This window comes from Mobula birostris, chromosome 8 (genome assembly GCF_030028105.1).
Source record: "Mobula birostris isolate sMobBir1 chromosome 8, sMobBir1.hap1, whole genome shotgun sequence".
Classification (NCBI taxonomy): Eukaryota; Metazoa; Chordata; class Chondrichthyes; order Myliobatiformes; family Myliobatidae; genus Mobula; species Mobula birostris.
In genome coordinates this window covers 33,950,923-34,095,101 of record NC_092377.1, presented here as the reverse complement: position 1 = coordinate 34,095,101, position 144,179 = coordinate 33,950,923, and positions in this window count along the sequence as shown.

Here is a 144,179-nt window from a genome sequence, read left to right as displayed (position 1 = left end):
AAATACTTAATTGACTCTGTACAAACTCCTGCTTATCATTAATTAAAGTTTTTTATTATTTGGCATTTTTATTTAATTGGATGATGTTAAATTCTCTGTGAAATTGGAACTTGTTTCCATATTATTAACCTAGGTTTATGGATTGCTATTCCATGAGCACCATCATAATATTTGCAATAAACTGGTGGTACATGGGGAAGGAAAAGTCTAGACTAAAAAAGTCTTGCTGTTCTGAATTTATTTCTGAACTACACTAACCCCCTATTATATTTCAGTATAGTACTAATGGTTTGTGCCTGGTACATCATCGGATGAATTATTTCAAAATTAATAACTCTTGAATCACTAATTGTACCAGTCTGTTTGTCATCTTGATCTTGTAGTTGACCTTCGATAAACCTTGGATCAGAACGCTGCTCAATTGCTAAGACCATCCATTCCCAAATCTATAATTTTAACCATCTTTATTCCTGCCTTAACTCATCCAGAGCTGCTTGAAATTTCTTCCATACTTACATTTTTTTTAATTATCTTGTCCATGGCAACACTTTCCTGGCCTCAATATATACTCGAGGCCATCCAGATCTCTACTCTGTCCCCTGTTTTATTCATCCCTCTCAGTTTGCTTGCAAACATTTTGCTGTCCAATACCAAAAAAAATCAAAAATAAAATTGTTGTACTTGTTTCAGGGTCCATCCAGAGGCTCTCCTTACCCTGCTGCTGCAAGTGCCATAATTCCACTTCAATTTTGGTCTCTCAATCGTCTCCAAATTTAAATAGTCCAACATTAGTGACCACCAAGGTCCAAATGAATGTGATCACTTACCTCAGTAAAATACAGAGTGTCCCTGGATTTTTTTGCCAAACCCAGGGGCAAGTGAGAAGTTAGATGTACCTGTATCAGGCCTCCAGTCCAGAATGTGCTTTTCATGCACTGCAGCTTGGTGGTGGTTCTTTATGAAACCACAGGATAACCGCAAGGGAAATCCAGGCCATTTTCTCTGGTCTCTTGAGAACTTTGTAGTGGGTAATGTTTACTCCAAGAATTTGAGACTTTGCCTCATCCAGTGACCGTTGAATAATAGTTGTGAGATCACTTTGATATTGCACAGTTCATGCAAAGTAGCAATCACCACCTCACTGTTATCTCAAGATAGAGTCCTACTATTTTCTCAGCAACCAAATTAATAGGCCAATGATATTCAACTGCAATCAATGGTATCCATTTAATATTAATTGCTGCCAAGTAAGTTTATTTCAAATAGTCAAGTCTTCATTTCATACTCATATCAATTTAGGAATAAATAAAAAGGATCACGTATACTTGAGCCTCTGTTACTAACCTCAAATAAGCAACTTACTGTGCCTAAAAAGGCTTTTAAGCACAATGTGTAAAATCACTGGTGTTAATGGAGCAGTGCCTGCTGCACTGAGGATTTTCTGACCTCGACAGATCATATGCAATGAAGCTTAAGGAAGGCCAATATACTAGTGGAATTCAGCTGGTCAGGCAGCATCAATAGAGAGGAATAAACAGCCAACATTGTGGGCCAAGACCTTTCATCAAGACTTGAAAGGAAAGAGAAAGAAACGAGAACAAGAAGGTGAAGGTGGAGGTGGGGGTAAGGAACACAAGTGGCAGCTGATAGGTGAGGCCAGAGAAGGGGAATGTAGGTTGGTAGGGGAAGTGAGAATTTGTGAGGGGATGGGCGGAAAAGGTAAAGAGCTGTAGAAGACATAATCTGATAGGAGAGGAGTGGACTATGGGAGAAACGGAAGGAGGAGAGGCACCAGAGGGCAGCAATAAGCAGGTGAAAAGAAGAAAAGTGATAAGTGGGGGAATGGGGAAAGGGGGGGATTAGAAATTACCAGAACTTAGAGAAATCAATATTTATGCCGTCAGGTTGGAGCCTAATCAGACAGAGTATGACGTGTTGGTCCTCTGGCCTGAGAGTGGCTTCATTGTAGCAGTAGAGAAGGCCATGGACCAACTTATCGGAATTGGAATAACAATGGTTGGCCATTGGGGAGTCCTGCCTGTTGCAGACAGAGGAAGGGTGCTCAAAAATTTGCCAGCTAGAAGAAAAGGGACAGCAGGTGCATGTAAATGCCACCACCCACTGGATCCCACCAACCTGCCAAACTGAACACCATTCTGACTTTATCATGGCTGGGTTGAAATCCTGGACCTCACCTCCCCCCCACCCCCACCCCCAACAGTATTGCGAGTACTTTCACCAACAGGACTGCTGCCATTCTAGGAGGCAGCTGTCTACCATCTTCTCAAGCACAATTAGTAAATCAGAGATGAGAAATGAATGATGCTTTTGCCAGTGACACACTAAGTTACAAAAAAACTCATATTTTCTATTGTTTACTCATTTGTTCTGAAGAAATGTTTCATTTTTAGATTTATAGATTTAGGGGATATGGAATGGTAATACCAGTAATACCAATCACCGGGAGATTATTGAAAGATACAGCACAGAAACAGGCCCTTCAGATTTCAGTGATGGCACCAACCATTAACCACCCATTCACAACAATCCTGCATTACTGCCGTATTTTATTCAAAATATTTTTATTCTTCCGACATTCTCTTCAACCCTCTCCAGATTCTACTACTCAGCTACATATAAGGACACTTCGAAGTGCTCAACTGGCCTACAAACCAGCACATCTCTTGGGATGTGGGAGGAAACCAGGGCACCCAGAGGAAGCCCATGCAGTCATAAGCCGAGTACGCAAACTCCATGCAGATGGCAAACCCAATTGAACTCGAGTACCAAGCACTGTGAAGCAGCGACTTGATGAACTGTGCCATTCTGCTTAATTGCCCCTGCACTGAGGAAGCAGTGAAGGGCTAATTAGGATGGTGTGGAGTCACAAACAGGCCAGAGTAGGTAAGGAGGCAAGTTTTCCTTCACAGGAGACTATAATGAATTTGAATGAATTTTAACAATAATTGTTAGTGAAATTTACATTTTATATCTAGGCTATGTTTAACTACTTTAATTTATTTTCTACTACTAGTACGTGGGTCTTAAATTCTTCTCCCTGGAACTATGACTGGCTGTTGGTTCAGTAACTTAACCACTATGCAATGGTAGCGATTAACACTACTCAACTGCTAGTTTCAGGCAGAAAGCAGAACTAGTTAAAGGATGACGTGGGAGTTGTCATGGTCTTTCGATTTTAGGTTGTTGGTCTTTTGCATGACACATTTAAAATTTTATCAAGCACGCATATAAAAGGGTAAGGAAACTGGCCAGTTTTGCTGGGGTTTGAGAACGAAAGCAAACAGTGGAGCTTTATGAGGTTATAATAAGACTCAGAAACACCAGAGGCCACAATGCTTTGTCTAGTGTCAGGAATGAAGAAGTCCGACTACTTCATATTTCATCCAGACTACACACATCATTAACCCAAAGGCAATTCTTCCATTTGTGGACAATTTCCTTTGGTAGTTCCAGACTGAATATCATTAGTGAGAGGATAAAACAATCTCTGTCTAAGCGAAGGACTGAGCTGATTAAATATTCAATTTTTCTTCACAGAGGTGCCTCTCTGAGTCTTTCCCCCAGATGGGCCACAGTTTAAAATTCCGGTTGCACGATGTATGTTTTTTTTTAGAATGAAAAGTAATACCATATTATCATTAACAACAAGCTTAAGTGATTTCACCATTACCGCTGCTTTAAAATCCAATAACTACAAACATTTAAAAATGACTTTTGCCATGTTCTTATTCTTTTCCTGTATGGTTCCAATGAATCAAAGAGTATCTTTTTCTGGAATCATGGAATGTCATAAACGAGAAAAAGTTATTGGTTTGGAGAACTACATTCAGACTAATGGAAGGGGCATTCAAAAGTAACACGGATAATAGCTGACTTAATTGCAATTGCCTCGTCCAGAACGAGCTTTGAACTGAGAATGCATGTTAAAAATGGGTATAAACTGGCTTGGCATGAGTTATAAAGATCTTAAAATTCCATTAATGCAAATGATTTCCACTGTTGTGTGGTTTCACCATTAAATTGGTTAAAGAGTGGGGGGAGGTGGATAGCAAGATGAATTATTTCAATGCTTTCTCTTTCCGTTTCCCTCTTTCACAGGATTTCATGCTTCCTGCTGTTCTGATGTGGTAGCAGACTACTTTTTATTTCCTCTCTCTTTAACATATCCTCATCAATGAAATACAGAATAATGCAAGGGAAGACACTGGAGTTCACTACAACCATGTGTTAACACACTATGAAGACTGTCTGGAATCTAGTTAATAATATCCAAGTACCTTACAAAATCCTTCCAATTTGATATCAGTATATTGATAAGCTTTCCCTTTAGATCTGTTGTAATAAATTACACCTTGGAACCCAATTGGTTTTACATCTTCAGGGAGTTGGACTGCACCCAGTGAGTGGGAGCATGAGAAGGAACAGCTATTTCATTTAGGTCCATGGTTGAAGTTTAAAAACACAGCGCTTCGCAGCAGTTTTTGGAGTTGGACTGTGGCCGTTCGGGGAGTGGGAGCACAAGGAGGAGCAGGGATTTCATTTAAGTCCATGGCTGAAGTTTTAAAAAGGCAGGGCTTCGCAGTAGTTTTTGGATTTGGACTGTGCCCAATCAGTTGATGGGATTCATTAGAAAGGGCAAATAAAAGTAAGGCAGGGGTAAGCAGAGTAGCCATTATGTGAGTGGGCCAGTGTTGGAGTGGTTTTGGCTCATCAGGCTTCAGTGAGATCAGGCTTGGGTGAGATAAGTATCCAGTAAGTTTCTTCTTGCTCTTTATTTTTGATTCCTAGTCTGTTACATCACAGTTAGTGCAGGGAAAATGGCTCTGGGGCTGTGTTCTGGTCTGTGTATGAGATGTGGGAATCCTGGAGGAACCCCAGTTTCTTAGATATGACCTTTGACTCTTGTGGGAGACCGAGGAAGTGATAGATAGGAGCTACAAGGAGGTAGTCACTATTTGATTGCAGGAGACGGATAAATAGGTGACTGTCAGGAGAAGGAAGAATAATGGGTAGCAAGTGCAGAGTACCCCATGGCCATTCTCTTCAATAATAAGTATACCACTTTGGATACTGTTGAGGGGGTGACCTGCAAGGAGTGGAGCTGCCGTAACCGGGTCTGTGACACAGAGTCTTCTGCTGTAGCTCAGATGAGAAGAGAGGTGAAGAGGTCTGCAGTAGTGATAGGTGATTCCATAGTTGGAGGAATAGAGATAGGATTCTGTTGACGTGATAGAGGCACCCGGATGGTATGTTGCCTCCCAGGTGCCAGGGTCAGATTGGGTCCATGGCATTCTGAAGGGGGAGGGTCAGCAGCCAGAAATCTTGCATATTGGCACCAGTGACATAGGTAGGCAAAGTGAGGAGGTCCTGAAGAGAGAGTTTAGGGAGCTAGGTAGAAAGCTGAAAAATGGGACCTCCAGATTCGCACTAGTGAGGGTAAGAATCGGGTGAGAATGTGTGGCTGAAGAACTGGTGCAGAGGGAGGGGTTCAGACTTCTGGATCATTTGGATCTCTTTTGGGGAAGGTAGGAACTGTACAAAAGGGAGGGGTTACACCCGAACCTGACGGGGACCGATATACTTGTTGGCAGGTGTGCTAGAGCTGTTCAGGGGCTTTAAAATAATTCGGCAGGGGAATGGGAACCAGAATGATAGGGTAGTTAGTTTACAAACAGGCAGTGTATAGTGAGACTGCTTCCAAGGAGAGGTTAATTATTAGGCAATGAACAGGAGAAGATGCAATGTAAAAGGGGGAAAAATTGAAAAGGGTGATATATTCGGGACAGAAGGTATTATATTTGAATGCACACAGTGTACAGAATAAGGTAGATTAACTTGTGGCACAGTTACAGATTAGCAAGTATTACATGTGCGTCACTGAATTGTGGCTGGATGAAGATTATAGCTGGGAGCTTGATGCCCAAGGTAGGCCGAGGGGATAGGGTGGCTCTGTTAGCAAAAAATTAAATCAAGCCATTAGAAAGAGGTGACAGGGTCAGAAGATGCAGAAACATTGTGGGTAGAACTAAGAAGCTACAGGGTTAAAGGACCCTGCTGTGAGTTATATACAGGCCACCAAACTGCAGTAAAGATGTGGTGCACAAATTAAAATGGGAGATAGAAAATGAATGTCAAACGGGCAATGTTACAACAGTCATGAGGGATTTCAGTATGCAGGGGGATTGGGAAAATGATGATGGCACTAAATGGCAGCTCCTTTTCTTGCATCTTCGGAAACATCTTTATTTCTATCTTTGATATCTCTTTTTTTATTCCCTTTTCAAGGCTCTTTTGAGGAGCCTGACCTGGAGTTGCACTCTGACTTCGGTTTTTTGTGGGAATGGGACCTGCTCTCAGGGTTTCACGACCGGCCGCTTTTCAATATCCCTGCAAGACTAGCGTGCCTTCAGAGTGCCGGATTTTTGTGTCTCTGAAGGCGGGCTGATTCAAGGCTGGTGCCGCTGACTGATGCATCATGGGAGAACAAGGAAGGTCAGAAGCAGCGGGTTTGCTGCTGGTTGTGTGCCCAGAGGCACAGAGCTTGGAAAAAGTGACACAACAGACCCTTAACACCATAAACTAGTGAGTTGTTTTGTTATGTCTCCCCTCTCACTGAGAAACAGGGACGCTTCTTTTTGCCTTATTAGGTATGTCGACTACCCGGTGAACGAGTAGTCTTTGGGGTATTGCAAGTCTGTGTCTTGAGTGGGGGGGACATTGATGCTTTTTGCTGGTGGGGGAGGAGAGGTTGTTGCCTCTCTGCTGCTTGTGCATGGGAAGGGGAGTTGGGGGTGACTTTGGGGTTCTAACATTTAACTGCCCTTCATTCTTTGGGGCACTCCTCTGTTTTCATGGATGTTTGCGAAGAAAAAGAATTTCAAGATGTATATTGTATACATTTCTCTGACATTAAATGTACCTATTGAAATTAAATTGATGCTGGATCCCAAGAGGGAGAATTTGTAGAATGTCTATGAGATGGAGTTTTAGAACAGTTCATAGTTGAACCCACTTGGGGATCAGTTATTTTGGATTGGGTGTTGTGAAATGAACCGGAATTGATTAGTGAGCTTAAGATAAAGGAACCTCTGGGGGTAAGTGTTCATAATATGATAGAATTCACCCTGCAATTTGAGAAGGAGAAGCTAAAGTCAGATGTATCAGTATTACAATAGAGTAAAGAACATTGCAGAGGTATGAGAGCCCCTGGCCAAAATTGATTGGAAGGGTACACTAGCAGGGATGATGGAGGAGAAACTATGGCTTGAATTTCTGGGAGCAATTTGGAAGCCACAGGATAGATACATCTTAATAGAGCAAAAACTAGTGGAAAGCTAGAGAATTGGAAAGCTTTTAAACACCAACAGAAAACAACTAAAAATGTCATAAAGGAGGAAAACTTGGAAGGTAAGCAAGCCAATAATATTAAAGAGGAAACAAAAAGTTTCTTCAATTATTTAAAGTGAAAAAGGGAGGTGAGAGTAGATATTGGACTGCTGGAAAATGATAATGGATAGGTGGTGATGAAGGACGAGGAAATGGTGGATGAACCGAATAAGTATTTTGCGCCAGTCTTCATTGTGGAAGAGACTAACAGTATGCCAGGAGTTCAATAGTGTCAGGGGGTAGAAGTATGAGAAGTTTCATTACGAGGGAGGAAGTGCTTGGGAAACTGAAAGACCTGAAGGTAGATAAATCACCTGGACCAAATGGTCTACACCTCAAACTTCTGAAAGAAGTGGTTGAAGAGATTGTGGAGGCATGGTAATCGTTTAAAAACCAATGGATTCTGGAATGGTTCTGGAGGACTGGAAATTTACAAATGTCACTTCACTCTTCATGAAGGGAGAGAGGCAGAGGAAGTGAAATTATGAGCTAGTTAGTTTAATCTCAGTGGTTGGGAAGATGTTGGAGTCGATTGTTAAGGATGTAGTTTTGGAGTACTTGGAGGCATGTGATAACTGGGCTGTAGTCGTTAAGGAAAGGTTTCCTTAGGGAAAATCTTGCTTGCAAATCTTTTGAAATTCTTTGAAGAAATACGAAACAGGATAGACAGAGACTTACACAGATTAGGAGAATGGGCAAAGAAGTGGCAGATGGATTATAGTGTCGGGAAGTATATCGTCATGAACTTTGGTAGGAGAAATAAAGGTGTAGACAAAATGGAATGAAATGTCAAAAATCTGAGGTACAATGGGACTTGGGCGTCCTCATACAGGACTCCCTGAAGGGTAACTTGCAGGTTGCGTCAGTGGTGAAGAAGGAAAATGTGATGTTAACAATCATTTCGAGAGGACTAGCGAGGATGTAATCTTGAAGCTTTATAAGGCACTGGTGAGTGTTGTGAGCAGTTTTAGACCCCTTATTGCAGAAAAAATGTGGTGAAAATGAAGAGAGTTCAAAGGAGGTTCACCAAAAAGATACCTGGATTGAAAGGCTTGTCATATGAGGAGTGTTTGATGGCTCTGGGCCTCTGTTCACTGAAATTCAGAAGAATGAGGGGGGATCTCATTGAAACCTATCAAACATTGAAACGTTGAGTTAGAGTGGATGTGGAGAGAATGTTTCCTATGGTGAGAGAGTCTAAGAACAAAGGACATCCTCAGAATAAAGGAACATCCATTTAGAATGGAAATGAAGAGGAATTTCTTTAACCAGAGAGTGGTGAATCTGTGGAATTTGTTACCACAGGCAGGGTGAAGGCCAAGTCATTGGGTATATTTAAGGCAGTTAATAAATTCTTGATTAGTTAGGGAATGAAGTGATACGGGAAGAAAGCAGTAGATTTGGGCTGAGGGAGAAATGGCTCAGTCATGTGAAATACTGGAGCAGACTTGATGGGCCATTTAGCCTAATTCTGCTTCTATGTCTTATGGTCTATAAGCATATATCTGTCAAGTTTTGATCTTCTTCTGTACACAGAATAAAGTCATCTTGTGTTTGTTACTGGGCAGGTATCCAGAGGCCTGTGCCATAAATTTAGCAATACAAGTTCAAGTTCTATTTTGCCAGTTGGAGAGCTTATATTCAGGTAATGACATTTTTAGAGATATTGGATCAACAATTATAACAATGAAATTGCCAGTTTGTGAAAAGCCTATTTGGTTCATTCATGTCCTTTAGGAAGAACATCAGTCTGGTCTTTATGTAATTTCAGGTCCAGCAAAGTGGTATTTCTTAATTGCTCAGTCCAATTAGGAATGATCAATAGATCAATGACTGCATTTAATGTCAGAGAAATATATACAGTATACATCCTGAAATTCTTTTTCTTCACAGACATCCAAAAAAACAGGCGTGCACCTAAAGAATGAATGACAGTTAAAACATTAGAACTCCAAAGCCTGCTCCCAGCTCCTCCTCCTGGACACAAGCAACAGCAAGGCAACAACACCCCCCCCCACCATCAGCAAAAAAGCATCTGCGCCCTCCACCGAGCACTCAAATGTGCAGCAAAGCATCAATAAAGACACAGACTTGCAGTACTCCAAAAGCCACTCATTCACCCGATAATTCAACGTACCACAGGCTCTTTCTCTCCCTAATAAGGGAAAAAAGAGGTGTCCCCTGTTTCACAGCAAGAGGGGAGACATAACAAACAACTTGTTGATTTACCATGTTAAAAGTCTGTTGTGTTGCTGTTTCTGAGCTCTACGCCAGAGAGTTGGCATTGAAAGGGCACAGCTCTCTGGACACACAACCCCTGGCAGCAAACCTGCTGCCCCCAATGTTCCGTGTTCTCCCACGATGCTTCAGTCAGGGGTACCGGCCTAGAATCAGCACATCCCCAGAGCCACAAAATCCCAGAACCCTGAAGGCACGTTCACCTTCCAGGTCGCGTCCATGGAATATCAAAAAGCAGCCGTTTGTGAGGCCTTGAGAGTGTGTCCCATTCCGGAGTAAAGAACCGACATCAGAGTGTAACTCCAGGTCAGGGTCTTCAAAAGAACCCCCCACACCCTAAAAAGGAAAGAAAGAGATATCAAAGATAGAAATACAGCTGTTTCCAAAGATGCAAGCAAAGGAGTTACCATTTAGCACCATCCTAACTTCACCCCGCCTTCACTGTCAATGCCAATATTATCATCATCAAGTGCAAAATAAAAAGCCTGAAAAACAATAATATTTTTAAAAACTCAATAGAAAAGTTTCAATGTCAGAAAACTAAATATTTACAAACCATCAGGACTCAATACTAAAGGCAACAATTTCAGAAAATCATCCATTCCAGTCTTGTATTTCACATTCCAGCATTTACATAGTTCTACCCCCCTGTTATAGACTAATAAGTGGTTCCATAGGACAATACATTGGACTCGTGACGTCACAATCTACCTTGTTGTGACGTTGCTCCTTATTTATTACCTGCAGTGCACTTTCTCTGTAGCTGTTGCACTTTATTCTGCATCTGTTATTTTACGTCGTAACACCTCAATGCACTATTTAACATATTGATCTGTATCGAGATAGGCTTTTCTTTGTACCTCAGTGTATGTGACAATAGTAATTAAAAAAAGCAATCAATCAATCATCTTCTCTCTTTGCTTCTGGTATTTCATGTTTCATTTGTTGTCTTTGTCAGTCAGCACCACCACTACCTGTGTCATTCAGCCTCTTCATGTCTCTGCCCTCTTGCAGACCTTCCTTGTTATCCTCTCAGCCCCTTCTGTGAAATTTCAAACTTGATTCATTTCTAACTTTTCCTTTTTAAGAACTTTACTTCCCTTGCTATAGATGTTGCTTGATCTGATGAGCATTTCCATCAGTTTCTGTTTTAATTTTCACTTTCTTGCAGTATTCTGCTTTTTAACTTACTTCCTGGGTAGTATTCACACTTCTAACATTGGTGTGAGTCACAAGTCATATTCTCAAAAAAAATGCTCTGTTATGTTGACATCTGCATGCCATTGTATCTCGTATTGCAAAGGTTCCCTTTTATTACAGTGAGGGAAAGAATGTCTAGAATTAAAATGAAAACAGAAAACAACATATCCCTTAGTTGTGAAGATAGGAATTTAGGAGTCTGCAGGTGGATATGGAGGATTTGAGTGAGTGCCATAGAGTCACAGAGTTACGCAAGCCCTTTGGCCAACCTTGTCCATGTTGAACAAGTGTCTACTTGAGCTAGTCCTATTTGCCCGCATTTCCTATCCATGTACCTGTCTAAATGTTTCAAATGTCATAACACCCGCCTCCAAATCTCTATTTGCTACTCTCTATATGAAAATTTGTTACTCGGGCACCTTTTAAATTTTTCCTCTCTCACCTTAAATCTATGCCTTCTGGTTTCAGATTCCCCTTCCCTGGGGAAAATACCATGGCTATTCACCTTATCTGTGCCCCTCCTGGTAAAAATGCCCCAGCCTGTTCAGTCTCTCCATTCCTGGTACCAATCTTGTGAATCTTTTCTGCACCTTTCAAGCTTAATGACATCGTTCCAGTAGGCAGATGACCTGAATTGCACGCAATACATGAGGTGTGGTCTCACCGGCCAACTTGCATGATTGTAACAGGACATGCCATACTCCCTGACTGATGAAGGCATCTATACCAAACATATTCTTCAACACCCTGTCTACCTGTATCTTCATTTTCAGGAAACTATGCAACCTATCCCTTGCTCCCTCTGTTCCACAGCACTTTACAGGACCCTATTATTTATTGTGCAAGTCCTGCCCTGATTTAACTTGACAAAGGCAGCACTTCACACTGGGTGAAAACATGGCAAATGAAGTTTAACATGATCTTGTGTGAGATCATTCACTTCAGTAAGAAGAATCTAAAGACAGATGATTATCTAGTTGGAGAAAGATTTCATAGGAACAGAGGGATCCATGAGTGATTTGGGAAACAATAACACATTGGTCTCTACTGCAGGAGAGCTGGAATTTAAAACAGGGAAGAAGCGTTACAATTATGCAGGGTACTGTAAGGCTATTGATGGAGTATTTGTGCACTGTTTGATTAACTTATTTAAGAAAGAATATATTTGCATTTTAAGCAGTCTAGAAGAGAATCTAGAATTGAGAGGGATGCCCGATCACAACCTGCAAAAGAAATTAGATCTAAATATTTTGTTGTTCAGAAGATAAAGGGCAGGCTTGAAGGGTCAAGCAACCTACTTTGGCTGCAATTTCTTTGTGTTTTTATGGGCTTTTGACTATAAATACTGTCTTTATAGATGCTGATTGACATACTGACAATTTGCATTCTTTTCTGTTTTTTTTCCCCGATTTTAACTATACATAGTTTTTTGGTTTAGAGCTATAAATGCCCCACTATAATTTTCTCTCATTTGGAAGAGTTCTCTGATTACAGATCTCCCCATGGTCAATTCTCCAATTACTAAGAACGTCTTTCTCCACGGAGATTATATTTTGAGTTCCTCCTGAACAGTTGTCCACCACTCCCTGACAGCTCATTCCACACTTGCACCACCTGAGTGAATAAGAACCCCTTTAGGTTCCTCTTAAGTATTTCACCTTTCACCCTTCACCTATGACATCTAGTTATAGTCTCATCAAAACTCAGTGCAAAAGCCTGCTTGCATCCACAGTCTCATAATTTCGTATACCTCTGTCAAGTCTCCCCTCATTCTCCTACGCTCCAGGGAACAAAGTCCTAACGGAATCAACCTTTCCCTACAACTTGTGTTCTGAAATCCCATCAACCTCCCTGAAAATCTTCTCTGTACTGTTTCAACCTTATTGACATTGTTCCTGTCATTAAACGAGCAGAACCGCACTCAATATTCCAAATTAAGCCTCACCAATGCCTTGTACAACCTCAAAATAACATACCAACTCCTGTACTCAACACTTTAATTTATGAAGGCCAATGTGTCAAACACTCTCTTTATAATCCTATGATCTGATCTGTACAAGCAGTATGCAAGACAGCTTTTCACTATCATTGATACATGACAATTATAAAACAATTCCAATTCAGTTGATCCATAGTGAAAGCTTCTTGTACATCTTCCTGTTCCACTCAGACCCTGGAGAATCCACTTTGAAATGAGGGTCTTTCATTTGGAGGGATGGGGATATTTCAGACAAGGAGTGCTTTAAAAATTCTTATATTCATAGATATTCATAGAATAGTACAGCACAGTACAGGCCCTTCGGCCCACAATGTTGTGCCAACCCTCAAACCTTGCCTTCCATATAAGCCCCCACCTTAGATTCCTCCATATACCTGTCCAGTAGTCTCTTAAACTTCACTAGTGTATCTGCCTCCACCACTGACTCAGGCAGTGCATTCCACGCACCAACCACTCTCTGAGTAAAAAACCTTCCTCTAATATCCCCCTTGAACTTCCCACCCCTTACCTTAAAGCCATGTCCTCTTGTATTGAGCAGTGGTGCCCTGGGGAAGAGGTGCTGGCTATCCACTCTATCTATTCCTCTTATTATCTTGTACACCTCTATCATGTCTCCTCTCATCCTCCTTCTCTCCAAAGAGTAAAGCCCTAGCTCCCTTAATCTCTGACCATAATGCATACATTCTAAACCAGGCAGCATCCTGGTAAATCTCCTCTGTACTCTTTCCAATGCTTCCACATCCTTCCTATAGTGAGGTGACCAGAACTGGACGCAATACTCCAAGTGTGGCCTAACCAGAGTTTTATAGAGCTGCATCATTACATCACGACTCTTAAACTCTATCCCTCGACTTACGAAAGCTAACACCCCATAAGCTTTCTTAACTACCCTATCCACCTGTGAGGCAACTTTCAGGGATCTGTGGACATGTACCCTGAGATCCCTCTGCTCCTCCACACTGCCAAGTATCCTGCCATTTACTTTGTACTTTGCCTTGGAGTTTGTCCTTCCAAAGTGTACCACCTCACACTTCTCCGGGCTGAACTCCATCTGCCACTTCTCAGCCCACTTCTGCATCCTATCAATGTCTCTCTGCAATCTTTGACAATCCTTTGACAATCCTTATATGACTGCCTGCACTTTTCAGTTTTCATCACCTTCATCTGCTCATGGTTACTCCAACGGAAATAGAGTCCAACAAGGACAGAAACTTGAAAGGACTTCAGTTCAATGTGAGTACTGGTAGGAAAACTAATATAAGAAGTGTCTTCACCTAAATAAGAAATTCAGTCAGAATAAAATATACCTGAAAACTTAATATGAAATTGCAGTCAATATTTATAGTTATTTCCTGCATTATTGCTGGTACATTTTCCATCTTTTCTAACCTGAATCTGCATTTGCCTTTACTATCCATGGTAACATGATGCTAAGTCTTTAAAATGGCACCAGTAACATATTTCTCCTTGGCAACCTTACACCGCCATCAATGCTGATGATAGCAGTGTCAGATTTCAACTGTCAGATGAATAATTAACACACTGATTCACTCCTAAGTGGTAAAGGTATTATTGCTGACAGCTCTCTACCATATTACTGTGCAGCTGTTCGCACATAAAACCAAAGTTAAACGTATGCAGAAAGTGTCTGGATGTTTCCTAATTTTGCAGATAATAAATATATGCCTATTAATGCATATGACAGTGGTGTTGTTTTCAGTTGTGTTACTTTCAGTGAGTGATATAATATATTTCATTACAAATTGAAATGGTATGAAGAGCATAACAGTGAAAGATTATGGCAGCAAATTTCATTTGGCAAGGCCTGTTGTTTGGGCCCAAGGGTGTTGAATTGATTTCAATACGGCAATGAAAGTTTGACTGCATTCCTGTAACATGGGCCACGCTGGCCACCAGTTGATGCCATCCATCAGACTGACTTGATGCCAGGGCTCCTGCTTCAGCATATACCCTCTCTTCACTTTGCTCAGGACTAGCACTGACCTGTTGGAAGATCTGTCTGCCACCCACGTCCAAATTCCCAGCAGAGCTATTTAAAGGAATCATTAACTGCTTGCAACTTAGCTGCCGACTGATTTCTACGGACTGTTGCTATGATTCCATCCAGATTTATAGCTTTCTTCGGGGTTGTTAAAGTCTACAGTGTGCTGAAGGATGTAGTCTTAACTTCAGGCTTCTTTACAAACAAGATGCTCCCAGACATGGTTCATTACCAGACACTCCCCAAGGAGTGGGTATTACCTGTTGAGGGAACAGAATGTTGCAGAGCAAGTCATTCTGCTAGATGAAGAAGAGATGAGAGGAGAAAAAAGGCCTCTCAGCAGGAGACTGTCCATTCAGGGAGTTATTAATCTTCAACCATCAGACTCCAGAACCAACGTGGATCACTTTACTCACCTCAGCTCTGAGCTGATCACTGAATACAACCTATCGACTCACTTTCAAGGACTCTACCACTCATTTTCTCAGTATTATTTATTTATTTACTTACTTATTTATTATCATTACTAGTAGTGGTGGTGTGTCAAATGGTTGGTGTGATGCGTCCAGTGTGGTAGTGTAGTGGGCTATACTTGTCGCTCTCACCTTCATCTGCCACTATCACTCTTGTGAAAAGGAGAGCTGAATGCATAAGACTGTCCCTTCCAGTACATAACCTCTCCAACAGCAGGCCTCATGTAGTGCCTCCTCGCTGATGACGCACGGAAACCGGACACCTTTCGGACTCGGGCTGAACTACAGAGGACGGGGAGGAAGTCTGGCCCCCACAGCCGTAGCACACAGGCCCACTGGCATTTGGATGTGCCCTGGTGCTCGTGACCCAGATTCCCCGATGTGGGTAAGTAGCCTCACTGCCTTGTGGGCAGCCTCAGGAGAGATGAAGGCTATGGGAGTAAACCCAGGCAGAGATCCCCTAAGGCCGTTGGACATCACTGATCATCCTCCCAACAGCTCCTGCAGCCAAGCTCGTACCAAGCGTACTGCTTTACTTTCCTTTGGACTACACTGGTGAGACCGAGAGGGGTATCTTGATTGGGCATCCCACGATATCCATACCTCCAGCCTAGGTCTGTGTCCTCAAGAGGACACTCCAGTGCTGCTGTACACATTGTCTTTTGAGACAGACAGATGCCATCACCATCATCAGTAGTGGTGATAATTGTTTGTGCACAGTTTGTGTCTTTTGCAAGGTCTTTGTGTGTAGTTTTTCATTGTTCTATTGTACTTCTTTGTTCTATTGTGAATGCCTGAAAGAAAATGAATCTTGGGGAAGTATTTGGTACATATACAGTACATACTTTGAGAATACATTTGTTTTGAACTTTGAGGAGTTCAGCAAGAAACTCTCCTACTTAAGTTTCGATGGCAAGGCAGTTTCTGAGAATATAGTAAGGATATCCTCATTGAAATCTGCTGCTTGCTGCAGCTTCTGAAATCTACGCTTGTGTCTATTTCCTCTCATTGGCTTCTGTGATTGTGTCTGGGGCAGCTTTCTAGATACCATGAGAGTCAGGACGTTCTCCTCTTCTACACTATAAGCATCAAGGGCTTTAATCCAGAGTTGGTGAATGTTTCTACTAAATCTCTTCAATGTCAGCTATAGAATGTTTTTGGCGCTTACTGCAGATACAGCGCACCTCCCCTTTAAGAGGTTCATTTCGTTATAACGATCAGGTTAAACTGGTATTACTCACTCATGAAATTGGGTCCACTGCTGAGACAATAAGCCAGTGAATATTATCATGACCTGCCATGGTCACAGGGATCATGTAAGTGATCAGGCAAGCTGAATGTAATAAGCCGCCTGCACTGAAAGTGCCAAAAACGGGTAGATCTCCAGCCACCGTCCTTATCCCTGTTTTCTCAAACACTAAAGTCTTCCATCAGCAAGGATCAGAAGATATTTTGTTAAAAAGATTTTAGGATAAAGATACTGTAATTGTGGATAGACTGGAAAAGCTAGGGTTATACTCCTGAAGACAGAAGAATGCAAGGTCTCATCGATTGCAAATGTGTACACATAGAGTTAGTTCAGGTTGGTGGAGAATCTAAGAACTAGGGTGCAAAAATTAAAGAGGTATGGTAAGACATCCAAAAGTGACCGGAGGAAACTTTTCTCTACATTTGAATGGTGATGGTTGTGGTAGATGCATTCAAAAAGGACATTAGTTCAAAAAGAATCACATGTTATGGAGAGGGGCAAGAGCGGAGATTGCTGGGACATTGATGGAGATCTTGGTATTCAACTTAACCACAGGTAAGGTCCCAGTAGACTGAAGAATAGGCAACGTTTTTCTTTGATTTATCAAGTGCAATATGCAAGTGGGTTATATGCCAGTGAGCCTTATATCAGTGAAGATTCTTAGGGATAGGATTTACTCACATCTGGAAAGCATGGACTTATTAGGGATCAGCAGCATGGCTTTGTGCGGGGAAATAATGCCTTACAAGCTTGGTCAAGTTCATTAAGGCCATAATGAAGGTTGTTGATGGCAGTGGGTATGATCTATAATCATGTGCTTCTGAAAACCATTTAAGTACAATCCCTCATGGTAGGTGGATCCAAAAGATTATAGCACATGGAGATCTGGCAGACTTGATTCAAAACTGGCTTGCGGTAGAAGTCAGAGGCCAGTGGTAGAGGGGTGTTATTTTGTCCAGAGTTCTGTAGCCAGTCGTGTTCTGCAGGGTTCAGTGCTGTGATTTCCGTAGTTTGTGAAATGTAGATGAGCTGATTAGTAAGTTTGCAGGCAACACAACAATTGATACATTTGTAGAATAGTGAGGAAGGTTTTTGTAGGACATAGATCAGTTGGAAATATCTGCAAAGAAACAGTGAATGGAGTCTAATTTGGACAAGTGTGAGGTTGTTACACTTTGCGAGGTCAAAGAGTATACAATAAATGAAAGGAACCTTCACAGTATTGATATGGGGGGGGGGGGGTTGTGATGTGAGCCCATAGCTCCCCAAAAGTGACAACACATGTAAGTAGTGTGATTCAGAGGTATGTGTCATACTTCCTCTTATGGATTGAGTATAAAAGTTGGAAATTCGCATTGCAGCTGTATGAAAATTTGGTTAGCCCTCACTTGGAGTTGTGTGCAGTTCTAGCCACCGCAGTACTGCAAGGATGTGGAGACTTTGAAGAATGAGCAGAAGAGGTTCACTGTGTTGGTGCCTGAATTGAAGAGTATTAGCTCAAAGGAAAAGTTGGACAAACACGGGCTTCTTTCCCCTGGAGTGTCAAAAGCTGAGGGGAGACCTGAGAGAAGTATATAAAATTATGAGAGGCATAGACAGAGTAGATAGTTAGAGTATTTTTCCTAGGGTAGAAATGTCAAATACTCCTTGTATTGCACTTGAAAATTTAATTGGTACTGCAATATGTGCCGGTGCTTCACACAGTGATGTCCCAATTCCACTCATGACATTCAAACTGAAGAAGCTTTTATATATATCAGAATACAATGTTCTCACATTTAAGAAAAAAGTGGTTCCAATTTTATTGACATTAGGCTCTGGTCTCCATTAAGACTTTGTCTAAATATACTTCAAACTACCTTATGCAATTGCTCTGAATTCAAGTGTGATTAAAGTTAATTGAATTGTATTCCATTCCTACAATAATTGGATAATCTGATGATTTTAGACCACCAGTGGAATAATGGTTTAGGGGTAAAAACTTCAATCCTGATTACATGTGTCAGCTGCGTGATGAAATGGCTTATATACGTTGCACCGTGCGTCCGAAGTTCATTTCCATTGAATTGAATTGCATCGTATCGAGTGTTAATACTTCCGACCCAGGACTAATTACTACCACTTCCTATTATGTTAAATGTGTATGGGAGCATGTGTCCTGATTTGTGCCCAAATTTATATGAATGCCATTAGTGCTATACTTAGGAACAAGAAAAAAGTACGATTTATATAGGTACAATATTAGATAGTCTTGGTATAACAAAATGACACAACTTTGATGGAGCCCTTTCAAACTGCCAATTACATACAACTTCAATGGAAGGATAATGCAAATCATCCCACTTCTGTCCCTTGTCTTAAAGCCTGCATATTCTGGTCTTTCTGACACATGTCTGGATCAATAATAGAACATAGAACAGAGTAGCCCAGAAATAGGGGTACTTCAACCCATGAAGTCAGTGCCAACCATGATACCAATCCCATCTGACTGCACCAAATTGCTCTCTCCTTGGTGTTCATGTGCCTAATTAAATGCCTCTTAAATATCGCCTTCATATTTCCTTCCATCACTTCCCTGCTGGTGAATTCCAGGCACTCCCCACTCTTTTTTTTTAAAAAGGAACACTTGCCTTAACAACTTTAAACATTCCCCCTTTCACCTAACAGCTATGCCCTTTAACATTTGACGTGTTGTGCCGAATTGGATTCTAAAGGAGCACAGGAGTTTATGCCAGACAGAATCAAAAGTTGCATTAGCAGCATCGAGAGGAAGATGTTGAATTAAAGTACACAGGTGTATGTGATACTCTCTGTTAACAATCATACTGTTCAAGGCTGTACCTACCACTGTAAGGATTATTTGATGTTGTAACAATCTGTCTCTGCAAAAGAAACCCACAGTAAGGAATACTAATCTAATGCTGTCAGTTTTCCTTTTAATTAATGAAGTAGCTTTGAGTTAGTTTGAACTGCCAGCCATCCTTTTAGTACCTTAGAGAGACATCCTGGAATACAGAACATTGCGGTTTACCCTCAGCTCATGGAAGCAACAGAGAGATTAGAGCAGAGAATTGATTACAGAGGCCTTATAGACAATAATGCACCCTACTGTAGGGGCTGGCTGAAGTGGCTTTAATACGATTATGCCTAAGTTGCAGACAAGGATCACAGGAAGCTTGATTGATCTCAACGATGTGATAGCAGTCTAGTTTCATACAGATCAACAGTTCTGTTGCACCAGTGAATGGTGCAGGAGATGTGACAAATACAAACATGCATCTTGATAAGTTATGCCAGCAGATTTATAGATTCATATAGTATGCAAATAGTCAAATTGTATTCCTCTGAACAAACAGCAACATGTTTTCTGCTGTTTATTTAAACTATTAATTCTGCCAGTGGTAAAATTTTGTGACAGCAAACCAGTTGGCGGAATTTTATTTGTGTAATAAATTAGTAAGCAATTATATTAAACAATCCCGATGTGTGCAATGATAAGAGTGCATTTTTATCTTCACTTCATGCCCGGAAATCCAGTGGAACAGATTGACCAACCATAATAAAAGCCAGCTGATATTCATTCCATTAAAATCAAAGGAACTAAATCAGATGGGTTAGGAAACCCTATCCATCAGATTACTGCCTTGCAATAAATGTGAGCATTTACTCCATAACCAGATGTATGGTGGTCCAAATGCAGATGTGTTACATTTTGTTTCTTTGTTGAGGAATCAAGGAAATGAAATAAAATCAGAAAAGTAACAACTCAGAAAAACGGAGGAATTTCAGCAGTCCTCAGCCTACCAAGAGAGGCTCAAATCGAACCAAACACTTCACAGCATAACTTATAGATAAACATAGCTTGAAACAGGTCAAAGAATCCTTAATGTAACAGTGAGAAAGATTTTGGAGGTTCCTGACAAAATGGTAGTGTTATCCCAGGAACCAAAGATATTGACAAAAGTATAATAATTCACCCTTCTAAAACAAAGAATGAATTCAAGAGTTTCTATAAACTCTTCACCTCCTCAGATTGCAATCTGTCAAGGGAAAAATTAAATTGTCTTTTTATTACCTCTCACTACTTTCCCTGTCTCCCGAACAAAACAAAAAAAACCAAAAGGCATTTCTACAAAGGAAATCTTGAGCACTATTACTGGTTTAAGTAGAAATCAAACTGGCAGATTTTTGAAGTTAATCATCTTAGTCAGTAGTGTAGAGTTAATTTTCCATCTGCAACGCACTGGTGGATTTCACAAGGTAACTGCAGGAAGGGGCCATTTGGGACTTCCCAAGATCTTCTCATTTAAAGAAAGATAGCATTCTTCCAATCATAATTGGACTGTGAACTGAGAATAATAAGGACAACAGTGGTGGTGAAGGAACAAAAAAGCAAGAGTTCAGCTTAAAAAAAAGTCTTCAGTGTTTGTGGAGAAATACTTGTGCAGTACACTGGAACTGAGCCAGTAATCTGAAAATGAACAGGGATGAGAATCATTCTCTCAGATGAAGTTCTAGAAGTCAGGCTAAACGAGAAATGCAAAGGAGTGTTATTGCATTTGACAATGATGACCTTCAACTTCAAAAATCATGTGGCTGCTCTTATAAATTATTTATTCAACATGAGCAATACATGAAAGCAATGGAGAAATTTTATAGGAATCAGTCTTTATGTTGTCTGTTACAATGATCTCATACAGTAATAACAGTCATGTACATCTTAACTGGCTGCTCACATCGGACTTTTCTAATTGCCTTAAGATACTTAAAACTTTTTCCTTCTGGGACACCAATGAATGATGGTGTGAAGATTCCTCTGTAAACTGGCTGAATGTTATAGATTTACTTCAGCTGGATTAGACAAAAGGATATTGTTAAATGGACTAATATGGGTGACATTATTACAGTATTGAGCAATATTGCCAGTGATATATAAGCAGAAAGGCACAGAAGAGCAGGAGGATGATCCTGCAGGGGAGCCACCAGCCCAAGAACAGATGCTGTGCCAACAAAAGCTAATGAAATTTTCATTGATCTTTGCCTGATCAAACAAGGCAAAGCTATCTTCCACTGTTTGGATATTGGCAACTAAAAGAATTGTGGGCAACGTAAAAGAGTGATCCCATTGTGTTCTCAGGGAACATAGAACAGTACTGCACAGGAACAGGACCTTCAGTGAACAATGTCTGTGCTGGCTACGGTGCCATCTTTCTGCATATTGTCCATATCCCCCTATTCCCTGCCTGTTTAAGTGTCTGTCTAAATGCCTCTTCAGCATTACTATCGTGTGTGCTTTTACCACTGTCAGTGCCTTTCAGGTACCTACCAATTTGCATTTTTTTTAAACTTGCTTTGCAAATCTTCTTTAACCTTTCCCTTTCTCGCCTTAAACCTATGCCCTCCAGTATTTGATATTTCCACCCTGGTAAAATGATTCTGACTATCCTCCCTATCTTTGCCTCTCACAATTTTATACTGAGGCAAGCATTCAGTCCATGGTGAACAGACAGGAAGAACTCGTTTATCTCAGCTGCCGATTTTACTACGACAAGCACAATAACAGAGCACCATTGCTCCATGACAGCATGCAAATGGGGAAGGTCTTCATTACACATGCGAGTTACAGTCAAAGTGATAACTGTATAACCCAAGCTAAAATGTAACAGTAGTGAACTTGAACATCTCACCATAATTCCACAAACACATTTTAAACAAGAGCAATAGGTGGCGTTGGGAGCACGGTCAACAGCTCGTGGTCAGAGTGCCACAATGCCCCCACTTGAGGGGTCAGCCATCCCCGGCAACCCCACAGTCCACAACAAAATCCAAAACAGCTGCTGGCAGCCGCCGCCTGGGGTGGTGGTGTATTTAGCTCCTCCCCCAGGGGAAGCACTGTTTGGTGAGGCAAGAGGGAGGGCAGTTGGAGTGTCACTTCCTTCCTTCAGCCTCACGGGATTGGTCGTGGCCAAGGACTGATACGATGCACCTCCGCTACTCGGGCAACTGCACCCGCTACACCCCATCAGACATGTGGCCGAGAACCTCTCTGTTGGCTTCCAAGCTTGGGGGTAGACCGTTCTTCTTGGTGGGGCAGTAGACCCAAACTGTGCCCCCCCCCCACCAGGTACTGCTGCATTGGCGCTCCAGACTGTCAGTTCGGCCCCTTCTGGGATGTACAAACATCACAGCAATGCGCAAACAGCTCCAAGTCCTGTCTGTACCCAGGCGAATAGAAGCATTCGCACAGTGTGCCCAGCGTCCTTGTGACCCTGAAATGGCCAGCCCCCACCATGCTGTGCATCGACCACAGCACCGTGGCGTGGGGCCCCAGGGGGACCACCAGCTAAAAGAGATGCCTGTCACCGTCAGAGAACTGCCACTGCCGGAACAGCGACCTATTGAGCACCTCACCGGGAGTATAGGGCTCTGGTCTCCAGATCCAGGGTGGAGACCTCTGCACAGTCTTGCCGTCATCCCCTCAGCCAGGCCAGCACGGAATCATTCTCCTGCCCACTGTGCAGCTACTGGTGGGCAATGGTAGGGAGGCCTACCTCACCACAGAGTGCCACCTGAAGCATTGCCACCGCCTGGTTTCATAGGGTGTGCTGAACTGCAGCGGGCCGTGGTGAGACCGGTGGTAGGATCGCCTCCTCGTCAGATTCCTCCTCCACCTCGGTGACACACACCTGGTTCTGCCTCCTGGAGCCACCCTGCTGGAGAGCCCTGGCTTTAGTGCCAATGTGGACTGTTGCCCTCGGTGGATCCACACAGGCCTTCCAGCGGGACAGCAGGTCCAGGCCAAAGATACCATTCTCCCAGATGTCAGTTAGCCACACCTCATGCTCTACTGTTTTTCCCCACTGTGATGTATAGCTCCCTCTTCCCTCTCATCAGCGCTCAGTCACCGGTGACCATAGCCAGCTGGATGGATGTTGTTGACCACCTAGATGGGGATGGCTGCTCCGTGTTGGGGAGAACACCTGGACAGATGATGGTGATGGTTGACCCCCATGTCCACCAACAAATGGCATCTGATTCCCTCCACCATGCAGTCCACGTATAAGCCTTTCTCTTCACCCAAACAGCCCACCCAGAGAGGCGGCAACACAGGGATTATGCTGGAGGTCTTGGGTGGCGCCACCCGCTCGGTGTTTCCCGATGCCTGCCCTGGGCTGTGGAGTGGTGCTGGTGCCAGGCATTAGGGGTTAATGGCTGCCTCACCACACCAGTAGCAGAGATTACTCGATGGCATGAGGTGGGGCCAGTGCGGCACTGGTTGGATCTGTCTCACGATCGCCTCCTCATCAGATTCCTCCTCCACCTCGGTGACACACACCTGGGCTCACAGCGTGTGGGGCAATGTTGGAATGGCAGGGGTATAAAATTACTCTGCCAGCTCTGCTTCTCCCAGCGCAGTGATGGTGATGTCAGGCGAATCTGCTGGCAAAAGCACTCCAGCGTCAGTGCCTTTACAAAGGCGAGGCATGGAGGGCAGCACTTTCTGGGACTCGGGAGGGAACGGGAGATAGCCATGCCGAGCATAGTGGCAGAGATCTCTTTCGAATGTCCCCAGGCTTTCTCCCACACGGCCTTGTCTGCTGCCCAGTTTATCCGTCATTAATTTCTCCAATGGCCTCTGCCCAAGACGCCACTACCAGGACCCTGTAGTCACGCTGCTCAGCCGGCGTTAGGTTGAGAAGGGCCCACAGCAGGACATGTTCACCACTGTCTCTGTACAGCTCCACCCCTTGTGCCATGCATTAAGGTAGATGTGCAAGGCAAGGCTCCAGGTGACTGGTACCATTGCATCTGGGGAGTTTCAGGGTGGACCTTCTTGCTTTAGTTGCTGGGGCCTGTTGGTTCTCCGCTTTCTCCGGTAGTGTTGGTTGTGCCTGCCACGTTGCCCGTCCTCCCATGGCCGCAGTGCCTTGGGTTCCCCAGCGCAAGCTACGAGGGAGGCAGGTGATATGCTCCGCCATGTCCCCAGAGTTGGGGAGCCTGGGTACGCTTGCACTGTCAGCGTTCCCTGGGAAGGCACGATGCTTGGTTCCCAGGTTCTCCCTCCCTCCCTCCGGGTTGGTATCCCACCTTTGGGAGCCTGGTCCAGGGGTGTTGGGGAGGCATACCTCTTGGTCCCTCAACTTATTCCCTGGTTTTTAAGGTGCACCATCCGACATCGTAGCTCTTCAAAGTCGCTGTCAATTTCTAATCCCACTCCGGACACCAATGTGGTGAGCATTTGGTCCATTGTGGCAGACGAGAGAAACTCGTTTAACTCTACAGCCGTTTCTATTGTGGCAAGCATAAAAACAGGCAGAGCACCATCACTCCATGATAACCATTCCAGTCACGTACAGATGGGGGGAAGTGATTATTACACACCCCAGTTACAGTCAGAATGACCCAACAAACACACAAGTGCCAACTGTGTAACCACATCTAAAATGTAACAAAAAATGAACTTGAGCATCTCACAATAATTCCACGAATGCATTTTAGGGCAAACAATAAGTAGCATTGGCCTTCAGGAATGCTGGGGTGAGCTGTTGACCACACCCTTCAAGTGCCATAATATCCTTCTCTCGGGTCTCCCCACAGCCTCTTATGCTTGGGAATAAATGATCCAAGTTTGTCCAAACTCTCCTTATAGATATATATTCCAATCCAGAGAATATGCCAGTGAATCTCTTCTGCACCCTCTCCAAACTCTTTACACCCTTCCTATAGTGCAGTGATCATAACTGAAATGCAGCCTTACTAAAGCTTTATACAGCTAAACACTATTCTTGACTCTCATACTCAATCCTCCAAAGAAGGAAGGCAAGCATGTCATGAGAACTTTTTCCAACACCTTTACTTTGTACTGTCCGTGTATATTCCCTGTTTCAGGGAGCTATGGACTTGCACAGCAAGATAACTCTCTTCACAATTTTTCTAAGTGTCCTGCCACTTAGTGCATATTTTCCTCATGTATTTTACCTCCCTGAATACATCATATTACACAGGAATCACTCCCCAACGTTTCCTACGCCTCAACGACGACCGTATTGGTGTTGCTTCCTGCACCCATACGGAACTCGTCGACTTCATCAACTTTGCCTCCAACTTCCACCCTCCCTCCCCTTTCTCTATCTCTCTGTCTCTATCTCTGAAGACAGCTTATCTACTGATGTCTATTAAAAACCCACTGATTCACACGGCTACCTAGAGGTTACTTTTTCCCATCCTGTTACTTGGAAAATCGCCATCCCCTTCTCTCAATTCCTCTGTTTCCACCACATCTGCTCTCAGGATGAGGCATTTCATTCGAAAGCTATGGAGATGTTCTTCTTCTTCGAAGAAAGGGGCTTTCCTTCCTCCACCATCAATGCCTCATCTCATTTCGCATACGTCTGCCCTCACCCCATCCTCCCTCCACCCCACCAGGGATAGGGTCCCTCTTGTCCTCACCTACCACCCCACCAGCCTTTGCGTCCAGCACAAAATTATCTGTAACTTTCTCCATTTCCAGCAGGATCACACCACCAAGCACATCTTGCCCTGCCCCGCACCACCCCCTGCACTTTCTGTTTTCCACAGGATTGTTATCTATGCAAATCCCTCGTCCGTCTGTCCCTCCAAACTGATCTCCCTCCTGACATTTATCCTTGGAAGTGGAACAAGCATTCCACCTGCCCCTACACCACCTCCCTCACTACCGTTCAGGGCCCCAAATAGCCCTTCTAGGTGAGGCAACGCTTCACCTGTGAGACTGTTGGGGTCATCTACTATATCCGGTGCTCCCGGTGTGGCGTCCAGTATATCGGTGAGACCTGATGCAGATTGGGAGACCACTTCCCCGAGCACCCACTCTCTGTCTGCCAGAAAAAGCAAGATCTCTGAGTGGCCGCCCATTTTAATCCCGCTTCCCATTCCCATTCCAACATGTCAGTCCATGGCCGCCTCTATTGTCACATTGAGGCCACACTCAGGCTGGAGGAGCAGCACCTTATATTTCGTCTGGGTAGCCTCCAACCTGATGGCATGAACATTGATTTCTCAAACTTCCAGTAATGCCCTCCACTACCTCCCCTTCATCACTTCCTTCTCTCAGTTTATCACCTCCCTCTGGTGCTCCTCCCCCCTTTCTTTCTTCCATAGCCTTCATTCCTCTCCTCTCAGATTTCCCATTCACCAGCCCTGTATCTCTTTACTTCAACCCTCCCCCCACCCCACTCCCAGTTTCACCTATCACCTTGTGGTTCTTCCTCCCCCCCTCCCCCCCACTTTCTTACGCTGACTCATTTTTTTTTCCCCAGTCCTGCCAAGAGGTCTCAGCCCGAAACATTGACTGTACTCTTTTCCACGGAAGCTGCCTGGCGTGCTGAGTTCCTCCACCATTTTATGTGTGTTGATTGGATTTCCTGCACCTGCAGATTTTCTCTTGTTTGTCATATCATATTTGTCTGGATTAAATTCCACCTGACATTTCTCTGACTAAATTTCCAACTCTTCTATTAGCCAAATTTTAGTGAAAGGCTTTGCAGAACAAAGGGCCATATGGTATAATCCTGATCCTATTTCATATGTTCTTATGGTGGCATCATCACTCTGCCTAAAACCATGGCAGTATTGTCAGCTGTTGATGGCTTGGCAAAGAAAAACATTGAAGTTTAAATATAAAGCAGATCTCATCTTGTAGCTGCTGGAAAAGTGAATTGTTTGCAGAGTTCTCTTCTGTTCATCATATTGGCTTAAATGAACAGTCAGTAGTTGACAGGCCACTTAGATTCCAAGGTTTCTTTTATCACCTCCTGCTGGATATGATGGAAATTGCTGTCTTTTCTCTTCTCTGATCACATTTCTTTCTCCACCCAGGGATTTCTCTTTGATGTTAAAGTTTGAAATTCAAATTAATTTTATTATCAAAGTACATATATGTCGCCATATACAACCCTGAGATTCATTTTCTGGCAAGCACTCTCAATAAATCCATAATAGAATAATAAGTATAATAAAATCAATGATGAATAAGACAGCACCAACTTGGGCATTCAAACGACACAAACTGTGCAAGTGCAAAAAGGAAGAAATAATAATAATAAATAAATAAGGAATAAATTTCGAGAACATGAGAGGAAGAGTCCTTGAAAGTCAGTCCATAGGTTATGTGAACGTTTCAGTGTGAGGTTGAGTGAAGTTGTTTCCTTTGGTTCAAGAGCCTGATGGTTGAGGGGTAATAACTGTTCCTAAACCTAATGGCGTCAGTTCTTAGGCTTCTGAACCTTCTTCCAGATGGCAGCAGCGAGAAGAGAGCGTGACCTGAACAGTGGGGGTCCCCGACGATGGATCTGCGTTGGGGGTCTGCAACGACGTTGAGTGTAGATGTGCTCAAAGGTGGAGAGGGCTTTAACTGTGATCAATTGGGCTGTATCTACTAATTTTTGTAATATTTTCTGTTCAACGGCAATGGAGTTTCCATACAAGGCTGTGACACAGCCAGTCAATATACTCTCCACAGCACTTCTGCAGAAGTTTATAGAGTTAAGACCAGTAACCATCTTTGAACTTGTTACAATAGAACAATCTCTGGGAGAGGTAGATGAAATGTAGAGATGGCAGCAACCTGCTCTCCTCAAAAGGTAAGGGATCCAGAAGGCTTGACATACAGAGTAGTAATTGCTATTCCTCGCATTCACTTTTATGGTATACAGTAGTTCTGAGTCTCATATTTCTGCACTGAGGGCCATACGACTCACCCATGTCTATCAGGCATCATCCCTCACAGCCTCTCCACACTACACCATGGGTGATTCATTATTGCATTTGTGCTGGGTTCCCAGCGGAGTGATGAACAGCACCAGGAAGGACAGGATTCATGAAGAATTCCAGAAAGTTAGATTCCCTGCAGAGCATCACTGCTGCCAACCCTTTCTACATATGATGCTGTAATGACCATTTCTGTTCTCTAAGTAAAGTAGCAGTGTATCTAAATTTCTGGGCTGTATGTATCTACCCTTCATTCTGTCAATTGGTTCAATTAGTAAGGCAGCTACCAACATTTCACTAAATAGAAAACATGCTATTTATAAATAGAAATTAATTGAAACATAAAGCACCAATTAGTTTTCTCAAATGTTATGCCCATTCCCTCAACCCTTGTTGTCTGGACATCCCCTGCTTCAAATATTTATATTTTTACCTAATCGTGATCTTATTACCTTTCTTCAGATCTTTCTCTTTTTTGTAAATAATCTTACCTTATTTTCCATTCTTCCCAAGTACAACCCTTCACTATGACAATATATTCATAATGTCCAAACAACAGGAATGAAGTAATAGCAATCAAGGGTATGGAGAAGATTAAGAAGGATGGATATTGAAATAGAGGGCTGGAGTTATGAGAGATTGGGTATGTTAGTTTTATTCTCACTAGCATGTAGGAGGCTGAGGAATGACCTGAGAGATTTTTATAAAATATGAGGAGCATAGAGGCCTAAATGCAGGGAAGTGGGGTTAGTGTAGAGAGGCATCATAGTCAGCATTTCTGTTAGTACATTTCTATGGTTCTATGATTCATACCTGCTTTGTTGACCAATCAAGATGTAAAATATAGTGAGTAACCTTATTACACCACTGATGTTATTGAAAATTTTTGGGTTTTTTCAGTCTTTTTACAGAACAATGTAACACAATAGACAATAGGTGCAGGAGTAGGCCATTCGGCCCTTCGAGCCAGCACTGCCATTCACTGTGATCGTGGCTGATCATCCACAATCAATATCCAGTTCCTGCCTTATTCCCTTAACCTTTGATTCCGCTGTCTTTAAGAGCTCTATCCATCTCTTTCTTGAAAGCATCCAGAGACTTGGCCTCCACAGCCTTTTGGGGCAGAGCATTCCACATATCCACCACTCTCTGGGTGAAAAAGTTTTTCCTCATCTCCGTTCTAAATGGCCTACCCCTTATTCTTAAACTGTGGCCTCTGGCTCTGGACCCACCCATCAGCAGGAACATGCTTCCTGCCTCCAGCGTGTCCAATCCCTTAATGATCTTATCTGTTTCAATAAGATGTTCAATAACACATCTGGCATATTATCAATTAAATTAAATACAGTGGGTTTTGGTTAATTGGACCATCAGTTTATCATTGCAGCTGTTTATTTGGGACAACTCTTAAAGAACAGAAAATAGCCAGGATCTGGTTTGTTTATTTGGGAAAATAAGCCGCTTAACTGTGACAAGAGACTGTTGTTTAATAGTTTCTAACTAACATCAGTTGCATGAACTTGCATGGTGATTAGACACCACACTGTGCTTAGAGTGTTCAGTTTTTTAAATAGTGTCAGTTGTGTGTGCTTGTGTTCATAAAGCAGTAAGTTTTATCACTAATAATTGTTGAGCAATAAGTAGTAAGACAATGCTGAGTAGTTTCGCTCACTATGGTTTCCAAGTATTCAGGCTTGGAGATGCCAGAAATGGCCCAGAGTGAAAATAAAATGACTTCACTCCTTCAACAAGTCAGGAATTGTGAAGGTATCAACAATCATCTTGAATGTTATAATGAAAATAAAGATTTGGAGGTTGCAAACGTCTGAAGCATTGTCTGAAAGTAATCCATTATCTGGACTAGGCGTCTACATTGATTTTGTTCATTTACAGTTGATCTAGAGAACACGGCAGATGAATTCCTCCATCGATACCTATTAGGAACTAATACACAGTTTAATAATAACAGAGGTAGGTATTTGTATGATTATAATTTGTTCTGTATTTCATTTAAACACAAATTATTACCCAATTAAACAGTAGTTTGTCTTTTTAATATCTTTTAATTACTTCTATGAAACTTCGGCTAATTGGGTCAGATGCTTAATTGAGCCAAGATGCACTGGTTCCATTGTGTTCCACTTAGGTGGAATCCACTGTGGTTAAGTTAAAGAGAGTCGTGTTATTTGTTAACTAAATAATACAGTTTTCCTCATTCTGTATGAATAAAAATGCATTATGGGATCCGAAATTAGATGTTTTCATTTTGATAGAGTAAGCACATCTGTTTTATTTTAGCTTTATATCTTTTACTTATTTTTATTTACCTTTTATTTATTTATCTATTTATTTACTTATTCATATACAATGCAGAGTAGGCCCTTCTGGTGCTTTGAGCCACACCGCCCAGAAATTCCCTTGATTTAATCCTAGCCAAATCACGGGACAATTTATAATAACCAATTAGCCCACCACCAGTACATCTTTGGGCCGTGGGAGGAAAGCGGAGCACCCAGATAAACCTGGGTGAATGTACCGGCAGAATGTACAAACTCCTTACAGGCTGCGGTGGGAAATGAACCTGGGTCACTAGTACTGAAAAGCAAAGTGCTAACCATTACACTACTGTGCTGGTCCATACCTTGGAGCTTGGAAATGGGATTTTCTTTTTTTTTTAAATGTACAATTGTTTGTATTTTTGTGGATGTAAGGAGGTGCACAAGGCAAGTTAAGTGAGATAAGACCATAAGATAGTAGAATTCAGCCCATTGAATCTGCTCCACCATTACATTGTGGCTGATCCATTTTCCCTCTCAATCCCATTCTCCTGCCTTCTCCCCATAACCTGACTAATCAAGAACCTATCAACCTCCGCTTTAAATACACACAGTGACTTGGCCTCCACGGCTGTCTGTGGCAATGAATTCCACAGATTCACCACCCCCAATTTAAGAAATTCCTCTTCATCTCTGTTCTAAATGGATGTTTCTCTGCTCTGAGGCTGTGCCCCCGGTCCTAGACTCACCACGATAGGAAACATACTCTCCACATCCACTTTATCTAAGTCTTTCAATATACGATAGATTTCAATAAGATCCCTCCTCATTCTCCTAAACTCCAGCAAGTACAGGCCAAGAACCATCAAACACTTCTCATATGATAGCCCTTTCATTCCCAAGTCATTCTCGAGAACCTCCTCTGGATCCTCTCTGATGCCACCACACCTTTTCTTAGGAAAGTGACCCAAAACTGCTCACAGCACAAGACCAAAGCTTTAAAAACCCTCAGCATTACATTCTTGCTCTTATATTCTACTCCTCTCAAAATAAAGGCTAACTGCATTTACTTCCTTACCATCGACTCAATCTGCAAATTAACTTCCAGGTAATCCTACACAAGGAATCCCAAGATGTGGGGGTGGGGGGGGGGGGTTGGCAAGTTTGCGGGTGACGCAAAGTTTGGTGGTGTTGCAGATAGTGTAGAGGATTGTTGAAGATTGCAGAGAGACATTGATAGGATGCAGAAGTGGGCTGAGAAGTGGCAGATGGAGTTCAACCCGGAGAAGTGTGAGGTGGTGCATTTGGAAGGACAAACTCCTAGGCAGAGTACAAAGTAAGTGGCAGGATACTTGGTATTGAGGAGGAGCAGAGGGATCTGGAGGTACATGTCCACAGATCCCTGAAAGTTGCCTCACAGGTAGATAGAGTAGTTAAGAAGGCTTATGGGGTATTAGCTTTCATAAGTCGAGGGATAGAGTTTAAGAGTTGCGATGTAATGATGCAGCTCTATAAAACTCTGGTTAGGCCACAATTGGAGTACTGTGTCCAGTTCTGGTCGCCTCACTTTCGGAAGGATGTGGAAGCATTGGAAAGGGTACAGAGGAGAGTTACCAGGATGCTGCCTGGTTTAGAGAGTATGCATTATGATCAGAGATTAAGGGAGCTAGGGCTTTTCTTTGGAGAGAAGGAGGATGAGAGGAGACATGATAGAGGTGTACAAGATAATAAGAGGAATAGATAGAGTGGATAGCCAGTGCCTCTTCCCCAGGGCACCACTGCTCAATACAAGAGCACATGGCTTTAAGGTAAGGGGTGGGAAGGTTTTTTCACTCAGAGAGTGGTTGGTGCGTGGAATGCACAGCCTGAGTCAGCAGTGGAGGCAGGTACACTCGTGAAGTTTAAGAGACTACTGGACAGGTATATGGAGGAAATTAAGGTGGGGGCTTATATGGGAGGCAGGGTTTGAGGGTCGGCATAGCATTGTGGGCTGAAGGGCCTGTAATGTGCTGTACTATTCTATGTTCTATTCTATGTTCTTAAGACCCTGTGTACCTTTGGGTTTTGAATGTTCTCCCTGTTCAGAAAATAGTCAATGTCTCTATTCCTTCTTCCAAAGTGCATGACTATAATCTTTCCTACACTATATTCCATCCGCCAATTCGTTGCCCATTCTCCCAATCAGTCTAAATCCTTTTGCAGACTCTCTGCTCCTCTCTCGAGCCGGAATGCCAGCAGTTTCAACCTTGGTGATGTCAGCCCAACTGCGCTGGGCAGGACATGTTGTCAGGATACCTGATGGAAGACTGCCCAAGGACATCTTGTATGGCCAACTGTCCAGTGGTACCCGAAAGTGAGGAGGCCAGCAACTACGGTTCTGCACAGGAGCCTCAAGAAAGCTGATGTTGCCCCAACAACATGGGAGGATCTGGCTCAAGATCGCTCACAGTGAAGGGACGCCATCATAAAAGATGTGGACGCTGCTGAGAACAAGCTCAACGAGGCAACAGAGGAAAGGCACAGGAAGCACCACAACAGAGCTTCTGCCCCTGCTGCCCCTCCAGGCCTCACCTGCCAACTATGTGGCAAGCAGTGCCTGTCAAGGATCGGCCTGTACAGCTATTCCAGGACGCACATATCAAACCCCACTGACTGACTGAAAGGAACCATCATCATCTTATGGGAAATATATCTATATAATATTGAGACTGATTCTTCAACACTACCTGCCCCTCCACCTATATAGAAGCTCCTGCATATAGCTCTCATCAGGGTCCTTTTGCCCTTGCAGTTTCTTAACTCTACCTGCAAAGATTCTACATCCTCCAATCCTATGTTACCTCATCCAAAGGATCTGATTTCATTTTTTTTACCTACAGAACCACCCTGCTCCCTCTTCTTACATGCTTGTACTTTTGATACAATATGTATCCTTGGATGTTAAGCTCCCTACCATAATCTTCTTTCAGCCATGACTCAGTGATACCCACCACGCTGTACTTGCCAATCTCTACAGGATATTGAATAACCATATAACAATTACAGCACGGAAACAGGCCATCTCAGCCCTTCTAGTCCGTGCCGAACTCTTACTCTCACCTAGTTCCACTGACCTGCACTCAGCCCATAACCCTCCATTCCTTTCCTGTCCATATAGCTGTCCAGTTTAACTTTAAATGACAACATCGAACCTGCCTCAACCATTTCTGCTGGAAGCTCGTTCCACACAGCCACCACTCTCTGAGTAAAAAAGTTTCCCCTCATGTTCCCCCTAAACTTTTGCCCTTTAACTCTCAACTCATGACCTCTTGTTTGAATCTCCTCCACTCTCAATGGAAAAATCCTATCCATGTCAACTCTATCTAACCCTCTCATAATTTTAAATACCTCTGTCATGTGCCCCCTCAACCTTCTACGCTCCAAAGAATAAAGACCCAACTTGTTCAACCTTTCTCTGTAACTTAGGTGATGAAACCCAGGTAACATTCTAGTAAACCTTCTCTGTCCTCTCTCTTTTTTGCTGACATCTTTCCTATAACTTGGTGACCAAAACTGTACACAATACTCCAAATTTGGCCTCACCAATGCCTAGTACAATTTGGTGAATATTGGATGAATCGCCAAACAGTTCACATAATCCATTCAAATTAAATTGGCACACGAAGAAAATGAAAAGGGAAAGAACATAAGCTGAAACAAACAAAATTAATAATATGACTCAATGGAAATATGAATTTATTTTTATTGAAATTATAAAGAAACAGAAATTCAGGCAGCCAATAACTGGATAAATAATTGCTATTGAAAAATGTTCCAAAGTCATGAAAGAAATAATGAGGGAGAAGGTCATAGAATAAATGAAAAGCAAAACCAATGAAAAATGTACCACCAAATCAAGGTCACATAAGAAGTAGTCATAAAAAGGTGAAATTCAGCAAACACACATAAAATGCTGGAGGAACTCAGCAGGCCAGGCAGCATCAATGAAAAACAGTACAGTTGATATCTCGGCCCAAAATGTCGTCTGTACTCTTTTCCATAGATGTTGTCTGGACTGTTGAGTTCCTTCAGCATTTTGCGTGTGTTGCTTGAATTTCCAGAATCTGCAGATTTTCTCTTGTTTGAGATTCTGTGAATTTCTTTTATGGCAGAAAGGTGAATTTAATTCAATATTACATACCTCTTTGACTTCAAGCTGCCATTTTCATCCCCTACCATTCTGCAATTATTTTTACAAGTTGGACTTAACTGAATAAATAGTTTTTAAACCTGATAGAGAAGATATATTTAGTGCAAAAAGAGAGATAAAAACTGGCTTCAAATATCTGATCTATGCAATTCAAATACATATTTGATTTTGGTTAGTATAAATAGTAATTAATTACATTTAATTGGTATCTTTTGTACTCATGCATATTTAATGTCTGTGCTTATGTTAGTGGTATAGCAAACTCCAATTTATAATGAGAAATAAATTAAATTATTGTAATATTTTTAAACATTTTCTAAGCTGTGTATATTGTAAAAGAGAACAGTAAAACTATCAGTCAGGCATAGTTTTAAGCTGATACCTGAGTGAACCAGTGCATTTTTTTCTGTAACAGGCCAAGCTGTGAGATTCGGCTCACTCTTACTTTCAAAGGCCAGTCTCTGTGTTATTGATACTCCCATTGCTGCAGTGGGTAGGTAGCTTGTTTTAATAAGTGCCAGACTGTAAACTATAAGTACATTTTTAAATCAGAATACAGCTTTGTACTTTTATAATGAGTTTGCTTAGATATATAAATAATAAAGAAAGAATTATGCAGAAAATATTTCAAATTTAACCTTTGGTGGTGGTTGAAAATAACTGCAATCCTTGTATACAAACCTATGTTGAAAACCCTGGATTATTGTGCTGAATTGTGTAAATTAACAGAAAATGTATTGTTTTATGACATATTCAAATTTTATCTTTTACAAATATTAAATATTTTGATGGCAAAGTGGAATAGTGTGCACCATGACATGTTCTTTGTCCTCATTGCAGCCATTTTATGCATACTTTCTCCCAATCATTTAATGTTTAGTGAACATTGTTTGCCTGTTCAGTCTGACGGACATGAGTATCAATGACGAACCTGAGGAAGGTTATTTCTAAGTTTGGATCTTTTATAATTCTGTGAATACCTCTTTTAAACTAATTTTTTTCATTTCCTACTAATCTTAATGCTTGAAATATTATTGGAACACAAGAATATTTGTCTTCTGCTGATCCCAATATTCAAACTAGCTAACTTGCCTCCTGTCTAATCATACCAAATATACTGTAACACATCACATTTCAGGAAGTCCATATAGGGAAGCACTCAGCAGACTTCTACTCTGGCAAATCCCCATGGTATGAAGTCAGCAATCATAATTTCACCCGGAAAACATCCATCTAACAAAATGAGGTAGTTTGTGGCATGAACAAAATATTGATTAGAGTCAAAAACACAGGAACTTAATGAGTACTTTGCATCAGTCTTCACTGTGGAAGACACTTACAGTGTGCCAGAGGTCCGTGAGTGTCAGGGAACAGGAGTGAATGTCATTGATATTACAAAGGAAAAAGTGCTAGGCAAACTCAAATGTCTTGCACCATAAGACCATATGACATAGGAGTAGAATTAGGCCATTCAGACCATTAAGTCTGCTCTGCTATTCCATCATGGCTGATCCCAGATCCCACTCAACCCCATACGCTTGCCTTCTTGCCATATCCTTTGATGTCCTGACTGATCAGGAAATGATCAACTTCCAATTTAAATAGCACCATAGACCTGGCCTTCACCGCAGTTTGTGGCACAGCATTCCACAGATTCACTACTCTCTGGCTAAAAAATTTCCTCCTTACCTCCGTTCTAAAAGATCGCACCTCAATTTTGAGGCTGTGTCCTCTAGTTCTGTATACCCCCAGCAAAGGAAACATCCTCTCCACATCCACCATATCTGGTCCTTCCAACATTCAGTAGGTTTCAATGAGATCCCCCTGCATTCTTCTAAATTCCCGTGAGTATAGGCCCAAAGCTACCAAACGCTCCTCATATGTTAACCTCTTCATTGAGGTGGATAAGTCAGCTGGACCAGATGGACTACATCCCAGAGTCCTAAGAGAGGTTGGTGAAGAGAGAATAGATGCATTGGTCATGATCTTTCAAGAATCACTTGATTCTGGCAGAGTCCTGGAGGACTGGAAGATTGCAAATGTCACTCTACTCTTTAAGATGGGAGGAAGGCAAAGAAAAGAAATTATAGACTAGTTAGCTTAACCTCTGGTTGGGAAAGTGTTGGCATCTATTATTAAGGATGAGGTTTCGGGGTACTTGGAGACCAATATAAAATAAGTTAAAGTCAGACAACAGGAATTCTGCAGATGCTGGAAATTCAAGCAACACACATCAAAGTTGCTGGTGAACGCAGCAGGCCTGGCAGCATCTGGGTCTCGGCCTGAAACGTCGACTGCACCTCTTCCTACAGATGCTGCCTGGCCTGCTGCGTTCACCAGCAACTTTGATGTGTGTTGTGTAAGTTAAAGTCAGCGTGGTTTCTGTAAGAGAAACCTTGCCTGACAAATCTACTAGAGCTCTTCAAGGAAGTGGCGTGCAGGATGGACAAAGGAGAGGCAGTGGATGTCATTTACTTGGACTTTCAGAAGGCATTTGATAAGGTGCTACACCTGAGGCGGAAAGATACTGGCATGGATAGAGGAATGACAGACAAGCAGGAAGCAGCAATGGGAATAAAAGAGGTCTTTTCTGGTTGGCTTCTGGTGGTGTTTCTCAAGGGTCAGTACTGGGACTGCTACTTTTCACGTTGTTTGTCAATGATTTGGACAATGGAATTGATGGCATTGAGGCAAAGTTCGCAGATATTACATAGATAGGTGGAGGGGTAGGTAGTGCTGAGGAAGCAATGCGATTGCAGCAGGAATTAGACAAATTGGAAGAATAGGGAAAAAGAGGCAGATGGAATACAGTGTTGGGAAATGTATGATAATGCATTTTGATAACAGGAACAATAGTGCAGACTATTATCTAAATGAGAAAATTCAAACATCAGAGGTGAAAAAGGACTTGAGAGTCCTTGTGCAAGTCTCCCAGAAGATTTGTTTACAGGTTGAGTCTGTGGCAAAGAAGGCAAATGCAATGTTGGCATTTATTTCAAGCAGAATAGAAAATAAAAGCCAGGAGATAATGCTGAGGCTTTATAAGACACTAGTCAGGCTGCACTTGGAGTATTGTCAACAGCTTTGGGCCCCATATCTCAGAAAAGATGTGTTGCCATTGGAGAGAGTCCAGAAGAATGAGTCTGGGAATGAAGGGGTTAACACGTGAGGAGTATTTTGCATCTTTGGGCCTGTACTCACTGGAATTTTGAAGAATGCATTGGGATCTCATTGAAACCTACCAAATACTGAAATAACTAGATAGGGTGGATGTGGAGAGGATGTTTGCTCAGGTGGGGGTGTCCAGAACTAGAGGGCACAGCCTCAAAATTGAGAGACAACTTTTTAGAACAGAGGTAAGGAGGAATTTTTTAGCCAGAGTGTAGTGAATCTGTGGAGTGCTGTGCCACAAACTACAGAAGAGGCCATTCCATGGTATATTTAAGGGAAAGTTGATAGTTTCTAATTGGTCAGGGCATCATAGGATATGGCGAGAAGGCAGGCGTATGGTGTTGAGTGGGATCGGGGTCAGCCGTGATGGAATGGCAGTGCAGACTCAATGGGCTGAATGGCCTAATTCTGCTACGATGTTTTATGGTCTTACGAATTTCTGCAGAAGCTGAAATTCGTAAGCAACACACGAAAAAACATAGAAACATAGAAAACCTACAGTACAATACAGGCCCTTCGGCCCACAAAGTTGTGCCGAACATGTCCCTACCTAAGAAATTACTACAGTTACCCATAGCTCTCTATTTTTCTAAGATTCATGTACCAGCATTTATTTATTCCCCTTCATAGATGCTGCCTGACCTGTTGAGTTCATCCAGCATTTTGTGTGTGTTGCATATCTATCAGAGTATTCTATAACACAATAAATTACTGAATCAGTCTGCAGAACTCACTTACATCTAAGGTTTAGGAGTCAGACACCCAACAATATTGAATTGTTTATTTATGAGTAAATCACCATCTTGCCACCTATCACTTTTTTTTAATGAAAAATGGCAAATGCTGGAGGAATTCAGCAATTCACATCTCCCGTGATATCTAAGGATGGAATAAGTTGTGTCAAATCAGCTGCTCTTCACTTGACTCCTCTAACCTAGGTATAGAGAACCTTGCAGCAAACAAAAAGGCATGGAGTACCGAGAGAAGAGAGGCGATAGCTCTGGTACATATTTCATTTGATCCCTCAGTTGTATGTACAGTATCTGCAAAGTCTCACATGGATGTAATATTGAAATTCTGGGGTCAGTACAAGTGACGCAGCATTAACTAACTTGATGTATGAGGTTCTTTGCCTCAGCCTCAGGAGAATGCTTCAACAACATTCAGAGTCAACCAGATCATCCTTCACTTTCTGCACCAGTCGAGTTCTGGTCTGGAGAAAGGGCTTTATCATCAGTGGGCATAACATGATGCATTCCTTTTCAGTATTACAGGGAAGGATTGTTGAAACTGAGTTAAAAGCACCGATGCTGCACTTCTAGTTAGCCTCATCCTTTAAAGCCAAACCCTAAGTAAAAACTCCAGTAAATTGATATATTAAGGGCACTGCAGGCAGGCTTCTTCCTTCAAATCTCTGTATTTCAGGTATATGGAAGCAGAACAGAAGGGCATCAAGCATGATCAGAAAGGCCAACTCTCCACTGGTTTGTATCTAAGATCTTCTATCAGAAATTGTTACATAGGGTTACATTAGTCTTAAGCTTAGAAACAGTCCATGCTGAACTGCGAATCCTCCTGTCATTCCTCACCTAAACCTGTCACTGTTGCTCCCTATTCCCTTTCCACTCCAATGGTTATTCAGCCTCCCCCTGAAGACATCTGCAATATTTGCATCAACTAGTGTTGGAAGGTTCCTAATTTTCACCACTCCATGGGTTAAGACATTGTTTCTTGATAACTTCTACATATGCTTTCCACAGATATGGAAGCATTCCGTATCCATTCCATTGAAACCATCCATAATTTTTAAAACATTTCCTGGGTTGTTCATCAGCTGTCCTCAAGAGTCTTTGTTGCAATTGATGTGCTTGTAATCTGAGATCTCTTTATTCTTCTACGGAATTAAGATTCATGCCTTGCAAGTGATAAGTCACGCTCCTATTCTTTCTGGTCAAAAATTGCATTGGGAAAATGTAATTACATTAAAAAATGATTAATATGAGAACGTGTACATTCAGTGGCCACTTTATTGGGTACACCTTATGCCTGCTCATTAATGCAAATATCTGATCAGCCAATCATGTAGCAGCAATCCAATGCATAAAATTATGCAGACATGTTCAAGACTTTAAGTTGTTGTTCAGACCAAACATCAGAACAGTGAAGAAACGTGATCTCAGTGACCATGACCACAGAGTGATTGTTGCTGCCAGACGGGCTGGTTTGAATATCTCAGAAACTGTTGATCTCCTAGTATTTTTACACATAACAGCCCCTAGAGTTTTCAGAGAATGGTGTGAGAAACAAAAAAATGCAATGAACAGCAGTTCTGTGGGCAAAAACTTCTTGTTAATGGGACAGTCAAATGAGAATAGCCAGACTGGTTCAAAATGACAGGAGGGAGGCAGTAACCTAAATAACCACACACTGGTGTGCAGAAGAGCATCTCTGAACACACAGCATGTCAAACATTGAAGTGGATGGGCTTCAGCAGCAGATGACCATGAAGATGCACTCAGTGGCCACTTTATTAGGTACAGGAGGTAACTGAGTGTATCCACTGAGTGTATCCAAGGTTTTGAAAGAAATGGTTATGGATACACAATTTCTTACACATTTGGAGATAACTCCACCATTTAGAAGGGACTGAGACAATAGGGACCTGCAGCCCAGGGAGCTTCTTGGTAAAGAGAGAGAGAGGTAAATTTCCAGATCAAAATTTCTTCATCAGTACAGAATTGAGACAACTTGATAGCTGAGAGGACGGATAGGAGAAGATGGAACAGGATGGAAAGGATAGAAAGAATATCTCTCATAGGTTGAGTCCAGGTTATCATGGTGATGACCTGTTGATGAAATCATTGAGTTGAGCAGTTAATGAGTGCAATAAAGGAAATGTTACAAAGGTTCACCAGCCTTACTCTTGGGATGGAGTTATGGTTCTATGACAAGAGAATAAACAAACTGGATCAATACTTTCTGCAGTTTAGAAAAACAAAAGGTAATTTCATTTGAATACTCCACATTTTTTATGAGGATTGACAGGATAAATTCAGGAAAGATGCTCCCACTGGCTGGGATGCTGGAACCAAGGAACACAATTTCAAAATAAGAGGGCTAACTATAAAAGAAAAACATTGAAAAGATACATGGTTGATACAAAGGCAGGTGGAAGGGAAGGTAGTGTTGAGGAAGCAGGGTATCGAAGGACTTGGACTGATTAGAGAATGGGCAATGTAGCAGATGTAATACAGTGTCAAGAAGTGTATGGTCATGTACTTTGGTAGAAGCAATAAAGGTATAGACTATTTTCTAAATGGGCAGGAAATTTAAAAAAAATGAATCAAAGGCCCAAAGGGACTTGGGATTAATTGTGCAGGATTCCCTAAAGGTTAACTTGCAGGTTGAGTCAATGCTAAGGAAGGTAAATGCCATGTTAGTATTCATTTCAAGAGGACTAGATTATAAGAGCAAGAATATCATTCTAAAGCTTTATAAGCCATTGGTCAGACTGTACTTGGCATTTTGTGCACAGTTTCGTGTCCCATACATAGAAGAAGTTAACGTATGAGAAGTGTTTGATAGCTCTGGGTCCATAATCGCTGGAGTTTAGGAGAATGGTGGGGGGCAAGAATCTCATTGAAACCTATCAAATATTGAAAGGTTCAGATAGAGAGGATATGGAGAGAATATTTCCTATAGTTGGGAAACCTGGGACCAGAGAGCACAGCCCCAGAATAGAGGGACGGCTCTTTAGAACAGAGATGAAGTGGTATTTTTTTTAGCCGGGGTGGTGAATGTGTGAAATTCATTGCCACAGATGGCTCTGGAGGCGAAGTCTTTGAGTATATTTAAAATAGAAGTTGATAGGTTCTTGATTAGTCATGACATCAAAGAAGGTATGAGAATGGGATTCAGAGGGTTAATAAATCGGCCATGATGGAATGGCCAAGCATTCTTGATGGGCCAAATGGCCTAATTCTGCTCCTATGTCTTATAGTTTAAATTTCTTCTCCCCATAACCTTTGATGCCATGTCCAATCAAGAACCTATCAATCTCTGCTAATTATACCCAACGAACTGGCCTCCGCAGCTGCATGTGGCAACAAACAGCCACAAATTCACCACCCTTTGGCTAAAGAAATTTCTCTGCATCTCTGTTTTGAAAGGGCTCCCCTCTATCCTAAGGCTATGCCTTCTTGTCCTAAACGCTCCCACCATGAGAAACATCCTTTCCACATCTACTCTGTCTAGGCCTTAAAGGCTCTGACACTGAGTGTGTCTAAGATAGTGATTGGTATATTTCTGAAGGTTAAGGAAATTAATGGATATATATTTATTATCGGAAAGTGGTGTTGAATTGAAAGAACAGCTGTGATCTGATTGAATGGCTTTCTCCTGGTTCTGTTTCTTGTGTAAATTTATGATGTGGTTGTTGACAGATGCATTTGTTAGCTTCTTATCTGCCTATATTTCTGACACCTCTTGCTTTGCTTGCCCAGTTTGACAAGTTACACACTTCTGGATGAATTTAACCTTCATTAAATTTGACAAGTTCCAGTGGATGTGTTAACTTGACTAATACCACATCTAGTGGAATAAGAGAGAAAGTCCGTTTATTATTTCCTGACAACTTTTGTGAATTGTTCAGCGAAGTAATTCCCACAGCAGTCTTGTTTGTAATATTCTAGCGTTTCCCTAAACATTGTCTATGCCTGAAAATTCTCTGTCACTTCCCTGATCACTCAGTGGTTCCAATTTTCTTATAAGGAACAAATGTCAGATAAGTATTAACATACCTATTATTCATAATTCAAGGGTGATATTTTTATCCATAATAAATGGGATTAGTATAGATAGGTACTGAATGGTTGTGCTAGATGACTCTATGATGCATAGATAATCATTGTAAATGGATACAACCAATAAGAGTGGTTTTGCTTGTTATTTTTCCAGGTGTTAGAAACATATTATCTGTGTAGTGAATTGATGCTGAAGTTCTCCGCAGGAATGAAACAATTGTCAGCCAAGCAGCCATGCAGTATTAAGTTTTCAGTGGATTTGAATTAATTTTTAACCCTAGCAAACTGACAAGGAAAAGAAAATCTGAATCGGAGAACAAAAACGTGGATATCACAAGTGGGAGGTAAAGCATTGGGTCTTTATGGAGTTAGAGAGCACAGAAGCAAGCCTTTCAGCACAATTTGTCCATTCTGACCAAGGTTCCTTCTTGAGCTAGTCCCAGTCATCTGTATTTGACCCACATCTCTCTAAACCTTCCCTATCCTTGTGCAAATATCTTTTAATCATTCTAATTGTACCTGCCTCTACCACTTTGACAGCTCATTCTTGTTCTCAATGCTTTGTCCAATGAAGGTAAGCACACCATATGCTTTCTCACCATCCTGTTCACTCTGTCACCAATGAGAGCAGCCTGTAATTTTCTACCTATTATTTCATATCCACATTAAGCATTATTTCGAATGGAATACCAAGCATAACTAATTCTGTCAACAATAACTAAACCGCAATCTAGTTCTTGACACTTTGCATTATGTGTTTTTAAGGATGTACTGGGAAGTATGCCTTCTGTGTCCAGGCTTTCACAATCTGAAGATCTGCTGTTCTATTGTCTCTTCCGACTTACTGGCCAATGGTGTATCTTTGTTAGGTTTACCTGATGTATCTGCTTGGTTACTTCTTCAGGTTTCTGGGGGTACAAAGCATAGGCTTGGATTTTAAGATGATGAAATGCTACCTGCAAAGAACAGGATAATACACTAGAGCTGGATGCAGTAACCTCTGTGGCTTTTCAATGCTAACAATGCATTAGTGTAATATCTACCATTTCCTAATCATGGTATAATGGCAACCTGAATCAGGTAATTACAAGTCTAACACTGACTTGCTTTGATGGGTATATTGCATTTTCTGAGAAAGGCTGCAGTTCTGTTCTCTGTTTGCGGAAGGTGGAAGGCTGCCCATAAGCCAAAGAAGTGCAGGGGGTGGTGGGTCACAAAGTCAGCAGCAGGAGCACAGAGCAACAAACACTCTGTCAAAGCATCTCAGCAGGTCAAGCAGCATCTGTGGGAGAAAAGGAATTGTCGACGTTTCAGAATGAAACCCCGCATGAGCACTTAGCTGAAAGACTTCTTGGACAAGTGAGAATAATGACTAAGATTATTATCAGGATTTAGTACAGTGGTTAATATTAATATCTGGTTTCTCAGAACACTTTTTCCAAACAGTTACTTCTTCAGTGGTTTGATCAGGGCACGACTGCACAAGTGCGTGGACGTCAACCAGTGAGAACAGCGAGAAGAGTTTAAAGGGAGACAGTTATTTCTTCAGTGGCTTGATCGGGGCACAACTGTGCAAGTGCGTGGACGTCAGCCAGTAAAAACAATGAGAAGAGTTTAAAAGGAGACAGCTTTATAGAGTGGGCATCAGAGGAGAGGGAGATAGAGTAGGAAGGCTTTGGCTCAACAGGGCTTTGGTGATAACGGGTCAAGATATGGTAGGTTATCTGTGTAGAAAACAGGAAGAATATGTGTGAGGCCGATGTTCTGTGCTCGGTGTCAGACGTGGGAAGGTCGGGAGAGTCCCCGTCTCCCAGACAGCCACACCTGCGCCAGGTGCATCGAGCTGCAGCTCCTTAGGGACTGTGTTAGGGAACTGGAAATGCAGCTCGATGACCTTCGTCTGGTCAGGGAAAGTGAGGAGGTGATGGATAAGAGCTATAGCCAAGTAGTTGTATAAGGGCTAGGAGTGTTGTAAAAGCGAGACTGAAGGCTTTGTGTGTCAATGCAAGGAGCATTCGTAACAAGGTGGATGAATTAAAAGTGCAGATTGTTATTAATGAATATGATATAGTTGGGATCACAGAGACATGGCTCCAGGGTGACCAGGGATGGGAGCTCAAAATTCAGGGATATTCAATATTCAGGAGGGATAGACATGAAAGAAAAGGAGGTGGGGTAGCATTGCTGGTTAGAGAGGAGATTAACACAATAGAAAGGAAGGACGTTAGCCGGGAGGATGTGGAATCAATATGGGTAGAGCTGCATAACACTAAGGGGCAGAAAACTCTGGTGGGAATTGTGTACAGGCCACCTAACAGTAGTAGTGAGGTTGGGGATGATATTAAACAGGAAATTAGAAATGTGTGCAATAAAGGAACAGCAGTTCTAATGGGTGACTTCAATCTACATATAGATTAGGTGAACCAAATTGGTAAGGGTGCTGAGGAAGAGGATTTCTTGGAATGTATGCGGGATGGTTTTTTGAACCAACATGTCAAGGAACCAACTAGGAAGCAGGATATTCTAGACTGGGTATTGAGCAATGAGGAAGGGTTAATTAGCAATCTTGTCGTGAGAGACCCCTTGAGTAAGAGTGACCATAATATGGTGGAATTCTTTATTAAGTTGGAGAGTGACATAGTTAATTCAGAAACAAGGGTTCTGAACTTAAAGAAGGGTAACTTTGAAGGTATGAGACGTGAATTAGCTAAGATAGACTGGCAAATGACACTTAAAGGGTTGACAGTGGATATGCAATGGCAAGGATGGATGAACTACAACAATTGTTCATCCCAGTTTGGCAAAAGAATAAATCAAGGAAGGTAGTGCACCCGTGGCTGACAAAGGAAATTAAGGATAGTATCAATTCCAAAGAAGAAGCATACAAATTAGCCAGAAAAAGTGGCTCACGTGAGGACTGGGAGAAATTCAGAGTCCAGCAGAGGAGGACAAAGGGCTTAAATAGGAAGGGGAAAAAAGATTATGGGAGAAAACTGGCAGGGAACATAAAAACTGACTGTAAAAGCTTTTATAGATATGTGAAAGGAAAAAGATAGGTTAAGACAAATGTAGGTCCCCTACAGACAGAAACAGGTGAATTGATTATGGGGAGCAAGGACATGGCAGACCAATTAAATAACTACCTTGGTTCTGTCTTCACTAAGGAGAACATATATAATCTTCCGGAAATATTAGGGGACAGAGAGTCCAGTGAGATGGAGGAACTGAGGGAAATACATGTTAGTAGGGAAGTGGTATTAGGTAAATTGAAGGGATTAAAGACAGATAAATCCCCAGGGCCAGATGGTCTGCATCCCAGAGAGCTTAAGGAAGTAGCCCAAGAAATAATGGATGCATTAGCGATAATTTTTCAAAACTCTTTAGATTCTGGACTAGTTCCTGAGGATTGGAGGGTGGCTAATGTAACCTGGCTTTTTAAAGGAGGGGGAGAGAAACCGGGGAATTATAGACCAGTTAGCCTGACATCGGTGGTGGAGAAAATGCTAGAGTCAATTATCAAAGATGTGATAATAGCAGATTTGGAAAGCGATAAAATCATCAGACAAAGTCAGCATGGATTTGTGAAAGGAAAATCATGTCTGACGAATCTCATAGAATTTTTTGAGGATGTAACTAGTAGAGTAGATAGGGGAGAACCAATGGATGTGGTATATTTGGATTTTTGAAAGGCTTTTGACAAGGTCCCACACAGGAGATTAGTGTGCAAATTTAAAGCACACGGTATTGGGGGTAAGGTATTGATGTGGATAGAGAATTGGTTGGCAGACAAGAAGCAAAGAGTAGGAATAAATGGGATCTTTTCAGAATGGCAGGCAGTGGCTAGTGGGGTACCGCAAGGCTCAGTGCTGGGACCCAGTTGTTTATAATATATATTAATGACTTAGATGAGGGAATTAAAAGCAGCATCTCCAAGTTTGCAGATGACACGAAGCTGGGCGGCACTGTTTGCTGTGATGAAGATGCTAAGAGGATGCAGGATGACTTGGATAGGTTAGGTGAGTGGGCAAATTCATGGCAGATGCAATTTAATGTGGATAAATGTGAGGTTACCCACTTTGGTGGCAAAAACAGGAAAACAGATTATTATCTGAATGGTGGCCGATTAGGAAAAGGGGAGGTGCAACGAGACCTGGGTGTCGTTATACACCAGTCATTGAAAGTGGGCATGCAGGTACAGCAGGCGGTGAAAAAGGCAAATGGTATGCTGGCATTCATAGCAAGAGGATTTGAGTACAGGAGCAGGGAGGTACTACTGCAGTTGTACAAGGCCTTGGTGAGACCACACCTGGAGTATTGTGTGCAGTTTTGGTCCCCTAATCTGAGAAAAGACATCCTTGCCATAGGGGGAGTACAAAGAAGGTTCACCAGATTGATTCCTGGGATAGCAGGACTTTCATATGATGAAAGACTGGATCGACTAGGCTTATACTCGCTGGAAATTAGAAGATTGAGGGGCGATCTTATTGAAGTGTATAAAATTCTAAAGAGATTGGACAGGCTAGATGCAGGAAGATTGTTCCCGATGTTGGGGAAGTCCAGAACGAGGGGTCACAGTTTGAGGATAAAGGGGAAGCCTTTTAGGACCGAGATTAGGAAAAACTTCTTCACACAGAGAGTGGTGAATCTGTGGAATTCTCTGCCACAGGAAACAGTTGAGGCCAGTTCATTGGCTATATTTAAGAGGGAGTTGGATATGGCCCTTGTGGCTAAAGGGATCAGGGGGTATGGAGAGAAAGCAGGTACAGGTTTCTGAGTTGGATGATCAGCCATGATCATACTGAATGGCAGTGCAGGCTCGAAGGGCCAAATGGCCTACTCCTGCACCTATTTTCTATGTTTAATTGGAGTAAGGGGAAATCTGAGGCTATCAGGCAGCATGAATTGGGAACAGATATTCTCAGGGAAATGTACAGAAGAAATGTGGCAAATATTCAGGGATATTTGCGTGGAGTTCTGCATAGGTACGTTGCAATGAGACAGGGAAATGATGGTAGGATACAGGAACCGTGGTGTACAAAGGCTGTTGTAAATCTAGTCAAGAAAAAAGAAGAGCTTACCAAAGGCTCAAAATACTAGGTAATGATAGAAATCTAGAAGATTATAAGGCTAGCAGGAAGGAGCTTAAGAAAGAAATTAGGAGAGCCAGAATGGGCCATGAGAAGGCCTTGGCGGACAGGATTAAGGAAAACCCCAAGGCGTTCTACAAGTATGTTAAGAGCAAGAGGATAAGACATGAGGGAATAGGACCAATCAAGTGTGACAGTGGAAAAGTGTGTATGGAACCGGAGGAGATAGCAGAGGTACTTAATGAATACTTTGCTTCAGTATTCACTACGGAAAAGGATCTTGGTGATTGTCAGGATGACTTACAGTGGACTGAAAAGCTTGAGCATGTAGATATTAAGAAAGGGGATGTGCTGGAGCTTTTGGAAAGCATCAAGTTGTATAAGTCACTGGGACCGGACGAGATGTACCCCAGGCTACTGTGGGAGGTGAGGGAGTAGATTGCTGAGCCTTTGGCGATGATCTTTGCATCACCAATGGGGATGGGAGAGGATCCGGAGGATTGCAGGATTGTGGATGTTGTTTCATTATTCAAGAAAGGGAGGAAAGATAGCCCAGGAAATTATAGACCAGTGAGTCTTACTTCAGTGGTTGTTAAGTTGATGGAACAGATCCTGAGAGATAGGATTTATGAACATTTGGAGAGGTATAATATGGTTAGGAATAGCCAGCCTGGCTTTGTGACAGGCAGGTCATGCCTTACGAGCCTGATTGAATTTTTTGAGGATGTGACTAAACACATTGATGAAGGTAGAGCCATAGATGTAGTGTGTATGGATTTCAGCAAGGCATTTGACAAGGTACCCCATGCAAGGCTTATTGACAAAGTAAGGAGGCATGGGATCCAATGGGATATTGCTTTGTGGATCCAGAACTGGCTTGCCCACAGAAGACAAAGAGTGATTGTAGATGGGTCATATTCTGCATGGAGGTCGGTCACCAGTGCTGTGCTTCAGGGATCTGTTCTGAGACCCCTACTCTTCGTGATTTTTATAAATGACCTGGATGAAGAAGTGGAGGGGTGGGTTAGTAAATTTGTTGATGATACGAAGGTTGGAGGTGTTTTGGATAGAGTGGAGGGCTGTCAGAGGTTACAGCCGGACATTGATAGGATGCAAAACTAGGTTGAGAAGTGGCAGATGGAGTTCAACCCAGATAAGTGTGAGGTGGTTAATTTTGGTAGGTCAAATATGACGTCAGAATATAGCATTAATGGTAAGACTCTTGGCAGTGTGGAGGATCAGAGGGATCTTGGAGTCCGAGTTCATTGGACACTCAAGGCTGCTGCACAGGTTTTGACTCTGTGGTTATGAAGGCATACGGTGCATTTGCCTTCATCAATCATGGGAGTGAGTTTAGGACCCAAGAGGTAACGTTGCAGCTATATAGAACCCTGGTCAGACCCCACTTGGAGTACTGTGCTCAGTTCTGGTCGCCCCACTATAGGAAGGATACGGAAACTATAGAAAGGGTGCAGAAGAGATTTACAAGCTTGTTGCTTGGATTGGGGAGCATGCCTTAGAGAATAGGTTGAGTGAACTCGGCCTTTTCTCCTTGGAGCGACGGAGGATGAGCGGTGACCTGATAGAGGTGTATAAGATGATGAGAGGCATTGATCGTATGGATAGTCAGAGGCTTTTTCCCAGGGCTGAAATGGCTATCACAAGAGGGCACAGTCTTAAGGTGCTTGGGAGGAGGTACAGAGGAGATGTCAGGGGTAAGTTTTTTACACAGAGAGTGGTGAGTGCGAGGAATTGGCTGCCGGCAACAGTGGTGGAGGCAGGTAAGATAGGGTCTTTTAAGGGACTCTTGGACAGGTACATGGAGCTCAGAAAAATAGAGGGCTACATAAATTCTAAGGTAAGGACATGTTCGGCACAGCTTTGTGGGCTGAAGGGCCTGTATTGTGCTGTAAGTTTTCTATGTTTCTTTGTTTCTAAAGCAGAATCAGAATCAGGTTTTTTATTTCTTATAAATGTCATGATTTTTTTGTTTTGTTGCAGCACTAGAGAGCAATGCATATAATACATCATAAACTATAATTGGAAATATACAAACATGTGTATATACAAACTTAAGTAGTGCAAAAGAAGAACAAAAATTGTGAGGTTGTGTTCATGAATTCATGGACCATTCAGAAATCTGGTGGCAGAGGGAAGAAGCTGTCCTTAAAATGTTAAGTTTGTGTCTTTAGGCCCCTGTTCCTCCTCTCTGGTGGTATTGATGAGAAGAATGTGTCCTGAGTGGTAGGGGTACTGCCTTTTATTTTGAAGAATTGCCATTTGAAGATGTCATTGATAGTGGTGAGGATAGTGCCTCTGATGGAGCTGGCTGAGCTTACAAGGCTCTGCAGTTTTTTTTCCGATCCTGTGCAGTGGCCCCATACCAGACAGTGTTGCAACAAGTTAGAATGATCTCCATGGTACAACTTGCGCTGGAGTCTTTGGTGACATAACTGAAACCCACCAGGGGAGCTGTAGAACATAAGTTCATGTACTTAAATAAACTCAAAACTGCGGTAGTGTCAGTAAATTGTCTGTACAACTATTGATTATTCAGCTCAAGGCACTTCTCTCCCACTGTCCACCCCAGTCTTTGTTAGGACCCTAGAGTCTTATTTTCCAATGACAAAGTTTCTGCCCTTGCACAAGTGCGCAGAAGTAACACTGCAAGCCCCACACAGGCTTCAACCACTTATAGAAATCGGCCAAAGGAAACTCCATAGTCAGAACAGCAGTCTACTTGCACTTCTTAGAAGATACATGATTGAATCATGTGGCAGTGCCCGGGTCAGGAAGTTCAATGATTTGTAGTTGCAGAAGAACATGCTCATGATTATTAAATCAGATTTACATGTTTCTATTGTAATTCTGACACATACAAATATTTCTTGCTACCACATTTAGAGCTTTTACGGTTGGTACTTGGCAAATGCTTGTTCTAAAAGGCAAGCATGGGTGTCTGCAGAGCTGCTTTGCAATGAGTAGATTTGGTAGCTCAGACAGTGGAAATTTTATACTGAGCCAAAAGTAGATGTCAGATTGGTGAATTGGTCTTGTACTCTGAGATCCCTCTGTCCATCAGTATAGTTCCTGCTATAAAGTCTATACTTTCTCCTTGAGTTTGACGTCACACTTGTCCTGATTAAACTCAATCTGCCATTTTTCCATCCAAAATGAATTACATCTCGCTGGATCTTTTGACAACCATCCGCACTATCCACAACTCCACAAATATATGTGTCATCTGCAAACGTACTATATTTTCATCCAGACCTTTAATAAATATTACAGAGTCTCAGCTCTGATCTTTGTTGAACACACCTGTGGTCAGAAAAAAAACACTATCCTCTGCCATTTGCCGCAACACATTCTGCAGAAGACAACAAGCTGTAATATTCTGGAAACTGGGGCCAGTGAATATTCAGGATATGATCAGGTGCATGATCCACCTGCTACTAGTCTGCATCTTGACAATCTACAGTAGATTGCTTATCTTTCATGGTATTGCTGTTAGAATTCACTGTTATTTTTCATCATAGGTTTTAAATACTCTACGTCTATGCCTTAGAGTCATGCTGCACAGGAAGAGGCTTTTTGCCTCGGAATTCTGAGCTATTGCTGCTCCTCGTATCTCCCGCTGGTGCTGCTCCTGTAGTCATTCCTGCTGACTCCAAACAACCTGCTCCTTATCTGGCATCCAATAAAACACACAATAAGAGGCAGCAGTGTAAATGCAAATGTCAGAACTCTAAAGTGGAGATCAGACTTAAAACCTACAAAGTTGTCAGTATCATCTCAGCCAAAACACATTCAATATGCTGGAGGAACTCAGCATGTCAGGCAGCATCTGGGGAGGGAAATGACCAAGGTTTTCGGCCATAGATAGACGGACATAACTGTACGTTAAGCAATTTTAGAGTTAAAATACTATTTAAGATGCACTTAATGATTTTCTTTTCCATTTCTAAAAGTACTTGCATGGACAGCAGCCAAGGGTAAACATCTATTTTGAAATTTCAAGCTGTTAACGAAGCTCCTTCCTTTTCTGATAACTGAGGAATTAAGTAGAATTTGTGTTGTACCTGATAGCTGGAAAAATTCTGAATACAGAGTTGAAATATTCTATTTTAATTTATTCATTCACAGATGTAAACATTGCAAATAATGCCAGCATACATTGACTGTCCCTAATCCAGCCAAAGAGGCAGCCAAGGCCCAAGTAATATGTGACCTTTGAACTCACATAGAGGCCAGAGCAGATCAGGATGGCAGCTTCTCGTATCTGAAAGACAAGAGTGAAGCAGATCGCTTTTTCCACATTACTTTGCCTTGGAGCTAACCAATATTGAGACTGGTTGCTGCCTAAATTCTAGAATCATTTAATCACTGGAATCAGCTGCCATGAGTTGGGAGTGAGGGTGAAGAGATGGGATTTAAATTTGCCTCTATATCAATGGTTTAGTGGCCAATAATTGAGCTATGGTGTAATTATTCCCAAAAGCTGCCCAGGCAATCCTGCAACTGCTTGAGTTTTGCACATCCTCAGCTTTGCCTTGTTTCACAGAGCCTTCTTTACTTGAAATATAAGGTTCCACTCCTGCAGTGGCTTTCTCAGCAAAGAGAGAGAGAGAGAGTTGGGAAAAGGACCAGGTCTGAAGGAGTTTCTGCGTCTGTGTGCTGATCAGGAGGTTTCCCAGGAAATGATGCTGGGTGTTGATCCCGCTACCTATCATGTGTCTGCTGGACCCTACATGCCAAAGGATTTTCCGATGCCTCTTGCCAACTTCCTGTTCTGAACAGCAGGATGGTCAATAAATAGGGTTTTAATGAGGCCTAGCTATATTAATCATCCAGTTCTCAGTTAATGTGTGGGCAGGCAGGAAGTTATGTTGCCAGCATAATTTCCCAAGTGCAGTTAAACATAGGACGGGCAGCCTTGCATCTTAGTGGAATACTGTGAATCCCACAACTTAAAATGGAAACTATCTAATATTTTTCAGAGGACGTAAATGGCTGGTATGTTAACCTGTTCTCATTTTTACAGGAACCATCCACTCGTAATTGCACCAGCATTAACATAGAAAATAGGAAACATAGAAAATTGTAAAGTATTAGTATGAAAATAGAAAAGTATTAGGGATAAACAGTTAAAGGCATCTTTTCCAGGAAGGATGTTTTGTGTAATGCTTGACGGATTAAACATCATCATGAAATTTCAGAAGAATGTGTTAGCACCTCTGCAGAAAAATAAGTTTCTAAATTTAACTGCTTTGTTAATGAGGACTGTGACTTATTCAATAATGAGAAATCAGTTTGCATCAGCTATACTATCAGCTTGAGCTAATTTTACATAATAGGATAGAGTTAACAGATCTCCCATAAGCTCAAAGTTGAACTCTTGAAAATCTCATTCTTCATCCCACTCTACTTTGTCATGGTCCTTGGACTTTATTTGTTATTTGTCCACCTGCATTGCATTTTCTGCATTCTGCATTCTGTTTTATTTTGCTACCTCATTGTAATTGGGTATGGTGTGATCAATTTGAATGATACGCATAAAGGAACTCATCTATGTATCTCGATGCACATGACAATGGTTCATTGGGTCCAGTTAAATCAGAGAATGTGTGTAATACACAACTTGAAATTCCTACTCTTCGCAGATATCCATGAAACAGAAGGAAACACTATAGAATGAATGACAGAAAAACATTAGAACCCCATAGAAAAATAAAAGAAACACTAACAATAGTAATAATAGATAAGAAAATATTCCAAATTCACCTCCTTGCTTCATAGTCCCTGTATTGTGTGAATAATAGCCAAGAAACTTGAGCAATAAAACATACCTCTTTCAGAAATATTTGTGATATTCAGGTCTGAGCACTTCTGATGATTAACTTATCTAAAAAGATATGTGACTTTCCATAAGTTATGTCAATAGTCTTTCCAATCAAAACCCACATTAATAAAATCATATCTGTTACCCAAACAAATAACAATAATAAGTTTGGATAGATTTTTGCATAGTAGGGGAATTAAAGGTTATGGGGAAAAGGCAGGTGGGTGGTGGTAAGTCCATGGTCAGATGAGCCATGATCGTATTGAATGGTGGAGCAGGCTCAACGGGCCAGATGACCTACTCTTGCTCTCATTTCTTATGTTATGTTCATTCCTACAGCATGTGTCACATCATAAAATATCCCGAGAAAATTCACAGAAATCACGGAAGTGTTAAACCCCACTTTAGTCCAGCTTAGACCCTAGACGTAGGAGCCCAATTAGGCCATTTGTCTCATCGAGTCTGCTCTGGCATTCAATCTTACTGATTGATCTTTTTTATTCCCCTCCTCAGCCCCATTCCCCAGTCTTTTCCCCATGGCCAGTCAAGAACCTATCAATCTCCACCTTAAATACACCCATCAACCTGGCCTCCACAGATGCCTGTGGTAACAATTCCACAAATTCACCACCCTCTGGCTAAAGAAATTTCTCCACGTCTCTGTGTTAAATAGACACCTCTCTATCCTGAGACTGTGCCTTCTTGTCCCACCATGGGAAATATTCTTTCTATAGCTACTCTGTCAAGGCCTTTCAACAGCTAAAGGGTGCAGTTCATCCGGTCCAGTGACTTATGCACCTTGAGGTCTTCCAGCTTTTTGAGCACCTACTTGCTTGTAATAGCAACTGCACTCACTTCTCTTCCCTCACACCCTTCAACAACTGATACATTGCTAGCATCTTCCACAGTGAAGACTGATGCAAATTACTCATTTATTTCATCTACCATCTTATTGTCCCCTGTTACTAGTTCTCCGGCCTCATTTTCTAATGGTCCTGCATCCACTCTCATCTCTCCTTTGTTTTTTATATACTTGAAAAAAGCTTTTTCTATCCACCTTGATATTGTTTGATAGCTTGCTTTCATATTTCATCTTTTCCCTCCTAATGATTTTATTAGCTGCTTTCTGTAGATTTTTAAAAGCTTCCCAATCCTCTCTCTTCCCGTTAATTTTTGCTTTGTTGTGTGGTCTCTGCTTTGCTTTTACATTAGCTTTGACTTCGCTTATCAGCTATGGTTGTACTATTTTGCCATTTGAGTATTTCTTTGTTTTTGGAATCCATCTATCCTGCACCTTCCTCATTTTCCCCAGAAGCTCACACCATTGCTGCTCTGCTGTCAATCCTGCCAGAACCTCCTTCCAATTCACTTTGGCCAACTCCTCTCTCATACCACTGTAATTTTCTGTACTCCGCTGAAATACTGCTACATCAGACTTTACTTTTTCACTAACAAATTTCAAGTTGAACTCAATCATATTGTGTTCACTGCCTCCTAGGGGTTCCTTTACCTGAATCTCCTTGATCACTTCCAGTTCATTACATCCCACCCAATGCAGTATAGCTGATCTCCTAGTAGGCCTAATGACAAACTGCTCTAAAAAGCCATCTCATAGGCATTCAAAAAATTCACTCTCTTGAGATCCATCACCAACCTGATTTTCCCAATCTAACTGCATGTTAAAATCTCCCATGACTATCATAACATTGGCCTTTTGATACATCTTTTCTATTTCTTGTTGTAATCTGTGGTCCACCTCCCAGCAACTGTTGGGAGGCCTGTATATGCCTACCATCAGTGTCCTTTTACCCTTGTAGTTTCTTAACTCAACCCACAAGGATTGAACATCTTCCAATCCTATGTCATATCTTTCTATTGATTTGATATCATTCTTTACCAACAGAGACACACCGCTCCCTCTGTCTACCTTCCTATCCCTCTAATACAATATGTAACCTTGGACATTCAACTCCCAATTACAATCCTTCAGCCACGATTCAGTGATGGCCTCAACATCATACCTGACAATCTGTAAAAGTGCAACAAGATCATCCACCTTATCTTTTATACTCTGTGCATTGAGGTATAACACTTTGAGTTCTGTATTTGCTACCCTTTTTGATTTGGAATCCCTAATGCATTGATACTCACCCTGCTGGCTGCAATTTTATCCTATCATCTACCTGCCCTTCCTGACAGTCTGACTGCCCACTATCTTTGCTTTTTTTACCATCCGACCTCTCCTGAATCCCTTCACTCCAGTTTCTATCTTCTGCCTTATTAGCTCAAACCCTCCCCAACAGATCTAACAAACCTGCCCATGAGAATATTGGTCCCCCTCGGGTTCAGGTGCATCCCGTCACTTTTATATAGGTCATACCTCCCCCAGATAAGATACCAGTGATCCAAGAACCTGAAGCCCAGCTCCCTTCACCAGCTTCTCAGCCACACATTTATCTGCCAAATCACCCTGCTTCTACCCTCACCGGTGCATGGCGCAACCATTAAGGGTCAACCAGCTGAAAATGGGTGTGTGAAGAGACCAGAAATGAAGTTAGAAAGTAGTCTTGGGTGTGGAGTTAAAAATGCAGAGTCCATGAAGGGAAATTAAAATAAACTCAAATTTAAATTAAACATTTTAAAAATTAAATAAAAACTGTATAATTTGAGTCTCTTTTGAATATGAAGCTATTGTAAACCAGCAAGTAAATATCATTGAGGTTTTATGTTTTTCTGTTTGTGATTGTGAATCCAAAGGTCAACATCTGCTGAGAATGGCAATGAAAATTTCTTACATACTTAGAAGACGAAAATAGTAATAGATTATCGTCATTAAAGGACAACATTAATTCAGAAGACTGAAAGGCACCTTCTGCCTATAAACTCAGTAATTCACATCAAGCCTTTTTCACCAATACTAAAGGTAGGGGAAAACTGAATCTTCCTCCACTAAAGTGTTATTGAAGCCAATTTACATGAAAAAAACACAATTCTGTGAAGTACCCAATAATGGTTAAATAGCAGCAAGTGTGTGTAAAATGCAAGATGCATGTGGTTGTAAAAGAATCTGTTCATGTATGTTAATCTTGTAAATGTTGGGATAGAACTGTTGATTAATTAGATTAACAATAGGGGTGCAGGTAACTGACCCTGTTGGTTTCTGAGTTGCTGGCTTATGGTGACTTTGTGGATGCTTGAACTTCCTGCAATGTTGAGACAATGACCTATGGATATTACTAAGTTCACAAGAGCTCCTGATCCCTTTGCATCATTACAGTGATAAGAGTTGTTCAGCACAGAAATGGGCCCTTTGGCCCATTGTGGCCATGCTGATCTGCACCGAGCTTCTGTTGAGTGTTGTCAATTGTTCGGAGTGAACGTGTCTAATATAGTCCGTCCTGGATCAACCATGCAAATACAATAGCCTAGAAAGCTCACCAGCACCTCTACTTCCTTAGGAGGCTAAAAAAATTTGGCGTGATCCTTTTGGCCCCCACCAGTTTTTTATTGATATATAATTGAGAGCATCCTGTCTAGATGTTTCACAGCTTGGTCTGGCAACTGCTTTGCAAGAAACAGCAAAAAATGGTGGACACGGCTCAGTACATCACAGAAACCAACCACCCCATTCTAGATTCTTTCTACGCACCCCCCCCCACCCCACCTTTCAGGCTCTTGGATAGTTTCTATCACACAGTTATAAGACTATTGAATGGTTCCCTAGCGTGATAAAATGGATTCTTGACCTTTTAATCTACTTTGTTAAGACCTTGTATCTGATTATGGACTTGCACTGCATGCTCTCTGTAATTGTATCACATTGTTCTGCACTCTGTCATTGGTTTACCTGCATTACATCACATTGTAATCAATTAGTATGATCACTATGCAAGGTAATTTCTTTCCTATTGCACCTCTGTATATTTGACAATAACAAACCATTTTACTATTTACCATTTGCTGCATTCGGATTGTATATTTCTATGGCTTGCCTATTTAACTATTTGCTTAAATGCCTTTTAAACATAATAATTATATCTGATTCTACCAACACCTTTAGCAGTGCAATCTAGGTATTAATCACTCCCTATATGGAAAAAAAACTTGCCTCTTAGGAAGGAAGGAGGGAACGTCGACTCAGACCATGAGAGGCCTGCGTCAGGCATTTTCATGTCTTGCAAGGCGCAGATTGGTAGTCTGTGTGGGGCGCCACTCCTCGCACAGACTAGAGCAATGTGTGATTAAGTGCCTTGCTCAAGGGCACAAACACGCTGCCACAGCTGAGGCTCGAACTAGTAACCTTGAGGTAACTAGACGAACACCTTAACCACTTGGCCACGTGCTCAACATGCCTCTTAGATCCCCTTTAAAATACCCCTATCTATCATTTTAAGTGTATGCCCTCTTGATTTTACTACCACTATTATGGTAAAAAGATCTTGAACATCTTCCCTATCTGTGCTTCCATAATCACATACATTCATATTAGGTCTCCTGGCAGGCTCCCTACGCCTCAGGGAAAATAAGTCCACTTTATCCAATCTCTTCCCAAAACTTAAAGTCATCCATTTCAAGTAACATCCTAGTGAATCCCCTCTCAACTCTCTTGTGCAATCACATCCTTCCTGAAGTGTGGCTACCCGAACTTTACACAATACTCCAATTACAACAGAATCACTGATTTGTAAAGTTGTAAATTAATGTTACAACTCTTTTACTCTTTGTTCTCACCTATGAAAGCAGACATGCATTATACTTTCTTCATCACCCTATTGACTTCTGTTTCTGCTATGGATTTGTATTCTGTGCCGGCCGCTTTCTCGGCACAGTGTGCACAAGAGATTCTGCAGATGCTGGAAATCCAGAGTTACACACACAAAGTGTTGGAGGAATACAAGTCAGGTAACGTCAATGGAGGGGAATAAACAGTTGACATTTCTGGCTGAGACCCTTCATCAGGACTCAAGATCTCTTGCTGGGTGTCCACCCCTTCAACACAAATTTCAAAATCATTTTGGAAGAAATAGGATACCTGATTTCACTTCTGGGCAAGCATTCAAAAGTCAAAGCAGAAAATGTTGGAAAATGCTTGTAAATGCTTTGGCCCAAGTCGCATGCCAACTTCAGCAATTATCTGAGTCAGTGATTTGCCTCCATTTTGCGATATGCAGGCATAATGTTATCAATGCAGGTCACTCACTTCTGATGCAGAAGACTCCTGAGGTTGAGATTAAAGTATAATAGTGAGTGTAAGTTCATGCTTCTTATGCATGCAAGTTCAGTCAAAGATGCCCATTCACAAATCTTTTGAACTGAGGTCACTTTATGGCCAATTTTAAGCACAGTATTGGGTGTCCTGAATGACGTTGATGATGCTATACTGAGGTAAGTGAGTGATGAATAAACCAAAGCTCTCTCAACATAATTTCTGCAGGTGGTGAAGAAGTGTGAAGCTTTTACTTATTTAGAGATAGAGTGTGGAACAGGCGCTTCCACCCTAGTGAGCCATGCTGCCCAGAAACCCACCCATTCACCACTAGCCTAATCAAAGGACAAATTAAAATGACCAATTAACCTACTAATGGTTACGTCACATGGAGGAAACCCACACAGTCATGGGGAGAGTGTACAAACTCCTTACAGACAGCCCCCAAATTGAACTCTGAACTCTGACACTCCGAGCTGTAATAGCGTCATGCCAACCACTATGCTAACGTGGCATGTCTATCAATAAGTGAGTCAATCATCACAACTTGCAGCTACTACACACTGAGAATGTCACCCTGACTGGTGATGAAATGTCCGCAAGCTAATTACCAACATCAATTGCGGCCACTATATTTATCTGGCTGGTCTTAGAATTTGGTTAATTGTGGCATCAAGGTGATGGTCGATGGAGCTAATTCAAGAACAAAATTGGTGTCTGTTACTTACTCCCATATTTCACTTCTATGTTGGGCAATAGCCCAGTTTCCAATTACATTGACCGAGACTATTGCTACCAAGCAGCCATAATGGATGGAGTTCATTAAAATGATTTTTAATGGGCTGGCTGTGTAAGCAGCTGCTTCTTTATCTAAAATAAATATTTATGGGCACTGCTGCTCTTAATACAATTGACCATATTTAACATTTTATGGACTAGTCTCAGGAGTAGCTTCAAAAGTAGGGATTCATATAATGAGTCAGTAACACTAAAACTGTGGTCCACATTAATTCTGACATTTGCAAACTTCATGAAGTTTTTGTTATTACAGGATAAGAGTAAACTGTTTAAAAAATGATGTTATTGCAAGTTAGTAAAGTAAGTTACAAACCCCGGTCTTTAATCAAATATTAAAACATCATCTCTTCCTATTCTTTTAGCATTGTGTGGTTTTACCCAGAACTGTTAGATTGCATCAAACATCACTAGGAAGATACCAGATACTGATGTTGGTTTAGCATTTAATTGAACATGGTTTTTAATTTCAGTTTGACTTCGAATACAATATCATTCAACAACACTCACACTCTCACTTGATTGCAATAACAAGTTATTTGTGAGAGAAAGATCTAACACATAATGTTTTACTAATCTGAGCACATGTTCAAAGTAATTATGTGATGCTAAATTTCAAGGCATCGACAGTCATTGGTGGCTTTTTGCAATTTGTTGCTCCATAATAGATCTGACATCAACAATTTGTGGGATGTTTGAATCTGGTTCAGCTTTTATTCATAATAGTAGTGCACATTCCCAAATTTTTTTAAAAAACTGCTACCCACATTCAGACATTCAGAAGAGCAGACACGAACCATAATAACTGATCTTGTTTCAATTAGGGTAAAAGTTCAAATTTCTTTGTAAGTTGCACTTAAAAGAACAGAAAATGACATACATTATTTCTTTTACGTACAGAAAAAACAGAAACTGTTGAGAAATAGAACTAATAAGATTGAAATTTGATATAGAAGTTAAACACCATTTTATCTGTCACTGTCATTCTAACAGTTCCATTAAATGTCGCCCTTAAACCAGGTCATTTTCCATGATTTTAGACACTTGCCAGTACATCACACTGATTGATCCAAACCTTACATTACATAGTGGTGCATTTTCCTTCTTTACTTTCTCTATAAAAAGGCAAATGTAAAAAAAAGTGAGGTCGAATGCATGACCTACAGTAGCTCTTTTGCATGGAGCACCGTACAGGATTTTGTCAAAAAGGATCCTTTGTAGTTTAAAATATTGCATAGCTCAAATCATCTTAAAGACCTTTCATTTCAAAGGCTGTCTCACTGAAGCATTAATAATCCAGAATGTACTGTAAGACCCATGCAGTCGTGTCCCTGTCTACCTCCGTCTTGATTCATTCAGGGTGAATGGCAGATTCCTAAGCAGTGTCAAGTTTCAGATCACCATAGAAACAAACTAGGAGGCAGTTTCATTAATCATTTAGAGCACAAGAAGTCTAGGTCAGTCTGATTGCAGCATATAGAGTATCATCCTAGCGCCACATGGGACTCTGTTGATTTGAATTAAAAAAGATTAAGCTGCCCCTGCGACGCCCAGCATCATCAGTTTAAGTTCTCATGTAACAGTGGTCTCTGGAGCCGCATGGATTAAGAGATTGAAGCTACACATTTATTTTGCAGGACTCAGTGAAACATTAGAAGACTGCAGGTGTCTAAGGGGGGAAGAAAGGACAAAGAGCACGTATTGCTTTTTTGTACTTGTTGCTGTTCTTTTGAAACTGGAAACAATAACTCAACTTTATATCTCCACTGACATTTCCATTCTTTCAAGCCATGAAATGGTACATTTGTCATGATGTTATCAAACTTTACAACCAAATCTGAAATTTCTTTATGAGCCTTTGTGGCCAATTACTCAAAACAGAATTGTTTGGTAGTAGATTTAAGACCATACTTGATGGTGTACCTTGACTGTGCCTATACATGTGTTTTTCATATTTTATGCAAGATCCCCTTAAAGAAGCTGAAATAATCTAAATTAAGTGGGGAAAATTATAATTTATTTATTATTGCTGGGAAGAATTATAGTTTGGTGGAAAATGAGATGCAGACAGCTACAAATCAAGCAGACTCCAAAATGCTTGTACACTGCAAGACTAGCTCCCAAAGGTGTCTACTTTATTTATGGTTCACTCCAAAACTTCAAAGAATCTTTTGGTAACTTAGTCCAGACTATTTTTTTTTATTTTGGGGAAGTGAGATGACCAAACAGGAAAGATAAAATATAATGGGGAAAATTTAAAGAGCAGAAGAATTGGAGTGTAAAAAGAACCTTTTATCTTTTCATTGGTATTTTCTTCATGCTAATTCTGCACACTGTTCAAAACATAAATAATAAATTTTACCAAATCTAAAAGCAGAAATGTTGGGATCAACCAGTATACCCATATATACATATCTGCAAAATAAAATAGCAGAAAGTTATTCTGGAAATTTTGTTCAGAATTTTCTCTTGCAGCTGCCCAGTATCTCCTCTTGTGTATAATTATCACATTCAGTCAATAAGTTAATCCAGACCAATGGTATTCCCAAAGATATTACCAATGCTGGTTCTTGATGAACATTCTGGATGGTGCACCACAAATCTGTAAAAAAAAGTGTGTGTCTGTGCTATCCAGTCCATCCTAAATCCCTTTCAGAGTAGTTCTCCAATAGTCCAGAGCATAACGTCTAAGTAAGTCTGAATAGGAATGTCTGTGGGGATGGGAATTTTAGCTAGGATTTTAGCCTCTTTTAGGAACCAATTGATAAGTCAAACAACAAACCATATTCTTTTGCTGAAAGGGCATTGAAGAACAAAGCATGAAAGAATTTTACAGACACCATCCATTTTCATCTCTATTATGACAAGAATATGTGTCCATAATGAGCAAGGCTGATTATTTTTCATTATCTACGCCACCTAATTCCTACTATATTGGCTACAAGGTAAGAATGGGTGGATGTTCTACCAAGCTACCAGTTTGCATCACAGTGCATTTTTGTTAAACTGGATCAGCAGCAGTGGAAATACTAGCTTCAGCTTTGTGGCAAACTTTTCACTTCAATCTGTGTTCTTTGGTTATTGGTTGTCCACAGCATTGCCCACATTTGGAGCTCATGATATCTGAGAGAAAGAATTCCCAAATGCAAAGGGCACCTTGTATCATATGGCAGCAAAAGCAATAAAACGAACAAGAGTGATAGTTTAAAGGCAACTGTATTTCAGGTATTTGCAATTTGCTTTCTTCGTTTTTTTTTACTTGTAACTTAAGCTTAGTGACATAATGTAAATTGTTTATTGCTATCAATGGGTTTCTCAATGGGAATCTCCTTACCAGAGATGTCTAGTAGAAAAAGATTTAAGTTACATGCCTGGCAAGCTGGGCTGAACCAGATTAACTTAGCCCAACCTTGAAATGGGACACCCCATTTAATAAAAGAAATATAGCCATAGGCCTCATGAAATCAGTAAAATATATGATGCCTGCCTTAGTACAGCTAAATTTTGACCTGGGAGATCTCAGTTAGAGCAGATGCCTTGAAATTCTATTGTGTCTTTGGAGGCATAATTTATGGTATGTGTGGCACCAACAGTGTCAGTTGTTAAACTTCCAATGCATGTTTCCATCATCTTCAGAAGTTCAAGGTATTCGGGCGTAAGTTGATGGATGGCTATGAGATGAAACGAAGGGAGAAAGCCATGGATACCACTAGAATATTAGAAATTCATGGGTTAGACCAGGAGACAGAGGGGCAGAATTAGGCCACCCAGCCTATCGAGTCTGCTCTGCTATTCCGTCATGGCTGATATATTTTCCCCCTCAAACCCATTTTCCTACTTTCTCCCCATAACCATTCATGCCCTATCTAATTAAGAAGCTATCAATATCTGCTTTAAATATGCTCAATGACTTGGCCTCCACAGCCGTATGTGGACAATGAACTCCACAGATCCACCACCCTCTGGATGAAGAAACTCCTTCTCATTCCTGTTCTAAATGGGCATCCTCTATTCTGAGGCTGTGCCCTCTAGTCCTAGACCTCTCTACTATAGGAAACATCCTCTCCACATCCACTCTAGCCCTTTTAATATTCGATAGGTTTCAATGAGATCCCCCCTCATTTTTCTAAACTCCAGAAAGTACAGGCCCAGAGATATCAAATGCTTTCCATAAGTTAACCCTTTCATTTCTAGAATCATTTGCATGAACCACCTCTGGTTCTCTGTTATGCCAACAGATCTTTTCTTAGATAATGGGCCTAGAACTGCTCACAATACTTATGCGGTCTGACCGATGCTGTATAAAGCCTTAGCATTGCATCCTTGCTTTTATATTCCAGCCCTCCCAGAATGGATGCTAACATTGCATTTGCCTTTCTTACCACTGATCCAACCTGCAGGTAAACTTTTAGGAAATCCTGCATGTTTTTGCTTTACAGCACTGAGTTTTGAATTTTCTCCCCTTTTAGGAAATAGTCTTCGCCTTTATTCCTTCTACCAAGCTGCACGACCATACACTTCACTACACTATATTCCATCTGTCTCTTCTTTGCCCATTCTCCTAATCTGTCCACGTCTTCAGACAGACTCCCTGCTTCCTCAACATCACATGCCCCTCAACCTTTGCATCATCTGCAAACCTGTGTACAACCCATCAATTCCATTATCCAAATTGTTGACATATAACGTGAAATGAGGCAGTCCCATACTGACCCCTGCAGAACTCCACTAGTCAACCAGAATAGGCCTCCTTTATTCTGACACTTTGTCTCCTGCCAGTGATCCAATCTTCTACTTAAGCCAGTATCTTTCCTGTCATTGCATGGGCTGTTATCTTGTGAAGCAGCCTGATGTGCAGCACCTTGTCAAAGGCCTTCAGAAAATCCAAGTAACGGCATCACTGACTCTCCTTTGTCTATCCTACCTGTTATTTCCTCGAAGAATTCCAACATACCTGTCAGGCAAGATTTCCACTTAAGGAATCTACAGCATGCTAACACTGGCCTGCTTTATATTGCACCTCCAAGCACCCCAAAACCTCATTGTTAATATTGGACTGCAACATCTTCCCAACCATGGAAGTCAGGCTAACTGGCCTCTAACTTCCTTTCTTCAGCTTCCCTCCCTTCTTGAAGTGTGCAGTGATATTTGCAGTTTTACAGTCCTCTGGAATCATTTCAGAATCTAGTGATTCTTGAAAGATCATTACTAATGCCTCACAATCCCTTCAGTTATCCCTTTCAAAACCCTGGGATGTAGTCCATCTGATATAGATGATTTATCTACCTTCAGACCTTTCAGCTTCCCTTTCACCTTCTTGTTAGTAATAGAAATTACACTCACTTCTGCCCCCTGATACTCTCAAGTTTCTGGCATATTGCTGGTGTCTTCCATGGTGAAGACTGACACAAGATTCATCTGCAATTTCTTTGTCCGTCATTATTACCTCTCTAATATCATTTTCCAGTGGTTCAACATCCACTCTCGCCTCTCTTGTTTGTATATATCTGAAAATACTTTTGGCATCCTTTTCATTATTATTGACTAGTTTACTTTCATATTTCAATTTTTCTGTCCTTATGGTTTTTAAAAATTTCCTTCCATTGGTTTTTAAAAGCTTTCCAATCCTCTTCCCCACCGTTTTTTGCTATATTATAGCCCTCTCTATTGATTTTATGCTGTCTTTGACTTCCCTTGTCAGCGACAGTTGCCTCCTATTCTTCATGTTTGTGATGTATCAACCTGTTGCCTTCCAAATTGACCCCAGAATCTCCAGCTGTGCTGTTCTGCCATCATCCTTGCTAGTGTCCGCTTCCAATCAACTTTGGCCAGTTCCTCCCTTATGCCTCTGTAACTCATTTTTCTTCTCTATAGTACTGACACATCTAACTGAATCTTCTCTCTCCCTAATTGCAGGGTGAATTCTATCATATTAAGATCACTACCCCCTAAACACCTTTACCTTAAAATCGCTAATGCAATCTGGTTCATTACAGAACACAGTGCAGAATTGTCATTCCCCTAGTGGGTACAACCATGAGTGGATCCAAAAAGCCATCTTGTAGGCATTCTACAAATTTCCTCTCTTGGGATCCAGCACCAACCTAATTGTCAAGGTCCATTCTATTACCAAAGAATGTATGAAGAATACAACTCTGAGATTTGTCTTCTCCAAAAGCCATAAAATACAGGAAACCATAGTAGTAGATGCCTCGCCCTCTAGTTATAATCCCCACCCCATGTTAAAAGAAAAAGAAACACAAACTCACAAACCCCAAAACCCTTCAACCTCTCCCTTGCACAAAAACTAACAGATCAGAATATCAACCCCCCCAAATGCCATGGCCTAGCAATCGGCAACAAGAAAGAATGGGCAAGAATATGGGAAAAAAAACATAGAACTGCAAGAGGCCAATATGAACTACAGTCCGATCAATAAATCTCAGAATTTCGATAACGTCTCTGCGAGCATCAGGACCCAGTGGCCTCTCCAAGGGAAGTGACTCGAACCATTGGCCGCTCTGAGGGCAGCGACATGAACCAGCGGTTCCTCCAAGAGAAGTGATTCAAACAGGAAGGCTTTCGAGTGGGACTCTCTAAGAATTGTTCACTCACCTCTGCATTTGCCTTGATGTTTCAAACTTCCACGACACTTTAATTGGCGAGAAATGGAGTCAATCATGGCTCCCTGTCTTGTCCCTGAGCTTCTCCTCATTGTAGCTCGGGCTTGCATTTCTCTCCTGGAGTTTTCTTGGGGACAGCAGAGCACCAGCTCACTCAATCGAACAACAATCTGTGAGTCACAGGCTCTAACAGTTTCAAAAACAAAATTCAGTTAAAAAGAATAAGAAGAAAACATAGAAAAACTGAAATGATTGTCTATCTGGAAGATGTCGCACGAGGAACCATTGTACGCTGATGTCATCTTAACTGGAAGTTTTCCCAAACTAGCTGCATATTGAAATCCCCCAGGACTATCAAAACACTTCCCTTTTTACATGCCTTTTGTTTCCATTGAAATTTATATTCCATATCTTGGCTACTGTTCAGAGGCCTGTACATAACTCACATCAGGGTCTTTTTAACCTTGCATTTTCCACCTACGTGGATTCTACATCAAAGATCCTATGTTATCTCTTTCTAAGGATTTGATTTCATTTTTTACCAACAGAGCCACTCCTCACCCTCCATCTAGCCGCCTGTACTTTTGATATAATGTGTATCCTTGGATGCTAAACTCTCAACTATGGTGTTCTTTTAGCCACAGATCACTGATGCCCTCAATGTATTACCTCCCAGTCTCTGCTATAAATGGTGGTAAAAGATCATCTACCATACTTTGTATCCTATGTGCATTCACATATAATGATTTCAGTTCTGTATTCATCACATTGTTTTTGATTTTCCCACCATGTTACAATCCAACTCAGCCCATTAACAGCAATATTGCCCTATTATCTGTCTGTCCTTACAGTCTCACTACACACTGCATCTACTTGTATACCAACTGCCCCATCCTCAGCCCTATTACTCAGTTCCCATCCCCCTGTCAACTTAGGTTGAACCCTCACCAACAGCTCTAGCAAAACTGCCTGCAAGGACATTGGTATTGGATATGAGATTAGTTGCTTGGTGGTGAAAATAGGTGATACTGGGAGTGAGGGATAGTTGAGGGGTTGGGAAGCTGGGACTGGATGCAAGAGGTTGCTCAGTAGTATATCATAGGGTTGGACATTTAGGCTTGAAGTATCATAGGGTTAAAGCTGCCTGGAATGGTGTGGAGGAGAGAAGGCTGAAGAAAAATGTTATTGGGTTATAAGACCATAAAACAGAATTAGGCCAATTGGCCCATCGAGTCTACTCCACAATTCAATAATGGCTGAGACTTTCTCCCCTCCTCAACCCCATTCCATAGCCTTCTCCCCATATCCTTTGATGCTGAGTCCAGTCAAGATCCTATCAATCTCTGCCTTAACTACACCCAAAGACCTGGCCTCCAAAGCTGCCTGTGGTAACAAATTCCACAAATTCACCACCCTCTGGCTAAAGAAATTTCTCTGCAACTCTGTTTTAAATGGACACCCCTCTATCCTGAGGTTGTGCCCTTTTGTCCTAGGTTCCCCCACCATGGGAAACACCATTTTCACATCTACTCTGTCTAGGCCTTTCAACATTTGAAAGGTTTCAACGAGATCTCCCCTCATCCTTCTAAATTCCTACAAATACAGACCCACAGCCATCAAACATTCCTTGTATGACAACCCTTTCATTCCCAGAATCATCCTTGTGAACCACCTCTGTACCCTCTCCAATGCCAGCACATCTTTTCTTAGATGAAGAACCCAAAACTATTCACAATGCTCAAGGTACGGCCTTGCCAGTACCTTATGAAACCATAACATCACATCCCTGCTCTTGTATTTAAGACCTCTCGAAATGAATGCTAACATTGCATTTGTCTTCCTCACCATTGACTCAATCTGCAAGTTGACCTTTCAGAAGATCTCCCAAGTCTCTTTGCATCTCAGAGTTTTGGATTTTCTTCCCCATTTAGAAACTAGTCTGCACATTTATTTCTACTACCAAAGTGCATAACTCTGAATTTTCCAATATTGTGTTTCATTTGCTACTTTCTTGCCATTCCCCTAATCTGTCTAAACTGCTTCCTCAACACCCCTCCATCAATCTTTGTATCACCTGCAACAAAGCCATATATTTCATCATCCAAATCATTGATATACAGCATAAAAAAGCAGTCCCAACACCAACCACTAGTCACTGCCAGCCAACCAGAAAAGTACCCTTTTATTTCCACTCACTTACTGATTGGCAGGAGGCAATGTTCTAGCCATGCCAGTAACTTTCCTGCAATACCATGGGCCCTTTACTTGGTAAGAAGCCTCATGTGTGGTACCTTGTCAAAGGCCTTCTGAAAGTCCAAATATATAACATCTACTACATCCCCTTTATCTATCCTACTTATAATCTCCTCAAAGAATTCCAACAGGTTCATCAGGCTAGAATTTCCCTTCAGGAAACCATGCTGACTTTGTCCTATCTTATTCTGTGTCACAAAGTAGTCCATAACTTCATCCTTAACAATTGACTCCAGAATCTTCCCAACCACTGAGGTCAGGCTAATTGGTCTATAATTTCCTTTCTGCTGCTTTCCTCCTTTCTTAAGGAGTAGAGTGACATTTGCAGTTTTCCAGTCCTCCAGCACTATGCCAGAGTCCAATGATTTTTGAAAAATGCCTCAACAATGTCTAACGCTCTCCTTCAGACCCATAGGGTTCAGTTCATCTGGTCCGGGTGGCTTTTGTACCCTTAGGTCTTTCAGCTTTATAGCATCTTCTCCCTTGTAATAGTAACTGCACCCACTTCTCTTCCTTCACACACTACAACATCTAGCACACTGCTAGTGTCTTCCACAGTGAAGACTGGTGCAAAATACTTATTTAATTCATCTGCCATCTCCTTGTCCCTGGTTATTATTTCTTCAGTCTCATTTTCTAGCAGACCTATATCCATTCTCATCTCTCTTTTCCTTTTTAACATACTTGAAAACGCTTTTACTATCCACTTTGATATTGTTTGCTAGCTTGCTTTCATATTTCATCTTATCCCCCCTAATGATTCTTTTAGTTGCTCTGTAGATTTTTAAAAGATTCCCGATCCGCTACCTTCCCACTAATTTTTACTTGTTGTATGCCCCCTCTTTAGTTTTTACATTAGCTTTGACTTCCCTTGACAGCCATGGTTGTACTATTTTGCCATTTGAGTATTTCTTTGTTTATGGAATGTATCTGCCCTGCACCTTCCTCATTTTTCCCAGAAACTCACGCCATTGCTGCTCTGCTGTCATCCATGCGAGCAGCTCCTTCCAATTTACTTTGACCAACTCCTCTGTCATACCACTGGAAGTTCCTTTACTCCGCTGAAATACTGCTACATTCAACTTTACTTTCTCCCTATCACATTTTAAGTTGAACTCTATCATATTTTGATCACTGTTTCCTAAAGGTTCCTTTTCCTTAAGCTCCTTAATCACCTCCACTTCATTACATAACACCCAATCAGGTATAGCTGATCCCCTAGTAGGCTCAATGACAAACTGCTCTAAAAGCCATCTCATAGGCATTTAACAAATTCACTCTCTTGAGATCCATTACCAACCTAGTTTTCCCAAACAACCTGCATATTGAAATCTGCCATGACTATCATAAAATTTCCCTTTTGACAAGCCTTTTCTATTTCCTGTTGTAGTTGGTGGTCCACATCCCAGCTACTGCTGGGTGACCTGCATATAACTGCCAAACGGGTCCTTTTACCCTTGCGTTTTCTTATCTCAGCCCACAAGGATTCAACATCTTCCAATCGTGTGTTCCATCTTTCTTCTGATTTGATGCAACTCTTTACCAGCAGAGACACGCCATCCCCTCCGCCTACCTTCCTGTCCCTCCGATAAAATGTGTAACTTTGGACATTCAGCTCCCAGGTACAACCATCCTTCAGCCATGATTCAGTGAAGGCCACAACATCATGCACGACAATTTGTAAAAGTGCAACAAGTTCATCCACCTTATTCCTTATACTCCAAGCATTGAGACATAACACTTTGAGTGCTGTATTTGCTACCCTTTTTGTTTTGGCCCTAATGTATTGATACCCACCCTACTGGCTGTAATTTTGTCCTATCATCTGCCTGCCCTTCCTGACATTCTGACTGAACACTATCTTTGCTTTTTTAACCATCCGTCTAAACCTGAGTCCCTTCATTCCAGCTCCCACTTTCTGCCAAATTTGTTTCAACCCTCCCCAACAGCTCTAACAAACGTGCCGTGAGAATATTCGTCCCCCTCGGGTTCAGGTGCAATTTGTTCCTTTGTACAGGTCATACCTCCCCCAGAAAATATCCCAATGATCCAAGAACCTGAAGCCCTGCCCCCTGCACCAGCTTCTCAGCCATACATTAATTGGCCAAATCATCCTGTTTCTACCCTCACTAGCGGGTGGCACAGGTAGCAATCCAGAAATTACTATCCTGGAGATTCTGCTTCTCTCTAAATTCTCTCTTCAGGATCGCATTGCTTTTCCTTCCTATGTCAGTGGTAGCAACATGTATCAAGACATCTGGCTGCTCTCCCTCCCTCTCTAAAATGCCGTGGACATGATCCAAGATGTCCCTGACCCTGGCAGCTGGGAGGGAACGTGCCATCCTGTTCACGTCCACAGATTCTCCTGTCTGTTCCTCTGACTATTGAGTCCGCTATCTCTACCGCTCCCCTCTTCTCCCTCTTTACCTTCTGCACCATGGACCCATGCTCAGTGCCAGTAACCTGGTCTCTGTGGTATTCCCCTGGAGGTCATTTCCCACAGAAGTATCAAAATTTGTATACTTATTTTTGAGGTGAATGGCCACAGGTGTGCTCTGCACCAACTGCCTTTTCGTGTTTCCATTTCTCTTGACAATCACCCAGCTTACTCGCCTCCTGCAACTTTGGGGTGACCACTTCCCTGTAACTCTGATTGATTATAAGCCGATGTTCCTGAAAAAAAATGGCTTTAAACAGATCAGGTTGCCCGATAGAATCAGAATGAGAATCAGAATTAGGTTTAATATCACTGACGTATGTTATGAAATTTGTTATTTTGTAAATCATGAAATATATTCCTTCAAGTTACAAACAAATAAAAAATTAAGCAGTGCAAAACCAGAATAATGAGGTACTGTTCATGGGTCCATGGACCATTCAGAAATCTGATGGTGGAGGGGAAGAAATAATTCTTAAAACACTGAGTGTGAGTCTTCAGGCTCCTGAACCTCCTCCCTGATGGTACTAATGAGAAGACGGTATGGACCGGATGGTGAGGTCAAGTCAAGATGATCAAGGTTTCCCTGCAATGTTCCAGAAAGGAATGATATCATTCCATGCTGAGCTGCTGATAACTAATCCATGAGCCAGCCCAGATGAATTTCTGGAATACCATAAAATAGCTAAATATGATTGCAATCAAATTTCACTCTACAGTAGGGCCTACAGCAGGTTATCGACTAAAACAAAATGCTGCTTCAACCGTTGAATTCTGACAGCAGTTAGCTTTTGCTCCAGGTTTCAGTCTTTTGTGCCTCCATTCCACATTTCATAGACTTTCAATTGCAAACACCGAAAATAAAGCAAAGTTACACAATTAAATTTCCAGGCACAGCAAGAAAGTAATGCCTCGAGAGCAATAAAATGGAAAGTGAGGGGTGGCATGACTACAAGAATAATGTAACAATAGAGACCTTAACATCAGACTGGCAGTCAGAGAGATGCCCCATGAGTTGAGAGATTTGAGAAAGACTCTCCAAAAGCAAAGAGCATAAGAGAGAAGCTAGGAGTCCAAAGCAATGTATCATCAATAAATATTCTTCATTAGAATTCTTCATCTCCATTTATGCATAGGGTTAGCTAGAGTAAAGCAAATGCACATTTTTGCAACAAGAAATAGAGTACAATGATTTGAAAATGGACATTGTCAAAGAGAAATGTAAAAGCTATCACCATGGTGTCTAAGTCTGAAGACGTCCCAGAGCTGGGGCTCATCTCTTGGCAAGTGCAGCGTATATGGAAGTCCTTCCAGATCTTGTGACTGTGCACAGACCATTGTATAATTTCTCCAAAAACTGCTTATCTCTCCATCTCTAGATTTACGAGGATGTTTCCCGGACTCAGGGACCCTAGACAGAGATTGGGTAGGTCAGGACTTGCATATGGTCAGCAGTAAAAAGCTATCAACAGCCACAAGGGCTGCACTCACACATAGAAAGCCCAGGTTTTTCCCAAGATTTTCCAGTGTTAGTTGATAAAATTTTACAAGGAATTAATCATTGCTTTTGTAGCGTAAATGATCTAATCATTAATATCATAAAAGAAGAACATCATCTGATTTGGGGGGGAGTGTTTATAAAAATTGCATTAAGATGATTTGAAACTGAAGTAAAACAAATGCACATTTTTGCAAGAAGAAATAGAGAACAATAACTTGAAGATAGGCGTTGGCAAAGGGAAATGTAAAAGCTATCACCATTGTGCCCAAGTCTGAAAATATCCCAGAGCTAGGGGGGTCATCTCTTGGTATGTGCTGGGTATATGGAAGTCCTTCCAGATCTTGTGACTGTGCACAGACCATTATACCATTTCTCCAGAAAAAATGTGAGATAGATGTGGAGCACATTGTCATACCTTATTAAGGACTGATTTTAATTCATTCAGTTGAACTGAAATAAGGTATATGTGTTCATGTGCAATTGATGAACAAACAATATAAGAGTTGAGACCAACACGAGTTGTTTCTGATCATAGCCCTCATTTTCAATCTGCTCTGTTCACAAGCTTTATGAAAGGGAATACTATCAAACATACATATGTTCCTTCATGAATGAAAACAGAAATATGCTGGGAGTACTCAATAGGTCAGACAGCATCGATCAAAAGAAAAACATATTTAATGTTTCAGGTGGAAACATTAACTCTGTCTTTGTTTCTCGTCGTGACCTACTAAATGCTTCTAGCATTTTGCTTTGTTTCAGCTTTTCAGCATCTACTGTTTTTTTTTTGATTTCTATTTCCTCAGGACATCCAGTTTCAAATGGATCAACCAAGGTGTCAGTCAAAATACTTTAGAAATCCTTCAAAAAGCAAGTATTACAGATTTATTAAAATCTCAGCATGAAATATTGTTCAGCCAATTTCTTGCCTCCTCCTATAACATCCACATAACTCCTGAAGATTAAGAACATGCTGGTGAATTGTTCAAACAAATTGGGTTCTTGACTCAAATAGAAGTAACTGTCGATAACTTCACTTTGACAATTATCAGAAAGAAGACAGTTCAAAGAAAATTAAGCAGGCCCCTTCTTTTAGTTCTCCAGTCAAGTTTAGCTCAAAGAAATGAGAGATAGAAATTGGAGTAGATATTTGAAGAACCAAGAGACAATTAGTTGAATTTGGTGACAGAAATGGTATTCATGCAGATCAAATAACTTCTGCTACAGATGAACCAAGTCCAGTTGTTGAAATTCTCAACCATTACCATGTATCTAGGTTGGATACAATGCAGATTTCAGGAGGTGAAGCATTGTACCCAAACAAAGGAAATACAGAACCCAAAATACCCAATCTCAAATCCAGAACAGTCCAAAGCTTGAGTTGATGCGCCTGTAAGGAAGACAGGAAGAGTGCGAAAGTTATTAACAAGACTGAATTTATAGTTATTCTTCATTACATTGCATACTAATATGTTATATGTATTTCCAAAAAGTCTCTATTCATTTGCATGCAAAAATATTTTTCTCCATTATTTATACCATCACTGAAATACGTCTTAAATTGACTGAACCAACGCCCAAGAATTTCTGAATCTCTGCTCCAATCCTTGATGCAGAATCAAATTTTGAGGCTTTGTAGATCCCATTGACATTTACCAAAGCTGGAGTGAATAATATAATCTGGAAATGTACACCTACCAAGATTTTCAGATAATCCAAAATTCTGTTTGCTATTATTGGTTCTGACAGATATTGTTTCTCGGTCCTGTAGCAACAGAAGGACTCAAGTTCCAATTGATGTCAATAGTTTTCTCTTCTGTAAATGACATGTTTAATATTTGTGCTAGGTGATTTCTAATTTGACACTGTACTGAAAAGTATGTATTTTTGAATAACAATTATCTACTGTTCCATATTCTCAGGGAAAGTTTGAGGCAAAAACAGATGCAAATTGCTAGATCACAATTCAATTCAATTTGAAAAATATATTCCATTTAAAAGTATGTTATTCTTAAACTAAGTGTAATTCATCAATGGATAGCTGTTTTATGCACCAAATCAGAATCAATGTAAAGCAACAGAAAGTATTACATTCATATGATTTAGGATATCTGATACACAAAGTAAATCTTAATATGGAATTTGAAAGCTGTGTTTGTCCTACTAATTACAAATACCATTCATTAAGCGTACCATTTTTGACAACTCAGGAAGTGGTATTATATGCTTGGCTGAGAAGCTGATGCAGGAGGCAGGGCTAAAGGTTCTTAGAGCTTTGGGATTTGTTCTGGGGGACATATGACCTGTACAAAAGGGACAGGTTGCACCTGAATCCAAGGGGGACAAACTTGTGGACAGGTTTGTTAGCGCTGTTGGGAGGGTTCAAACTAATTTGGCAGAGAGGTTGGAACCAGAGGGAAGGAACACAGGATAGGGCAGATGGTGAAAAAAACAAAGATAGGATGCAGTCAGACTGTCAGGAAGGGCAGGCAGATGATAGGACAAAATTGTAGCCAGCAGGGTGAGTGTCAGTGCATTAGGGATGCAGGATCAAAAAGAGTTGCAAATAGAGTACTCAAAGTGTTATATCTCAATGCATGGAGTATAAAAAATAAGGTGGATGATCTTGTTGCACTTCTACAGATGGTCAGGTATAATGTTGTGGCCTTCACTGAATCGTGGCTGAAGGATGGTTGTAGTTGGGAGCTGAATGTCCAAGGTTATACATTATATTGGTGGGATAGGAAGGTAGGAGGAGGAGGTGGTGTGGCTCTGCTGGTAAAGAAGGGCATCAAATCAGTAGAAAGATGTGACATAGGATTGAAGGATGTTGAATCCTTGTGAGTTGAGTTAAGAAACTGCAAGGGTAAAAGGACCATGATGGCAGTTATATTGAGGCCTGCTAATAATAGCTGGGATGTGGACTACAGATTACAACAGCAAATAGAAAAGGCAAGTCAAATAAGCAATGTTACGATAGTCATGGGATATTTTAACATGCAGGTAGATCGGGAAAATCAGGTTGGTAATGGATCTCAAGAGAGTGAGTTTGTTGAATGCCTAAGAGATGGCTTTTCAGAGCTGTTTGTCATTGACCCTACTAGGGGATCAGCTATACTAGATTAGGTGTTATGTAATGAATTGGAGGTGATTAAGAAGTTTAAGGAAAAGGAACCTTTAGGAAACAGTGATCACAATATGATAGAGTTCAACTTAAAATGTAATAGGCAGAAAGCAAAGTTGAATGTAGCAGTATTTCAGTGGAGTAAAGGAACTTTCAGTGGTATGACAGAGCAGTTGGAAAGTCAATTGGAAGCTTCTGAAAACTTATGGAAAACTACTAAAAGAATCATTCAAAGGGAAAAGATGAAGTATAAAAGCAAGCTAGCAAACAATAACAAGATGGACAGAAAGCTTTTTCCATGTACATAAAAAATAAGAGAGATGAGAGTGGATATAGGAACACTAGAAAATGAGGCTGGAGAAATCATAATGGGGGACAAGGAGATGGCAGATGAACTAAATGAGTATTTTGCATCAGTCTTCACTGTGGAAGACACTGGCAATGTGCCGGGTGTTGAAAGCTGTGAGGGAAGAGAAGTGGGTGCAGAAGGGAGAAGGTGCTCAAAAAGCTGAAAGACCTAAGGGTACATAAGTCACCAGGACCAGATGAATTGCACCCTATGATTCTGAAAGAGACAGCAGTAGACGTTTTGGAGGCATTAGTAATGATCTTTCAAGAATCATTGAACTCTGGCATGGTTCTGGAGGACTGGGAAATTGCAAATGTCACACCACTCTTTAAGAAAGGAGGAAAGCAGCAGAACGGAAATTATAGACCAGTTAGCCTGACCTCAATGGTTGTAAAGATGTTGAAGTCAATTTTTAAGGTTGAGTCTATGGAGTAGTTTGTGACCCAGGGCAAGATAGGACAAAGTCAGCATGGTTTCCTTAAGGGAAAACCTAGCCTGATGAACCTGTTGGAAATCTTTGAGGATATTACAAGTAGGATAGATAAGAGGGATGCAGTGGATGTTGTATATTTGGACTTTCAGAAGGCCTTTGACAAGATACCACACATGAGGCTGCTTACCAAGTTAAGAGCCCATGGTATTACAGGAAAGTTACTGGCATAATTAGAGCATTGGCTGGTTGGTAGGAGGCAGTGAGTGGGAATAAAAGGATCCTTTTCTAGTTGGCTGCCAGTGACTAGTGGTGTTCCTTAGGGGTTGGTGTTGGGACCGCTTTTTTTATGCTGTATATAAATGATTTGGATGATGGAATAGGCGGCTTTTTTTGGCCAGGTTTGCAGATGTTGCTAAGATGGGCGGAGGGGCAGGTAGTGCTGAGGAAACAGAAAGACTGCAGAAGGACTTAGATTAGGAGAATGGGCAAGAAAGTGGCCAATGAAATATAACGTTGGAAAATGCATGGTCATGCACTTTGGTAGAAATAAATGCGCAGTCTATTTTCTAAACAGGGAAAAAAATCCAAAAATCTGAGATGCAAAGGAAATTGGGAAACTTTGTGCAGGGCACCCAAAATTTTAATTTGCAGTTTGAGTTGGTGGTGAGGACTAAAATATAAAGTGGGGAATGTGTTACTGAGGGTTTATAAGGCACTGGTGAGGCCTCACCTTGAGTACTGTGAACAGTTTTGGGCTTCTTATCTAAGAAAAGATGTGTTGGCATTGGAGAGAGTTCAGGGGAGGTTCACAAGGATGATTCCAGGAATGAAAGGGTTATCATATGAGGAACATTTGATGACTCTGGGTCTGTACTTGCTGGACTTTAGAAGGATGAGAGGGAAACTTATTGAAACCTTTTGAATGTTGAAAGGCATGGACAGAGTAGATGTGGAAAGGATGTTTCTCATGGTGGGGGAATCTAGGATAAGAGGGCACAGCCTCAGGATAGTGGGGCGTCCAGTTAAAACAGAGATGTGGAGAGATTTCTTTAAGCAGAGGGTGGTGAATTTGTGGCATTTCTTACCACAAGCCGCTGTGGAGGCCAGGTTGTTGGGTGTAGATAAGGTGCAGATTGATAGGTTCTTGATTGGTTACAGGGAGAAGGCCAGTGAGCCGGGATGAGGAGGGAGAAAGAAAGGGGTCAGCCATGATTGAATGGCGGAGCAGACTCGATGGGCCAAATGGCTTAATTCTGCTCCCATGTCTTATGGCTTAAGTTATGCTCTTAATTTCAGCTCAGTTGTCTGAAGAAATAGAAATGATCCAAGAGGATGTCAGCTACTTTTCATCCATTCTGCAGTGTTTTGAAGAAAGACTAGAATGTTCTCAATGTGATTTACATCACTGCGGACTTAAATAAAATAAGGAATGGAAGTAGGACCAGTGCCATTCAGTAGGTTCACCAGTGTCCTGTAATAAACTACATCCACTATCCCTATCCCCCAATGAAGATCAATGTAAACTTTGCCTTCCAGCCACTTGTACCTGCACATTACGTTCTCGCGTTCCATTTCAAAGACATCCAAATCCCTATGATCCACTATATTTGAACATTTCACTGTTATTAAAAATAATCTGTTTCCTATTCTAACAAAGTGAATAAATTCAACTTTTCTCACTTTGTAGTGCTGCCTTCACTTAACCTGTCTATTTATCTTTACAGACACTCTGCAGGCTCCTCGCAGTTTTCATTCTCATGTAGCATTGTATCATCAGCAAACTTGGATGTGTTCCATTTGTTCCTTTCATCTAAGCCATTAATACAGATTGTAGTAACTGAATCCACAGTACTGATTGATAGAGCACTCCAGTTGCTGTTGGCCTCCAGAGAGAGATAAGAAATAGTGTCCCAGATATATTCATTGATTCATTGATGCATTCACTGGTTTTAACAGTGATGTCAAACTGAAATGAAGTTGATGCAAGCATAATTCAAAACTTCTGTGAAACTTTTTAAATGCACATTTCAACCTGAACCTTTCAACACAACAGAGTGATAAGAACGAAAGGAAAAATGGAGACACCAAAGGCTGAGGATGCTGGAATTTAGAGCCACAAACAATTTGCTGGAAGAACTTAGTGAATCAAGCAGCATCTGGGGAGGAAAGGTATTGTCGATATTTGGTCAAAACTCTGCCACTGGACTCCTAATGCAGGGTTTCAACCCGAACATGGACAATTCCTTTGTTTGTTGCTAAGAAAAGGAAGAATACCACTTGGCAATTTCAGTTTTCCCTCAGATTAATTCACTGCTCAATTTACTAATGTTATCATTACACTTGGGGAAAAATCATAAATCTTTTAGGGCTAATTGAGTTCCCCGAGATATTAGTGTAACTTTGTTCCTGTAGAGCTCTTGGTCATCTCTGTAGGATATTGGTGCCACTCTAGTTTAGGTACAACCTAAGGTTATAGGACAGAAGAACATATATTTAATTGTAGTATTTTGCTATTTGTTGTCTCACTAATGCTTGGCACAGTAATTACAGCCCTGGGGATCCTGCTTTCTAATTTACTGCCAACTCTCTGAATCCTCTTTGCAAGACATCACCTCTCTTCCTATCTTTGCTATGAGTGTTACTACGGACTGTGGCAGCTCACCTTGCCCTTTCAGAATGTCCTGTGCTTGTCCAGAAACATACTTGACCTTGGCACCAGGGAGACAATACGCCATTCTGGTGTCTAACTCATGGCACCAAATACGTCTCTCTGTGCCCCCTGTCTGAAGTGTCTCCATTGGATTTGCTGACCTGGTCCTTAACCTACCCTGCTGTGCAACAAAGCCATCAAGGTGCCACTGACCTGGCTGCTGCTGGAATTTTCACCAGTGAGGTCATCCCCTCCACCCCCCAAATAAATACCCAAGGTGTTATACTTGTCTGAGAGCCAAGGAAACTCCTGCAATACTTGTCTGCCCCTTCTAACAGACACCTATTTATCTGACTGAACCTTTGGTGTGATCACCTCCCTAAAACTCCTCTGTATAATACTCTCTGCCTCCTATATGTTCTTCAGTGAGTCCAACTGCCACTCCATTGATTGGACATGGCATCAAAGGTTACGGGGAGAAGGCTGGGAACTGGGGTTGAGGAGGGGATAGAAAAAAGGATCAGACATGATTGAATGGCGGTGCAGACTCGATGGGTCAGATAGCCTCATTCTGCTCTTATATCTTATGGTCTAATAGAAACGAGAAAAGGAAAAGGAGCGAAGTTGTGCAGATTTCTCCTGTAAAGGAGTGAATGCACACAGTTTTTTTCAAGAGTTGAGGAATGAAGAATGAGAGAATTTAAGGTGAGAATGAAGATATCTAATAAGAACCCAAGGGGCAACTTTTTGACACAGAGGATGATCTACCAGAGAAAATGGTTGAGTCAAGTACATTAATAATATTTGTAAAGTACTTGGACAGGTATATGGATAGAAAAGGTTTAGAGGGCCAAACCTGGGGAAATGGGATTGGCTTATATGGGAATCTTAGTTGGTTTAGATCAGCTGGACTGAAGGGCTTGTTTCTGTACTATATGACTTCATGACCCTACAATCTCTAAGAGCCCAAAGCAATTTGTAATTCTGACCAAGTACAATGATAACATTAGGAAAATGAGCAATATATTAGTATGAGAGAAATCTGGAAGCTCAGAACAATATTCTTCCTGTCCTCATACCACAGCATGCTTTTGAAAGATTCAGGTTGAAATGTACCTTACCTTGATTTCATTTTAAATATTCATTTAATTTAATGTATTCGCTGTTATTGTAGTTTTCATCTTCAATGGAATGACGTAGCTTACGAAGATACCTACGGCAGACACAATCTCAATGGCTCTTCACATGTCTTTGGATCACCTGGGCAGTACAAATACCTATGTCAAGATGCTGTTCATTGACTATAGCTCAGCGTTTAACATCATCATTGTTGTGTCTGTGCATAACTACATATCAATTAAATAAAAGCACGCACGCAGGAGATGCCTTTGACTGATGTATTCACATTACGACGAGAGAGAGAGAGAACAATGCGCATGCATCGACAACAGTACAGATCAATATGTGGTGCTTAAGGGGGGGGGTGTGCAGTCTTTGCTCTAAAAGAAATAGATCCGTACTTTACAATCATTCCCACGGTCCTGATCGAAAAGCTACAGAACCTGGTCCTCTGCACTTCCCTCTGCAATTGCATCCTCGACTTCCTAACCGGAAGACCATAATCTGTGCAGATTGGTGATAATATTTGCTCCTCGCTGACGATCAACACTGGTGCACCTCAGAGGTGTGTGCTTAGCTCACTGCTCTACTCTCTCTACACCCATGAGTGTGCGGCTGGTACGGCTCAAATGTCATCTATAAATTTGCTGATGATATAATCATTGTTGGTAGCTCGGATGGAGATGAGAGGGCTTACAGGAGCAAGATATACTTGCTAACTGAGAGATGTCACAGCAATAACCTGGCACTCAATGTCAGTAAGACCAAAGAGCTGATTGTGGACTTCAGAAAGGATATGACCACAGAACACAAACCAATCCTCATAGAGGGGTCAGAAGTGGAGAGAGTGAGCAATTTCAAGTTCCTGGGTGTCAAGATCTCTGAGGATCTAACCTGATTCCAACAGATTTTTTATATATATTATTTCTGTTTTGCACTATTTTTAAACTACTTAATATTCATTTATATACTTACAGTAATTATTTATTATTTATCATGTATTGCATTGTACTGCTGCTGCTAAGTTAACAAGTTTCACAACACATTCTGGTGATAATAAATCTGATTCTGATCAGCTATAATTGGTCAACTAGCAAACATGAAAGTGTGCATCTATAGTTTGTTTTAACATACAGTGTGTTATGGCCAGGAGAGCACTGTGTGCCAGATATGAATTTGAGTGAGTGAAGGACTTTGTTGAGATAAGAACAATGTTGCAGCTTTATACTTAAATAATTAAATAAATAAATTCAAATAATTGGATTGATTAACTAACTTATTCACATGGCAGGGCATGTGGTGTGTTGTAGTTTTAGTAAGTTAGAGATGATGGAGAGTGTTGTGATCTATGTCAAACACAGATAGAGTATGTGTGTAGCTGAAGGAAACGTGGATCATATTCATGTGCTGGAGTCCAATATTTGGACATTGATGCGGTTACAGGAGAGGAAACTCACCTGGACACTTTGCTTCTGCTGGCAGTCACAGCCTTTAATGTGAGTACTGCAGAAATAGTCAGTCAAGAGAGATATAAATGTGTGACAATGACTGGGGCAGGTATATAGACCCAGGAGGAAGCGCAGGAGGAACCCGAACTCCTGCTCAGCAGGCACGTGAATCCTGCATCTGTTAGTGTGGATTCGAGCAGAGACTACATGAAGGATAAACAAACTGACTGGCACATGTGGTAGAAGTTGGCAGAGTAAGACAAATGTAGTTGTGACCTGAAACGATATAGTTAGGAGGTAGATCGTGTTTTCTGAGGTTGCAAACACGAGTCCTGATTGCTGTGTTGCCCAGTTGGTGTCAGGTTTAAGGAAATCTCCTCAAGTCCATACAAGAACTTGTGGGGGCGGTGAGGAGAATACGTTCATCCATGCAGAACCAATCATGTGGAAAGGACTAATAAAAATATCCTACAGAAGCAGCACAAAAAATTGGTATTCAAATTAAAAAGCAGAACCACAGAAGTTACCATCTCTGGCTTACTACCAAGTATGCAAATATGCAAGTGTTCTCAAGATCCAAGAGATAAATGTATGGTTTCAAATTAGTGTGGGAGAAATAGGCTTCATTTCATGGGGCATTGGCACCAATGCTGGGGAAAAAAGAGAAGTGGTTTGTTGGGATGAGCTTCATTTGAAACGGGCTGTTACCAATGTCTGAGTGAATGGAATAATTCGATCTGTTGTATGATTTAAAACCAATATAGGTGTGGCAAGACAGCACTTAGAAAGCTAAAGAGAAAGGACAGAGAGGTAGTGGAGCATTGCAAAGTGTGCAATAATGAGGGTGCAAAGTCTTTCAGAGAGGGATAGAACAATTAGAGTTGCAGCAGCAAAGTAGAATAAGCAGACAAAATTGAAGGCTCTAGATCAGAATGCATGCAACATTCACAACAAAACAGGTGATTTAATAGCACAAACAATATGAAATAGGTATGATCTAACAGCCATTATTGAGACATGGTTGCAAGATTGGGAAGTCAATATTCCTGAATACTTAGAAGACAAGGATTAAATGGAAATAAAGGAGCGATCCCCTCCTATTATACAATGACAGGAAGGATCTTAGATTATAAAATAACGAAGCTGTATCAGTGTGGTTGGAACCAAGAAAGAGCAAGATATAAAAATCATCGATGGGAGTTACATGTTAGCCTCAGACAGCGATGGCAGCATGAAGTTTAGAATAAATCCAGAAAATGAGTACTTCAATAATCATTGTGGATATTAACTTACATATATACACACATACACATCTAATATTACTAATATCAAGGGCAAATTTATCCTGGGTCTGGTAAAAAAAAAATGCGGCTATTGGAATTTCTGTGGCACATTCCAGCCACTTTGGGTTGCCGTGTAGACCTGAGATAGTGTGGATTCTTTTCTGGTGTCCCTTTGGATCATCGCTGCTGTAATTGGAAGACGTCCAAAATGCACTAGGGAGAATATGTCAAGAGGGGTGACCCTTTTAGTAAATTTTTCAGATATTTCCCTTTCCAAGGGTAAACAGGACAATCCATTATCACTTTCATGATTAGTCATCCTTTCGAATTCAATCTTGTATTCGTGTCCTCTAAGAAATAGAACCCATCTCTGCATTTATGCTGCTGCTGTTGGTGGATTGAAAATCAGTAACAAGGGTAAACTGTCTCCTATACAGGTACTGATTGAAATGTTTTACACTCCAAACCAGACTCAAGACCTCTCTGTCAATCTGTACATATTTTTTTCTCTGCAGCGGCAAGGGAACGTGATGCAAAACCTGTGGGGCATTCCCTTCCATCACTTCCATAACATGTGACATGACTGCATCTATACCATGAGGTGAGATGCCACAGGTAAGCTACAATGGACAATGTGGTTCACCATGTTTGAGTACAGTGTCTGATGTCACCATTTCCTTTGTCTTTTGGGAAACCACGTTACACTGTTTTGCCCATTGGTATTTCTTCCTGATCTGTAGTAATAAGTTCAAGGAGTGAAGCACAGTACCCAAGTTTGGCCGGAATCTGTTATAGTAATTGGAAAACCTTAAAAAGAACCTCAACTGTGACATGTCCTTTGGCCTTGGAGCATTCAGTACTGCTTGAATTTTCACAATGCACTTGTGGATTCATTGTGTGTCAATGGTGTGACCACAGTAAGTAATGCTTGGCTTAAAGAATTCAGTCTTGTTGCATCAAGTTGCGTCATAATCTTCTAACCTTTTTAACACTGTCTTGAGATTTTGGAGATGTTCTTTGTCATCTTCACTGCTAACAATGATGCTCAGAGACAGGGAGTCTCTGAGCAGCCTTACAGCACTTGGTGCATAGCCTTCGACCAGAGTGCTGTTGCAGATGCTACTCCAGAAATAAGCCTATTATGATGATAAAGCCCTTTGTGCGTGTTAATGATGAGAAACACTTTGGACTCTTCTTCCATCTCCATCTGTAAGTAGGCCTTAGCTAAGTCCACTTTACTGAAATATTTGCTTCCAGAAAAGTTTGCAAAGTTATCCTCTATCCTTAGCAGAGGGAATTGATCTATTTGCAGTGCTACTGCATTGGTGGTGACCTTAAAATCATCCCAGATCCTGACAGACCCCATCCTTCTTGGCTACTGGGACCATGGATTCCACTTAAGCTTGGAAAAATTCCTTCAGCCTCCATGTGATCTAGCTCATGGGCTGCACTATCATTGATGGTATAAGGAACCAGACAGGCTTGGTAAAACTTGGGTGTGGCATTTTCTTACAGATTTGGCCAACAAATCTCAGTTGACTCGGTTCAATTATATTATTTTTTCTGTAAATACACTTCCTGAAAGAATACAGAGGCTTCTGGAAATAATGGAAGACAACAGGTAGAGAGGAGGTGAGGAGTTGAAAGAAATCAGCATTATAAAATAAATGAGAGAATGGGTATGAAAACATTTTCATCAGCCTGTTTCTGTGCTGTAGTTTCTATGGTTCTATCAGGCTTTTTCCACTGAGGCAAGGGGAGAAAAAAACCAGAGGACATGGGTTAAGGGTGAGGGGGGAAAAGTTTAAAGGGAACATTAGGGGGGGCTTCTTCACACAGAGAGTGGTGGGAGTATGGAATGAGCTGCCAGACGAGGTAAATGCGGGTTCTTTTTTAACATTTAAGAATAAATTGGACAGATACATGGATGGGAGGTGTATGGAGGGATATGGTCCGTGTGCAGGTCAGTGGGACTAGGCCGAAAATGGTTCGGCACAGCCAAGAAGGGCCAAAGGGTCTGTTTCTGTGCTGTAGTTTCTATGGTTCTATGGTTCTACCACTGAAGTCAGGCCAAACAGTCTGTGGACCCCTTGTTTTAGATGCATCTATTTCCTTAAATAGTGAGATTACACTTGCTAAAGAGTGGGAACTGTCATAGAATCAATGGAATGCTGGAAAATAACAAATGCATTCATTTTCCCCTTTCAAAACTGCAGGATGCAGGTCATCAGGTCATTCAGGTTTATTGGCTTTCATATCTATTTATATCTCCAAATTCTTTTTTATAATGCTGATTTCTTTCAACTCCTCATCTCCCCTCTCCCTATTGGCTTCCATTATTTCCAGAAGCTTCTCTCTTTCTTCTGTGCAAACGAATACTTGTTTAGTTTTTCTGCCTTTTTGATGTTCTCTCACCTCAGTGTAAAAGGGTTGTCAATAACATTTGTTAATATTTTTCTATTTACTTATCTACAAAAGCTTTTGCAGTCTGTTTTTTTCATCATATCTCTTTGACGGACTCTTATATGGTATTTCCCATTTGCTCATCAATTTCTTGGGTATCCTTTGTTGTGGTATGAAATTTTCTATCCTCAATATAACAGATATTTTTGCTCACACTATGAGCCTTTTCATTCCATCCTATAGTTCTGTTAACAAGTAAGGATCACTTCTCTTGCTGAAGTTTTAAATCTCGAAAGAATAAAATTTTGTCTTAATTCTTTAAATCTTTGCCTCTGGTCATTTACTGTAATACCTTTTAATCTTCTTAATGCATTTTCCCAATCTAGAAAAGCAAGCTAACACCTCATACTTTCATAACATGCTTAGAACCTGAACACTAATTTCAGTTTGTACCAAGTTATTTGAAATTGTTTTTGAAACTTTTAGCTTATTATTATCAAAAACCCCTTAAGAAACCTTTATAACCAGATAAATAATTATCCATTGACTAAACTGATCTAGTCAAATATCTCTAGAAAACCTCATGAATTCATCTTCCAGATTTTTATTTTATTCTATCTAGAGATACAGTGTGGACATGCTCCTCAATCCCAACGAGCTACTCTGCCCAGCAACCCACCTACTTAACCCTAGTCTAATCACAGGTCAATTTACAATGACCAATTAACCTACTAAGCAGTACACACTTGGAATGTGGGAGGAAACCAGAGGAAGCTCACATGCTCACGGAAAGGATGTACAAACTTCTTACATACAGCGGCAGAATTGAAATTTGAACTCCAACACTCTGAGCTGTGATAGTGTCGCGCTAACCACTATGCTACAATAGTGCCCACTATATTTTCACTAATATCATTTCCTCAGTCTCTATATACAGTACTGTGCATACATCTTTGGCACCCGAGCTATGTATATGTACCTAAAATTTTTGCTCAGTACTGTATCTGGATGACTAGAGAGCAATACATTACATGCTTGAGTTGAGAGTTGGAGTTTATAGCTAAGCAGGGAGGAGTGTAATGCATTTAATATGTCAATAATATTTGAGTAATATTGTAAATATATTGTTTGATTCAGCATTCTTTGAATTATGTATAATTCATTCTGGGTTATATGTAGAAGTATGTGAATGGTAAATGTCATTATGCCATCATATCATATATGTGTGCCTCACTAAAGAGAAACAAAGTAGACTCGTTCCTGTGTTTTTCTTTTGGTTGGTTTCTGGAGTTTCAAAACATAACACCGAGAGTGAAGTGAATCTTAGAAATTCACTATCCACGAAGCCCATGGAGAGTGGTTATTTCTATGACTGATATTGATGGATTTTTAAATATTAAGCAAATCAAGGGATAAGTGTTTAGTTCAGCCATGATCTTACAGAACAGTCATGAGGAGCTAAATTGCTTCTTTTTGTTTCTATTTCTTGTATCTTTTCCAGAGACATTCATCACTTCCCTGTAGTTGATGAAGTCTGTTTATCTTGCTGATGACTAGTTACTCAGTAAGAAGCTATACTGTCACCCTGGCAACACTGAAGCTTTCACCATGCTCCCTGACTTTTTAAGACCAAGAAATCATGCTGGACCATTTTCACTTGCCAGACTTCTTTCATGGATATTCACCACTGTAATAAATGGAATAGTAGGATGAAAATCACAGTGGGAGTAGTAAGGGCACTCCATCTATTATCATATGATGCCATCATCACTCAGGACTTCAGAATCTGAAAGGTTTACCTTAAGATATCAGAGCAGAATTACAACATTTGGCCCAATAAGATTGCTCCATCAATTAATCATGGCTGATATTCCCCCCTCCCATTCTCTTGCCTTCTCCCTATTACTCTTAACCCCTTCAATATAAGAGTCCTTCAAAGAGATATGATGAAAAAGCAGACTGAAAAATCTTCAATCTCTGCCTTAAATACACACATTGACTTGGTCTGCACCACATTCTGTGGCAACAAATTCCACAGATTCACCACCCTATGCCTAAAGAAATTCTTCTTCAGCTCAGTTTTGAATGAACATCGCTTACAACTCTCCTGCTCTTCTTTAGTAGAATATAGTAGGGAAGACCCTCCTGAGATGAGTGGAAGTCTATTTAGGTATAATGATGCTTCCATTTTATATAAGGAACCAATTATTTTTCATGATTCTGGTCCTTACACCAGGAAAGATGAAGCACAATAATGCCTCTTCCTAGATATGCTTAGTATTGAATAGATAGAATGGAACTGTTTGGAAAACCTGTCAATAATCTAGACCAATGAGACGTATAGCTTACCAGACGTAAGCTACAGGTACATGTAGTCTAGAACCTTAAAAGTGAGGTTCCTACCTCTAAAACCATGTTTCCTAGATCTTAAACAGTTTTTAAAGGTCTTCTTTTTGCATCTGGAGTTCTTCACTGTTATCTGTAATAGCTGATTCAAGCAGCTGTTTGCTTGAACTACATATAACCTGCTCCCAGCAGAGCAGTTTGGAACTTAAGAGGAATTGAATGATTTAGTTTCTGGAGCACATTCTGCTAGTCACATCTTTTACATCTTTTACATCTTTTACTCATTCCATACATTCAATTTTGCCCAAATAACAAATTCTTTAGATTAATAAAAACCTATTAATTTAAAGTTAACATTTGGCTTGGAATCTGTTGTGATTGGCCAAAAGGAGTTCCAAACTTAAATAACTACTAGTGATCGAATGTTACTCCTAAGATGCACCAATTATTGAGTTTTTCTCAATCTATTTCCTCAGTTCCCCTTGATGTTTCAAAAACTTCAACCAAGTCACATTTTAACAATCTAAATTCCAGGATATTCCACCATTGTTTCAACAATATTGTAATTTAAGTTAAATTAGAATCCAGACATTATTGTGATAAATCTGTGCTTCACTCCTCCTAGACCCATGTACCTCACCGAATAACCACTAACAGCATTCCACAGGTAGTCTATTCAGGACTGTAACATCCATCCTTCCTATTTTAGATCTCTAACAGTTTGATCATTTTAAATTATTTTTTTCAATGATTACAGGTATATTATTTTATCACTTAACATACTCATTTTGTATTTCCAGGCTTTATAGCTTTTCATCAAATAGAGAAGTATGTGTCATTGTCTTGTTATGTCCAAAGTGGATGCCCTCACATTTGCTTGTATACAAATCCTTTAGATATTTTTATTTACTTACTCTAATGATATCTTATCTTAACTGCAGCCTTACATTTGCACTGATTACGTTATGACCCAATTATGTACAAAACTATTTGCTGGTTTTCTACTTGAAAACCTAAGACATTAATAAAAATGATTAATAATTATGGTGCCAGCATAAATCTTTTTGTGCATCACTAGTTTCTTCCTGGCAGCTGGAGTACCCTGCCCTTCAGCTCTTGCTCTCGACCATCTCCCAGCCAAAACAATAATGTGCTTTCAGTTTCTCAGCCTTCAAGTTTATCTGACAGCCTTTATCAAATGGCTTTGGGAAGTCCATATAAAGAATATGTTTAAAAATCCTTCACTTCCAGCATTAGCCACCTCATAAAAATATTTAATCAAGTTTGTCTGACATGACATGATCTAGACTTGGCAAGTCCATGCTGACTCTCTCTGATTAGCTGAATGCTTTTATTGTTGAGTTACTCTGTCTTTAATTATAGGCTCTATTGATGTCCAGACAATGATCATAACACCATAAGACAAAGGAGCAGAATTAGGCCATTCAGCCCATTGAGCCTGCTCTGCCATTCTCCTATGGCCGGTTTATTATCCCTCTCAATCCCTCTTAACCCCATATTCCTTCTTTTTCCCTGTAACCTTTGATACCCTTACTAATCAAGAACCCATCAACCTCTGCTTTAAATACAGCCAGTGAATTGGCCTCCATAGCCATCTGTAGCAATGAATCCCATGGATTCACTAACCTTTAGCTAAAGAAACTTATCCTCATCCCTATTCTACAGGGAGGTCCTTATATTCTGAGGCTGTGCCCTCTGATCATAATCTCTCCAACTTTGAAAACATCCTCTCCACATCCACTCTAGAGGATTTCAATATCCAATAGGTTTCAGTGAGATCTCCCATAATTCTTTTCAATGCCAACAAGTATAGGCCCAGAGCTATCAAACGTTCCTCAAACATTAACCCTTTCATTCCTGACATCATACTCGTGAATCTCCTTTGGACCCTCTCCAATGCCAGCACATCCTTTCTTCTATAAGCGGGCTAAAACTGCTCACAGTACTCCCAATGCAATATGACTAATGCATATAAAGCCTCAGAATTATATCCTTGCTTTAATATTCTGTCCTCTCAAAATGAATGAATGGATTTCCCCTTTGAACTCGCTGTCCATCTCACCAACCTTCACTTCCAATGGAATTCTGTAACCTTAAACACACTGAAGACACACATGACACATCCTTGCCTCCTCTTTCTGTTTCACTTCAGTTCGTTACTGCCTGTTACACTGCAGGCATGAATCACCAAAGGTTGGTTTGCAGGTGAAGCAGGCTATGAAGAAGGCAGATAGGATGTTGGCCTTCATTGATCGAGGGATTGAATTTAAGAGCAGGGAGGTTATGCTGCAACTGTACAGGGTACTGGTGAGGCCACACCTGGAGTACTATGTGCAGTTCTGGTCTCCTTACTTGAGGAAGGATATACTGGCCTTGGAGGCAGTGCAGAGGAATTTCACCAGGTTGATTCCAGGGATGAAGGAATTAGACAATGAGAGATTGAGTCGCCTGGGGCTGTACTCACTGGAGTTCAGAAGAATGAAGGAAGATCTTAAAGAAACATATAAAATTACGAAAGGGATAGATAAGATAGAGGCAGGAAAGTTGCTTCCACTGGTAAGTGAGACTAGAACTAGGGGACATAGCCTCAAGATCGGGGGAGTAGATTTAGGATGAAGATGAGGAGGAACTGCTTTTCTCAGAGAGTGGTGAATCTATGGAATTCTCTGCCCAATGAAGCAGCGGAGGCTACCTCAGTAAATATATTTAAGACAAGTTTGGATAGATTTTTGCATAGTAGGGGAATTAAAGGTTATGGGGGAAAGGCGGGGAGGTGGCGATGAGTCCTTGGCCAGATTAGCCATGATCTTATTGAATGGCGGAGCAGGTTTGACGTGCCAGATGGCCAACTCCTGTTGCTATTTCTTATGTTCTTATGTTCATATGGTGTTTAGGGCAGCAATGAAGGTCCTTCACTTCAGCAACCCTCCATATCCACCAATACACGTCCCCATTTTCATGACATCTTTCCATCAACTGCAAGAGCTGCAATACCTGTCTTTTTACCTTTTCATCTTCTTTCACTTCCATTTATGTTCTTCTTGGACTCCATCCTCTCAAATGATTTATCTTCCGTTTTGTGTTTATCTGAATCTTCAGTCCTCCCACCAACTACCCACTTTCTCTGCAACTTAAAAATAGTTTAATTTCTAACTTTTCCCACTTGTGATAAAAGTTTATGACCTGAAATATTAACTTTATTTATCTATTCACTGATGCTGAATATTTCTAGCACTTTAATGTTTGCTGACAAGTACTTATAAAAATGGTTTTTAATTTCCAAGCTTCCCTCTTTCACCTTTATTAGAATTCTTAAAGTCCTCAGAGACTTATGGGTCTCTCACTTTGACTCATGCGACTTAGTAGGAACCCAATGGGTGGATTGTGCAATGCAACTTTATTATTTAAAAAAGTCAATATCATCAATTTTGCTCCATTAATTTGAAAACGAAGAAGGAATTCAACCCCAGACACATAAAAGTTTGCAGTATGTAGCCCAATTCAAGAATGTTGCATGCCATAAGGGCATAATAAAAATAAGTTTGAAAAAATCCAAAATACCCTACAGAGGAAACTAATTTTCATTGGGAAATATTAGTGCTTTTTGTACTTCCTACTTAAGTCTTAAGACCTGAGCTGTCATATGGAGGCAACTTATAAAATGTGTAAAAGTGAGTCAACTCTCAAAATTTTCCAAAAACACATTTCAATGGACACTCAATAATCCGGCAATAAATTTGTAAAGTTAACGGCCAGAATTCCCCAAAAACTAAGCGGATGCTAACACTAAACTAAAAAAGATGTTTTTATTTTTTTGATCAGAAGAGTCTTCCATTTTCCAGAAGGACTCTTCCATTTTCAATGTGATTAGCAATTAATTTCATCATCATTAAGCAAAATAACAGCAATCTTGAAGAGGATAATTTTTGATACTTTTTTTAAATTATCTGAAGTTTTTTGCAACCAAACAATATTAAAAACTTTACAGTAGGTTCTGATACAATATTTATTAGGGGGACAAGTGAAAATCTCTAATGTATAGGGAAAGCAAAAATTTTAAATGTCACTGCTAGCTAGCAAAAGCAGGCAACAGAATTACATTTCTCCCTGAAACATATTTGGAGACCTGGGACTTGCCATGGAGCTGAAAAGGAAGGAAAAGTTACACTAACTACAGTCAAGTTTGTTATTACAGATACAGAGACTAATAAAATAGCCTTTCTGATTGTTCATTTTATGGAAGGCTGAGATTCTTTATGGACTGTGCTTGAATTTCAACCAAGGGAAAAGTCTGTTTATTATGGTAAGAGCTTTGCTTAGGTCGGTTAGTAATAGCAAGGTTTCGTTCCACAGTAAAGGTGCATAGAGCTAGAGAACTGTCATAGTAAGCGTTCAAGACTGGTAGATCATTTCCTGACATATTTAAGACAAAATAAAACACTAAATGAACTTAGTAAGAACATAATGCTGGCCATGAAAGCTGATCTTGCTCAAACTGGAGTATTTGAGTTGCAACACATAAAACAGTCTGGTAAATTGACCATAGTAAACTGGTCCACTGGCCTTACTTGTGTAGAACCAGCCATTTATCCTTTCTCACAGGTAACAAAGCAGTCAAATCAGAGTAATGCTTTCTAGGATTCAGACCAAGGTTCCAAGATAAATCTGGGGTGGTAATTGATGAAGTGGGGTTTATGGCAACTCGTATTCTTAACGAAAAGGCGTGAGAAATATTCTGTATTTGACTTTGAGTCCTTCTCTACACCTGTTATCTGTATATCTCTGAGTGCCTACTCTAATCTGAAAAATGGGATTTGCATGATTCAAATGAATAAATGAATTACCAGATTACATAAGCTCTCGTTGCTCATTTAATTTATCAGATGTGTCAGCCTAAATTTGAAATCTTGCTTCAGAGGGCTGCAGATACTCAGTCAGTGAGACTATTCAATGTTTAAAAAGTTTAAATATATTTTGGGTACATGGAATGGGTGTATAATCAAGATGGGACAGGAAATTAGATCATTTGTACTCTTACTGAATGGCAGAGAGTACCTGTGAGGCCCACAGCATATTATGTTCTTCTATGCATATGTAAGATCACATTTCTCACCCAGTCTTTACATTTTATGCTTTATTGTCCATTCTCATGTATTGTGATATTTCCAGATCTCTCTTTCCCAAAGGTACCAGTATAACTTAAAGAGTTAGTTGAACAGAAATATAACAGTGGAATTTCAGTGTTTCAAGTAAATCTGTAATGTTTTAAATCAAACATTATTCTTGAGATTATGCCATATCCTCCCACAATAATGTTAAAGATCCTTAGCAATAATCTGGCAAGTTTATTTCCTCCCAACATCTTTGTTGGCTCAGATTTTGTATATACAACATTAAACAGTAGAGCACTGGATGCCATGAGGCCCATGATAAGTCAATTATGATATCAATTTATGCTAAATGTCCTGCTCCTGTATATTATCCATTTCCCTCCATTCCCTTTATATTTGTGAGTCTATCTAAAAGCCTCTGAAACTCCACCAAGCTGCCTCTTTCCACTTCCAGAAATCTATTTCAGGCACCTACCACTCTGCGCAAAAAAAAACTTGACCCTCCCATCGCCTTTCAACATCCCTCCTCTAATCTTAAAGCAGCTCCTCTGCTCTTCAACATTCCCACCCTGGGAAAACGATTCTGTCTGCCTACACTATCTATGCCTTTCATAATTTTAAAAACCTCTATCTGGTCTCTAACACTCATGGGAGGACAACCCAAATTTATCCAATCTTTTCTTATAGTTCTTACCATCTCATCCATGCAGTACCCTGGTAAGATTCTTCTGCACCCTCACCAAAGTCTCCACATCTTTCCTCTAATGGTGTGACCAGAATTGCATACAATACCACAAGTAAAACCTGATTAAGCATTTATATAGCTGTAGTGTGACTTCCTTACTCTTATACTCAGTACCCCTATCAACGAAGGCAAACATGCCATATGCCGCCAGCTTATCCACCTACATAACCACTTATAGTGAACTATGGACCTGGACCCCAGGATCCCTCTACACCCCAATGATATTGAGAGGTATAATGTAGCAGGTGCCTAGTACACCAGTCCTCTCACCAAATGGTTATGCCAGCTGTGAGCCAGGTTGTAGGGACGAGGTGGTTCGAGCAAGCTTGTTAGAATATTTTCAGGAGGTAGGAAACAGGTTAGGCAAAAGAGAGTCAGTGGACATTACTTATTTGGGTTTTCAGAAGGTTTTTATCAAGGTGCTGCATACAAGGCTGCTAATGAAGTCAAGAGCCGATGGTGTTAGAGGCATGAATAGAATATTGGCTGCTGGTCGAAGTTAGAGAGTGGGGATAAAGGAATCCTTTTCAGAGGTGTCAGTGTTGGGACCTCAGCCTTTCACCTTATACATTTATAGACCATAAGACCATAACATATAGGAGCAGGATTAGGCCATTTGGCCCATCGAGTCTGTTCTGCCATTTCATGATGGCTGATCCAATTTTCCTCTCAGGCCTAATCTCCTGCTTTCTCCCCGTATTCCTTCATGTCCTGACCAATCAATAATCTTCCTTAAATATACATAAGATTCACCACTCACTGGCTAAACAAATTCCTCCTCATTTTCATTCTAAAATGACGCCCCTCTATTCTGAGGCAGTGTCCTCTGGTCTCAGACACTCCCACCATAGGAAACATTTTCTTCACATCCACTCTATCAATGCCTTTCACCATTCAATAGGTTTCAATGAGATCACCCCTCATTCTTCAGAATTCTAGTGAATACTGGCCCAGAACTTATTTCATAATTTACTGGCATAACTTACATACTACTGCTTAACTATTTATGGTTCTATTACTATTTATTATTTATGGCGCAACTGTAACGAAAACCAATTTCCCCCGGGATCAATAAAGTATGACTATGACTATGAACCATCAAATGTTCCTCGTATGACAAGCCATTCAATCCTGGAATCATTTTTTTATAAATCTCTTTTGAACCCTCTTTAGTTTCATCACATCCTTTCTAAGATAAGGGGCCTAAAACTCCAAGTGAGGCATCACCGGTGCTTTATAAGTCCCAACATTACATCCTTGCATTTATATTCTAGTTCTCTTGAAATGAATGCTGACATCAGATTTGCCTTCCACACCACAGTCTCCACCTGCAAATTAACCTTTAAGGAATCCTGCCCAAGGACCCCCAAGTCCCTTTGCACCTCATTTTTTTTGTATTTTCTCTCCATTTAGAAAATAGGTAATGCTTTCACTTCTTCTACCAAAGTGTATGACTATGCACTTCCCAACACTGTATTCCATCTGCTATTTCTTTGCCCATTCTCCTAATCTGTCTGTTCTTCTGTACCCTCTCTACTTCCTCAAGACTACCTACCCCTCCACCCATCTTCATATCATCTGCAAATTTTGCAACAAAGCCATTAATTCCATCATCCAAATCATTGACATATACGTAAAAAGAATCAGTCCCAACACACACCCCTGTGGAACATCACTAGTAACCAGCAGCTAACCAGAAGAGGCTCCCATTATTCCCACTCTTTGCCTTCTGTCAATCAGCCACTGCATTATCCATGCTAAAATCTTTCCTATAATACCATGGGCTCGTAGCTTGTTAAGCAACCTCACATGTGGCACCTTATTAAAGGCCTTCTGAAAATCCAAGTACACAACATTAACCAATTCTCCTTTGTCTACCCTGCTTGTTATTTCTTCAAAGAATTACAACAGATTTGTCAGGCAAAATTTTCCCTTGAGGAAACTATTGCCTATTTTATCATGTGCCTCCAAGTACCGAGACCTCAGCCTTAATAATTGAATCCAATATTTTCCCAACCACTGAAGTCAGAGTAACTGATCTATAGTTTCCTTTCTTCTGCCTCTCTTCCTTCTTGAAGAGTGGAGTGACATTTGCAATTTTCCAGCTTCCAGAACCATTCCAAAATCAAGTGATTCTTGAAAGATGATTACTAATGCTTTCGCAATCTCTTCAGCTACCTCTTTCACAACCTTCGTGTGTACATCATCTGGTCCAGATGAAGCAATTGATGGCACTGTTGCCAGATTTGCGAATAATATAAAGATAGTCGGAGAAGCAGGTAGTGTTATGGTGGCAGGAAGTCTGCAGGAGGTCTTGGACAGGTAAGAAGAGTGGACAGAGTGTGTTCATCAGAGGTTAATGAGATTAAACTATGAATGGAAGTCATATTAAGTGAGGAGTGTTTGATGATTGTGTGAATTTGATAGAGTTCAAAAGGATGAGGGACATGTCATCAAAACCTACCAAATACCAAAAGGACTGGACAGGAGGAAGGTGTAGAGGATGTTTCTATTAGTATGAGTCTAAATAATGAGAGCAGAACCTTAGAATAAAGGAATGTCCCTTTCAAACTGAGATGAAGAAGAATTTCGTCAGCTAGAAGATGATGAATCTGGATAATTCATTGCTACAGATAGCAAGCCTTAACCACTTAGCCACGTGCCCACATAGGACCATAAGATATAAGGACATGTCTTCTTCTCATTTCTGTCATCAAGGAGGAGGTACAGGAGCCTGAAGACACACAGCATGTCAGGAACAGCTTCTTCCTCTCTGCCATCAGATTCTGAATGGACAATAAACCCATAAACACTACCACACTATTTTTGCTCTCTTTTTGCACTAATTTAATTTATTTTTATATCTATACTTCTTATTGTAATTTATAGTTATTATTATGTATTGCAATGTACTGCGGCTGCAAAACAACAAATTTCACAACATATTCCAGTGATATTAAGCCTGATTCTGATTCTGATTTTGAGGAGATTTAGTACGTTACCGGAGACTCTAGAAGATTCCTATGGATGTATATGGTGGAGAGCATTCTGCCCAGCTGCATCACCACCTGATATGGAGAATCGGAGGGCTGTTGACTCAGCCAGCTCCACCATAGCACAGCCTCCCCATCATCAGGGACACCTTCTAAAGGTGATCTCTCAAGAAGGTGGCATCCATCATTAAGGACCCGCGCCATCTGGCACAAGGGAGCATGAAGACCCACAATCAGTGTTTCAGAAAAAGCTTCTTCTCCTCTGCATTAAATTTCTGAACAGTCCATGAACCTATGAATACTATCTTGCTATTCCACCTTTGCACTCCATATTTGTTTTTTATTCTAACTTATAGTAATTTTTATACCTTGAGTCACACTGCTGCCACAAAACAAATTTCACAATGTATGTCATGGATAATACTCATTGTGGTAAACCATATATATATATGTTGTAACTGGGTTAACTGTCTGGACACGCCCCTCTGCTGACTGCCCCTGTGGCTCCTCCCACAGAGTCCTGTATAAAGGTGTTTCACCTTGCCCCTCTCCCTCAGTCCAGGGGCAGACACTCACCGTGGAGGTCGTGGAGGTCGTATTGTACAACGAATAAAAGCCTTTCAGTATTTTACCAAACCTCAGTCTTTTGGAGTAATTGAAGGTGCTTCACTCATGCAAACTTCTACAGATGTATCATGCAGAGCATTCTAACTGGTTGTATTACCATCTAGTATGGAGGGGACACTGCACAGGATTGGAAAAAGCTGCAGAAAGTTGTGAACTCAGCCAAAACCATCATGGGCACTAGCCTCCCCAGCACTGAGGACATCTTCAAAAGACAATGCCTCAAAAAGGCAACATCTATCGTTAATGACCCCTATCATCCAGGAGAAGATGGTGGTGCAACGCAGCACGCGTGGCTGCTCCGGAATGATATCTGTATTTGTTAAGTAGGATACTGTACACAATTCTGATTTGATGGAGACAGACATGAGAGCGCGGAGGAACATCTGGAGAAACTTCTGAAATGCCCACTTCGCTGCCGCTGCTACTGTATGGTCCGGAATCTCCAAAGGAGTAGGCCTCTGAGTCCTCGGCTTTGCTTGTTTTGGCAGCCGGGACGAGTTCGAAGGTGCTCGGCAGAAGAAGGCGCTCAGGAGGCTGTATCAGAGGGGCTGGTCAGAGGCTCGAAGTTTTCAGACGGACTCAGTCGGCGGTGGTCGGGTGCTTCCAATGCATCAGCAGTTGTCAGTTGTCAGTTGTCGGTGCCTAGAGGTTTATGGCAGGGGAGTTTCTCCCTTTTTCCCACCTGCTATCGGGGACTATAGGAGTCGATCGGAACTTGAGACTTTTTTTTACCGTGCCCATGGTCTGTTCTTTATCAAATTAAGGTACTGTTTTGCACTGCTGTAACTATATGTTATAATTATGTGGTTCTGTCAGTGTTAATCTTTGGTTTGTCCTGCTTTTGTGTGATATCACTCTGGAGGAACATGGTATCATTTCTTAATGCATGTATGCATTTCTAAATGACAATAAATGAGGACTGAGTGTCCTCATAATCTAATTCTGATTCTGGTTCTAATTCTCAGAAATGCATCACGATGACTTTTCTAAGAGTTGACAATCTACAACTTGACATTAAGTAGGAGGTATGATTGTAGATTTTGTAACTGAAAATGTCAGCTGCAGATTGTATTTCATAGCAAATTATTACATCAGTCATCTGTCGTCCATTTTTGTTTAAGATGCAATGAATCCCAGAAATGTTATATTCTGAGATGTTCACTTTTAAGTTGTTAGTATTGGCAACCCAGAGTTCAGTCATGATGGCCATCATGCTAAATGGTTGCCAAATGATTGTCAACATATCTACATCCAAAAGATTCCAAGAAAATGGCAGCGTACTTCCAATTCCTTCTCTCTTATTAAGCTGTCCCTTGGGGTCAGGGATGACTTGCTTCCACTTTTGTCTGTCAGTCCAGAAGAGAGTCTGCAGACTGTTACAGAAAAGGCAGGAAAGGATGGGTAGGTAGGTCTTTTGGACATTTTCTGTTCCTTCTGCCATTTTTTCTTGGACTCCATATGCTCCTAAGGAAGAGATGGCTGCACTCAATGCCTTCCCAAATGCATTGTTATTTTGATCGATCATGGCCCAGGGATTCCTGTGAGTTGATGATGAATGTTACTTGTTTTTTTGTTTCCAACTAGGCTTCAAAAATGTCTTTGAAGTGTTTCCTGCGTCTCACTGGAAATATTCTGCCACGACAACATTTTGAGGCAAATGTCTATTTCAAGAGCTTGCTGTCAAGCATGCAAGCAATGTAGCTTGCTTAGCTGAGTTGGTTGTGTGTCGAACTAGCGCCTCAGAGAAGGGATATAGCTTGAGAGAGGTCACTAATTCTGGTTCACTTATCCTGCCAAAGGATTTGAAAGACTTTTTGGAATCAGCATTGGCAATAACTCTCCCGAGCTTTGAGGCAGTCCATGTCATCAAAACATGGAAGGTGGAGAGGCAATGTTTTAATAGTGCATTCATGTTTTATTTTTGATCCAGTTTGCAATTTCCATTTGTCTATTTCTTTGCTAAAGTTAGCAAGCTGGTGACATTATAGCTCTTAAAGTTTTACACTGCTTTTATTGTGTCTTTGTTATTTGCCAGCACATTTAAGAAAAATAATTACTGAAATATCATGGCTTTTCCATGGTATCATTTCCCAGAGGATGATGTTAAGTGGTTATGTACCTTTGGACTGAATTTGTGAACAGGCTTAGCTGAAATGCAGTTTCATAGCAGAGAATAGCTTCCATTTGAGGCTGCCTAGTCATTAGAGAGAAGTATAACTTTCAGGAAGTGATATAAGAAGAAGGAAAAGAGAAGAATATATTCCCCTTTTGAGATGAAACACGGCAACAGTCCAAGTTTTATTCATGGCAAGGCTATCAGCACTGCATTAACACTGGGCCGGTCTGACAGCAAATTCTGGCATCTGCGAGTGTAGCTAAGCATGGAAATCCAGAAATTGCTGTCATAGATACCCTACTCCTCCACAGGGCGCATTGTCCTTGCCAACAGGCAAAGCACTGAAATCATTGCGATGACATGAACTTTTGTCGTTTGCTCACTAGTTCTGTGCGCTTTGGAGTAAGCAAATTTTAATAGCACAATAAATGATAATTACTGCTAAACAAACATCGTGACCATGAAAAATTAATTTTATGAGTCTGGTGTCTCACTTCCTCAAAAGAATATTAATGTTAAAAATAAACATAATTCTTTCTTTGTAGTGTCAGACTCAGAGAGATGCAGCTTGGAAACAAATCCTTTAACCCACCATGCCAACCATCAAACACACATTTTTACAGTAATCATACCCTAACCCATTTTATTCTCCTCATATTTCCCACTAACTCCAGCCAGACTCATCTATCTTCTTGCACACTTGGAGCAATTTATAGTGGCCAATTAATGTCCCAACACCAAGTGGAACAATGAAGCTCTTCATTAATGGAAACTCAGGCGGAACAGGCAAACTCCACACAGACAGCACCAGGGGTCAGGATTGAACCCAGGTTGCCAGAGCTCTGAAGCAGCAGCTCTATGAGCTGCATCATGTGCCGCTTATCATTTTCTTGAATAATAGCTATATTAATTTTACTTTGTTTCCATAGCTTGATTTATAACTCATATTTTCTTTCTTTTTCTTCCTGCATTCCTGTTGGCATATGCCAGTGATCTTATTCTAATCTGATTGGCTAAAGAGCTCCATTGTTACTTATTCAGAAATGCAACAAATCTCTTGCTCTGAGACAGATGCTGAGATAGATATATCCTCATGGATAAGCCTACAGAAAACTTAGCAAGGTGATCAGTGAGCTCGGTTCCTTTGTTGTTAAGAATAAAATGTTATTGTAGTGTCATAGTGAACATTATTACCCCATGTAATACTCACTGAGTAGGGCTTGAAGCACTGTTATGTTACAGCCTGTTAAATAATCACTGCAAACGAAACACCATAGGCAACAAATCTGGAAATAAACTAATAAAACATTCATGCTTCACATTGCAAGGGCAAGATTAATCTATATTTGGAAAGGCACAGATAGAGCAGGGATAATCAGCAAGGATTTTTTGATGGGAGCTATTATCTGACTAATTTATTTGAGCTTTTTTCCTCAAAAGGCAACCGGATATATTGATGAGGGCAGTGTAGTTGATATAGCCTGCAGAATCAGAATCAGATTTATTATCAAGTCAAGATTATTGTTGTTTAACTATACTGTATACATGTATACCATCAACCGAGACAAACACATAATAACTTATGAATGTAAGGATGATATCTACAAATGGATTACACATAAAAAAGCAAACTAAAATGTATAAATTAAATATTATAAGGGACCAAACAGATTAACCAGTTACACTTTGAATGCAATGAGGCAGGAGCTTCAGAAGCCTCATGGCCTGAGGGAAGAAACTGTTTCTCATCATGACCATTCTTGTTTTCATGTATTGGAGTCTCCTGCCTGATGGAAGAAAGTCAAAGAGGATGCTGGATAGATGGTCGAGATCCTTAATAATACTAAGGGCCCTGCATACACTATGCACCTGATAATGTCCCCATTGGATTGTAGGGAGACCCCTGTGATCCTCTCACAATCCTTTGTCACTGAAATATGACGTTTGTTGTTCTACAACAGCAGTACAGTGCAGAAACATAAAAGCCAATAAATCATAAGAATAAATAATACAAAAAAAAAGTATTATTGGGTTCATGGACTGTTCAGAAACGTGATGCCAGAGGGAAAGGAGCAGTTGCTAAATTATTGAGTGTGGGTCCTTAGGCTCCTGACCCTCCTCCCTAATGGTAATAATGAGAAGAAGGCATGTTCCGGGTGGCAAGGGTCCTTAGTGATGGATGCTGCCTTCTTGAGGCATTGCTTCTTAAAGATGTTTGTGATGGTGGGGAGATCCATGATGCAGTTGGCTGCACCTATAACCCTCTGCAGCCTCTTGTAACCCTGTGTGTTGCAACTTCTGTACCTCAAAGTCAAAGTCAAATCAAATATATTATCAAGGTACATAAATGTCACCATATACTAGCTTGAGATTAATTTTCTTGCAGGCATTTAGAGGATGAAGAAATTCAATAGAATTTATGAAAACCTATACATTAACAAAGATGAACAAACAACCAATGTGCAGCTAATGATGTGATTGGTTAGAATGGTCTCCACATTACTTCTGCAGAAATCTGCAAGAGTCTTGGTTGACATACCAAACCTCCTCAAACTGCTTATAAAGTAGAGCCGTTAGTGTGCCTTTCTTGTCATTGCATTGATGTTAGACCAAGGATAGATCCTCTGAGATGTTGCTGTCCAGGATTAAAAGCTGCTCACCCTTTGGATCACGGACATCTCAATGAGGGATAGTGGTGTGTTCTTCTGACTTTCTCTTCCTGAAGTTCACAATCAGTTCTTTAGTCTTGCTGGTGCTGAGTGCAAAATGCTTCTTGCAATATGCCTCAACCAGCCAATCCAGCTCTCTCATTTTCACCCAAGATTCTACCAACAACAGTGGTGTGACTTATAACAATTTATGACTGTGTGGCTAAGCACAGCTCCAATGCCATTTCAAGTTTGCCAAAGACACCAAAGTTCAGAAAGTTCAAAGAAAATTTATTATCCAAGTACCCATATACATCATCATATAAAACCCTGAGATTAATTTCCTTGCAGGCATACTCAATAAATCCATAATAGAGTAATAACCATAATACAATCAATGAAAACCACAAAACCATGCCAACTTGGGTGTTCAGCCAGTGTACAAAAGGCAATAAACCGTGAAATTACAAAAAGAAGATAAATAAATAAGCAATAAGTATTGAAAACCTGTGATGAAGAGCCCTTGAAAGTGAATCCATAGGTTGTGGGAACATTTCAATGATGGGGCAAGCAAAATTGAGTGAAATTATCCTTTTTGTCTCAAGAGCCAGATGTCTGAGGGGTAATAGCTGCTCCTGAGCCTGGTGGTCTGAGTCCTGAGCTTTTTTTTAATCTTCCTGGTACCACCAGCGAGAAGTTAGATACAGCCCTTGTGGCTAAAGGGATCGGGGGTATGGAGAGAAGGCAGGTACGGGGTTCTGAGTTAGATGATCAGCCATGATCATACTGAATGGTGGTGCAGGCTCAAAGGGCCGAATGGCCTACTCCTGCACCTATTTTCTATGTTTCTATGAAGCGAGCATGTTCTTGGGTGGTGGGGGTCCCTGATGTTGGGTGCTGCGTTCATGCAAAAGCATTTCATATTGATGAGCTCAATGATGTGGAGGGCTTTACCCATGATTGACTGGGTCTTAACTACTACTTTTTATAGAATTTTCTACTTAAAAGCATTGGTGTGTCCAAACCAAGCTGCGATGCAACCAGTCAATATGCTCTCCACTATACATCTATAGAATTTTGTCAAAGTTTTAAACGTCATTCCAAGTCTTCACATACATCAAGATGCTCTTTAAATTCCTCTTTACTATCATTTCAGAGAATCTGTCCTGGGCCCAGTAAGGTAAGTGTAATTATGAAGAAAACACAGCCGCACCTCTACTTCCTTAGGAGTTTGTGAAGATTGGGCATGACATCAAAAACTTTGACAAAAGTCTACAGGTATGTGTTGGAGGATATATTGACTGGCTGCATCACAGCCTGCTATGGAAACACCAATGCTGTTGAAGAGAAAATCCTACAAAAAGTAGTGGATATGGACCAGTCCATCATGGGTTGTCTCAGATAAGCAGCATTCATCATCAGGGACCTCCACCACCCAGGTCTTGCTCTTGTCTCGCTTCTTCCATTATGAGCCTCAGGACCTGCTCCACAAGGTTCGGGAACAGTTATTACCCCTTGAACCCTCAATTTACTTGAACCAAAGGGGATAACTTCACTTAACTTCAAGCTCCATCACTGAAATGTTCCCACAACAGATGGATTCACTTTCAAGGACTCTTCATCCCATGTTCTCAATATTTGTTGCTTATTTATTACTATTATTATTGTTGTATTTTTATTTTTCTCAGCTCAAGCAGGTAAAACCTAAGGTACAGGCATAGCCAAGCATACTCATTTCTCAATTGCTAGGAACTTGCGGACTATCTAGTGGTGTTTAGCATTGTAACTTTCTGAAGATTAACATAGATTTTGTTGTGTAGACCTAATTGTTTAATGCTATTGTGTAGTGACTTTGGGATGATACCAGTTGTAGATTTTACTATTGGTACAATGTATACCCTGTTCATGTTCCATAGTCCTTCAAGTTCCACTTTCAATTCAGAATATTTCTGGAGTTTTTCACTTACTGATTTCTGTACATTATGTGTGTATGGAATGGCTATATCTATTAAGTAGGTTGTTCTTGCTTGATTTATTATTATATTTCTTGCTTTAATATTGTATCCAGCTGGTAACTATGGATGTTCCTATCTGCAATTACAGATCAGTCATAATATAAATTTGTAGGATTTTGAGTCCAAACCAGGATCAGGCTAGTATTTATAGTAAAGTATGGTGTCTTTTATGAGTTTGTATTTTTAAGCAAGATTTTGGTGAATTATGTTTTGTACTTGATTGTGCTTGAGTGAGTAATCAGATTGAGTTAAACTGCTGCAAGATCCTGCAATGTGTGGGGTTGTTTTTGATTCCTCTTGACATTTTCTGCATTTATCATCTTGAATTTATTGGTCCTTTATTATGCATTCTTGATAATTTTTTTTGTGTTAACTACCTGGTACTGTATGCCACAAGGAACGCCTCAGCTTATGGGAAGAGGTCTCCAACTCTGAGCCAGGCATTCGACGCTTCCTTGTTGACATGCAGTTTGCTCAGGTCGTGGAGGGGCATGCTTTTCCATAACTTCCTTTTCCTTCAATAGTGATAATGTCTTCACTTGTCTGGATTGCGCTTTCCTTTAATTTTAATGGCGTGTACTTCTCAGAATTGCACAGTCTTGCCTGGAGTGCTGAATTCTGTTTTTGTTGATGAAAATATATCCATACAAGTTTTATCTGACTGTTGTGTAAACTTTTTATGTCTGTTATTCCTCTTTCTCCTTCTATTCCAGGTAGTGTTAATCTAAGACAGGAGAAGATGGCGGCGTGACGCAGCTTGCAGCAGCCACTCCAGTCGATACCTGTTATCTGTCAAGTAGGGTGCCGTGCACAATACTGATTTGACGGAGACAGACATGAGAGCACGGAGGAACATCTGGTGTAACTTCTGAAACGCCTGCTTCACGCTGCTGCTACTGTGTGATCCAGAAACTCCGGAGGGGAACACCCCAAGTCCTCGGCTTTACTTGTTGCTCGGCGGCCGGGGCAGGGTCGAAGCGCTCGGCAGAGGATGGCACTCGGTGTCGGAGGGCTGGTTGAAGGCTCGAAGTTTTCGGACGGACTCAGAGTGAACTGCTTCTAATGCATCGGCAAGTTTGCAGTGCTTGGAAGTTCATGGCAGGGAGAGTTTCTCCCTTCTACCATCTGCGTGAGGTGTTGGGGCTATCGGGACTTTAGACTTTTTTTTACCGTGCCCATGGTCTGCTCTTTATCAAATTACAATGTTGCTTTGCACTGTTGTAACTATATGTTATAATTATGTGGTTTTGTCAGTTTTAGTCGTGATTTGTCCTGTGTTTCTGTGATATCTCTCTGGAGGAACATTGTATCATTTTTAATGCATGCATTTCTAAAGACAATAAACGAGGACTGAGTGTCCTCATAATCTAATCTAAAAAAAATCTAAGTGTGTTCAAGTGTACATAGTGTTTTCTAAAATTTGTCATCTCAGTCTTATTTTTTTTGTAAATTTTCCAGATTAGTTTCGGAGCAAAATATTATGTCTAAAGAATATATTATTATGGGTATAGCAAATGTGTTTATTGCCTTTGTTATATTTTTACTACTGAGATCTGTTTGGCAGATTTTCTTAAGTAAATTCTGTCAAAAGTTTTTCCCTTATCACAGTATGATCTATTTTCTTTGCTTGTTGATATCTCAGATACTAATATGTTTCATATTCATCCATGGGTTGTATTTTATCCTACTGCTCTGTTTTATATTCTATTAACTCTATTGCACCTTTCTTTATTATTAATGTTCTGTACTTACCTAGTCCAAAGTTCATGTTTATAGCTTTTGGAAAATAGTTCTACTGTTTGAATTAATTGCTTTAGCTTTAATGATGAAGGAGCTTATAATTTCAAATCACCTATTTATAGATGTTTCAAGGTATATTTCTTTTGGTTGTTTCTGGATTGGTACGCTATTTTCATCCAATTCAGTAAATTAGAGAGTGGGTTTAAAGTTAGACAAAACCTTAGCGGGCTTAAAGAGTCACACTGAAAAATGCCTCACATTATTTTGATAAACTTAGTTGTTCTTTTTTTTGTTATTAATTGATTGAGTTAAACTGCTACAGGATCATGTAATATGTTGGATTGTTTCTGGTTTCTCTTGGCATTTTCTGCATTTCTCATCATCAATTTGTATGTCTTTTATTATGTATTTTTGATAATTTTTTTCTGTTAACCACATGGTCTTGTATTGCCACAATATTATTATTATTATTTCTTTCTTTTTGTCAAATTAACAAATTAGATCCAAAATTGACTTGGTAATATGATACAAAGGGTGATGGTAAAGACAAACCTGTGACCGGCTATGTGCTACTGTAATTTGTTATATACATTAATGACTTTAATAGTGAGGAAGGTAGTGTTGGGTTATTGGATAACATTGATCAGCTAATAAACTGGGCAGAGCAATAGGTGATAGAATTTAATCCTGATAAGTGTGAGGTGATGCATATTAGGAGTCAACCAATGCAAGGGAGTATTGAGGAACAAAGGGACTTTGCTGCACAACAAGGATCAAAGAGCTAAATACCATAGGTGAGGTAAGAGTGATAGCTCTCGACATCAAAGCAGCATTTGACTGAGTATGCCATCAAGGTGACCTAGCTAAAATTGAGTCAATGGGAATTAGAGGGAAGTCCTCCACTGGTAACTCACCTCCTGAATCCTCAAAGCCTGTCCACCATCTACAAGGCACAGGTCAGGAGTGTAATGGAATACTCGCCACTGGCCTGGATGACTGCACCTCCATCAACACTCAAGAAGCTCGACACCATCCAGTACAAGGCAGCCCACTTGATTGGTACCCCTTCCAAAAGCATCCAATCGCTTCACCATCGATGAACAGTTGCAGCAGTGTGTACTATCTGCAAGATGCACTGCAACAAAACACCAAAATTCCTAAGGCGGCAGCTTCCAGACCCATGACCACCACCACCTAGAGTGACGAGGACAGCAGGTACCTGGGAACACCACCACTTGGAAATTTCCCTCCAAGTCACTCACCATCCAAACATATTGTCACTGGGTCAAAATCATGGAATTCCCTCGCTAATAGCATTGTGAGTGTACCTACACTTCAGGAACTGCAGCAGTTCAAGAAGGCAGCTTATCACCATCTTCTCAAGGGTAACTAAGGATGGGCACTAAATGCTGACTTAGCTGGCGGCACCCACAGCCCATAAATGAATAAATAAAATAAATAAAGTCCAAAGATTCCTAAAGGTAACAACACAGGTAGATAGGGGAGTGAAAAAAATGGTTCACGAGGCAATCCTTTGTTAGCTGGGGCATGGAGTCTGAGACCAGGGAGATTGTGACACATTGTGTAAGCCACAGTTGGATTATTGTGTGCACACTGGCTGCCACACTATAGGAAGGACATGGGTGCTCTGGAGAATGTGCAGAGGATATTCATCAGGATGTTTCCACTGTTGGAATATTTCACTTATGAGTTGTTTTCCTCAGAGCAAAGGGGCTGGGGAGTATGATAAAATGATGAGGGACATAGATAGAAAGAAGTTTTGGCCATGGAAGACGTACCAAAGACTAAGACCACAATATTGTAAGATTTAAGAACAGAACTAATAAACTATCACGTCTGTTTTTCCATACAATTAATTTTTCTGCAATCCCATTCTCCTGCCCTTCTACCCATAATCCTTAACACCCCCCCACCCCTTTACTGATCAAGAACCTATCAGTCTCTGACTTAAATACTCCAAAAGACTTGGCTACTTTAGCCCACCATTTAGTCTCTGTTGATGATAGGTTCACAGGACTGTATTTAACAGAATTTCCTCTGCTGCCTTTCTTGAAAACATAGAAACATAGAAAATAGGTGCAGGAGTAGGCCATTCAGCCCTTCGAGCCTGCACCGCCATTTATTATGATCATGGCTGATCATCCAACTCAGAACCCTGCACCAGCCTTCCCTCCATACCCCCTGAAAAGGGGGAAACACTTTAAATGTTTTCCAGTCATCTGGTACTGCACTTGTGGCCAGTGAAGTTTAAAAATCTTAGGCAGGACTCCAGCAAACTCTTCTCTGATCTCCCTAGGGATAAATCTCATACAGTCCTGGGGATTTATCTAAGCCCACTAAGGCATCAAGTACGTGCTCTTTCATTTATGAAAAGTTGCACTGGAATTTCACCTTCCCCTTCTCTGAATATAGACCATGTACAGACAGATGGAATGAGTTTGGATTAGCATCTTGGTTAGCACAGACGTCATGGGCTGTGGGGTCGCTTCTGTGCTGTACTCTTATCTGTTCTAGGTTCAAAAATTGCCAAAGGGTGAAATGGACTTTCACATTTGGGGACAACGTGCTAGTGGATAATGCTGTTTCGCAGTGATATTCCCTAAAGGTCAGTTTCGTGTCTAACACGATTTAGAATGTATGAAGAGAATTATCAGATCTACAGATGATATAAAATTTGACATGGTGAATAGATAATGATGATACCTGTAGGCTACAGAATGGTGAACTAAGCAAGTGTAAGCCAGATCAAGTTAAATACTGAAAATGTAAAGGAATGCACTTTGTGAAGTGCACAATTTGCAGCTAGAGTTGAGCCACTTGCATGTGCTTCTAACATCAGAGAGCATTTGGTGAGAAGCCAGCGTGCTTCCCAATCACGATGCCTTGCATGGTACCCTGCCTTCCACAGCATAAGCAAGCCCCAGCCACAAAATAGCAGGGAAAAAACATTACAGTTTGAATAAGCTAAGTCACCTTGCTTGACTGGATGTCAAAGCTATCTAAAGACCCAACACTATCAGTGTTTCCAAAATTCAAGAGCATATTAGCTACTAAAACTATTAAAATTTAAATACATTCCTGTTTTTAAAAAATAGCAAAAGCTTCATCAGCAAAAGAACACTGTTAGAAGCTTAACAAAACTGAATTTAAAACAATTTAATATATGAATACTTACTTGTTGCTCACCCCTCGGGTGTAGGTGAGTGGTGGAATCTGGGAAAGTGTGGTGAATAATGTAGAACTATTGTAGGGTAACTGATGTGGTAACTTGATTATCAGTGCAAATTCAATGGGTCAAAGTACCTGTTTTCATGCTGCACACATAAAAGTTGCTGATGAACGCAGCAGGCCAAGCAGCATCTCCAGCATCTGCAGATTTTCTCGTGTTTCCATGCTGTATCATTCTATAATATTATGACCGATTCCATGCTATTGAAATCAATGAAGAACTTCCTGCATTACATTCAGTCTGCTGCAGATTATTCAAGTGGATTCCCTGCCGTATGTGGTGCATAATTGTTGCATCTACACTCTCCATGCTGTCTTCACACTCCATGCTGTCCTCACTGTCAATGACACCAACATGAAGAATATCTTGACTACAGGTAAGAAGTAAAATAAATCCTGTCCAGTGATCCTGTCTATGCACCACCTACAGTTTTTATTAATTTTCTCCATCCTGAAGTTAGGAATGAGAGACCAAGGCAGTTCTACCAGACATTAGTTCTAGGAAATGAATCTATTTTTATAAAGGTAGGATTAGTCAAAGTCCAACTGCACTGCAGACGTCAAACATTTTCCTTAGACCTGCAACTTTTTTCCTGGCTTCAAGCAAAAAAGAAAAATAAAATGAAATCAAGATGTTAAAACTGAAAGAAGAATGTGCCCTACACCCAGAAAGTGTGCCTGGTGATGAACTGTGGCCTCAAACATCGGCAAGCTGTCAGAAAGGAATGCTGTATAATTCTGGACTCTTTTAATTAGGCTACTGAATTTTGTGTCCAGTGAGAATAAAGTGCTACAGATATCTCTCCTTTAGTGGCAGTATAATTAAATTTCAAGAAAGTTAAATAAACATAAACATTACGAGACAAAGCCATAATCAGGTAAATTAGACCATCAAAGGTAAAATTCCAGAATTGAAGAAAATATTACATCATTTTTTTCAAAAACCAGAAAACATTGCAGACAATTTTCTTTATTCAATTTTCAGAATCTGGGGATTCTGGGTAATACTAACTTTAATGGCCGTCTTCTTGAACTACTGTAGTCTTCCTAAGCCCTCCAACTTTTGAAAAGGTGGCTTATGGTAGACTGGTCCAGAAGATAAGTTGACATGGGATCGAGAGAAGTCTTCCCCATTGGATAGAAAATTATTTTGGTGGAAGGAGCTGGAATGTAAGGTTATTTTCATAGATTGGAAGATTGTAACCAGTTGTGTATTGCAGGGATCAGTACCGCTTTCCTGCCTCCTGTTATTTATCATGCACATTAGAGATCTGGATGACAATGTAGGATGCATGATTATTGGTTTTATGAATGACAACAAAATTGATGATTTGGTGGACAGTTAAGGAGGCTGTCTAAGGTTACATCTGTCATAGGGGCACAGCTGGGAACAGACCCAAGTGCAAGACACAGACACTGAAGTACTAGGGACAGGACTAGGATACAGGGCGATGGCAAGGACATGGACAGGAAAACCTGGAACCTGGAACAGGACTGGACAAAAGATCTAGGAGCCCGGGCTTGGACTTCGAGCCAGAGACTGGACAAGGACCCAGTACCTGGGTCTTGCCTCTGGCTCGGACCCCAGAACTAGGCAAGGACAGGGCTTGGCAGGCAGGCAGGACGAGGCAGAAATCTACAGGCTTGAAGCTTGAGGTTAGAGACCTGGCTTGGCTTGGCAAGAGGCTGGAGGCTAAAGACTTGGCTTGGCAAGAGGCTGGAGGCTGGAGACTTGCGGCGAGGCGAGGCTGGAGGCTGGAGACTTGGCTTGGCAAGAGGCTGGAGGCTGGAGACTTGCGGCGAGGCGAGGCTGGAGGCTGGAGACTTGCGGCGAGGCGAGGCTGGAGGCTGGAGACTTGCGGCGAGGCGAGGCTGGAGGCTGGAGACTTGCGGCGAGGCGAGGCTGGAGGCTGGAGACTTGCGGCGAGGCGAGGCTGGAGGCTGGAGACTTGCGGCGAGGCGAGGCTGGAGGCTGGAGACTTGCGGCGAGGCGAGGCTGGAGGCTGGAGACTTGCGGCGAGGCGAGGCTGGAGGCTGGAGACTTGCGGCGAGGCGAGGCTGGAGGCTGGAGACTTGCGGCGAGGCGAGGCTGGAGGCTGGAGACTTGCGGCGAGGCGAGGCTGGAGGCTGGAGACTTGCGGCGAGGCGAGGCTGGAGGCTGGAGACTTGCGGCGAGGCGAGGCTGGAGGCTGGAGACTTGCGGCGAGGCGAGGCTGGAGGCTGGAGACTTGCGGCGAGGCGAGGCTGGAGGCTGGAGACTTGCGGCGAGGCGAGGCTGGAGGCTGGAGACTTGCGGCGAGGCGAGGCTGGAGGCTGGAGACTTGCGGCGAGGCGAGGCTGGAGGCTGGAGACTTGCGGCGAGGCGAGGCTGGAGGCTGGAGACTTGCGGCGAGGCGAGGCTGGAGGCTGGAGACTTGCGGCGAGGCGAGGCTGGAGGCTGGAGACTTGCGGCGAGGCGAGGCTGGAGGCTGGAGACTTGCGGCGAGGCGAGGCTGGAGGCTGGAGACTTGCGGCGAGGCGAGGCTGGAGGCTGGAGACTTGCGGCGAGGCGAGGCTGGAGGCTGGAGACTTGCGGCGAGGCTGGAGGCTGGAGACCTGCGGCGAGGCCAGGCTGGAGGCTGGAGACCTGCGGCGAGGCCAGGCTGGAGGCTGGAGACCTGCGGCGAGGCCAGGCTGGAGGCTGGAGACCTGCGGCGAGGCCAGGCTGGAGGCTGGAGACCTGCGGCGAGGCCAGGCTGGAGGCTGGAGACCTGCGGCGAGGCCAGGCTGGAGGCTGGAGACCTGCGGCGAGGCCAGGCTGGAGGCTGGAGACCTGCGGCGAGGCCAGGCTGGAGGCTGGAGACCTGCGGCGAGGCCAGGCTGGAGGCTGGAGACCTGCGGCGAGGCCAGGCTGGAGGCTGGAGACCTGCGGCGAGGCCAGGCTGGAGGCTGGAGACCTGCGGCGAGGCCAGGCTGGAGGCTGGAGACGCGGCGAGGCGAGGCTGGAGGCTGGAGACGCGGCGAGGCGAGGCTGGAGGCTGGAGACTTGCGGCGAGGCGAGGCTGGAGGCTGGAGACTTGAGGCGAGGCTGGAGGCTGGAGACTGGAGACTTGCGGCGAGGCGAGGCTGGAGGCTGGAGGCTTGCGGCGAGGCGAGGCTGGAGGCTGGAGGCTTGTGGCTGGCGAGGCTGGAGGCTGGAGGCGAGGCTGGAGGCTTGCGGCGAGGCGAGGCTGGAGGCAGGGGACTTGAGGGGAGGCTTGGCTCCTCCTGGGCAGGGCACGGTACTCCTAGGCAGGGCACGGATCACCACCCGACAGAGGCAAGGGACAGGAAGGGACAGAACCAACCCCAGGTAACGGCAAGACTGCTGGCTTACCTGGGCGGAGGCAAGGGACAGGAAAGGAGCTGGGTACAGGGTGGCTCCAAGACCAGACAGCAAGACAAGGCAGGGCTTCTGGCAAAGCAAGGCAGGACAGAACTTCAGGCGACAGAAGAATTACTGGCAAGACAAGTAAAGGCAAGGCTTGAGGCGAGGAAACAGAAGGCAGGGGAAGGGATACAAGAAGTAAGGACAAGAACAATCCAGCAACCAGCCCTGATCTCTGGAGGTATTTATGCAGCCAGCCCCAACTAGCATCAGCTGCCTCAATTAGCTCAACAAGGACAGAAACATGGTAGATAGGAAAACCTGGAGCAAAGGTCGATGGACTGGACCGTGAACCGGAATACGGAGATCACGGACCGGACTATGACAACAACAGGATCTAGATCAACTGGGAAAGTGGATAAAGCTTCAATGCTGTATATCTCCCTGATCCTTTGAGTAAGGACACTCCCATAAGGCCTTTGGGTAAGGAGTTCCTGAATTTCAACCTGGTGATGATTCAAGGTCAGGATGTTGGGTGACTTAGAAGGTAACCTTCACTCAGATCTGATCTTGCAGCCACATGAATTTTGTGGAAAGTGACAAGTGCAAGGTTATTGATGGTGAGGAACTTGACAACGGTAATATCAAAAGGTGCTTAAAATTTCTTTGGTTGGAGATTATTCTCGCTTTGTGCTTTTGTGTCAAGAATGTTTTTTTATCACTTTCCAGTACATTCCTGAATGCTGCCTTTGTCATGCTATTTACAGGCACAGATGTTTTTATTCATTAAAACATAAGGATATACGAAACAGGAATAGGAGTAGGACATTTGACACTTCAAACCAGCTTAGCCATCTTTCAACATCACAACTGACCTTCTATCTCAGTGACTTTTTCTTGTGCTGCTTTGGTATCTAGAAATGTATCAATCTGTTTTGAATGGACTCTGTTATGGAGCTTCCCCTGACTACCAACATAAAGTATTCCAAAGACTCCACCAGCTCTGCAGGAAGATATTTCTCCTCTTTGCAGTCCTAAATGGGACAATCCTTATTTTGAAACACTGACTGCTGATTGTAGGCTCCTCATAAGAGGAAACACCCTTGCTGTGTCCACACTGTTGAACCCCGTAAGAATAATGGATGGCACAGAAGCACTGCAGTTAGCACAATGCTTCATATTGCTAGCTGTAAGATCAGGGTTCAATTCCCGCTGCCGCCTGTAAAGAGTTTGTACATTCTCCCCGTGACCACGCGGGCTTCCTCCAGGTGCTCGAGTTTCCTCCCACATTCCAAAGACATGCGGGTTAGTAAGCTGTGAGCATGTGATATTAGAACCAGAAGCACTGTGACACTTGTGGGCTGTCCCAGCACATCATGGACTATGTTGGTTGTTGATGCAAACAACACATGTCACGGAATGTTCTGATGTTTCGATATTCATGTGACAAATAAAGCTAATCTTAATCTTCAATTCTTTATCCCTAGTTTGTAAACCATGGAAAGAAATTTCAGTAAACCTAAGATTTACTGAAATCTCTTCTCATTTTTTACAAATTTGTATAGCGTTCAACAGGGTAGATGCAGTGAGGATGTTTCCCCTAGCTGTGGAGTCTCACAACATCAACATTATTACATCTCCTTCCATTTAAAAAATACTTCAACTTTATGTTTTTGCATGATATTGCATAACGTTGTATTTTTCATCACGATAATGTCATTCAGTTTATGTATGTCCCCTTAAAGCCTTATTATATTCTCCTCACTACTTCTAGTAACACTCAGTTCTGTACAATCAGAAAAGTTGGAAATGTGACATTTGATTCCCTCAGCCAAACCACTGACTGACTTGTGGATATCTGAAACCCAAGCAGCAATCCCTGCAGTAACCTCATAATCACAGCCTGCCGATCAGAAAAACAGCTGTTTATTCCCACTTACTACTTTCTGTGCTATAACCAATCCTCAACCTTTGCCAATATATTACCCCCAGATCCACATGTTCTAACATTGCTCACTAGCCTCCTATTTGGGACTTTATGCATAATCTTCTGAAAATACCTCTACTAGTTCCCCACATCATTTATAATTATCACATCCTTAAAGGAATATAGAAAATTAGACAAACGTGACTCTCCAGATGCTACTGACCTCTGCCAGGTCTCAGATCGAGCTGTTTACTGTTTGTTAGTCTGGTCATCCAAATTACATACTCATGTGAAAGAGGCATCACTTAGCTTTCCTTCAGCCCACAGGAGCAAGCAGAATGAGCACAGGTTTCCCCAAAGTTCACCAATTCAGACACTATACTTGCATTCTTACAGAAACGTCGGCAAGACTTAGAAGTAGCCAGAACCTCTTCATGCAAGGAACAGACTTCCTGTGGAAAATATTATTATCCAAGAACTTTTTGGGCACTCTCTCCCAATCGTAACTACAGCGACAGGCCCCTATTGCTCTATTGCTTGAATTGTGATATCATGAATGGCTGTGATGCCTCACTCCCAGATGAACTCAATGCCTTTTATACATGCTTTGTAAGGAAGAATAAAATTACACCTTTGAGAATCCCTGTAGCACTTGGTGACTCTGCGGTCTCTATCTCAAAGGTAGAAGTCAGAGCATCTTTCAAGAGGGTGAACCCTCACAGGGTGTCTTACCCTGATGGTGTACCTGGTAGGGCTGTGAAAACCTATGTCAATTAACTAGCGGAAGTGTTCAAGGACATTGTCATCTTTCATCGCTGTGTCAGAGATTCCCACCTACTTCAAAAGGGTGACAACTGTACCAGGGGCCAGGAAGAACAGGGTGAGATGCCTCAATGACTAACTCCCAATGGCACTCACATCAGCTATGATGAACTGCTTTGAAAGGTTGCTCATGGGCAAGGACTTGGACCTACTGCAATTTGCCTATCACCACAATAGGTCTACAGCAGATGCAATCTCATTCATCCTCGCTGATAATCAACACCGATGGCATCTCAAAGATGTGTGCTTAGCAATGAGAAGAGGGCATGTACTGGGTGATGGGGGTCCTTAATGATGGATGCCACCTTTTAGAGGCATCGCCTTTGACAATGTCCTCAGTGCTGGGGAGGCTACTACCCATGATGGAGCTGACTGAATTTGCATCTTGCTACAGCTTTACCTGATCCCGTGCAGTGATCTCTTCATACCAAATAGTGATGTAAACAGTTAGAATTCTCTCCGCAGTAATTCTATAGAAATTTGCTTGAGTCTTTAGTGATCTCCACAAACCTCTAATGAAATATCATCATTGTCATGCATTCTTTGTAACTGCATGATTATTTTGGGCCCAGGATAGATTTTCAGAGATGTTGACACCCAGGAACTTGAAACTGTTCACCCTTTCCACTGCTGATCCCTTGACTGGTGTCAACAAGCTCCAAAACCTGGACCCTGGTGTGTGTTTCCTTGATTTTCTCTTCCTGAAGTCCACAGGAAGGTCTTGCTAATGTTGAGCGCATATTTATTGTTGCAACACCACTCAACCAGCTGATCGATTTCATTCCTGCATGGCTCCTCATCACCATTTGAAATTCTGCCAACAATAGACGTGTCAGTTGCAGATTTATAGATGGCATTTAAGCTGTGCCTATCCACATAAATGTGGGTGTAGAGAGAATAGTGCAGAGGGCTAAGCACATATCCTTGAGGTGTGCTGGTGTTGATTGCCAGCAAGAAAGAGATGTTATTTCTGATCCATACAGTCTGTTGTCTCCTAGTGAGGAAGTCAAGGATCCAGTTGCAGAGGGAAGTACGAAGACCCAGGGGTTGAACCTTGTTGATTGGGACTGAGGGTGTGATGGTATTGAACACTGAGCTGTAGAAAATAAACAGCAGCCTAATGTAGGTATTACTATTGTCCAGGATATCCAATGCTGAGATTGGATCCACTGTAGACCTATAATGGTGATAGGCAAATTGCAGTGGGTCCAGGTTCTCGCTTAGGCAGGAGTAGATTCTAGCCATAACCAACCTCTCAAAGCACTTCATCTCAGTAGATGTGAGTGCCACTGGCCAATATTTATTGTAGCATCTCACTCTGCTCTTCTTGGGCTCCGGAATAATTTATAAGCAGGCAGGAAGCTCCAACTACAGCAGTGACAGACCGATGATGTCCTTGAACACTACCACCAGTTTGCCACGGGCTTTCTGAACTCTAACAGGTACACCATCAGGACCTTATGCCTTATGAGGATTCACCATCTTGAGCGAAGTTCTGATGTTGGCCTCCAAGATAGAGATCACAAGGTCACTGGATATGCACAGGTATAGTTTTGTTCTCCCTTTCAAGGTGTCCATAAAAGGTGTTGAGCTCATCGAGGAATGAAGCATCACAGCCATTCATGATGTCAGGTTTCGTTTTGGAGGAAGTAATGGACTGTCAACTCTGCCAGAGCTGAAGTGCACCTGATTCCGTCTCTAACCTCAGTCAGGATTGGTTTTTTTCATCCTTAAAAAAGCCTTCTGTAGTTCATACCTGAACTTCTTCCACAGTTCTGGATCATCAGCCTTGAATGCCACAGATGTAGCCCTCACAGACAACAAGTCTCCTGGATCATCCATGGCTTTTGGCTTGGGTATGTCCGGTATGTTCTCCAAGGTACACATTCATTCCCACAGGTCTTCATGAAGTCAGTGACAACTATTCATTCAGACTCAAAGATGAATCCTTGAATATTGCCCAGTCCACCGACTCAAAACAGTCCTGAAAGCCCCCCTTGACCATACCTTCTTGGTCCTTACCACTGGTGCTGCAATCTTTAGTCTCTGCCTACATGTTGGGAGTAGAAGTACAGCCAGGTGATCAGCCTTTCCGAAGGTGAACATGAGATGGCATGGTAAGTGTTCTTGATAGTGGTATAACAGTGGTCAAATTTGTTGGCTCCTCTGGTCCCACAGGTAATATGCTTGTGGTAGTTGTTCAGGGACTTCTTCAAGCTGGCCTGGTTGAAATCTCCAGCAATGATAGAGAAAGTATCAGGGTGTGTTGTTTCCTGCCTGGTGATTGCATTGCTCAGTTCCTCCAGCTGTTATCTGGAGGAATATACACTGCTACCAGGATGATGGCGGGAAACCCCCTCAGCAGATAAAATCAATGACATTTGACTGCTAGATAGTCCAACTTGGGTGAGCAGGCCTGAGACAAAACTGCCACATTTGTGTAACACGATGAGTTAATCGAAAAACATACTCCACCTCTTCTTGTCCTGCCTTTAAAAGATTGAGCAGTCCTGACATTGTGGAGAATGGTGAAGCCATCGGCTCCTGCTTCGGATCCGAAATTGCCAATGCGAAGCATGTTTCCATTTAAGCAGAATACACGGCATTCCCTAATGTCCGTCTGACACAGCAATCTTGTTCTGAAGTCTTCAATTTTATTTTCCAGAGAGTATACGGTAGGTTCACCAGCAGAATATTTGGGAGTGGAAGTCTAAGGCCTCTGCATTCCAATCGTACTTGTAGATCACCACATCCCCACTTCCGTTTTCATATAGATGAACTGCATTCAGAGTCTGCCATCTGAGGTTCGTCAATTTTGAATACCAATAGACTCTTTAAAAGTCTTTAAATGATGCTGCTTGTTGAAGTACTCATGGCCATGCTGTTGGATTTCAGCTGTCATAGTCCTAAGTGGGAAAATTTGATGATTCCCATTGGAGCTGCACGCTAAGATTTGCCACTTAATGGCCTCATCTTTCCATAAGTATGTCTTACTTAGATAGTTTTGAAGAGAAGAGATGGAAATGGCCGCATGCACTCTTGGAGCTGGAAGAAGGCATATGATAAAAAGACTCTGAAGCAGGTAGATGTTAAAGTATCTGCATCAGGTTTTCCACAGAATCAATTTAGCAAGAGAAATTAAAGTATCTGCCAAATGTAAATTAATTACCTTACGTGAAAGGGAAATAATTGACAAAGTGGAAGTATGAAATAAATGGCAAGGAAGTTTAGCTAGCAAAAGATTAATGTATCCACTAAAATGAAAAGAGCATTAAAGCAACATATTAACATTAATATTCATATTCATTTACCCTGCAATACAACAGTATCCATCATTTAACAAGATGTAAAATATCTGGAATGCTCTGACATTGAGAAAGACAGTAAGTAAATAGAAGCCTTCAGTTCGTTATTGATCTTAAAAATGGTAGCTCTTGGTTTACATTAAGACATTAAGGATTTTACTAATAACAAAGAAGAGGAAGATGTTTTTTTACTTTGTTTCCTAGTTTGACCCAAATTGTTTTCAATAAGGGCACCAAACAAGAAGTAGGGGAAAATTCAGCTGGTATTCCAATTCCCACTCAGTTCTGGAGGGGAGGAGAAGATGACGGCGCGACGGAGTGCGCGCGGCCGCTCCAAAATTATATCGTATTTGTAAGTAGGTGCCGTGCACAATCCCGATTTGATGGAGACAGACGTGAGAAGCACAGAGGAACATCTGGAGAAGCTTCTGAAATGCCCGTTTCGCTGCCACTGCTACTGTGCGATCGAGAATCTCCGGAGAGGAAGGCCCCAAATCCTTGGCTTTACCTATTGCCTGTTGCCGGGGCCGGGGTCGAAGCGCTCGGCAGAGATGGTGCTTGGTGCTCAGTGTCGGAGGGCTGGTCAGAGGCTCGAAGTTTTCGGACGGACTCAAGAGTTGGCTGTGGTCGGGTGCTTCCAGGGTGCTGCATCGGCAAGTTTGCGGCACTGGAAGCCCATGGCAGGGAGAGTTTTTCTTCCTTCTACTATCTGCGTGAGATGATGGGACTTTTGACAGACTTTGAGACTTTTTTTTTACCATGCCCATGGTCTGCTCTTTATCAAATTACGGTACTGCTTTGCACTGTTGTAACTATATGTTATAATTATGTGGTTTTTTGTCAGTTTTTCAGTCTTGGTTTGTCTTGTGTTTCTGTGATATCATTCTGGAGGAACATTGTATCATTTCTTAATGCATGCATTATTAAATGACAATAAAAGAGGACTGTGTGTCCTCATAATCTAATCTAATTCTAAATTGATATTCAAAAGGCAAAACCATGCCCTTTTACTCTTCTCTTCCTACCATCTAGGGCCTGCATACCAATCCTTTCTTTCCAGATGAAGCCATGATACACTTCTGCCAACTTTGTGCAGTGTATTCAGTGGTTTGGTGTATCATCCTCTGCTATGGAGGAACCAACCCGACTGGCTGACTGTTACTGATTCAATTGCAAACATGCTTCCCAGCTTCCGCTTGCCAATCACTTAGTTCTCCATCTCACACCCACTCTGTTCTCTTTGCCTTTGACTTTTTACACAGATCCGTTTAGCCTAACAGGAGCACATGGAACAGTACTTCTTCTTCTCTTTAGGCACATTATAGACATTTTAGCCACCATTTCCCAGATGAAACCATCATTTGTGCCATTCAGTCCCTCTTATACTCTAGCCAATCCCAAATCTTCCTTTTCCAAGTCATACACATCTTTGCCAATTAAAGCATTTGATCTATAACTTTTTTCCAATTTTGGTCAAAGGTCATTAACTTGAAACATTAACTGTGTTTCTCTCTCTGCAGATGCTGAATGTCCCCGGTGTTTTCATTCCTATTGATATTGTTGCCTTTATACAGAAAATTCAAGTCTTTCTGTTCCTCGAGATGGCAACAAAACTCTTATCAACCATCAGTAGCCCAAATCTGTGGAATTAGAATAAATGATAAGGGGAAAGGATATTTAAAGTGAAGAGGTTGGGCTGGATTATGACTGAGCTGTCCTTCCACTTCAGAAGGCCGTTTGCCGTTGGAACACTCTGCCCTCAGAACCATGGAAACAGCATTTTTGAATGTTTTTTTTTAGATAAAGGTAGATGGTACTTGAAAGCATGAAGGTGAAAGGTTAAAATAGATAAGTAAAAATTCAAATTTGAAGTAACAATTACATCAGCTATGATCTTATTGTATTGTAGAGCAGGCTCAAGAAACTAAGCCGATGGCTCTTGTTCTCAATAAACACAAGAGCTTCTGCAGATTCTGAAAATCTTGAGCAACAAATGCTGGAGGAACTCAGCAAGTCAGACAGTGTCTATGGAGGGAAATAAACAGATGATGTTTTGAGCTGAGGCCATTAATCAGAACCATATAATCTATGATGGCTTTCTTCACTGCCAGTAACCTCTCCTAATTTTGTTTACCTTTCACCCTAAAGGGAACATGTTGCGCCTGGACTCTTGCTATCGCCCTCTTAAAATCTTCCTACTTGTCAGTTATTTTTTCACTTTCAAACAGGCTCACCCAATCAACCTCTACTAGAATCTGTCCAATTACCACTAAATTAACATTCCTCAGTTTAGGACCCTTACCTGTGGACCACCTCATTTCCTATCACTATCTTAAAACTAATCATGTTATGGTCACTATACGTTGCCTCATATATGTTGACTTCTATATGTTGAAATGTGTCCAGAAACTTTCCTGAACACATTTCACAAATTCCACCCCGTCCAGCCCTTAACACTCTGGGTGGTCCGGTTAATATCAGGGATATTAAAATCTCCCATTAATTCACCCCAGTTATTTTTATACCTATGAACAATCTCTCTACACACTTGCTCCTCAATTTCCCACTCACTACTGGTGAGTCTATAGTATAGCCCCACCACAGTGACATTCCTTCTTGTTTCTACAATCTACCCATATGGCCTCAATGGAATAATCCTCAAGAGAATCATCTCTATTGATGCATCCATCCTTATCAACAAGGCTACACCCCCTCTTCACTAACCTGAACCACCTGTTTCCAGGAATACTGATCTGCCAGTCCTGCCCTTCTCTCAGCCATGTTTCTGTCTCTGGTATAACATCCCATTCCTCAGAGCTAATCTATGTTTTGAATTCATTCACCTACCTGTTAAACCTCGAGCATTGAAATAAATGTAGTTTAACTGAGTATTCCTTCCCCTGCCTTTACTATGCCCTGGGTATCCTGATTACTAAACTTGCTCTTCTGGCTACTGCATTATCCCCATGACCTGCTCCTGCTCAGAGTCCCACCCCAGATGTGACCATGCTGCCCTCTGTAGAAATTTACTAGAGTCAGTGGTGTCATTCCAAATCTTCTTAAACTCCATTTGAAGTATAGCAGCTGGCATGCCTTCTTCGTGAATGCATCAATGTGTTGGGCCTGGGATAGATCTTCTGAGATGTTCAAACACAGGAATTTGAAATTGCTCACGCTTTCCACCACTGACACCCCTCAATAATAACCAGTGTGTGTTCCCCCACTTCCCCATTCTGAAGTCCTTTCCTTCATCTTTCTGACATTGAGTGCAAGGTGGTTATTGCAATATCATTCAACCAAGCAAATTATCTCACTCCTGTATGCATTGTCATTGCCATCTGATATTCTACCAACAATAGTAGTGTCAGAGATGTATTCATAGATGGCACGTGAGCTGTGTCTAACCACAGTCATGAGTGTAGAGAGAGTAGAGCCATGGGCTAAGCTCATACCCATGTGCTACAGTTGGGTTGATTGTCACTGAGGAGGAGATGTTATTTCTGATTTGCATTGACTGACGAAGAAGTTGCAGGGAGAAGTACAGAAACTTGTTGATTAGTACTGAGGGGAAGATTGTGTTGAATGCCAAGCTGTAATAAATAAACAGCAGCCTGTTGTAGGTATCATTGTTGCACCAGTGGTCCAGGCTGAGTAGAAAGTCAGTGAGATTGCATCCACTGTAGACATCCATCACAGGTAAAGCCCTCCCCACCAGTGAGAACATCTACGTGGAGTGCTGTTGTAGGAAAACAGCATCCATCATCAAGAACTCAGGCCATGCCCTCTTCTCACTGCTGCCATCAGGAAGAAGGTACAGGAGCCTCAAGACTCTCACTACCAGGTACAGGAACAGTTATTACCCCTCAACCATCTGGCTCTTGAACCAGAGGGGATAGCTTACCTCAACTTCACTTGTGCCATCGCTGAACTGTTCCCACAACCTATGGGACTCACTTGCAAAGACTCTTCATCTCATCTTCTCAATATTTATTGCTTATCTATTTTTTATTATTCTTCTTTTACTTTCTTTTGTATTTACGCAATTTGTTGTCTTTTGCACATTGGTTGCTTGTCTATTCTGATGGGTGCAGTCTTTCATTGATTCTATTGTGTTTCTTCGATTTCCTGTGTACGTCCACAAGAAAATGAATCTTAGGGGTGTATATGATGACACATACGTAATTTGATAATAAATTTACTTTGAACTTTGACTTGTGACAAATTGCAGTGGGTACAGGCACTTGCACAGGACGGGAATTTATTCTACTATGACTAACCTCTCAAAGTACTTCATTACAGTAGATATGAATGGTGTCTACTCCCTGACGAGCCTTTTCACAACTGTGCCACTCATATGTCTTCCTTTTTCCTTAACTGTGGTTTTACTCTCCATGATTTGAAAATATCTTAACCATGTTTCCTCTATTTCTTGCACTCTGCTCTCAACTCTTCAGCCTGAACATGGAAATGATCTCCTTGTACTTCCTCTCCATCGTAACCCTCTTTCAGAATTCTGAAATGATCATTCCCTTTGCAACTTCATGATGAACTCATCTATGTCAACCAACCTTTGTTGTTCTCTCAGCAGAACTGCAAGAAATGGAACACTCATTCTTTTATCACATTTTTCCCCACCCAAACAATCTTAGCAGGAGAAGCAGAAATTCAGGTGTATTTCTTAAAATCTACTGTATTGAATTTGGTGCTCACAATGTGGTGCCTTCTACAACCATACATAACTTGTAGAACTCTCCATTCAACTCGCATGGATGAGCCTGAGTTTTCAGTTGCTTGTCACTTAAATTCTCAACCGCATTCTATGATATGTACTGTATATGTCTCAGTATGTATCCTATACTGCCCAATCTATAGAACATTATCTTCTGGCTAGATGCATTGAGATACATTGTGGCTGTGTCTTCCTGATTCAATTTATTATTTAGTTCTTTTCTGTCTTCTATCATAGGCTTTTAAACTAATGGTTACCTAAACACTTTGGTCCGCACTCTATCATAGACATTGCTTCTGTTCTTCCTATCCTCCATGATCATTTTCTCCCTTTTCCCATTTTGGTCACTAACCAAAAATGTTGACTTTGTTTCTTTCCCCACTGATATTGTATGGCCAGCTGAGAGCGTCCAGCAACTGCTGTTTGTAAAAGTATCATTAGCACTGGCTTGAGGGTAAAATCTCCAAAAACACTTGGCATACTGTCTGCAGTGTAAGCAATAGAGAAAAATCCAATGGTCCTTCATTTTCCAGCACTAAAAAAATTAGCACTGATTCTCCAATTGTATCTGCTGCTGACTGATTATGGGTATATCGAATGATAATAACTCAGATAATGTAATTTTTCCAGCTAGATAATGTGGCACGGTAGTAATTCTTGAGGGAAAAAAGAGAGAACGGATTTCCCAATGGCCAACCATTTTACTTCCAGTCCCCATTCTCATTCTAATGTCAGTTCATGGCCTCCTCTGGGCCACAACTGAGCCACTCTCAGGATAGAGTAGCAGCAACTTATATTCTGACTTGGTAGCCTCCAATGTCCGATAAATTTTATCCCTTCCCCTTCCCTCTTCCCGACTCTGGCCCCCACCTAACAACTACTCTTCTCCTCACCTGCCTATCACCTCTCCCTGCTCCTTCCCTTTCTCCCATGGTCCACTCTCCTCTCCTATCAGTACCCTTATTCTCTGGCCCTTTACCTTTTCCACCTATCACACCCCAGCTTTTTACTTCATTTCCCTCCCCCCACCCACCTGGCTTCACCTATTGCCTTCTAGCTTGTACTCCTTCCTCTTCAACCGCCCCCCCCTTCCCCCACTTTCTTATTCTGGCTTCTTCCCCCTTCTTTTCCAGTCCTGATGAAGATGCTCAGTCAAAGCATTCAGTTCCATAGTTGCTGGCTGACCTGATCAGCTCCTCCAGCAATTTTTTTGTGTTGTTCTGGATTTCCATCATCTGTAGAATCTCTTGTGTTTATGCAGATTTTAATATTGATCATTGTAATGTGCCAGCTCATTTATTAATTACCTGGGGATAATTGCACATAATCTATGGCACTCTTCTGAATTATTCAAATCTACGTCAATGTAAAATCACTTGTAATTAAAGAGCATTTTAGGAGTAATCATGAAACATTCCAGAGCCAATAGAAACTTCAAAAGATACATTTTAAGGTTATTATTCAACTTGATAATTACAAATTAGCAAATATTATGTTTGAATTCCTTGCCAATTGTAGACAAAAGGACCCAGATGAGGATTATTCATTGTCAATTTTTTGCATATCTGTAACAATGGACCATCCTTCATGATACTGACACCATCATTGTTAATTCTTTTATTTCTTGCAGCTTTTCTCTAGGTTTCATATATGTCTCAATGGAGTCTGAAAGCCTGGAAATTGGACACCAGACATCCCTCCAGCCTTTTAAATCACTCTTTCATATTTCCTTTTCATTTACAAGCTGCTGTAGTTACATTCCCATCCCTATTTCTGACCTCAAAACTGAAATCTGAATTAAGTTGTACTGGTGCTCAGGCCAAACTCTGACAATGGTCTTGGACTTGCTTGCTAAATTGACTTCACAGATATTCATTTCAGAAAGAAATAAATGCATCCAAAGTAGTTGTAAATATGCTTCTTCGTTTGTTCAGTTTATTTTCAATTGGACTGAAAGTCATTCTATTTTACCAAGCCCAGCAAATACTTTTGAGGATATTCATTTGCATGAGCTATTGAACCGAAAGGTTGAGCTATTGAACCTAAAGGTTGAAGTCTTGAAATATTAGTTCCCACTGGTAAGTTTCGATAGGAAGCGAACTGACCACAGCTGGAAACTGTCTCTCCATTCACTTTCAGTTCAGTTCATACGATTGGTTTGGGTAAAGAAAAAGTGGAAATCTGCTGGAAATATTTCGTCAGGCAGGACCTGTGGAGAGAAAAACAGAGTTAATTTCAAATTAAAGACCTTCTGTCAGGAATAGGAAAGATGAAGCATCAAAGTATCCAGAATGGAAAGAACAAAGTGAATGTTTGAATGAGAATGAAGATAACGAGCAACCGAATGAACAGACCATGGTTGTGCTGTTTGGGAGGGGAGTGATAACGACTTCTAAATTCCAACTCATCTGTCTGAAGGAGTTGCAACTATAAGGTCAATGAGAAAAAGAGATCCCAGAATTGTGAAATAAAGAACACTGCAAATGCATGAAATCTTAAGTAAAATATAGAATGTTGGATGTACTTAGCAGGTCAGACAAAGCTATGGAGAGAGCCACCTAGTTAACCTTATAAGCTGGTAAGTATTCTTCACAAGTGGACAATACTGATACAAACTGGAGTGACTGGTATCTGAAATTTTCTCTTGGTCTCTACCTTATCATAGACATTCACTTTATTCTCTTCAGTTGGCCTTTTGTGCAATTTAAAACATACATAATTTCGGCATTCTGATGGAAGGTCATCACCCTGAGAAGTTAATTTTGTTTATTTCTCCAGATAACTTCCTGACTTGCTGTGCACTTCAGGTATTTTCTGTTACTATTTCAGGTTCCCAACATCTGGAGCTCTTCGCATATTGATTCGCATAGGAGTCCTACCATTCTTTAGACCAGACTGCAAATCATATTTTCTTGTTCGACAATTTAGTATGATATACTTCCTGCAGTCAATATATTACCACAAGATTGGTATAAAAATGTATTAATCAGGATTTTTAAATAGCGAAGGAAGTCTGTGGTCATTGCCTTTTATTATGATAAATCACCTCAAATTCATTTTTATGCTAATCATATCATTAATTTGCACCCCATTTATCTTTTGTTTATTAACTAACATGTTGATTATAATTACTGTAAATCAACAAAGGAACCATGCTATTCTTTGATTTATAGAATTAGAATTAGAATCAGATTTAATATCACTGGCATATGTTGTGAAATTTGTTTTGTGGCAGCTGCACATTACAATAAATAGTATTAAAAGCTATAAATTACAACTAAAGTATAATTAAAACAGTGCAAAAAAGATGGAAAAAAACTGCTGAAGAAGTGTTCATGAGTTCATTACCTATTCAGAAATCTGATGGCAGAAGGGAAGAAGATGCTGCTGAAACATTAAGCGAGTTTCTTCAGGCTCATGCAGAAATTAGTGAGTGACTTTGGTGAGCAAAGAGATCCTCCTGCAGCTGTACAGGGCCCTGGTGGGACCACACCTGGAGTACTGTGTGCAGTTTTGGTCTCCAAATTTGAGGAAGGACATTCTTGCTATTGAGGGAGTGCGGCGTAGGTTCACAAGGTGAATTACCGGGATGGCGGGACTGTCATATGTCGAAAGATTGGAGGGACTGGGCTTTTATACTCTGGAATTTAGAAAGCTGAGAGGGGATCTTATTGAAACATATAAGATTATTAAGGGATTGGACACTCTGGAGGCAGGAAGCATGTTCTCGCTGATGGGTGAGTCCAGAACCAGAGGCGACAGTTTAAGAATAAGGAGTAGTCCATTTAGAACAGAGTTGAGGAAAAACTTTTTCACCCAGAGAGTGGTGGATATATGGAATGCACTGCCCCAGAAGGCTGTGGAGGCCAAGTCTCTGGATGCTTTCAAGAAAGGGTTTGATAGAGCTCTTAAAGATAGCGGAATCAAAGGTTATGGGGATAAGGCAGGAACTGGATACTGATTGTGGATGATCAGCCATGATCACAGTGAATGGCGGTGCTGGCTCGAAGGGCCGAATGGCCTACTCCTGCACCTATTGTCTATTGTCTATATCAATTCTCCTTAAACACCTAATGAAATATTGCCACTGGCATGCCTGCTTTGTAATTAGATCAATATGTTGAGCCAAAGATAGATCCTTAGAAATGTTGACCATATAACCATATAATAATTACAGCATGGAAGCAGGCCATCTCAGCCCTTCTAGTCCATGCCGAATGCTTACTCTCACCTAATCCCATCTACCTGCACTCAGCCCATAACCCTCCATTCCTTTCCTGTCCATATACCTATCTAATTTTTATTTAAATGACAAAATTGACACCCAGGAACTTGAAACTGTTCACCCTTTCTACTTATCCCTCAAAGAGGACTGGTGTGGGTAATCGCAACTTACCTTTTCTGAAGACCACAATTAATTCCTTGGTCTTACTGACATTGAGTGAAAGATTGTTCTCTTACACTCCGGTATTTCTCATCATTACCATCTGAAGTTCTGCCAATGATAGTTGCATTGTTGGTAAATTTATAGATTGTATTTGAGCTATGCCTACCTCGCCACAAAGGCATGGGTGTAGAGAGAGTAGAGCAGTAGGTTAAGCATGCGTCCTTGAGGTGCACCAGTGTTGATTATCAGCGAGAAGGAGATATTATTATTCATCCACACAGACTGTGGTTTCCCAGTGTGGAAGTCAAGGTTCCAGCTGCAAAGGGTGGTACAGAGGCCCAAATTTTGGAGCTACTTGATTTTTTTTCTATATTTATCATATATTGCATTGTACTGCTGCCACAAAGTTACAAATTTCATGACACACGCCAGTGATATTAAACCTGATTCTGGCCCTGAATTTGAGGGGGAGGGGAGGGAAACCCAGACGATGGGCAAGGGGTATAGTGAGAGGGACAGAGGAAGAAAAAGGAGAAAGAGAGAAAGAATGTGTGTATATAAATAAATAACGGATGGGGTACGAGGGGGAGGTGGGCATCAGCGGAAGTTTTTCTCCCCTCCCATTTTTCTTTCTCCCTGGGCCTCCTGTCCCACGATCCTCTCATATCCCTTTTGCAAATCAACTGTCCAGCTGTTGGCTCCATCCCTCCCCCTCCTGTCTTCTCCTATCATTTCGGATCGCCCCCCCCCTCCCCCTCCCACTTTCAAATCTCTTACTAGCTCTTCTTTCAGTTAGTCCTGATGAAGGGTCTCGGCCCGAAACGTCGACTGTACCTCTTCCTAGAGATGCTGCCTGGCCTGCTGCATTCACCAGCAACTTTGATGTGTGTCGCTTTTATTTCACCCTCTTAATTTAATTTTAAATCCCTTTTGACTTTAATTCAACTGTTTCATTTCCATTGTTGCTGTTTCTTTCTCCTTCAATCTCATTAATTAAAAGAAGCTGAGAAAATTAATGTTCCTTTGACCTCCTTAATGTCAACATTTCCATCAACTTGTGGCACAGAACTGTTTTGGGGAACTGAGTAGTGAGAAACATTATAATAGAAGGCTTACACAGAGATGTTCTGCTGCAGTAAAACCTAAAACTTTACATTCACTGGCAGAAAATGTTGAATAGTCATGTCACAATACTTCTTCTTTCTTGGCTTTGTTTTTAGAGCCAATTCCATCTGCTAAAAAATGTTAATCGTCTCCATTAATAGCACAGAATTACCTACTCTTGCTTGAGACCGACATACTTGCTCAGTCTGATTTTAACTTTAGTGGGTTTCTCAAGCACCAATTTTCCAATGAAGTGCTAGATGATTGTTGAGAGTTAAGCTGATTGAAGTTGGTATTGAGAGTTTTCTGTCAGGTAGGAAGAAGGTTAGAGATGTCAGGAAGTAATGGAGAAAGCAAACAGGAGGTGGTATTGGTTGACAGAAGTTGTATAGGAAGGGCAGGCTTCTGGGAAATGGAAAGATAAGCAGCCAGTTGAGGATTTTAGTGGCTTATCATCCAGTGTTGAAGACAGTGGACAGGATTTAAATAGAAGAAGGAAGGAAGAGTTTAAGGTTTTGTTGTGTTTTGAACATAGGCCTGTTTCTATCCAATTAAACTAACTACAGATTTGATAAAAGCATTAGGAGATATTGTGGGCACAAAACTTTTAAGAGATGGGGCACTCTTAATATTTTGTAATGATAGTAAGCAATGTGAGAAAACTTTGGGGTTGAAAGCTATGAGAGGAAGAAAAGAAACACCAAGAAATTATATTGAATGACAGTGGCTTTGGGGTGTCATCTCTGGACGGCCACTAAAATGCTCAAAGTTAATTTATTATCACAGTACATAATGCCACCATATACAACCCTGAAATTAATTCTCTTGTGGGCATACTCAATAAATCCATAATAGAATAATAATCATCATAGAATCAATGAAAGACCGTGCCAACTGCATGTTCAACCAGGTGCAAACGTCAACAACCTGTGCAAATAGAAAAAGAAACAATAAGAAGAAGAAATAAATATTGAAAACCTGAGATGAAAACCCTTGAACGTGAGTCCATAAATTGTGGGAATATTCCAATGATGGGGCAAGTGAAGTTGAGTGAAGTTATCGGCTTAGGTTCAACAGCCTGATAAAGTGAGTCCTGAGGCTCCTGTACCTTCTTCCTGATGTCCACAGTGAGAAGAGAGCATTACCTGGGTGGCAGGTCCCTGATGATGGATGCAACACACACAGAAAATGCTGACGAAGGGTCCTGGCCCGAAACATCGACTGTACCTCTTCCTATAGATGCTGCCTGGCCTGCTGCATTCACCCGCATTTTATGTGTGTGTTGCTTGAATTTCCAATATCTGCAGATTTCCTGGTGCCCGATGATGGATGCTGCTTTTCTGTAACAACACTCCATGTAAGTGAGCTTAATGGTGGGAAGGGCTTTACCCAGTGATGGATTGGGCTGTGTCCACTACACTTTCGTAGTGTTTTCCATTCAAGGGCATTGGTGGTTCCATACCAGGCTGTGATGCAATCAGTCAATACACTTTCCAGGTAGGGAAAACTGGGGTACAATACAGAAAATGTTATCGGAGGCAAAACTTCTGTTGGTCCCTGGAAATTAGTGTTTGTTATCTCTATATTGAAACCTGGTAAGAATCAGTCAGATCTTTCCAGTTATAAATCTATTTCGCTAACTTCACATGTACGTAAGATAATGGAACAAATGGTTGTAGCAAGGCTTTCTTTTGTGGAAAGTAGTGGAACATTAGCTATACAACAATATGGATTTTGTAAAGTCAGAATAACCATGGACTTGCTGTTAAGTTTGGAATCTGATATTCGTAAGGCCCAAGTTAATAAAGAACTAGTGATAGCAGTTTTCTTTGATGTAGAGATAGCCCGTGATATGTTATGAGCACAAGGAAAAGTTTGCAAAAGGTGGTAGAACATTCAATTGGATTCAAGTTTTTTTTAATACAAATTAGGGTGGGAACAACACTCTCAAAGGAATATGAGATAGAGAATGGGACACCACATGGGAGTGTATGTAGCCAATTCCTTTTTAATATTATGATGAATTATATTTTCTTAAATGTTGTCTCAGACGTTTTCAAATCATTATATGCTGATGATAGTGCAGTGTGGAAGAGAGGCAGGAAAAGAAATTATATAATTAGGAAAATGTAGACGGCTATTGATGAAGTAGAGGAATGGGAAAGTCGGTGGAGAGTTGAGTTTTCTGTTGCAAAGACTCAAGTTATTTGTTTTTCTAAAAGGAACATTACACCTACAATTGATTTCAAGTTATATGGTAAATCTCTTAAACAACAGTCAGTGGTAAAGCTTCTAGGTATGTGCACAAGATTAACATGGAAGGCACAAGTGAATAAAATTCTAGGGAAGTGTAAAAAAGCCCTTAGGTGCTTAGTTGGGTGTTAGTGGAGTGCAAGTAGGAGGTCACTTAAACAAATGTGTATTGCCTTTATCAGATCTATCTTTCATTATGGATGTGTTGCTTATGGGTCAGCCTCTGCTGCAGTCTTAGAGACCCTAGAAAAAGTTCAATCTCAAGCATTGAGATTATGCTGTCGTGCTATTAAATCATCCCCAATTTTGATATTATTGGTAGTAATGGGTGAAACACCTTTACATCTACACAGGCTAAGGTTAACAGTGTTTTTTTTTGTTTTAATGTAAGAGGACATAAATTTGGTCATCCAATTTCTACAACATTAGTAGAGTGTTGGGAGAATTGTATTCATAATGTCTTCAGTTTGGCATGGATGGGAAATGAATGGGCACAACATCTTGGGAATTTTAATGGGGATTATGTGTACCCCTTTTTGTTGCTCCTCTATAACCCTTTGCCTGTGGATGATTTGGGCCTTCAGGAAAAGATCAAGATGAGGAGTGTTTGTTAATCAATGGCACAGGAAGTTCAGCAAGGCAGATATTATGGTTTCTTACACATCTACACAGATGGTTGAAAAGATCCAGTGACAGGCCGTACAGATGCTTCCATATATGTTCCAAAGTTTCAGGTGACTACTATAAAAGGTTATCAGACAAAGTATCGGTATTCACGTCTGAGATGGTTGCTATCATTTTAGCCTTAGAATGGGACAAAGAAGTACTAGCAACACACATCAAAGTTGCTGGTGAACGCAGCAGGCCAGGCAGCATTTGTAGGAGGAGGTGCAGTCGACGTTTCAGGCCGAGACCCTTCGTCAGGACTAACTGAAGGAAGAGTCAGTAAGGGATTTGAGAGGGGGAGGGGGAGATCCAAAATGATAGGAGAAGACAGGAGGGGGAGGGATAGAGCCAAGAGCTGGGCAGGTGATAGGCAAAAGGGGATACGAGAGGATCATGGGACAGGAGGTCCGGGAAGAAAGACAAGGGGGGGGGAGGGACCCAGAGGATGGGCAAGAGGTATATTCAGAGGGACAGAGGGAGAAAAAGGAGAGTGAGAGAAAGAATGTGTGCATAAAAATAAGTAACAGATGGGGTACGAGGGGGAGGTGGGGCCTTAGCGGAAGTTAGAGAAGTCGATGTTCATGCCATCAGGTTGGAGGCTACCCAGACGGAATATAAGGTGTTGTTCCTCCAACCTGAGTGTGGCTTCATCTTTACAGTAGAGGAGGCCGTGGATAGACATGTCAGAATGAGAATGGGATGTGGAATTAAAATGTGTGGCCACTGGGAGATCCTGCTTTCTCTGGCGGACAGAGCGTAGATGTTCAGCAAAGCGGTCTCCCAGTCTGCGTCGGGTCTCGCCAATATATAAAAGGCCATATCGGGAGCACCGGACGCAGTATATCACCCCAGTCGACTCACAGGTGAAGTGTTGCCTCATCTGGAAGGACTGTTTGGAGCCCTGAATGGTGGTAAGGGAGGAAGTGTAAGGGCATGTGTAGCACTTGTTCCGCTTACACGGATAAGTGCCAGGAGGGAGATCAGTGGGGAGGGATGGGGGGGACGAATGGACAAGGGAGTTGTGTAGGGAGCGATCCCTGCGGAATGCAGAGAGAGGGGGGGAGGGAAAGATGTGCTTAGTGGTGGGATCCCATTGGAGGTGGCGGAACTTACGGAGAATGATATGCTGGACCCGGAGGCTAGTAGGGTGGTAGGTGAGGACCAGGGGAACCCTATTCCTAGTGGGGTGGCGGGAGGATGGAGTGAGAGCAGATGTACGTGAAATGGGGGAGATGCGTTTAAGAGCAGAGTTGATAGTGGAGGAAGGGAAGCCCCTTTCTTTAAAAAAGGAAGACATCTCCCTCATCCTAGAATGAAAAGCCTCATCCTGAGAGCAGATGCAGCGGAGACGGAGGAATTGCGAGAAGGGGATGGCGTTTTTGCAAGAGACAGGGTGAGAAGAGGAATAGTCCAGATAGCTGTGAGAGTCAGTAGGCTTGTAGTAGACATTAGTGGATAAGCTGTCTCCAGAGACAGAGACAGAAAGATCTAGAAAGGGGAGGGAGGTGTCGGAAATGGACCAGGTAAACTTGAGGGCAGGGTGAAAGTTGGAGGCAAAGTTAATAAAGTCAACGAGTTCTGCATGCGTGCAGGAAGCAGCGCCAATGCAGTCGTCGATGTAGCGAAGGAAAAGTGGGGGACAGATACCAGAATAGGCACAGAACATAGATTGTTCCACAAACCCAACAAAAAGGCAGGCATAGCTAGGACCCATACGGGTGCCCATAGCTACACCTTTAGTTTGGAGGATGTGGGAGTCCTTCCAGGTGAGGCAACACTTCACCTGTGAGTCGACTGGGGTGATATACTGCGTCTGGTGCTCCCGATGTGGCCTTTTATATATTGGCGAGACTCGACGCAGACTGGGAGACCGCTTTGCTGAACATCTGCGCTCTGTCCGCCAGAGAAAGCAGGATCTCCCAGTGGCCACACATTTTAATTCCACATCCCATTCCCATTCTGACATGTCTATCCACGGCCTCCTCTACTGTAAAGATGAAGCCACACTCAGGTTGGAGGAACAACACCTTATATTCCGTCTGGGTAGCCTCCAACCTGATGGCATGAACATCGACTTCTCTAACTTCCGCTAAGGCCCCACCTCCCCCTCATACTCCATCTGTTACTTATTTTTATGCACACATTCTTTCTCTCACTCTCCTTTTTCTCCCTCTGTCCCTCTGAATATACCTCTTGCCCATCCTCTGGGTCCCCCCCCCTTGTCTTTCTTCCCGGACCTCCTGTCCCATGATCCTCTCGTATCCCCTTTTGCCTATCACCTGTCCAGCTCTTGGCTCTATCCCTCCCCCTCCTGTCTTCTCCTATCATTTTGGATCTCCCCCTCCCCCTCCAACTTTCAAATCCCTTACTCACTCTTCCTTCAGTTAGTCCTGACGAAGGGTCTCGGCCTGAAACGTCGACTGCATCTCTTCCTACAGATGCTGCTTGGCCTGCTGCGTTCACCAGCAACTTTGATGTGTGTTGCTTGAATTTCCAGCATCTGCAGAATTCCTGTTGTTTGCAAAGAAGTACTCCCTGCTTATGTACTTCTGTGCTCTGATTCATTCTGGGTCTCGACATCAGGTACTTCAAATTGTAGGGCAGATATTGTCCTTGAGATTGGACAACATCTGTCGAGACTACAGGGTCTTAGCCTGTGTATACATTTCATATGGTTTCCTGCCTGAGTTGAAGTTGGAGGAAATGAGGTTCTTTCTAAGCAATCACTTAAAATTAAGGATGTAAATGCAGTGGTGCCTTTGTACAAGGGGGAGTTGAAAACCATAACTATAAAGTCAATCGCTGAGGTAACTAAATTGGGATAAGGAAAAGAAAGGATAGCATTTATATAAAATTCAGAGGATGGTGGAAACTCAGCAGGGAGATGAGTACAAAAGGAGAGAAGTTATACTTGCACGTTTATGTATTGGACATAATGATTGAGTAATTCCTTGTTCAGAACTAATATACGTGATACTGGCACCTGTAGGAAGTGCATTTGTGAGGAAACAGTGCACCATATATTGTTTGAATGCTGTTCCTATGAGGTGCAAAAGAAACATCCAACTGCCAACTTTGAGATCTCTGGGACAGACACAGTTCAACATGGAAAATGTGTTAGGATATGAAATGCCATCACATTGTATATAAGTGCATATTTGACATTCTGAAAAGCATTAGAATTTTTGATATTGTTTGAAATTTGGGGGGGGGGAGAATTTAATGGGTCTACTTCTTGTCTCTTTACTTCAGACTCCAACTCAGTAGGTGGCAGTAGTGAACCTTATGTTGGTCTGCCAACCTCCATTAAACTTTACAAGAAGTGGAAGATGATCATTTAAGATGAAGCATTGTTTATCAGCAGAATTTACTGTGCATGAATCGTACCGTGTGTTAGTGGGAGGAGGCAGAACAAGGTATTAAATAGTTCAAGTGCCCCATTTCCCCTATTTGTGACATATTATCCATCTCCTCTCACTTCTTCACCATTTACAGCTTTGTGCCCAGTAAATTTTGTAACTCCCATTCCCCAACTCCTCCACGTCTCTACCTTCTTGTCCTTAACAATGTTGCTTAAGCCTTCTGTGTTGATCATGCTTTTACATATGCTTCCCAATGTGATTCTTTATCTTGGCTTAGTCCTACTGTGAGGCAAGCTTGAGAAGTCAGATACTCATTGCCTGCATATCAATTTACATATTTATCATTTACTTTTGGCAGAAGATCTTGGCCTATTTTGGTGAGCAAAATGCTGTTCTGTTTAACACTGCTTCCAAATTCAGTCTACCATTAAAAAAGCACATTCTTTTCCAAAGTAATGCATCCTTCAAAAAGTAATTTTGAATTTGTGTTAGAATGGTGAGCCAGCCAGAGAAAAGCTTTCAAACAAGACCTTTGCGATTCCCAATAGGATAGCAGTCACTTGAGCTCAGCAGCAAATATTTTGCTGTGCAGCATTCCCAATAGATATTAACCCATAAAGGTACAATGTCTATTGCTGCTGGACTGCACCAGTATATATTATGGCTGCCCTACAAGAGAGAGAAACTATAGGGAAAGGAAGAGAGCTCCCAGAAAGGGATTGGAGTTTCATACAATGAGGGGGGTTTGGCGGAAGAGAGGGTGTTAAAATATCATTTGCACTATTTCTTAAAACGAACTTTATTTCATCTTTAATGAGACATTTCTCAATAGTGAAGGAGTGTGGACTTCATTAGTTTTAAGTACAGCCCCCTCAATGTATGACCCTAAGTGTGAAACTCATCTATAAATTTTGAGGTATATTATTTTCAATTACAAGTTTACAATGCAGACAGTGTCTGAACGCTGTGTAAATCTGCAATAACCACTGGTAGCTACCATTTTTTCAAAGAAATTAGCAGCAAGCAATACGACAACAAATATTACTATCACTCTAAATATCATCACTGAATTGTATACCTTTTCTAATAGCTAGTGCATGACATGAAACTGTGACATCAACACCTGTTCACTGAATAATCAGCTGTAGTTACCTTGAACATTTTTTAATTGGAAGAAAAAGGCCCAAAAGGATCTGGAAAGGACTTTAACATTGATTTCAAGCATGCAGAACAACTACACGTTTCACCCTTTAAGGTGTAGATATCTACGCTTAGTCATGGAATGACACATTGTGACATACAGAATGCTAAAAATCAAATTCCCTTTGTTAACATGATCTAGGTGGATCCATTGGTACTTATTATCCTTTTATAAAGAGCTTTGATTTTATTATTTCTTACTGTGTTCGTGATAAACAGTTTCACTTCTTATCTTGATGACTGTTGCTATCAATCCTGAAGCTATCAAGCTGTCATTTCATCAGCCATGATGAAATAGCAGAGCAGACTCAGTGGGCCAAATGACCTAATTCTGTTCCTATATCTTATTGTTTTATGGTCTTATCCTCGACAATCATATATGTAATTAAAAACTCACAGCCTGCCTGTCAAGTCTCCCTCATGGACTTGCTGATTCTTCTTTTCTGTCCAAGACCGAAGATTTTGATATTAAAATAATTTTGTTTGTGCTTTTGAGGTAAATAATATGATTTAGACCTAATGAATCAGAAGTTCAAGTGAGGCAACTATATTTTGGGTATTTGGTAGAAAGGTTACCACACACAATTTCAGGGTCAATGGAAAATGATGTCGGCAGCAGACTGAGTATACTGACGGCTGCAATTGAATTCCAGACGAACATTAAAACATTAAATGTAATAGAGCACTAAATCCCAAAAACTTACATGCTCATTTATCAGATATTCTGACTTATAAACCAACCACATTGCTCTCTCAGAGGAAAATGATAGGAAATGTGGAAGACATGTATAACAAAGGGGAGGAGACAGAACGAGTCAAAAAGTGATGGTCATATGAAGAGAACAAATAATTTTATGTTTTTATGGCCCATGACAGTAAAATAGTATGACAGATAATTTGCTATTTTTTTCAGTGCTCCAGTAATTTTATTTGTAATGTAACTGCACTCAATACTACACTCTGATCTGTATAGTTGAAATCAATTGAACATACATATAGTTTCCTAAAGTATATCATGGTTAGGAGAACAGAGGAGAAGCTAAGATGAGTGGCCAAAACTGTTGAAAAGACTGAATTCTAGACAGGATTTTTGAGGATTCATAAAGATATAGCAATAAGGGGGTAGAGTTCTGCAATGCAAAGTCAATATGACTGTCAAGTGCAGTCATACACTTCAATGCTCCAGTACCCCGAGCTCCAATGCCTCCTCTGTCGAGATTCCATCTTCATGTTTCCATGGGTGCTTCACTTCGCTCCCATATCCCGAAGACATGTGGGCAGGTTAATTGACGATAGTAAGTTCCCCCCCTTGATTAGAAGAATCAGAAGGAAGTTGACAGACACGTGAGAGAAAATAGGCTACAAGGAAATAAGTGGCAGACTGGGAACGATCAGATTGCTCCACGAGCCAGCAGAAATTTGAGGGGCCAAAAGATCTCCTTTTATGTCATAGGGAAATATGAGAACCATTCGACTCTGGCACTAGAGTGAATGGACAAGGAAGCAAGCTGAAACTTAAAACTGCATAGGCCTGTGATAGAAATAAATAGCATTTGTAAAATAACTCACACATTCTCAGGAGGTCCCAACATTCTTTACAAATCTATGCAGCACCATATAGAGCAGCCTTTTATATATCGACATACACAGTAACCATTTACTAAACAGCAAATAGCAATTGAATAAATAACTAGTTAATTAGTCTTGGCTGAAGAATAATTGTTAGCCAAGATTCCAAGAAGTCCCTAACCTTTCTTTGAATAGTGTAACTGGATCTTTTACATACACATAAGGCCCTGGCTTAGGCTCAAAGACGGCATTCCCTTTCCATTCCACTGAAGTGTCAGCCTAGATTACGTGCTGAATTCTCCAGGGTGGTACATGAATTCTAATCTGAGACAAACTGACATGGGATTGTTTTGGGGCAATGTAGGAACCTGAAGATCAGGTTCAGAATTTTCAAGTGAATGCATTAGGAAACTACTGGCAGCCAATGATGATCAGTAAGGAAAAGGATGATAAATGACTTTAAATTTGGGAGGACTTCAGGACGTTAAATGTTTTATGACCCAGTTATGGTCTAATGAGATCAATGTTGCAAGACCATTACAGAAGGTCTGAAGTTAAATTAAAATCATACAAATTTTATTTTGTATATATTGGAACTTAGTTTTCGGTTATATGATATTACTTTTCTGTTATCTTCTAAACTATGTGGACATGAATAGCTCTCTTGTGGTGAAGGTATTTCCACATTGCTGATTAGGTGGGAGGTACACAATTTAGACTTAGTGACATTGAAAGAACAGAGGTACATGTGGGGGACAACCTACCTGGGGGAAGCAACAGCAGCTGTGCCTCTGGCACTGAGTCTGGCTCTCTGGCTCAGAGGGGTGGGGAACTGAGGAGGATGGCAGCAGTAATAGGGGGCTCTATAGTCAGGAGGACAGATAGGCAATTCTCCAGACGCAAAAAGGAAACACGGATGGTAGCTTGCCTCCCAGGTGCCAGGGTCCGAGATGTTTCTGGACGCGTCCACGATACCCTGAAAAGGGAGGGTGAGCAGCCAGAAGTTGTGATACATATTGGTACCCACGACATAGGAAGAAAAAGGGAGGAGGTCCTGAAAAAAGAAAACAGGGAGTTATGAAGGAAGCTGAGAAGCAGGACCTCAAAGGTAGTAATCTCGGGATTGCCGCCCGTGCCACACGACAGTGAGGATAGGAATAGAATGAGGTGGCAGATAAATACATGGCTGTAGAGTTGGAGCAGGGGGTAGGGATTCAGATTTCTAGATAATTGGGACCTCTTCTGGGGAAGGCGGGACCTGTACAAAAGAGATGGGTTGCACTTGAATCCAAGGGGGACCAATATTCTTGCAGGCAGGTTTACTAGAGCTGTTGGGAGTGGTTTAAACTGATATGTCAGGGGGATGGGGAACAGTATGAAAGAGATGAGGATGAGCCAGCAGGTTAACAAGTAGATAATGAGTGTAACATGAACATAAGGGAGGACAAGCCAATGATTCGGAACAAAATGCAGAACAAATAATTAAATTGTACCACAGAGGCAAAATTCAAAAGGGCAAAGAATGCAGAACCGAAGGTGTTGTATTTAAATGCACATAGCATTTGGAATAAGGTGGATGAACTCATGGAAAAATTAGAGACTTGTCAGTATGAAGTTGTAGGCATCACTGAGTCGTGGCTGAAAGAAGGCAATAGTTGGGAGCTTAAATCAAAGGATATACTTTGTATCAAAAGGACAGGCAGGAAAGCATAGGTGATGATGTGGCTCTGTTGGTAAGAGATGGAAGTACAACTTTAGAAAGAGGTGACATTGGGTCAGAGAGTGTTGAATCTTTGTGGGTGGAGTTAAGAAATTGCAAGGGTAAAAATTATGGGAATCATATATAGTCCTCCAAATAGTAGCCAAGATGTGGGGTTGAGATTGCAAATGGAGCTGGAAAAGGTATGTAATAACGGTAATGACACAATTGTAATGGGGTCTTCAATATGCAAAGGGATTGGGAAAATCAGGTTGGTGTCAGATCGCAAGAAAGAAAATTTGTTGAATGCCTACAAGATTGTTTTTTAGAGAAGCTTATGATTGAGCCTACTCGGGGAAAGGCTATTTTAGATTGGGTGTTGTGTAATAACCCAGATTTTATTAGGGAAAATAACGTAAAGGAACCCTTAGGAGGCAATGATCATAATATGACTGAATTCACACTGCAGTTTGAGAGGGAGAAGCACAACTCACATGTATCAGTATCGCAATGGAATAAAGGGAATTTCAGAGGCATGAGAGAGGAGCCTGCCCAGGTGGATTGGAGGAGGCTACTGGCAGGGATGATGGCAGAACAGAAATTTCTGGGAATAGATTATGTCCCACAGAGGAAGAAGTTCTCAAATGGTAGGGGTAGGCAACTGTGGCTGACAAAGAAAGTCAAGGACTGTATAAAAGCAAAGGAAATGGCATATTAGGTAGCCAAAGTGAGTGGGAATTTGGATGATTGGGAAGCTTTTAAAATCCAACAAAAGGCAACTAAAAAAAGCTATAAAAAGGAGAAGATGAAATATGAGGCCAGACTAACCAATAATATAAAGCAGATACCAAAAGTTTTTTTTCAGTTATATAAAGAATACAAGGAAGGTGTGAGTTGATGTTAGACCACTGGAAAATGATACTGGTGAGGTAGTAATGGGGAACAATGAAATGGCAGATGAACTTAATGGGTACTTTTCATCTGTCTTCACAGTGAAAGACACTAGCAGAGTGCCAGAGGTCTGTGAGTGTCAGGGAGCAAGAGTGAGTGCCATTGCTATTACAAAGAAAAAAGTGCGAGCAAACTCAAAGGTCTTAAGGTGGATAATTCACCTAGACCAGATGAACTATAGCCCAGAGTCATGAGAGAGGTTGCTGAAGAGATAATTGGTCATGATCTTTCAAGAATCACTTGATTCTGGCATGGCCCTGGATAATTGGAAACTTGCAAATGTCACTACACTCTTTAAGAAGGGAGGAGGGCAAAAGAAAGGAAATTATATACCAGTTAGCCTAACTGCAGTGGTTGGGAAAGGATGAGGTTTCAAGGTACGTGGAGACTAATGATAAAATATCAGCATGGTTTTTGTGAAGGGAAATCTTGCCTAACAAATCTGTAAGAGCTTTTCGAAGAAGTAACAAGCAGCGTGGACAAAGGAGAGGCAGTGGATGTCAATTACTTAGATTTTCAGAAGGCGTTTGATAAGGTTGCGGAAGATAAAATCCGATGGCATTACAGGAAAGATACCGGCATGGATAGTGGAATGGCTGACAGGCAGCAGGCAATGAGTGGGAATATAAGGGGCCTTTACTGGTTGGTGCCGGTGACTAGTAGTGTTGCACAGGGGTCAGTATTGGGACCACTGCTTTTCATTGTTTGTCATTGATTTAGATAATGGAATTGATGGCTTTGTGGCAAAGTTTGTGGATGATACGAAGATACGTTGAGGGGTAGGTAGTGCTGAGGAAGCAATGCCATTGCAGTAGGACTTAGACACATTGGAAGAATGGGCAAAAAAGTGGCAGATGGTATAGAGTGTTGGGAAGTGGAATAATAGTGCTGACTATTATCTAAATGGGGAGAAGGTTCAAACATCAGAGGTGCAGATGAGTCCTTGTGCAAGACTCCCAGAATGTTAATTTACAGGTTGAGTTTGTGGTAAAGAAGGCAATGGCAAAGTAGGCATTTATTTCAAGGGGAATAGAATATAAAAGCAAGGAGATAATGCTGAGTCTTTATAAGACACTAGTTTGGCTGCACTTGGAATATTGTCAACAGTTTTGGGCCCCATATCTCAGAAAGGATGTGTTGTCATTGAAGAGAGTCTAGAGGAAGTTCACAAGGATGATTCCAGGAATGGGGATAACGTATGAGGAGCATTTGGCAGCTTTGGACCTGTACTCACTGAAATTTAGAAGAATGCAAGGGGATCGCATTGGAACCTACCATATGTTGAAAGGACCAGATAGGGTAAATGTGGAGAGGATGCTTCCTATGCTGGGGATATCCAGAACCAGAGGGAATAGCCTCAGAATTGAGGGGTGACCCTTTAGAACCATTGTAAGGAGGATTTTTTTTAGCCAGAGAGTAGTAAACCTGCGGAATGTTCAGCCACATCCTGTGGTGGTGGCCAAGTCCGCGAGTATATTTAAGGCAGAAGTTGATCGTTTTCTGATTGGTCAGGGCATCAATGGATATGGTGAGAAGGCAGGTGTATAAGAACATAGAACATAGAATACTACAGCACAGTACAGGCCCTTCGGCCCACAATGTTGTGCCGACCCTCAAACCCTGCCTCCCATATAAGTCGCCATCTTAAATTCCTCCATATACCTGTCTAGTAGTCTCTTAAACATCACTAGTGTATCTGCCTCCACCACTGACTCAGGCAGTGCATTCCACGTACCAACCACTCTCTGAGTAAAAAACCTTCCTCTAATATCCCCCTTGAGCTTCCCACCCCTTACCTTAAAGCCATGTCCCCTTGTATTGAGCAGTGGTGCCCTGGGGAAGAGGCGCTGGCTATCCACTCTATCTATTCCTCTTATTATCTTGTACACCTCTATCATGTCTCCTCTCATCCTCCTTCTTTCCAAAGAGTAAAGCCCTACCTCCCTTAATCTCTGATCATAATGCATACTCTCCAAACCAGGCAGCATCCTGGTAAATCTCCTCTGTACCCTTTCCAATGCTTCCACATCCTTCCTATAGTGAGGCAACCAGAACTGGACACAGTACTCCAAGTGTGGCCTAACCAGAGCTTCATAGAGCTGCATCATTACATCGCGACTCTTAAACTCTATCCCTCAACTTATGAAAGCTAACACCCCATAAGCTTTCTTAACTACCCTATCTACCTGTGAGGCAACTTTCAGGGATCTGTATGCGGTTGAGTGGGATCTGGGATCAGCCATGATGGAATGCCAGAGCAGACTCGATGGGCTAAATGGCCTAATTCTGCTCCTGTCTTATGTCTTATGTTCAAGTCAGGAAGGTGGGTACCTGGGTTGTTCTCCCATGTACTTCTGCTCTTGTTTTTGTTGGTCACAGAGATAATAGGTTTGAGAACTGTTATCAAGTAGCCGATTGAGGAATTACAAATGACATCGTCATTTTCTGATCTTATGTTAGAAGTAAAGTGACTGATAAGGCAGATGAATATTGTCCTAGGCCACAGCTCTGGGGAAGACATGCAATGACATATAAATCTGGGATGAAAGACCACCACCAACTACAATTCTCTTCCTTGTCTGAGGTATGGCTACAACCATTGGAGTGTCTTCGCACAATGTGTCACTTGGTGACATGTTCACTTGACATAGAGCACAACCAACCTTGTCTCACCTCTGGAATTCAGTTGTGTGGTCTGTGCTGCACCAGCACTTCATCACTTGAACATCGGAGAGTAGTTTATTGATCAGTAAGTGTCGCTTGAGGGCTCTGGGAACGACAACTTCTACCACTTTGATAATTATTGAGGATGTGTTAACTGGATAGTAATTGGTCTAATTGGATTTAGACCATAGGAATAGGCCATTCAGCCTATTAGTCTGCACAGCCATTCGACCATGACTGATTTATTACCTTTCTCAGCCCCATTCTCACAAGAGTGCAGTTAATACAGCAGTTTCCGTGCATGAGATTAATTACGTATATTTAAAATAAAGGTGAAAAAGTTCTTGATTAGTAAGAATGTCAAAGGTTATGGGGAGAAGGCAGGAGAATGGGGCTAAGGGAATAATAATGATAAAGTCATGATTCTGAAAAAAAGGAAAGACCAGGGTATTTTTCACTATTGTTGGGTACCTGCCAGTATATTGCAACTGAACTGGAACCATTTGGCTAAAGGTGCAGATGTTTCTGGAACATGGATCCACAGTGTTACAACTAGAAAGTTACCACAGCATGTGCTGTATGCAGTGTTCTTTAGACATTTCTTGTTATCAGATAGAAGGAGTGAACTGGTTGGAGACTGATTTCCATAATAAACCATAAAACATAGGAGCAGAATTAGGCCATCTGGCCCATTGAGTCTGCACTGCTATTCAATCATGGCTGATCTTTTTTTTCTGTTGCCTCCTCAATCCCAGTTCCCAGCCTTCTCCCCATAACCTTTGATGCCATGTCCATTCAAGAGCCTATCAATCTCTGCCTTAAATACACTCAATGACCTGCCCTCCACAGCTGCCTGTGGCAACAAATTCCACAAGTTCATCATCCTTCGGCTAAAGAACTTTCTCCGCATCTCTGTTTTGAAAGGAAGCCCCTCTATTCTGAGGCTGTGCCCTCTTGACCTAGACTCTCTTACCATGAGAAACATCCTTCCCATATCTGTTCTGTCTAGGCCTTTCAACATTTGAAAAGTTCAATGTGATCGCCCCTCATCCGTCTGAATTCCAGTGAGTACAAACCTAGAGCCATCAAACATTCCTCGTATGATAACCCTTTCATTCCTGGAGTCATCCTTGTGAACCTCATCTGTACCCTCTCCAATGCCAGCACATCTTTTCTAAGATGAGGGGCCCAAAACTGCTCACAATACTTAAGGTGAGGCCTCATCAGTGCCTTATAAAGCCTCAGCATCACATCCCTGCTCTTGTATTCTAGACCTC